The following is a 144,179-nucleotide window of genomic DNA, read 5'->3' as shown; positions in this document are numbered from 1 at the left end:
ATTTTAAAGTCAAAAATGGTCATAGAGAATGAATAAAAATAAAGTAAACAAAATGATTTTGTTCTTATTGATAAATAAGGTAAATATATGTAGATATTTGCTTACAATAGTTATTTTGTATTGGAATATTTTATAAATAAATGTAACACCTGCTGTTTTCGAGTAGGTTCCAGACCCTTGCATTTTTACTGTCCTGTATATTCTTTCATCACTCTTTTTGTGAACTAATATGAACATCCCTAATTGAGAAGGAAAGAAACAAACACCATCAATCACAGAAAAAAATAACTTTATGATTTGAAACAATTAAGTAATTAGTCAAATACCTTCTGAAGCCAACATTATTAATCAATGAGTACTGCGACGGCTAGACTGCAAGCATAAGGAAATGTGGTCCAATATATCTGATTAGTCTGAGGTGGACTGTGACGATCAAGCGATCCTTTTATATGAAAAAATCTACCCACTTTAATTTCTTTCCCAACATATCAACATTCTAAAGAGCTTTGTTTGGCACTTGAAGGTTTGATAAATAAGGGCAAATGTCTAAGTGGCTCATTTGGTTTTAAAAAAGCATTAGGGTAAATTATAACATGTAATGAATGAACACGAAACTCATTCAACATACTCACAACCACGCCTAGTTGCTCATAGATTGCTGTGTTTGTGGGACTGCAGTCAGTGGCAGTTTTTGTCATAGTTTTTAACTATGTTTCCATCCATCCACACGTTTTTATTTGCGTTAAGCAATATCTAATTTACAATGCCTCAAACCCTCAAAAATTTGATTAAATATCATGAATATCGATAAAAGTTAAAGCCCCTGTACAGACTTTTCATTTAGTGTTAATTTTGGCGGCCCCTGTGGACGAAAGCGGCGGAATGAAGACTGCATTTCCCATTGTCATGAAGACGTTTGTCTGGCCGGCACATGTAGATTTGTTTTGGAAACGCATCGTTTCGTCAGTGGTCCGGGAGCGTGCCTATGTTCCCACAGCCCTATGTTGCCACTGGACTCTCTCTACCTATCTGGACTCTAATCTATCTGGCCTGTCTAGCCTCTACCTCTGGTATTTTTACTAAACTTAACCAACTGCTTTCTTCATTGCCTAAACCCAACCAATGGTGGGACAACAAAAGTTAGAAAAGTGGGAACATAGGGCTGAGGGAACATAGGGCTGTGGGAACATAGGAATGACCCCAGTGGTCCGACCCAACCATGCCTTCCAGAGGTATATAATTAGACTACTTAAATAGTGTATCTTCACACTGATGGGCTCATTTGCTGTTGTAGGTAACAGAGACACATCAGCAGAAACCAGAGACTTTTGCATATCCAGTTAAAAAGGCTTTAATACGGTCAATCTCATTGGATTTTCTCTTGTGCGATACAAAGTTTATGCGGCAAATGCTTATGGAAACAGTTCTCTGCCAGATAAATGTGAATTGCGATCATGCTTTATGTCAATCCCGCTACATATTCCCAGCTGTTCAAAGAAATGGTGAGAGTAAACAAAGAAAAATACAGGTATGCAGGCGGACGGACTGGCTTCATGTGAACTGTCACGATCTCCCAGAAACTGTTTGAAGCACCGCAGTTCACAAACCACCTCCGGTGTCTATAGTATTAAACATGCTGGGCATCTGCTTCAAAGCGGTGTTTAGGTGACAGGCATGTCGCATTATAAGCACCAGTCTGTAGCCTATAACTTGCCTATTTACCAACTTAACTTGGCTGGCGTGCGTGTGGCTCAGTGGTTTCCAGGCAACGACTCCAGCAGCTTGTCACACTGTCCACAGCCTGACCTCCGATAATCGGTTGAAGATGAAGGGTGGATGTCTTTCTATTTTGTGATTTAGTACAAAAATGCATGGAAACATCTTAATTTGCAAGAAACCAAATACACCAATATGACAGCACATGATGTCATTACTCGCAGCTTTTTGTTCGATTAAAAGGTCTCAGATGGAAACGCACTTGAGCCTGCATTATTCACATTCATATTTTTATCGTTCTTCAGATAATTTGATCGACAAGTGGATGGAAACATGGTTTCTGACGCCGATGTGGCACAAATACCAACCAGTCTGTTTTAACTGCTTATATTGGAACCTTACAGCTGAAACGTATCAGACAATCAGTACTGCCACCACCATTCTTACATTTCTGAACAACTGCTGAAAACTCTGTATATCTTATATTTGAGAAAATGGTCAGGTAGTGAAATGGTAAATGGAATGTACTTGTAGTGTTAAGTGCTATGAGTGATCAATAAGACCAGATAAATACTATAAAAGCTGCGTTCAACCATTCAATGCAGCACCTTCTACAGCTCAAACACCATGCATACAAACACTCAGATGATTTTGTATATTGCCCAAGGACATGACAAATGGACCGGTGGAGCTGGGATCAAACCACTGACCTTGTGATGACTTGCTTTACCTCCCCCCTTGAAGATTTTGAAACTTATTTGTACACTGCTGCCACACATACTCTGTCACTACCTTCTCAATGCTTTGGTTTCTTCTTACAAATTTAGTTACCAATGACAAAAATGTATGGTATGTGTTAGGGCTCCAATGAATGGCACATATTACTATCCGAATAATCGGGGTCACTACACGAGTAGTACTCAAGAAGTTTGTCGACCGGGCAGCCGCGACTCTCTCTCGCACTGGTGCACACACACGCACTTACACACACACGGGCACATGGACAGGTCGCGTTGTGACGGTAATAAACATATGCGCTAAATTGCGCTAATGTGTTCAAATTGCTATCCGCCCCCTATCAGACCGTGAGACTGGGATACTCGGATATCGGCTGCAGCCCTATGTGTTGAATGTTAATCGTCTATTTCATCGAAAATTGTAGTACACTATAAATCAATTTAGTCTAAGCAAGGTGTGAGCATACTGTTTGTGGCAGGTTAGCCTGGGACTAATGACTGATTTGAGACACAACCAGTGTACTACACACTATAGTAGTGTTGTCTGAATCCACTGGGTAGGGTAGAAGAATTCTTGCCATGGATTCATTGTTTTAACACAATGTAGTGTGACATGGTATGTACAACCAGTGGTCACTCACCATATACACACGGGGTCCGCCCGCTATTCCGACATCCCGCTATTACGACATCCAGCTATTACGACATCCCTCTATCTAGACATGCCGCTATTCCGACACTTTTTGGTATCGCTATTCCGACAGCTGCGATACCCAGGCGCGTCTCTTTCTCTTTTTTCTTTTCAGCATGCCTATCACTGGTTTGATGAGGGAGTGATGTTCTTAAACTCAACAACTAAACTATCAAGTCGCAAACAAAACTGACACACATGATAAACAAACAGAACTATGCTGCAGTTTGTTTGTCAAGTTAACCTGTCACCTTCAGCACCACGGACAGCGCCGCGGAGAAGCTGTCTGGGCTCTGGGCTTAGGGCCTGGGGCCTCATTTATCAAAACTGTAAGTAGCCTAAGCAGTGTACAACTGCTGCTACTAAATCTTTTGCTTAGGAAAGACACCCAAAATATTTACACCTTTTTCAGATCTATCAAACTGTGCGTGCACAACTCTCTGCAATTTATCCTGGATAAATCAAACTGGATCCAAGAATGGTGCGCACTTTAACACACCTCATATTCCGCCCCCCGGAATGCCTAGACACAACCATATATGGTCACCACGTGCATATTAATTAGCCATGTGCTCTGTGGAGCAGCAACAAAGTGACAACGCAGACAAGGGGCGGAGGGCGGGGGAAAGAAAGCGAGATACATGGCATCGGGCAATAAATCAGTCAGAAAAATGATCTTGCATTTTAATAAGCTACAATAAAAACAAAAACCTCCCAAATCTCAACAAAAGGGAGCAGAAAGAAGAATAATCTTATGTAATCTGCCCATTTATCCCAGAAAATCTTTTTTTTTTTCTTTTACCTATGTTAAAACAAAAGCAGGATTTCCAGGATAGTTACCATTACTTTGAACGCCTTTCCACTACACAGTTACAGCTCTACTGGACTCGGTTTAGGTCATTTTCCATTACAGCTGAGTCCTTCACAGTTCCTCCTCAGGGCCGCGTTGTCTCGCTCTTTATTCTCTCGTCAGCTCCAAACACATGTGCACCTTGTTAACTCAGGTGACAGAATAATAACAGTCTTAGTAGCTGCAGATCAGTGTGCGCTGCTGCCAGTGTGTTTTTAAACTTGGCGGGTTTGTTTTTTCTTCTCTCTTATAGGCCTATGTATTTGTGTATGAGAAACAGTGTCTCAGATGAAAAAAATAAAATAAATTTCGGAAAAGCGTAATGTTTGAAAAATAGTAAAGTGCCGCTACTCCGAAAATTAAAAAAAAAAATGTCGGAATAGTGGGACGCTTGAAAAATAATGTTAATGCCGCTATTCCGACAATTAGAAGCCAATGTCGAAATAGCGGCATGTCGGAATAGCAGCATGTAACCCACACTACACACTACACAATACACAACTTACTACACAATAATATTCCCTAAGCAGTGACTGAAAGGGTTTTACGATGAGCTCATACAGTTGTCCCTTGACAGAAAATAGGGAGAAAAAGATCAGTGCGTGATTTTGGACACAACATAGGACTTATGCAATATTTCTGTCCAGAGAGGTTGCGCATTAAGTATACAGCAGAGCCGGGCTCTTTCAGTGATCTTCCTGTAGTGACAGGCTTTCATACAAACACGGGAATATAGCCACATATTTCTTACATATTCTTAAAGCTATGATTGCAGGTACTCAGAAATCCATTGGAGCATTCGTCCAACACCAACTAATCAAACCAAAAGCATTAACATATTTATTACATATTGTGAAACCACACAAGGCAACACTGAAATAGCTATATGTAGCCCTTCATGATGGTGAAGCCTATCAACCATATTTTCAAATGATTTAACATATAGTCTGTACATAGGGACATCATATGTCCGTAAAATGTGACAATTTCTTCATCACAATCTGTGTCAGAGAAGCATGACACTCTTTTACTGTTTCTCCTATTTCAAATTAGAAGAAAGTTTCTCCTCTGCTTTCATGCAATTTGACAAGAAAAGAAAATAATGACAGTAACATAGCGTGCTTTTCCACTGGGAGCGCATCAAGACTTGGATCATCTTCAGCTGTGAGAAAACCAGGCACTTCCTCAAAACCGCCAGAAGCAGGTAAACGTAAGGTGCCTGTGGTGCAAAACCCAGCATGTTGTGCTGCAGTCTCATTAAGAACTATTACAGGAAAAGGGTGCACCTTGGTGCCTGAAATGTCTCCTGTGTGATCATGACAAACCGTTTAAATGTAGCATTTACAATTAGTTTGTGCTGTTGAATTATGTAAGCACTCAAATAATGCGTGGTGTTACTGATTGGCAAGACAAAAAGACATATTTAGCCAAGCAGAGTTTCACACAACCTTCCCAGACTCGGGGCTATTTCTTAGTTATTGCAGTATGTGTATAAAATTGACTCCTGTGTCAGAACGAATGGAGAACTTCTCCAAAACACAAGGCTTCAGACGGAGACATTTTCTGCCAATTACATCATTTATTTCTTTCAGTTCTGAGTCTAAAAGGGATTTGCCATTTTTGCTGCTTTCCCCCTGATGCCTGTCAGATTGTGCCTTGTGTCTCTGCCTAAGCCCTTCCAACAGAGCACTAAAATATACATTATAGCTTTGTTTAGGATTTGTTTTACCTCCCTCGCAATTAGGCACATGATGTGTCTCGTGTGTCTGTTTTATTGATACATCAGCCAGGCTCCACTCAGCTAAATCTGAGCAGAATGTGAATCACAATTTGAGGTGAAATGAGATAAAGAAAATTAAAAAAGAACGAAAGAAAGATTTAGATGCCTCACAGCTTAAGATGTACATGATATGTTAGTTTATATAATGCAAGGAACTTTTTTTCTGCTGTCCTCATGGGAGCAAATGCTTGAAAATGCATTAACCATGAGATGTAAGGGAATAAGAAGCAGGTAAGAATGACTGCAGGATATCCAATTGTATAGTTGTTTTAACACTTGCAATCATTTGCTTGAAGTCAAAGTATCAACTCAGATGATCCAGAGACCTTTGGCAAGAGTGGAATGTTCAATGCCTTTTACAATTATGTGCCAAAATAGATCAGCATTTGTTGTGCCCAATTTTCTTCCAACTAAGACTTTGCTTCCTCAAAGGGTATTTTCTACTCCTCGGTGAACAGTCTTTTTCTATAAAAGTATGATAGAAATTGTCTGTGACAACCGCCACTCAAACTGAGCGGCCCATAACGACAAGAGAGCCAAGAACAGGCTTAATACTATTTATAAATCTCTGAAATGGCAGGGTTTGCAGGAAAGTGTGGAGGACTAAGGGATGGAGGGTAGGAGGTGGTATGTGTTTTTTTTCACCCCAAAGCTTCTTATGACCTTCGGGTTCCTCCAATCTAAACATAGCCCCACTGCAAATACAATGGAGCCTTCTGATCTAGTGCATCCCCTAAACAAACATGCGTTATAATCGCTGTCTCGGTGCTCTTTGTGTTTGATGGGAATGGTCTTAAATGTGTTATGTTTATCTATCTATTTCACTCCATCATTCATAGATTGATATTGTGTCCACATCTTTATGCAAGCATAAAAGTTTCCTCCGTTTCTGCAGGGTATGTTCATTAATTTTCCAAACGTAATATTCCTAATCCCAAAAATAGTTTTATCCTGCTCACCATAATTTCAACTCTTGACTCTAAGGCTCCTTACTTTTCCAAGAGCACAGCAAGTGTTCAAGTCCTACAACATCCAGTTCTAAGAAGTCCCAAAGGATTAGCCAGATTATTGAATCACGGCTTTAGATAATACCATCAGTTACAGTTTACTTCTGAGAACAGATGCAAAAAGGGGCAATATGGCAATGTTGTGAATGTGCTAATGATAGCAGCAGGCTTTTCCTACAAATAAGCAGATGCGGTGAAGTTTGAACAGCTGTCAAACGTGATGAGCGTGACACAGGCGCCTGCAGTGGGAAACTGTGGGACTTTTCGTATGATATAGCGGCCTACACACCAGCTCAACATAGCAGATGACAAATCGCGCTATCTGGAAAACACCTGGCGCTTCTTTTTGAGAGGAGATTCAGGGTGAGGAGGAATTATTATTTCATCAAACACCACGCACAGGTTAAGTGTCATATTTCAAAGATTACTAAACTTGATGATGACAAAGAAATCACACATGCAGCTTTCTGACAATCTACAGTAGACTAGAAAATGCTGTGATATTTATGATCATAAAACTGTGTTTGATTCATTGTCTTTTTCTGACAACCTCAAATGCAACTAATTTGATCCTTCTGCTATTGGCCGTTATCTTACCAGATGTGTCAAGACAATGCTATCTCATTTAAGGGTCACCTCCCCGAAATAAGAACACAACATAATTCATCACCTACCATTTGTGCTGTCTACCCATGCAGATCATTTTGGTTTTGTGTGCTGAAATTTTGTCGCAGAGATTTATGCCTCTGCTTCAAAACAATGGAGGTGACTGTTGTTTTGTTTGTGGTGCTCAAAGCGACAGAATATTACAGTACCTTTGAAACACTCAAGAACAGTCTATCCTTCTCAGAACTGTGTTGCTGTTACCCAGGGTGATGCACAAAGGACCACTGGAACTACATTGTCCTGATCCTTTCAAACTACCTTCACATACATAGGGTTTTACCTTCAATGACAACAACAATTAAATACATACCATATGTAGGATCTTCTTTATGCTCATTGTACATGGTATATGTACCACATACTATTTTTTTTAAGAATTTGGTTTTTGAAGTTGGCCAACAAGAAATCAACATGCTATGTACCGTTTTCTGGAAACTGAAATCACACAATATGAGTTAAATGTCAAACTGTGACTTTTGAATGTCACTGCCAATTAAACCTCAAAGAGAAAGATAAAATCCCTTAATAAAAAATTCATTCTGCTTTTGGTTTGTTTTCCAAGATCTTTCTGAAGTTACGGTTCACAATTCTGGGAAACGTGTGCATCGCACTGACAATTGGGAAATGTCAACAGCACATCAATCATCAGTTTTGCTTAATAAGGATTATTTTTGGATGGTGAATTCCGGCTATTTCGAGTATTACAGGGTTCGTACACTTTTTCAGCAATGGTTTTCCATAACTTTTCAATGAATTTTCAAGACCAACAATTAACAATTACTCCAGAGCTTTTTAATTAAGGTAAAAATGTGGCATAGCCATGGGAAAATCCTGCTTGGTTCCACTTTAAATACTTGCATTCATGTTGATAATTATTAAATGTTTTTTATTGTGGCCAAAAAGCCACTTCACCATACTCAAAACATTGCTTCGGCCAGCATTTGACTTACATACTTTTTTTGTTGACCCAATGTTTTATTTACAAGAGTGTGCTGACAAATAAACAGACACGGCTGAAAACAAAACCTCTTTGGTGGAGGTATTTAGTATAAAACTGTGACACAATTAGCTGATTCATCATATACTTGACTTATAATATATATAATAACAATAACATAATAATGAACTATCACAACAATCCTGTAATTAGTAATACTTAAATTTACCTAAACAACTGTGAGCTGTATTTTAACACTTAATGTACACTGATAGTAAAACAATTTATCTTATCTGTAAACAATTCCCTTCTCAGAGTAAACTCTGAAGCTCAAAATGTCTACATGAGAAACCTTGTGAGCATGTGTATGTTACCACTTACAGTAAATAATAGAATGACTTTAATTCCTAAATGGGTTCAAGTTTTACAATTATTCCCTTACTTTGTTGGCTCCATCATCTCCACTGTGTTACAGTAAATCTTTATTTTTAAGGTAGGTAGATAATTTCTTGGACCTGTTAACCAAGTTGTATAACCACTTTGAGGTGAAATTTATGGAAAATGTAAAAAGTTCATGTCGCAGTGATATTATATCCTGAAAGCAGGGCATTTAAGTAGAAGTATGAAATGGTATTTTTTTCATCTCAATCTATTTATTGAAACAAAAGCTACAGTGATCTTGTTATGTGGCCAAAATACTTCCACTTCTCTGCCTTTCTATGACTCTTCCAGTCTCTCTGTGTCTCTGTTGCAACCTGCTGATGACACTCTGTGACACTCTAAGCTCAGTGGACACTACCCTCTGAGAACATCCCGTTTGAAGCCTCATAATGGCCAGGTACTGCTGATAGATTGTTACGAGGCACTCGCCATACCTTGACTTTGGTAGAGAAATGTTGAATTTTAATTAGGTCAATGCATTGTTTCATTAACACTGATAACGCACGTTAATCGCAACTCTTTTTTTGCCGGTGTTCAATCAATGGCACTCCATGGGCTGAAACATCAAGTATCCTGAATGTGTATTTGGTAAACACGTCTCTAATGGCGTTAACAGCATCACTGGCCATAAGAACATCATTCTGCTCCGTGGTGAGTTTATGGTCTCCGTGGTGAGTCAGTGCATTGTAGCTCCAGCACAGAGAAACAGTGAGTTCAACAGAGCATTGTTGCAAAATGTAAAATATCAATAGCAGGGTTTCCCCCAGAAAACTTGTTAAGCCCGGTGGTAGGGTGGCACCGGCGGCCCGGTGCCCAAGCGTGTTTTTTTGTGACAGGGGCCTGACCCTGACCGATGGCAGGGCCCTGTATGGAACAGATTCATTAATGGAGCAGTAGCATTTAGCAGGTGTGATTCCATAAGGCCTTAAGATCAATGTTAAAAGTTGACTAGAAATTTGAAAATATTATCATAAACATATGTTATTACTTGTTGTTTGTTGTAAGACTTTATGTAACATTTAAACACCAGCTATAGCAGAGTCTTACAGAAAGGCACTCTTGAAATGCTGTTCAATCAACCGCAAAAAAAAGTAGGCCTAATAATTATAATTATAAAAAAATATTTAAATAAATAACATTTAACTGTTTGCATTAAAAACTAAAAAACAACTGCCTGGTGTCTCCATTTACATGGATGTATTATAGATCCATCATCCATGGTTTTTTTTTTATTAGGCCTATTATTTTGCTCCGAGATTTTTTACATCTGGAGTCACGTGCACATGACGTACCACGCTCTTTTTCCGGTCAGTCGTCATGGAAACGTGACACTCAAGGATCTACCATAGACTGTAAAAAGAACAAACTAGAACAAACGTGTGTGATTGTGAACTTTACGAGCTGAAAAATGAAACAATAGATCATTTTCACATCAGGTGAAAGACCCGCGGCTCACAGGAGTCCGGAGCTCTGACGCTGCAGGGACGACGTGCTACCAGCTACCAGCTAACAGCCATGCTACAGCAGCTGACTGAGCCTCTGGAGCCGCGGCTCCGCTCACGTTAACGTGGACTCGGTGCGTTCCTCTCGGTCAGCTGGTGAAGCAGCGGTCTGATGCTGTCTATTGTCTGATGAGCATGATGTCCGTGACGTGTCCCGTTATGTGCGACGAAGTTGTAACGTTGTCAGGTGATGAAAAAGACACATGATCACTTGTTTATTGAGTATAAAAACTGATTAAAAAAATTAATAAACAATGTTTAGCCTGGCGGGGGGTCAAGTAAGGCCTGGCGGGCCGCCAGGCTTATAATACACTGGGGGAAACCCTGAATAGATTTATTCCCATTCTGCTGCTTCTTCCCAGAAGTGACCACACAGACAGGTGTGTATGTGTGTGAGTGAGTTACTATGGTCACAGCGATGACGCCACTGTATTTAAATGAAAGATTGTCATTGAACCAGAACATCTGTAAACGTTGTAGTGCATATTAGGTGCAGATTAGACAACTGCAATAGCATCCTATGTGGCTCATCATCCAAAATCCTCAAACTTCAAAACATACACAACTGCCTGCTCACATCACCCCTGTCCTCCAAAAGCTCCCCAAATACAATTCAAAATCCTCCTCCTCACATAGAAAATCACTCAACAACCTGGCCCGCACCTACCTCACAGATGTTCTACTACTACATCTTCTCCTGTGACCTCTGATCATCAGAAGGAAATCTTGTCTCCTTACCCCTTCAGACCAAGCACCGAACCTGGGGGGACAGAGGCTTTTCCATTGCTGCCTTCACCCTCTGGAACTCACTCCCCAAATTCATCAGATACTGTGCAGAACTTCCAAACCTTTAAATCCCTTCAAATAATAATAATTAAAACAGAAAAAAACAAAACATATTTTATAGGGTCCTATGTATGTGTTTGTAGTTCCAAGAAGTGTGCTAAGCTCTCAGAGCTAACCCAGGCAGTCCTATTGTTTTTGGATCTAGTCTAAACAAGAGCTCATGTATGCTGCCCATGCGGTATATCTGATTTCATATAGCTCCAGTAAACTTGAAAACACAAGTGATGGAACTAAAACATGTCTAGAAAGATCACCAGCGTGTTAAAGCTTCCACAGCCAATCTGTAGGATCACTGCATCTCCCTCACCTCACATCCCACACTCAACAAGCTGCCACCCCTTCCTCCACTGATGTGCTGTGTTACAATTACAAGATTAATGGACAGGGTGGATTTTGGTTCACAGGAATTAATTGTGTCTCATTTTACTCCGTTGCCCCAACAGATGAAACAATCAGGGCAGTAAACCTGGTGGTGATTCTTGTCAACAAGAGTGCAGATGTAAATTAATAGATGTTCAACAGGCCATAACTTCCCAGAGAGGGCTGGGCCAGATCAGAATGGTGTATATGTACACAAAGCCCACTCAGCATACAGCATAAACACATTTTTCATTGGGTTTCTCCTTTCCTTTCTTCCTTGCAATTAGGACAATGTATATTATTACCTTCATTTAAATGAACAGCTTAAAGGACAGTTCCGGGCAAATTCAACTCTGGGCTGTATTTTCCTAACATTTAGGTCTAAAAGAAGGAATCTGAAGATTTTCAGTTTAATTCCTCCTGTTTTGCGGTAGTTGTCTGTCCCCATATCGCCACGGCAGCTCTGAATGGAGCAGATTGAAGTTCCGCTGCTTAGGCTGTTTACATCCCTCAAAACCACAATTCTTTTCCACAGATAGCATCAGATGCCTACTCAAACATGCACCGAGAAGTTTGTTTACTTCAAGCAAGTCAAGAGTTGATATTCCACGGGAGCTTCCGACTGCATGTAAACACACCGAGCGCTTCAACTTGGGTCTCGCGCAAGACTTAAAGCTAGTTTTACAAACATGTTGGCTTGCTTCGAGTTGGCCATTGTTGCCCTCATGTAGGCTATACAGAGCAAGAGGTTATAATACTCACAATGTCTAGGGCACTATCAGTCATCTCTATTTTCCTCCCTCTGCAGAGGGGGGAAGCCCCTCTCCCCAGCTTTAGTTGTAGATTTACATAAGTCTGTGAGCTGCCGGCAACACAAATAAAGTTTTGCTGCTAGGTTGTTCAAAACAGCAAAACAAACCACACTTGATTAAGAGCTTGAAAATGTAGCTTTTCTACCTACTTAAAGCTTGTTTAACAGGTGGTGTGACGGAGGCTAATTGCTTTTTACTCACAAAGGTTGCAACTACACTCACAGGGCTATGACCACAGTTGTTGTTAACTCCAGTAAAAATGTAACTCCTCCGTGGCCTCCACCACTGCCTCCATGCTCTCCCTGGTGCGTTTGTGGGTGTGTGCGGGAGGCTCCAGCCTCACACTAAAACACAGCAGATTTTTTTTTTTCCTCAGGCTTCAGGTTCAGGCTTTTATGATATATTGCACATTTTCATATTTTGATGAAAATGAAAATACCAGTCACTCATGAAAATATAGTAACAAGTAAAGATTTGCCATCACAATTAGGTAGGCTCAGGGCGGCATTTGGTAGCCTCGTAAACCAGCCTCTCGCGGAAATGCATTTCATTTCATTCCGAGGGAGAGTCTGGCCTCATCCCCCCTGCAAGCGTTTGGGGTGGGCGGGAGCTGGGCGGGAGTAGTAGCAAAGATGGTTTAATATCTTTGGTAGTAGCGTTGACAGACAACCCCATTCAGCCAATCAGCAAGTTGGTGTAGTGACGGGGCGTTGCACCAGTCGGCCCCTGATTGGCCAATGTGCTTTGTCAATCACAGCGGCGACGCTGATTGGCTCGGCCTTCTGAGGGTTTCAGGCCAAACGCTTACAGCGGCAATGAGGCCAGACTCTCCCTCGGAATGAAATGAAATGCATTTCCGCGAGAGGCTGGTTTACGAGGCTAGGCATTTGGCTCACTCGGTGGAGCTGCCGCCCCGTGTTGGGGCTGTGGTCCTCGCTGCAGGCGGCCCCGGTTCGGGTCCCGCATCGGGCAGTCCTTTCCTGCATGTCGTTCCGCCTCTCTGTCTCCCCGTTTCCTGTCTCTCTCTCCACTGTGCTATCAATTAAAGGCATTAAAAGCCCAAAAAATATACTTAAAAAAAAAAAAAAAAACCTATTAGGTAGGCTACATTTCCAGGATATAAGTGATAATAATGAAATTATATATTAAAAGGGAAATTTGATGAACTGTTGATGAAAGTAATGTCATAAGAAAATAAAGAAAAACGAAAGAAAAAACAAACACTAACCAGCCCTTCACGTAGAGGTGGGCAAGATATATTTTGCCTATGATATTATCGTAAATGTTGACAATGTGCAATTTTCCATCGAGTATTTATACTATCTCAAAAAGAAAACCATAGACGGTAAAGGAAAGTGCATGACAGTCCTCATTCGCCAAATTCATGCCTCAGAAGCCAATCAGTGGGCAGGATTCAGTCACATGGTGGTAACGTGATCTCCCACAAACTTATCCCTGCTGCTTTTAAGCCTCTTGACATGAACACAGACAGGACCAAAAACATCACTAAAGCAACTTGCATCTAGCCGAAATTAACTGTGTAAACCAGCATTGATGTTAGTTTCTTGTTTTTTTTTTTTATAATTGTTGCCAGTTGTCAAGCAATTTTTTTTCCTCTAGAATTAACGAATGTCATTATAACACTCCTAATGCACTTGTTTTATTTTTTATTCTTTTTTTTTTTAAACTTTTATAACAGAAGATGGTTTTTAGTTTTACATTCAATTAGTGTCTGTTGTACCGAACCCTTACCGAACCATGACCCACGAACCGAGGTACGTACAGAACCGTGACTTGTGTGTAGCCTACCGTTATCCATAGATGTCCTGGTAAGCAAGTAGAGTTTTACAGCATTTTTTATAAAAAATAAATAAATAAAAGGATATGGTCAGATCACTGTTATCAGATAATTGAAAAAAATAATCGACATATATATATATATATATTTTGCCAATATCGTCCACCCCTGCCTTCACGGCACACAGACCGTAAAAACAGACCGTACAAGGCAGGGTAAAGCAAGAAAACCACACACTCTTGTATTGGTTTTGGATTTAATTTAGTGTTCTTATGGAACATTGTAAAACTGACCAAGACTACCTCACTGCTATAATTAGTTTCATATAAATTAGTGGATCAAACCATCATGTTGACAAACCCACAAAAAACATCAGATAAAGTAGTTTGGCTCATTTAGATCAAAGGGGTGCCAGTGGTATCCAGCCTGACAACTCAAACGTCAAGTCATCCAAACAATAAAGCGAACATAAGAGCAATAAAACAAGCAGCAACACTGTAGCACCACAAAAGCATATTCAACAAGTTAAACTGGATTTCAACCATAGACTGTAAGATTTCAACCCAAACTATTTTAGGATTCCCCCACACTCAAATCGCAGTTTAGTACATTCCACTTTCAAACGAACATTTTCCGGCGGGAAACACAAAGAGGGGGTGACAGCTTCTGTAATTGCAGCTTGATTAATTACTTCGCTGTAATACAGCTAAACTAGAAGAGTACTCACCACTTGGCTACTTTTTCATGTTTGCTCTCGACCAGAGCTCCGCCATGTCTGGAAACTAAATGAAATAAACTCCGTCAGGAACCGTGGGCTACATCCACTGGACTGGATTCTCCTGTTGACGCGGACGTAATCCACAGCACTGCCATGACGCCGACTTTACAACGCGGTCAGAAGCTGGTGTTCCTCAACCTGTGGACCACTGGGCCAGGGGGCTCTCAGGCTGTGAAACAAGCTGAGGCTGCAGGTAGGATTGACTCTTCTATAGCTTTTTGAGAGCTGTGATTGGATTGTTGCTACATTGGGCGTGGTACTTCACTGTGGGATAGTAGGCTACATAAACTCCACACAGACCTGTGTGCAATGGCGTCATTTTAGACAGCAGAAGAAAAAAAAAAGAGGTGGATACACAAATTACAAATTAATGTGAATGTTAATATGTTAGGTGGGTAAATGAGTAAGCATGCACATTCTTTTTTTTTTGAGTACCACCGTTCCCAAATAATCAGAGTGATTTATGTTAAATATATATCTCGATTATTCTTTTCAAAAACAAAAAACAAAGCAATAGCAAGGAACAGTAGGCATGCCTAACCAGTTAGGCTAAAATCACAGCAACAGCAAATAGACACCTAATCACAGATTGTCAGTAAAAGCTTGATGCAGGTAGCCTATTTACAAGCTATCTAAAAGCTTGTATGAATAAAAAATGTTTTCAGCTGCTTTAAAAAAGAAAAAAGAAAAAGCCATACAAATCCCAATATTACAACAAGGAGAAGGTACTTTTTAAATAAGTTGTAACTTAAAAAGCCTGGTCACCTCAGGCTTTATTGTGGGTAGGTGGGGCAGCCAATATTTTTTTTGTTCAGTAAATGATTGGCTGTAGGTATGATGGAGAGGTCGGCAATATCCTGGGGTGTTTGACCATGCAAGGCTTTAAAGGTTAGCTCCAGTATTTTAAAATGGATGCAGAATTCAGTTGGAAGCCAGTGCAGAGATAATTATTTGTGATCTCTATTGTATTTATTTCTAGCCAAGCAGGTGAAAGAAAAACAAATATTACCACATGAGTTGGTTGAATAAATGTCAACAGACAAATTGGTCAAAGATGATGCCTACATGTTGACACTTAAACCCTGGTTCTGCTTAATGTTTGGAATTATATTTGTTTGCTGCCATTTGCTTTTCCATATCAAATTTTATCAATTACCGTATTTTGTCAATAATTTGTCACACATTATTTAGAAAAAAATGCAGTGTTTTTTATGGCCTGCTCAGTATTGCCAAAATTCTACATTGGAATTTAAATAATAGAAATACAGCAAAAAATAGATAAATAAATGTTTATGTTTTTAGAATAAAGTATATTTTTAAATCCACTGTAGGTGGATAAAATAATATATTATTAATCTTTTGTGGTTACACCATTTGACATTTTCAGGAGCATTGTGTCTTACTTTTGTTAAAAAATGGTTCATGAATACACAATCTACATTTTAACAAATCTGATGCATGCTTTAAAAATAGTTTTTTTTAAGATATTTCTGAATTGCTCATCTTGCCAACCCTTATTTGTTACCGACCCACCAAAGTGAATCCAACAGAAATACTTTGACTGATATGGTCATTATGGTCTTTTTGTTTTACTACAGTTGAAGGAGCAGTTTGTACACTATGCTATTGCTATAATCTTTGTAACCATCAAGAGCTGTGAAGAAATGCTGTGAGAACTGACCAGAAGGTCTCTGGTAGTGTAGAGTTACCCTCAGTCTGCTTCTTCTAATGCTATCACCTCTTTTCTTGTACTGAAGTTTGCATACTAATCAGTTAGCCTTTATAGTTGTTGGACTCATCACCTTTTGATGTGGAATCATAATCTCAGTTTTGTTGTTCTCTTTGTGACTGACAGACCAGATTTGTGAATACTCTGTTTCTCTTATAAATTCAAACATAACTTGTGAATAAATTACTTTTCTGTTTCACATGTGGTATCATTGAGCCTTCCTGCTTAGTCCCTGACAGAGTTAAAAGGTGACTTCATTGATTTTCACTGTTTGTTGTTTCTACTTTGAGGAGGCCATGTACTGTATATGGATGGTATTAAATCCCCCCTACCTTGTCTTCATTAAGATAAATCTCTGCCTGCAGCTGAAAAACTCCTTCAGATGACACCATCTGGTTCATTGGAGTTCTTCAACCTGCTCAGACTACATGCTTTACTTTTGTACGATCACCTCTAAGGATGGTCTTGGAGCACAAAATTAGGGACTAGAAGATGTCTCTGATATGTCATTCTCTCAGTGACACCAAGGAAAAGCTAATACAAAATGATAAATGTTGATGATAAATGGTTGGACTCAGTACTCACTGTTAGTATGCAGGGTTTTTCCTGCATAGAGAATTTGGTTGTGGCCCTATGCACAGCGTGTGTTCTGCGTGTAGGGATGGGCGGCTATGAGCTAACGTGTCCTTTTTAGTTCATGCTCTCCTCTCTTGTTGTCAATAATCACACATGGAGAAGGTGCTGCAACCAAACTACACACCTGTTAGATGATTGGCTGTTTGCCTGTCACTCATAGCATCCTGGGATGTTAATGTCCCACATCCTTGAGTTTTACAGGTGCATCTCAATAAACTACAATATCATGGAAAACTCTATTTCCAGGTACCACCACCACCTCAATTTCATCCAGGAAAAACCCTGGCATGGCTTAATGTAGAACTGTGAATCAGATATGACAGTGTGGGGAAGCAGAGGCAGCTGCTGGAGCTTTGTTACAACTTTGTTGCAACTGCAGCTGTTTACAACCCAGGCCTGTGGCCAGGGTGGGGCACTTCACTGCACCCATGCTCAGGGATGCCTGGTGCTTTTTTTTTGCATGTGGCAGATGTGCACTTATGATGACAAAACAGTGCAACAAATGTCACTGTGTTCCACTTCTTTTTCTTGTTTGTTTACTTGCTGATGTCACTGTTTCCACTGAGGCTGAAGCTTCCCTGGTTTGATGAAGAATATAGATTGAGGGAATTTGAACCAACAGCATCTAGAGAGGGAAGGGGTTGAGAGATGGGCCTTAGCAACCATGGTGGCTCGCTGTGTGTCAGCAGTGTTGTCTGTTTCATTGTCTGCCTCACTGATATACACACACCAATAGAAACAAAACTTAAGTTGCCACACTACACGTATATGTATGTGCTCTGTCTCTTTTCTATTTATTACTCTTGGATGAAGTTGATGGATGAGCGCAAAATCAACTTTTTGGTCTCATGTTATCAGCTGGAAATGTTTTTCTTTTTTTTATCTCTATGAAGGGAGAAGCAGGAGTAAATAAATTGTAACTCAATTGATATGATTTTATAAGCAAAATTGTTTTTAGGTTACAAATACAATTGTGGAGGTTGGTTTACACAACAATGGCCAACCTGTTCAACTTTATTGTGATAAATCAACCCCTTTAAATAACATTAACACCCTTGACTAGAATTACATAGTCTGTACGGAAATGCATTGAGACTGGTGATGTTCACTTACATAGTAGCTTCAATTAAAACCTAAGAGGCAGAGAATTCTGAATATCAAAGGGACTTTGTACTATTTATTTCCATTTTCCATTTCTTGCATGTCTCTCAGTTGCAAACACACTGTTGTGCTCTTATTGTCATGCATTTAAATGCTAATGAGTTGCTGTTTACTCTTGCTCTCTTCAGACAATATAGGGACAGCATATATATAGAGCTTTACTGCAGTCAAACTGGACCAACGTTTTTTTTTCTCTATCCAAAACAGGAATTTTCAAAGTAATTGTTCTGTTGCCAGACACCAGTTTGTACTGCTTCAGCACAGGGAATATGATGAAAATGTGATTTGTTGAGTCATGTACAAGTTTATACATATTGGTTTAGGGTATCTTCATATTATAAGGCAGTCCTCCAAGGTAGAAAAAAAAAAAAAACTCAACTTCATCCATCTTATTCTATATGTGTTGGTCATCTCTTGTATCGCCTGGTGGGTTTTAAGTGGTGCATCTTTTTAAGTTATATTTATAGTTGATCTGACAGAGTTTTTGTCCTGTGAAATTAATAATTTTAAGTCAGCATATACTGAAGTTCTACAGTTCAATATGATACCATACATCTTTAGCTGTCATTCAAGGAAAAACAGAATATAAATTCTTAAATTGGACAGTCATAGATAACAAAATAACAAGTATCCTGCAAAGTCCTTCTGCTAGGTGCAGCAGTCTTCATCATTCTCCTTTATTTATGTGCATGTCAGCTGCTGCAGGTAACACATACCAGAATGACTCTCACCAGGTGACTGTGGAACTGCTCATGAAAACAGAACACAAGAATGAACAATCCCAATGATTCATTCCCACATTGTCTATATAAATACAAAACAAGTTTTTATATGCAAATTGGCTTGGAAATATATCATAGTACTACAGTATAAAGTTACAAACAAGATTGCGTAGGGTAAAAAAAAAAAGTATATAATCATTAAAAAATCATTAACTTTGAATCATCTCAAAACTAGAATTACAGCCTTGCAGTTGTCCGCCTCTGCCAACCAGCCAAGCTGCAAGAAATATAGTAGGTCTCCCCTTCCTGAGTTTCAGTGCTGAATTATGGCCAGAAGTGTTACAGAACATTTTGGTGTCAGATGAAGGTGACCTTTGACCTTTAACTCTTAAATGTCATGACATTGTTATATCTTTACACAGCTAAATTATGTCATAATTAGTGAATGGTTTTCTGAGACACAGGGCTGTAGTTTCGTAGACCAGATCACAACATAAACAAATACCATGTGTAGGGGATGGAATCAGAAGCAGCCGTGTAAAAGGACGCATTGCTGAGCTCTGTGGCCGGCTCTTGTCGGCGAGCGTCTCTCTCTTTTTCTTTCTTGAATTTTCTGAGATGAGAGATGCCAAATATACACTCACGCTCTGATGTCTAGGCTGTTTGTGGTTGGCTGAGAGAGATGTGATCTCGTTAGTTTGCATCACGTTTTAATCATGCCAACTGCCTTTGATCTGACATCAGATGTGACCAGACAATCTATATAGATTTACGTGCTGATTAGTTGCATTAAGTAGTGGTTGTTATGATTGATTATTTGTATTGTGCCTTGTATTCTGGAAACCTGCCTGTGAGGTCTTGGTGATGTGTGCGCACTGTGCGCTGGTCAGCCAAACTTCCACTGCACGGCCTGCGCTTCGCCTTGCGCCGAGAGTAGACCAGGTTGGAGCTGGCAAGCTTTCAGTGCACTTTTGGTGCAGCTTTTTGGCACAAAACTGTCACTTAAACTTATATAGCACTTTTTGAGTCACTTGGACCACTCAAAGCGCTTTACACTGTATTGTCACATTCACCTTTACATTCACCACACACACATTCATACAGCTCTGTTCACAGACAATAATTCACACACATTCATACAGTACATCCGATGATACATCGGAGGCAAAGTGTGGGTTCAGTGTCTTGCCTGAGGGGGGAGCCCGGAATTGAACCACCAACCTTAATGGATGGTTAATGGATGACCCACTCTACCTCCTGAGCCACAGCCTAGATTAATATGTATAGGATCAACACTCACTTGGCTATTGGTTATTCTCAACAGTCTTGCATACTGTAGGCCTACCTGTCTCAGGGGCCGTGTGTAAAGGGCACCGGTTTCTCTTCATTCACTTTCATGGGCAGGTGCCTGGAGCCAACCCTGCCTTGAAGATTATGTTTCTATCAGGCTTGTCTCATGACTGAATTTTTAAACTCAATCCTGATAACCAGGAAAATACAGTATCATTTTCTATAACATGGGAGGAAAAATTTATAAAAAATTGAGAGGCAATTATTTGATAAAAATTAGGGTTAGCACTGTCGCCTCACAGCTAGGTGTGAATGAGAGTGTGAATGGTTGTCTGTCTGTATATGTTAGCCCGGTGATAGACTGCCGACCTGTCCAGGGTGTACCCCGCCTCTCGCCCAAAGTCAGATGAGATAGGCTCCAGCTCACCCGTGACCCTAGTGCAGGATAAGCGGTATAGAAAATGAATGAATGAATGAACATCAAAGACAACACACATTAACAGGGTGTCACTGGGACCACATTCTTTGGAGGCTGCATTTGAGGAGTAAAGTGAAGTATCCTTCAAATGTGGCCGACAATTGCAGCTTTAACCTCCCAGCAACTGCTGGATACATTGTAGCCAAATCTTGGAATATTGCATGAAGATGGCAGAAATATTATCATAGTTGTACATTCAGTCTCAGTGTCCATTGTTGTTTGTTGGTGTTCTTTGTTTTTAAATGTGTTTATAGATTTGGCGTGGGGGAAATTCCCAGTCGGTATGGTTGCTAGGTAAGCGGAGCTGAGCTTCGGTAGGCCCAGAAACACAGAGCATACTCCTCGGACGTATCCCGCAAAGCTGTGTTACTGACACTGTCCACACAAAGCCTTTTTACACCATGTCCTCCAGGATGCAGCCCATGACTTGAGACGAAGCTCATTAATAAGCATTTTTCTTGTCATTTTTTACCTCATGTAAAATACTTCCAACTGCACTTTTGTGTTTCTATTTTGGAGGACCCTTCAGCAGGGCCGGAACTTTCCATGTTAACTTTATGTTTTATGCCAGCAACATCAGGCAGCTCAGTGCTGTAAACTTCAAGTAGTGTTCATGTGTTCAACTGCTAGTGAGGGGAGTGGTTGTGTGGCATTCAGGTTCTCTTCCTATAGAGACCGGACTTTAAGCACCATTGTGTCACTATCCTTCCCTCATCTAGACACTTTTTACTGCCTCCCTGTGCACTGTAGTTTTAGTGCATCTGCCATAGCAGGCTGTACCTTCTGACACAAAACGAAGATCCCCTTCCCAGAACTGCACTGTCCTCAGTCTGCAGGTAGTTGCTGGCTGCTGTATGTAGCTATGACTGTCACAGCAGAGACTTGGATCCCCATCCAGGGCCCCATCTGTGGTTATATCTGGGAGGCAAAAGCACGTTGGTTTAAGTTGGTGAAGGGAAGTGGTTTTGGTAAAAGGTGAATAAACGTACTGTGTCTGAAGTCACTGTGAACTTTCTCCTAAGCCAGACCACAATCGTTACATAACCTAAACATAACCACAAAAAGTTTAATCAGACTGTGTCACCAAGAGTGGATATTGTACTGGAAAATATTTTGCCACTTGCCAGATACACAAATTAATGACTTGTCCTCATTATAGAAAATGTAATCTGGTAATTATGTTTCACATGGAACACATTTGCTGTTGCAGTCTAGTTGTACAGAAGCTTAATTTTCAGGCAACAGCATTGTGGGAGTGGTGGAGTAGAAGGTGTTCTGGCTGGAGCAGCCGTCTGGGCTCAAACAAGGGTTAAAGCTATGGTCTACGATTTGAAAGACGATGAGAAAGATTTGAAAATAAGAACCTGAGCTCTGAGCTCGTATGCCCCTCCCCTCGGAGCCTCCTAACGACACACCCCCTCCTGCACAGCAGAGCAAAAGGCCTGCCAGCAGAAACCAAACATGGCACCAGCTTTGAATGTGGAGTAACAATGTCGGAATCACAAGTCACAACTTCCACAAAAAAATACAAACATTACCTGTTCAACAAAAACTCTGCTGTTTCAGCATTGCTTCTCAGGCTCACATTATTGGCAGAGCTTTCTCTCCATTGATCCAACAATAACCCGATGCATACTTTAACTGTGTTGCATCTCCTCTTCCTCTCTGTCTTAAGTGGTTTTTCAACCTTAAAATAATGTTTCTGAACTCACTGAAGTGGTAGGAAAATGACTAATAGGATGAATGGTGCCGCCACCGCAGCCTGAACGGGGTCGTGTCAGTGAAACTGCTGCACACCGCAGCTCCGCTGAGCTCCAGAGCCCGAGTCTCCCTGCTCCTCTCACCCACACACCAGCGCCCTGTGCTGGGCTGCACAGCCAACCAGTATCTCCATTGTGCTCAGTGGTATTTGTCTTTTTATATTATGTGGTTTATGTGATTACTGGGCAGAGGTATGGTGTAGACATGTGAAATGTTTTGGTGAGTCTAAAGGAGGCTGTGTATTGTTCATTCTGGTGTGTGAATGATATGGAGTATGAACCATTGTGGTTTTTGGTTTCCCCCCACAGTAATGGATTGTCCCAATTGGGCATAACTCTCAGCCATATTTAAGGGAGGGTCATTCAGCTCCCTGGAGGTCTGTTCTAGCCTGGTGTAAGCCTATGAGGTTGCCAGCTCTAGTGTTTGCTGTTAGAAGGGTTTCTTTCTTTTTTTTGGAAAATAAAAAGCCTTTTTCCGGCACCTGAAGCTTCGTTGGCTCCTGTTTCCAACCTCCATCACCTGAATCTAGCTTGCCCTGATCACATTTACTTGGAAAGGCTGCTCCGGTCCCTCGCAGTGCTGTAAATGTAAGCACAGGTACCTCCTTTGTAATTATGCTGTCTTTGTGTATTCATATGTAAAAACAGGGTGTCACACACACTGTGGATGATTTTTCTACACAGCATTCTGCTTTGTGTCTGTACACAGATGTTCACCTTTCTTCTCAGTGTCTTTGAGTTACATCATTGTTCACAGACTTTTTTTTCTATATTTCTTCCCCCTTGTTCCACATACAGTTCTCTTCTACAAATATACAGACTTGAATTTCTACTGCAAACTTATTACATCTGTAAGGTTGATGTACAACTGCAAACTTTGGCACTTGGCATTATGTATGTCTGAACACAAGCTCTAAGTTTTTTAAGCTTAATTTGAGGCAGTGCAGCTGGATGCTACTGATAACATTTGAGTGAGGAGCTTACAGTGACACATATATCGATTGGCTTTGGTAAACTTGACTTAGTTTTCTTGACTGATGTTATATTATACTTTGCTTGTACTGAATACAAATACAGTTATAAACCCCCAGTCCACCATTGTCTTCCAAACCAAGCTGAAATGGATGTTGCAGAGTCAGAGATTTTTCAGACTGCCACAGTGTCCTTGCCGTTTTTGTTGTCAAATTTCATTCATTTGCAATGATCTCCACAGCTCACCTCGTGCACCATTTGTTTGAACTCCCTTCACTGGTACAATCCAGTTGGGACCAGATGCATAAGTGGTGGGCATGCACAAAAATCATGCATGAGCAATTTATTTATAAATACAGATTACAAAGATATTTCACCTCATGTATTCCTTTGACCATACATACTGGATGTATGATTTGCCAAAGTGATCCAATTGACTGTGAAGAGAAAATACAAGTAAGGAGAGACATACAGTAATATTACATCAGGAAAAAAGAAACACAGAGCTTGCATTCATTACTATGAGTGTAGGTTTTGATGCTTACACAGAAATAAAAAGTTTACAATTCAGAGAGGGAAATAATCATGTTATGTGTTCAATATTTCCTTCAACATCATTTTATGTCCTTATTATTTATGATGAAACATTCCACAAACAGTTAATACTATACTAATCACAATTTTAAACACATGTCAGGTCTGTCAGCCTAACTAACTGAGACCTCAATTAAATCCCAATAAGTAAAGTAAAACAGGTCTTTATATTTGGAGAAATTGTATTAAAATCTACTGATTCCATTTTTTTATTCAGTTTCACCATCTGTGAAACGGTGTTTCTTCTCTGTGCTGATAACCTGTGCCAAGGAAAGTATTTCTTTAAGCAAACTAGTTGATTAAGGGAGTGTCTTCATCCATTTGTGGCTAATGGTGGTAGTGTAATGAAGCTCGTACATGTGTGCCCAATTTTTCAATGAGCGAGATGAGACTTGCAAAGCAGAATCATACATGTGTCTTATAATTCTGGATAAAATAATGCATACACATACAGTATATCTGTTTTAGCATGTAAGCATAGGTGTAGTTATGGATCTACACATAATGTTACAACAAAAAGCCGATCAGCAACGAGACAGAAGGCTGGGCAGAGCAAACTTGTCAGATTAAGCTGTCTCTAGCCCAGGAAATAAAATCTGTACTTGTCTTCCATGAACACGTCATTACCAGCAAAAGCTGGAACCCAACCCTCTGTAAAATAAGTTGCCTAGGACAGTCTGGTATGCAGGCCTACTGCATTCTGGTTGTTTTAGGATTTTCTCTTTCAGTATGATATTCAATATAGAAAAGAGGATATGTAGGTAGATAGCTGGGCCTTGAAATTTATCAAATATTAACATTTATTTTTTGGGGAAAAATTATAAATCTATCTAAAATGGCACTGGCCTTGGTTTTACTGTACATCCACCATGAAAGATGTTTTACTGCCTTCCAGTCAGCGTGAGTCTTAACACAATCCCCCCCTCAAACAGAGAATCTCCTAACCTGGTCAGCCACTGGCTCTGCAGTGTTAGGGAATGTCAAGGATCCTTTGAGCCATTTTGAGTTTCCAGTGATGGATATTGGCAAACAGCTTGCCTCTGTGAGTAAGGATAACCTTCCATTTGATCAATCTTGCACCCGTCTCTAAGACTATACCCTCCAATAAATCAATAGCCTAGATGTGTTTGTCCTGGTGCTTTCCATTCTCCTCAAGCCCTTTCCATACGCTCCTGTCCTAAAGTACCTTTCTTTCCTTTTGCTACTTTCGACCTGTCGTCTTTGATATCCACATCCCTTTGTTCTTCTTTTACATCTTATTTTTTAAGCTTATTTGTTAGACATGATCTAAAAGCTGTTGCAAATTGTGCTTGTGTGCTAATTTGTCATGATACAGTATTTTGCAGTATTTCCCAGTGTTTGTCATCAAACAGTACTTCACACTTGGCTGTCTGTTTTGGTTAATTTTATAGAGAACAAAGGAAGCTCTCTGTATGCAGCAGCAAGGGAGAAGCCTTTTTGGACTGTGAAAGCTACAAGATATAGAAAACCAAACACAGAGGGAATTTGATTGAGAGTTGGGACAAGTGGCAATTTATCATCAAACAATGTAGTAAGGCACTGAGAACATCAGGACTTAGGGCATTTTTTCCATTAGGATTATTCCAGCCTGGAGATGAAAACATTTTTATTTTTAATTTTATGTTAGAACAGAGTCATTATTTTGTATTACTCATAGGAACAAGTCTGTAGATGCCACAATTAAATTTCCTGAACAAAACACTTTTAATATATCTTTACAATCCCTGCAGGACTGCTAGTCGCTCGTCTTTCTCTCCTAAGATTTAGTGGAAGGGGGTATTTTCTAATGACTTCAAATAATCTCATAGAGCGTCAACCCCATATACCAATTATTAATTAGAGACTGGCAATCCCTCTGAGATTTTGTCTTAGTACAAGGAAAAAAAGAAAAGAAAATAGAATTAGGTAGTCCCATAGTGGCTAAGCTGCAAGCCATTTCTAGTCCATCTACAAATGGAGGGTGTATTGCCAAGTATTCACAGGAGATGTATAGATGCACACATCAAAACATCTTTACTTAGATTATATATGTGTGTGTCAATACACACAGTGACACTGACCTTAAATGTCTATTGGAAGCTGGCAGCACTTGGCATTGTACATTAATGAATGACAAATATGTACTGTATAGGTCAGGTACTCAAATACAAATCTTCAAGGGCCACAAAGATGTTTTTCAATGGCTCGAAGGTCCATTTATTGAGGTCGGTCAGGCCACATGTGAAATATTGTACTGTAATATTCAAAATATATCCTTTTTAGTCAAAACAACAACAAAAATATGCACTAAAATATAATTTCCATTTTGACAAAATTAAAATAAATATTTGAATGAAACAAGAAGCGTGCCTTCCATCAAATTTCGCTGAAAAAAGTTACACATGAGGACTGACAGTATGTGCAGCAGTCCCCATGAAGGAAGATCAGACCATAAATGTAGCCTACATGGACATAGATGTGAATCACCTGTAACAACGGCGCTGAAAAAAAATGAAATAAATAAATAAAAGAGGATGCTGCTCTCCAGCCTGTTCACCTGCAGTCCTCCTGCAGCTCCACAGAGGAGCTGTCAGGAGCTCTGCTGTTCCTTTCTCTTCAGTCTGGTGTTTGGCTGCACTTTGTATAAAAACAGTTCAACATTGGACGATCTAACCTCGCGATCAGCTGAGACAGAGCACAGTGGATGTGGCACTGATCAGCTGTCGCAGCGCACGTGTGTATTTAACGGCAAAAAAAAAATTGGAGCGATCTATTTTTTTTGCCGTTAAACACGTGCGCCGCCAGCATCGTAATCTAATCGGTTAACAAGCGTCGGTTATGGTCAGTCTTTGGAACCTTGGCTCAAATGGTGCGCAATCTAGGCTCCTACAGCTGGCAAAGTGACAATATGAATGAACCGATTCAAAAACAAAAGTGAAACTTAAAAATGCGCTCGCAGCGCGATCCAGTAACAGGCTGTCTGTATATCATTGGTATGGAGACAAGTCCCGATATACACGTGTTGACCCGACCAAAACACATACTTAAAGGATAATTTCCGTTTTTTACAACCTGGACCTTATTTCTAGCATAAAATACGAAAATGTACTCACCCAGACAACTTTGGTGTCATGTGGAGTCGTTTTGACGAAATTAGCCCCAGTGGAGCGGCGCATAACCGTATAATGCGAGAACACGGGGTACACAATGCAGCCTCTAAATCAGTGATTCTTAACCATAGGGCCGCGGCCCACGGTTGGGCCGCCAGCACCCCCCAGAGGGCCGCAAAAAACTTTCAGTTTTGCACCTGTGGGCCGCGAGGGCCGCGGACTGCGTAGATCAGGCATGTCCAAAGTCGGCCCGCGTCTCTGGCCTCAAACAGGCTGAATGACAAGAGGGAGTGAAGCCTCTTGTCATTCATCCAGGATCTTTGTCTCTGTGGGGGGAGGCGGGGCCGCTACCACACACACACAGTGCAGCATGTGAACCTGTGAGGAGCAACGCTAGGTAACGTCAGTGTTGCCAACTTGGCGACTTTCCAAACCCTCTTAACGACTTTCTTTTAGTCAAAAGCGACTAGCGACAAATCTAGCGACTTTTCCGGTGCTGTAAACGTTTCTGGTTTGGAGACTCGGACGTGAAAGCACGTCATCACTGCTGTTTTCAACGGTGCTGCCGTGAGCCCCTCGCCCCCGTCCCTACAGCACTCGCCGGCGGTGTCACGGAGCTGTCCCCGCTGCAGAGACCCGCTCCATGCCGCTGACACCCCCATCACACAGAGCGACATAAACAGCCTCAGCTCAGTCACTACTCACCTCATCTACTGTGATGACACACGGTCAATATCTATTGAAGTGCTATTTTGTTGAGACTTAATAAGAACATTTTTTGATTTTTGAAGAAAAAAAAAAAAATCCAGACAGTGTGACTTTGGTAAAAACTTGTTTAGATTTGTTTATCTGTGAAGAAATGAAAAGAATGCCATTTGCAATTAAAAAAAAGTATTAAATAGTTAATTTTATATAGTTTGTACTATAAAAATTGGGCCTCAAGGTCAAAAAGGTTAAGAACCCCTGCTCTAAATAACACATTATCCGCCGCAAAACTTGTTCATTTCGCCAATATTTTGTTATGATACACTAGTGCTATTCCTCTCCGAGCCTGTGGTGGCATGTTATTAACATCCGGCGTCTGTAGGTTGACTACTAACCTCTGATCTGGATGATGTCATCTCCGACCGCTGCCCGGCTCATTCTGATAATAATCATTCCGCTTCGGCATTTGGGTCCATTTTTAGCTCAACTAGCCGGAGCTTTAGTGAGTCCTGGCTGCGGAGAGGAAGCCTGTGGAAGCTGAACTTCATCCAGCTGCTCATTTTGTTCTGACAAATCAGAAACACGCCGAAACGAACCATAGCATTAGCGGTAGCAAGTTAGCCGCGCCGCACCGCAGTCGGAGATGACATCATCCAGGTCAGAGGTTAGTAGGTCACCCTACAGGCACAGGATGTTGATAACATGCCACCACGGGCTCGGAGGGGAATAGCACCAGCGTATCATAACAAAATATTGGTGAAATGAACAAGTTTCGCCGCAGATAATGCGTTAGAGGCTGTGCTTGGATGCCCCGAGTACATTATACAGATATTCGCGCCGCTCCACTGGGGCTAATTTCGTCAAAACGACTCCAAATGACACCAAAGTTGTCTGGGTGAATAAATAATTGTATTTTATGCTAGAAATAAGGTCCAGGTTGTAAAAAACGGAAATTATCCTTTAAGTTTGTGTTTTGGTCAGGTCAACACGTGTATATCGGGACTTGTCTCCATACCAATGATACACAGACAGCCTGTTACTGGATCACGCTGCGAGCGCATTTTTAAGTTTAGTTTTGAAGCGGTTCATATTGTCACTTTGCCAGCTGTAGGAGCCTAGATTGCACACCATTTGAGCCAAGGTTCCAAAGACTGACCGTAACCGACGCTTGTTAACCGATTAGATTACGACGCTGGCGGCGCACTTGTTTAACGGCAAAAAAAATAAATTAAAAAAAATTGGTGACCCAGTTTGAAACTGAAAGAAATTGTTATCACGTAAATCACATATCGTTATCAATAAATCATTTATCATTTAAAGGTATTATATTCATGGGTGTGAAGCATGTAACTGCCTTTTTTTTTATTTGCTGATTGGATTTCTGAAACTTTCCAGACTTTCTCAGTCGCCAACAACTGCCTAATTTCAATGAAAAAGATACATAAATGCAACACTAGTTAACATTAGCTGCCACTGCAAGGCCCATAATGTTACTTGACATTGTGAAAAGCTGTAGGTGTACTATAAAAAATGACAACATAGCATATTTGTAATGTTATGTCTAGTCCATTACATTTTAGCATTGTCACCCATCAAATTTACTCATTAACATCTCTATGGCTCTCTAGAAGTAGCCACTAGCCAATGACAAAGCTGGCTAACTAGCAAACAACAACGTATGATAGAAATGCAGTCAATGTATCATAGGGATGGGAAATCGGCCCTATATTCAGATCATTCGATCGTGGACACTGTCGATCGCCGATTGGCGCGCGTGCGCGGGGGGGGGGGTTGCAATTGACCCTTCGCCAACTCCTCCCACAAACGGCTATTGTCCAATCCTACGTTAGCAACCGTAACTATAGGCCTGGCAAGCTTTCCGCAGTGAGTCATTACGTTTGCTTTTGTGGACACATTTTGAGACTAGGACGAAAAACATTTGTTTGTAGAGAAGGATGTTGTTGCTGCTGCTGCTACTACGGCAGTGGCGGCGGCGGGGGCAGCAATATAGAGATGTTCAGATACGAGCTGACTTTTTTTTCCACTTGAGCAAGTGTAAATATGGGGATAACCATATGTTCACCTCCGAAATGACAGCTGTACTTTTACGGCTTTTACCTGGGCTTTTAGGCGAGGGATCCTCCAGGCAGGGACTGCTTTCACTGACTGATACAGCGGTGGGAGAGAAAAAAAACAGCAGTGAAAGCTGTATGTGGTTCACAATTAGGGGTGGGTATTGCCAAGGACCTCACGATACGATACGCATCACGATACTTGAGTCACGATACGATACGATATCCAAATTTTGTGATATATTTTGCGATATTCTACATAGTTCACTGAAAAATGTAAAAGGCATTATGCATCTTAAAATCCGAGTTGTATGTACATCAGACGATAGTGATAATTCATGGGACAAACTGAGTCAAAACAATGTAATTCAAATTATCCATGCCATTTTATACAAGTGCAAGTTACAACAACATATTTCAATTGGATTTAGGTCTGAAACATGATTTATTATTTTAAAAAAAAATTGAAAAAAAAAAAAAATGATATTTAAACATTGAATATCGATATCGTATCGCGGTATAACGTATCGCGATATATTGCCATATCGATATTTTTGCCCACCCCTATTCACAATCGCCCAAAAACTTGCAGTTTGACAACGTTTCATGACCAGTGAGACGACCTAAGTCTTCGTGGGTTGATAGACGGTAAAATTACCAGCCCTTACTGCTGCTCTGTACATTGTCCAGTTGTGTCGTTGAACAGATGTTTTATCCTCCTGTGCGAGTCACGTCACTGAAAACTATGAATGATCTTTGTGACTTCTTCTCTCTATTATCTCAGTACAGTTTATCCAGACATTTGCTGATATTTCCTTTGAAATCGATACCAAATATTGCCAGGAGCATGGCTGGGAGTGAAAGCTTGCCCGGCGTAGCAACAGTAACCAAGGGGGCGGGACTTACGCGAAGGGTCAATTACGTCAGCTTTAAAAAAAAAAAAAAAAAAAAAAAACTTGCTATATAGCTAGTTCCGTTCATTCATCTCCGCATAGCGCTCACTCTCCGTTATTGTCGTTCAGACACACAGACAAGCGCGCATGCATGACGCGCGGGTTTTTTCCAACCCGTGGGTCCCGCATCTATGAAGTGTTTTGACCCGCCCCAGTCCGCCCCGCACCACCGCATCTATTTTCACAACCCGCCCCGCCGCTATTAAACGTCAGACAGCGGGCTTTTTACTTTGAAAGGGCAGACAGAGGCGCTGTGTTGCCGGTAGCTTGTCAGTGTGGAGCTCGTGAGGAGTGGGAGAGTCACAGTGCAGCGAGTGCAGCAGCCGCCACGGCCGCCGCCTCTCACTCTCCCCGGTCTGCTCTGGGCTCTCAGTGAAACCAACCCCGCTCTGCTGACGCGCCCAGCCGCCGTCTCACCGGTTCCTTCACACCTCCGCCGGCTTTCCCGTCAACATCAGCGCGCCCCTGATAACACACTCTGGACTTCATCATCAGTTTTTTTAATGACCCGCCCCACCCCGCACAGCCTGCGTCCGCGGCATGCACCCCCGAAAAAAGGTGAGAAGGAAAAAAAAAGATGCAACAGGATGTGTAATTAAGAGTTTAATATTCACTCCTCTGTTGCACAGATCCAAGGGCTCTGTATGCACACATGTTGCTCCACGAAACATTTTTCAAGTAGGCCTACACAGTAGAGCGCAGGTTCTTGAGATTATTTCTTTAACATCTTATGGCAGTAAATTAATTAAAGATCGCCTTAAAGATCGCCATTTGGAAAAAAAATCACGATCGTCCCTTCGATCGCCGATAGACGATCCGATCGAAAATCACTCCATCCCTAATGTATCATGCAATGAAAATGGATTAGTCCATCATTACAATGTTAGGCCTACAACTTTCCGTTAAGAATATATCATATTGGTATCTCTAATACCGGATAAACAATTAAAGCTTCAACTGAAGTTTATTGTTGCATAGAAGCAAATCTTTGAATTCAGCGTAAAACTCTCTTCCAAATGTGACCCTCTTCTTTGAATGTGCATCCCCTTACAACCTCCTGCTTTAAAAACAATCCTCTTATCAGCAAGGAAATTCATAAGATCCTTCCCTGTCTATGGCCTGACAGATGGCAGAGCTCATCTCTCATCCTCGTTAACCAAGTGGCCAGTCTTCTTAATGAGCACTATTAAAGGTAAATGCCATTACTGCAGCACTCTGTCTATTCATTACAACCATCAATGTGCATTGATGTCTGTCTTCATCTAATCATAGAACTCTTCTGCGAGCACTTCTCTTCACCTCCCTCTCACATTACACCGGATTAATGTCAGATTTCTTTCTCTCTTCTTTTTTGCCACATTCACTTTTGCTATTGTGTCCCTGTGCACATGAAGCATCGCACCTTTCAGCTGATAGAGATGGAGATACAGCCATGACTCCAAGACCTGCCTTAAAAACACAATGCAGTTTACTGAAACACACTTGCCTCTAATCAAATCAATGTGTACAAATGGGTTTGTCAATTTCAACTTACAGTTTCTGTCTTGATATGTACTTCAGAACTTTGAACAGGTTACTTGTGGATAAACATTATTGCCAAACATTGAGTGTCAAATGTATTTTCAAAAATGAGCCATGACAAAATTATACTCCTGGGCAACCATGGCAGAGGCTTGGGTGGTTGTTGTACTGTATCTAACTTTCTTGGTGCTCTGGTAGTCATCTTGAGACTGGCATTATCACTCTGCTGGAGTTTACTCCAAACCGAAACATCTCAACAAGATTGATTTTGTACAGATGTTCACGTCCATGGATGAATAGTCCGATTTACTTTTGTGATCCCTTGACTTTTCTTTTTTGACCTCATCATCAGGTCAACATTTAACTTCTTGCTGCACAACAGGACATAATTATGTCAGTCTCCATCATAAATAGTCATACTTCTTTAACTATGCTGTTTGCATTAACTAATGTATGGACTGTCAACACGTGATCAGCAGCACTACTGGGGGCATGTAGTCCTCCCACTAGGCACCCAAGGAAAAAGGAATTGAATATTGTTAATGGATTAACTGAGCTTAAAGGGACAGTATCTTACAGGCTTTTTTTTTTACGCAAAAGTCAAATATTGCTTTCATAAATACGTATTTACCGAAGTCTAATCACAACCGCATACAAATGAATGCTGTCTCGTTGCTTAGAATAAGTTGTTTACAAATACATAGGTCGTTGGTGCACCCACCGGAGGCTGTCATGTTGCATCGCCATCTTTGAATATGGTACGCGAAAGCGGACAAACTTGGCTCAAACACTCTATTATTGAGTGTCTGTGACTAGGCTTGTGCCAGGAGGATGATCGACGTAGTTGTTTTTGTTTTTTTCTGCCGTTATAAAACACACATGGTGCTAGCTGAGCAGCATTAGCAGCTACGTAGATCTTATAATGTTGAACTGCTCTTATACAAAGTGCAGCCAAACACCAGGCTGAAGAGAGCGGGACAGCAGAGGCTCCTCTGATAGCAGCGCCGTTGTTACAGGTGATGCATAATGTTACCGTATGTGTCCGAGTATGTTTGTCCTCTGATCTTCCTTCATGGGACCGCACTACGTAACTGGCACATCCTGTAAGTCCTCCTGTGTAACTTTTTGCTGTGAAATATGACTGAAGGCACGAGTGGAAGTCTGCACGTGTGTTCGGCGGCCACAGTCACTTTGCCGATGGGAGGGGTGAGCAAGTGAGCGCTGCAATCTGAGTGCTGGATGTCACGGTTTAGCCCCAATACTACATACTGAGTCTTTAATGTTTCAGATATCCCAATTTAACATCTGCTGGTCCATCTTGTCATCTTTAATTCAATTAGCATGTTCCATTCTCTGTACAGTGTATTGCATGTTAAAATGACACATAAAGTTGTTTGTAATATGTAATATTTTTGGGCAAGTTTATTTAGACTTTAATGATGATTCCTGATGTTTGGGATTCTTGCTGCTCTTCAACCTTGGATACTCATTTTCATTTGTCCCCCCATTCCCTCTGCATCTCACTACATGCATACCCTAATGAAGAAGGAATGGAATTACTGTTTGTTTTATCAGCAGGGGTCTGAGGACTGTCCTGTATAATTGGGAAGTAAGTGGAATAGATATGTGAATGTGAATAAATAAGCCAAATGTAATTAATGAGGACCAATGATTCGACCGGTGATAATTAAATCTGCTGTGTTTTTCAATTTGCATGATTAACATGTTAGTTAACATTATGTTGTACCCACACGTTACAGGTTGTTCATTCTCAAAATGTCAACATATCAGAAATCTCAACACTGCACTTAATTATCTTCAGGAGCTTTATAACTATCAGCTAAATCAATTAACTTTAATCTGCAACCAATTAAAGTGTGACTTTTAGGAATGCTAATGTGCCACATGCTGCACTTATATCATGGCCTTCTCATACACAGACGTCACCAAAAATTCCTCAGGAACTTCAAGTGTGGGGGGGATTGCTTGTGCACTCTGCATAATGTCTGAACAGGAAGTGTTTAGGCACCAGGGATATATTTTGCTTAATGTTTTCCTCATACTCAACTCAAATTAAGTTTGATTTTATGCTGTGTTTTATGATTCAAAAGAGGTCAGGAATGATTTGCATATTTTGACATTTTAAACAATTCACAGCAGCTCAAAAAAGGAAAAAAAGGATAAAAAAAAAACCTGCCTGAAATCAGCTACAGTGGGTTTTGAAGGAGCTGAATGGAAGGAACCAGTCTGGGTACTCAATTGTGCTGTTAATATTATACTGTCAAATGGAGAGGACAGCACTTGACAATGAAGAACAATGAGTATTTCCAAGCCTTTCATGTCCAGCAACCACTGGCATATTGAGGAGGGCACTTTTACCGATATGCTATTTTAGTGTTTTATTGACCAAGACAGGGGGATGAGGTAAAGTGAGGGAATAATAGGAGGAGGAGGAGGAGGAGGAGGAGGAGGACGAGAGTCATTTTGGACACAGAGCTCTTCCCACCTCCTACCTACTCCTAACACCTCGACTGTATTCGAACTCACTGATACTGTGACGCTAACCTTTCTTGTGCCCTAATGATTGTGGCAGTAGCCCAAACATTAGTGAGACATGTTGGTGACTGGAGGGAAACTACATTAGTTTCAATCTCTGCACCGCCTGGGAAATCCAGGGAGCATTGGTCCCAACGGTTCCTTCAAAGCTGCAATGTGATTTTTTATTTATTTTTTTTAAGCATGGAAACGGCACCAGATGGTCGAGCTATATTGCACAGTTTTTTTCTAAATGTGAACACTGACAACACCTCGATTGTTTGGAAGTTGTCGTCTAAAAAAAAAGGCCATGACTTTTTTTTTTCTCACCTGTTATCTCTATGGCCTGAAGACTGATAAAGTTAAGGCAATTAAAAACACTTGGTTGACAAATCATGGTTAAAAGAAACCAGACTTTAAGAAGTTGACAGTGCTGACACTGCCTCATGGCATTAAGATAATATCATGTAAATCCTATCTCTGCCTTTGAGAGAGAGAGAAAAAAAAAGTTTATGTTTGAGCTGCACCAATTAGTTGATTTAATGGATAAATTCATGATTAATAGGTTGACAGAAAATGATTCAGCAACAAATCTGATGAATAATCAATAATTCCTCTCTTGCCCAAAATGTCTTTGTTTTTAGCTTCTACAATGTGAGCATTTGCTGGCCTTTGTCTGTCGTGATTGATGAATTTAGACTAAAGAGGTTTAGGCATCTTTAGTCTTTCTTTTTTTCTATCTTTCTTTATTTCCTTATTTCTTTTCTATATTACTCCTATTAGAATTTGGACAAACAAAATAACTGAGAACTAATAGATGAATTAAAGATCCTATATTGCATCAAGTAAGATGTCTTGGTTATTAAGCAGCCATAGAGTATAATACCAGAAAAGTATAAAGGTACTCAGTCCAAAGAGAAATGCACACGGTCACATTAAGTAACTGAGTCTTAGAACTACCTACTTGGACTTCTTTAACTTTGTGATGTCACAACAAAGCAGTCACCACTCTCAGACATACCCCCCATGGGCCCACCATCTAACCTTACATGATTTGGTTTCTCTGAGCATTTTGCAAGCCTACAGTATATATAATGCTCCAATAAACAAGATTTACAAAGTGCTTCAGATTATAAAAAGTAATGGATTCATATTTAGTTGGATCGGGGATACACTGATAAATGGTGGAGCCTAATGTGCTTCCAAGTCATAAGAAGGATTATCAATTCATTCTAAATTAGCAGAGCCAGTATTGTGGATAGTTGGATACTATTTGAGAGACACTGTTAGTGTTCAAACATGTTTTTAAGTAATGGAGGATGTGCTGAAACATTTTTTTTTTTTTGCTTCAAAATAAAAATAATTCATTGAAAAAGTCAAAATATGTATCAGAGACAATAGTTGATTTGCTTTTGCTATTGGAGAGGTAAGAGGGGACCTTACCTGGCAATGTTTCTGAATTGAAAATAACAATGGCTGACTTGTACTTCTCAGCTGGGAATCCAAAATGATGTGGGGGTCCTGAAATCATTCATTATTCACCCGACCTCAAGAGGTTGGTTGTCGGGAGAATGTAAACATGCTGTCACTTTTCTGATTGGGGCATCTTCTCAGAGTTAAATCTCTTAGCATATATTGTGGATGGGTTTGGCCAGTCATGAGCCAATTGTAGCTGTCAAGATGAGGGTAGCAGTCACACAGCAGGGGGGGGGGCTCAAAAGCAATGACAGCAATGAAGGACAGGCAAAGCAAACTAAAGAAGGAGCATCAAGCTAAAAACATAGTTTACGCTTGCTGCTTATCACAGCCTCAAGCTGGATGTTGTTTCAAGGTAGACTGCTCATCAAGATGAGTGATGCCTGGTGACTTGGAAACATGGCCAAATTAGGGTGCAGGGGTGGCAATAGTGCTCGTGGTGGTGAGGTTATTTGTGTCTTTAAGGTATTTATACCTGCTTTACCAGACTTGTATACTCTACTGAGAACATCAAGGTTTGAATATCCCTAAATGTGGCCAAACTTGTGTTTTAAATGAAAAGTCAGCGAGAAATGAGACGTAAGAAAATTAAAATCAAGCATCAAAACATCTTGACGTGTTGTGCGGTGCTTAAGACACAGAAGTCTGTGGCACACACAGCAACAGCTCTGTGATTAATACCACTGACAACGCAGTAACTAATGATCGATTGAGGATGCTTGGGTTCTAAAGACCATTTCCCCTTCACTTACTTTGCCTTTTTCAAAGCCATCTGATATTTTGATCACCGGCGGAGGCCATGTCAGTTAAATTAATTACTAATTTAAAGCTGGAACCTTCTCATTTGCACAAAACTCTGCTCATAGAGGGAGATTTTGAATGACTTGATATTTTCTGATTCTCCTGACATCTGTAAAGATTTCATCATACCATGTAAAGAGAGTGTGATTAATAGCAGTGACGCTGACACATCTTTAAAACAATATATGTTCTTGTATTAAGCATAAATTAGTGCTTTGAAGTTTGACACTTCTGCTGTGTTGTGCTAGGTACAGCAGTGCATGTGTGTCAGACAGAGCTGGAGGATGATTAGACTGCATCTGAGAAAAATAATTACATCATGCCAGTGGCTTCAGTTACTGTCATGTGCTCTTTGACTGTTTATTTATCTTTAACATAAAGTGATTTTAAATGAACGCCTCCCCCCCTGGGCGGTCCTCTTCATACATTTAACTCTATCTACAGTTTCCCAGCGTGCTCATAATGTCCGTCAATGAAATCTTCATTCATATCGAGCAAGAGAAACACAGCCTAACATTTACAGGCTGATGTATTATGCAGCAGAAGCTTTTAAAAAAGATGATTGGAGAATTCCCATCTGAAACGCAGCTGCAACATCAAAGCGTGAGTGGGAGGAAAAAATTAAATGGTACAGATATAAATAATGGTGGACTTGATGTCTTTGCTAATTGGGATCTCTGGCACTCAGGTCAAAAGGCCTCCGCCTGGCGAAGCCTAAGGGGAACTTTTCTGTTGTGTCAAGGTGCTGAGGTGCAACAACATGTCGTGCTCTCAGTCAAACTATTTCACTCTTTAACTGAGACTTGTTATCAGCGAATATGCACGCCGTGTGCACTTCAGCACTACGGTGGAGCCAGTGGGAGTGTGACGTCATCGCCGGAGCAAAGAATACGCTGAGTGTGTGTTTCGATGCTCAAATGGAGAGATTCTCACACAGCTGAGGGGAAAAGTCATGTGCTGAGTGTGTGTGTACATGCGTGCAAGTGTGTGTCAGACGATGCACCGACCATCCTTTCCTGACCCACTCTTAGAGCCCCCCCACCCCTCACCCCCTTCTCAAGGCCTGCCAGGCTGCTGCCAAGTAGCCTCACAAACACTAGAGGGCTCTCTCCATGGACAGCAACACGGGCACCCCCTCTGCTGTCACTCACACTCTGCTGCACTCACACACAAACACTCACATTCTGCTATGCAATGATGAGCATGACCTTTACGCTGACTATCTTAATAAGACCTGTGTAACACTCTCCCAGCTCCTTGTATTTCAAAAGTCTGAGCTTTAGTGTTTCTTTTTTTCCCCACACATAAAATTCCCTCCCTTGTAAATGCATGTGTCAAGAATACCAATCAACTGAAGCACAGAACTGTCAGTGGAAGAGAGAGGAAACTGGAGTGAGCCTGAATGGATACAATAGTTCTTTACTTTCCATTGTGCCAGCAGGGCCACAGTGTGCGTGTCCATCTGTTCATTGCTTTAACCCTATCAAATGACAGTGTAAATGAGCAGCCTGGGCTTCGTTTCACTGATCGCTTGGCCCCCTTTCATTCCACTAATAACCGAGAGAACTTACGCGTCGCTGCCTCAACAAAAGGCAAGAGTTAGAGCGCGGAAAGGAAAACAGAGACGCGAGGAGAAGGACTTCACCTGCACGCACCTTATGTGATATATATCTCCAGCTTTGGCAATGTGAGACGATAACCTCTGCGGCGCGTCCGTGCCCGTGCGGAGCGGCGCGCGTTCATTTGTGCGCCTGTTGACCCGGCTCCTCATCAACCCAATGAGCGCCGTGGAGGGGAGGCTCTCTTCGCCACCGCGCATCTCTCCTCCATCTCCTCCTCACTTTCCCAGTCGGCCAGCAAGCCTGTCGGAGCTCTTAACTAACAACCCCAACACTGTCACTCCGCCTTGACAAAACTGCAGGAAGGATTTCTAGCCTCACGCCTCTCCGCATTTTACCCCCCTTCCTTTTGCTCATTGTGCCGCCACCACGAACGAAACGCGTTGGACTTTTTTTTTTTTTTTTGCGGGTTGTGAAGGGGGGGAAAAAAATAAAGCCATGAAATGATGCAGCAGCGGAGAAGGATGCAAGTCTCACTAGTAAGTATTGCTCTCCATCATCATATATATATATATAACCCTAACAGGTATCACTGTTGGGCAGCGGTGTTTTGTGGATGGGCTTTAATAGGACTTCCCTTTTTTAATCCATCGCGGGGCTGAAAGTGCATTCATTCCCCGGCGCATTTGCATGAGTGAGATGACACGGAGAGACAGACCAAGTCTACCGAGAGGTCTGCAACTTCGGTTACCTTCTTTATTCACGTTTCACTTGTCTCTGTCGCGCACATATGCTGTCAGTGTATGGTTTATTCTCTGTAAACTGGACTGCTTATGCGCTCCGGCTCCACGTTTGGCGCACCGAGATGGACTGATGGGAAGCGTTAGTGTCATCAATGGGTATAAAACTTCAGAAGAGAGGGAGAAGGGAAGAGAGGGCGAATTTCGGGCATAGTCGGGAGTATGTGCGGTGAACTGTCACCGAGCTACAAAAGGCGAGCATGCCACAAACTTCATGGAATCATTTGCGGTTTCATATGTCTCGTCGGGTGGTTGTAGAAACTAAACCACGAATTGCTCCCCGTGTGCGGAGTCCAACCTTGGACAGCTCCTCCGCTGCCGGCGCTCGGTTTGTCTGCAGAGCTTTCTGGACCGGCTGCTTTCTGGCGGGGAGCTGTCCTACCCCCGTGGTGCTGAAACCGCTTGCTTAGTCACGCACCACAGTGACTTGATAATAGACAAAAAGAAAATAAGGAAAAACATAAATATATGTCAGATATTTATGGGGGAAATTCAACATGGCCTTTAATTTTATATATTCACATTTATATTCTCCTCTTACTCATTTCTCCTAAATATTTTTTTATTTATTAACAGTGTCCTTTTAGGTCGGTGCCTGTAGTTGGAGAATGTCACAGTAACTCGGATCTCTCCACACTTTATGGTGTTGCAGTTGCCTTCAGGTGGAATACATTACAGTTTATTGTCCTTGGAATTGCACTGCTGGAACCATGTATTACTCCACACACCGGCATATGACCGCAGTGACAAACTGCGTGTAGTAAAAGTTATCAGAACTAACACTGACACTGTGCTGAAATCAAGCCATTCTGTGCAGCGATAGCATGTCCACCTGCATCAGTTTGAGCAGAGGACAGCTCAAAGCCAACCCTTTGTGTCTGCTTTTTTTTTTTTTTTTTATCCCTCCGGTTTTGCATTCTAGTGAGCAATGCAACATCAGTGTGTTGTACAACTCAAGTGACCAAGCTGAGTGAGATGGATGTTAAAGCTTAAACTGACTTTGATTAAAGGGCAAAATTTACATTTCATTGCATACTTTTGATTATATGTCACAGGAGTGTTGTATTTAATTTGACTGTTGTTTGATTAGTGTTGAAAATAAGTTTATGTGCAGCCTTCTAAGAAAGCAACAACTTCAGTCTGATTTAACACGTCTAATACAATGATTAGACTCTACGTACTTTCACAGTGATTTCATCAGTACAACTATGATATCAGTGAGCTGCAGCGCTGTTGACTTCATGGAGCTCACCTGCAACCAGCCTCTCTATTTAATACTGTCACTATCGCTTGAATACACGGGTTGTCTGAGGAATTTGATTGCAGCATAAAAGGATTTTTTACACTCGCAATGTATTGTCAAATATTAATCATAAGGAACATGTAATTTGCTCACAATCTTTCTAGGATAATCCTCAGAACAACAGATTAAAGCAGTGCAATCTGATGTGGTGGGCTCAATAACCTCAGAATACGCACATACCAGTTTTGTTGTGCAATTGTAGCAAGATGATACTAAAATCAGACTGGAATAAAGGGTCATGGCTGCCACAGACAGATCATGTGTGATGATGAAGTGACATCTTAACTTCTTCTACTAAAATGAGAATTTTCCTTCTAGATTTTTATTATAGTCTTTTTTTCTTTTACCTTTCCGCTTGCCTGAGAAGCACATTCCCCCTCCTTCTATCATTCTGGCTGTCTTGTCTGATTTGTTCAAATGTTTGTTTGACTCCACTTTCTTATTCTTACCTCCCTCTTTCCTCCCCAACCTCCTGACAACTGCTCACAAGACTAAAGACATCTAACAAACTGTGATTGCTCCCTTATAGGTCTCCCCCTCGGAATAACACCAAATGGATTCTGTGCTGAGCGCCTCAGCCCCTCGCCAACTGCTATGGAGGCATACCATGCAAGTGACCTTTATCACACCATGAATGCAAGCTCTGCCGTTCAAAGAGGACACAAGTAACCTTTTCTTATTATCTGAGGAGCTGTTGATCTAAAGAAAGTAGGGGGAGACGAGACACGGCGAGAGAAGAGTCTCGTAAAAACAAACAAACAAACAAAACAAAACACACAAGGACAGGATGCCAAAGCGGTCCGAGGAGATGCTCATGGATCTGTGGATGTCCTTGCTGCTGGTGTGGATTACTTGTGTTCCCTGCGTGTCTATGTCCCCTATCATAGGCCAGTCCAAAAGTACACAAACTGGTGGGTCCGCAGCAGTGGCGAGCGGTCTTGGCGAAGGACAAAGATTACTGAGCCGCGCCAAGAGAGGATGGGTTTGGAATCAAATGTTTGTGCTGGAGGAATTTTCTGGACGTGATCCAATTCTAGTTGGCAGGGTGAGTGTGCTGTGATTGTCAGCATTATATTAAGCTCGCTTATCGTGTGGAAACATTAATTTGGCCATTTGAATGCTCCCTCCATTTTTTTTTCATCCCATGGGCAGTGGGAGGGTTTTGCTTGTCAAGGGGAAGCAGAGATATGGGGACAAGAGAGAGGGTGGTGGGGGGAGGAGAGGGGTGTGTTCGTGTGTGTGTGTGGTGGTGATGGTGGTGTGTCTCAAAATGCTTTTGGAAATAATTAAACTCCCATCAAATATTGGTGGCAACATATTTTTTAGCTATTTTGGATGTCCTTGAAAACCAAGACACTGTTGCAGTCACGCATTTTGCTATGTTAGTTTTTACCAGTTACTCTCCACACTAAATACAGATGCATGCCCCCCCCCCCCCCCCCCCCCCCCTTTTAAAAACAAAAAATGAAAAAATGAAAATCTCCCATTATGGCGCACATCCATTTTTTTTTTTGCCAAGGCATGATTTACAAATTGTGCATAGCCCGGATAAGAGAGGGCTATTTTAGTTAACTGTAGTTTTATCCATTGCGGCGCTGTAATGAACAGAACTGTGGGCTAATCCTGCGGCTAAGGGCCACCTGCTCCCTGGCCTGTGTTGAAGTGTCAGGCAGGTTTCGGGGAAGGGGAAGGCTGCTGGCCAGCCTGGCCAAAGCAGCTTGTTCACAGCTCATTGCTGGGAACTCACCTGGGGAGAGTCAGCCTGGCAGTCACGTTCGCCTCCCCCCACCCAGAATATCACCCAGCCACACTGGCATGGGCCAGAGTGCAAGCTATCAAGCATAATATTTGATCTTGTTCAGTAATAGCTTTTGCAAACAGTGTTTTGGTGCCTAATATTTGATAATTGGTGGGTATGCCTTTCTTGTTCATGGCATATTGCCATTGTGATACACTGGAATATTTTTTTTTCAGCTCCAGACATGGCACCTGACAGAACTCTAGTGAAAAGAAAAAAAGAAGTGTGTTGCATTTTTTGTTGCATAAGAACAATAAGTTACATCTGATCCCAGTCAGGTTTTTAATTTGACTTTCTCGTCAGCCTTTTTTTATTTTTTTTAATCTCTCTACATTGTCATATGGCTGCATCAATTAAACATTTGCCACCATGCGGGATTTGCACCTGTGTTTTCTAAATACCATACGAACACAAAAATGCTGTTAAGTGATGCATTAATTTTTCAGGCGAGTCAATTAGGCAGCCTCTGCTGGATTTGACAATGGCTGCTTGTCAGAATGCTGAAACAAACAAACACTCACCGGGGCCACAGTGACCATCCGTCATGAGCTTGAAATCTGGAGGTTGGATTGCAGCTGTGAGACACTGAGTATCAAAGATTTGACAGGTCCGCTGTGTAGATATTACACTTGCAAAGATTTTCTTAAAAAAAAAAAAAAAAAAAGGGCCACACAGAACATAAGGTAACAGAAGATGCCCAAAGTTTCAGTCCATGATTCCAAGCTCACACTCAGTGCACTGTGTACCTCTGGTCTGAGTGTGAAATGATCTGCAGATTCTTGTTCTGCAACAGAGGATTTGGTGGCACAGAATCAAGCTATTCTCCAGTCATGAAGGATGCTCTCTCTCAAGGTCTCGGCTAATGTTTTACAACAAACTTGTCTCTAGGATAGGTTACTCATAGGTGTACGCATCTTCGTGTTGAAGGACAATGCAGGGATTGGGCACGAGGTAGGAGGAGGGGGGGGCAGCTCCGGGGCAAAGAAGAAGAACGTGGCTTGCCTTTTTGCGAGGCGATGATGATGGGTTGCGTTCACTGCAAGGTTAAGTGCTCATGAGTATGCCTGGCAGAGCAAAGATAAGTCCTATGTTAAACCAAAATGGCACTGTATTGGTTTAAGAGTATAAATCTGCCCCCCCCTCCCTTCAGTACCTCTGTCTCCTTTTTATTCTCCTTTCTCCGTGTTTCTCACACTTAATTAAAGAATGAATCAAATGGGTGGGAGGCGTGATTCAAATGGGTCATACAGCTCTGTGTGTATTTTGCACAATTTCCTCCACTGTGCGTGTGAGGCTGCCTGGTGTCTGTGGTTGTGGGCTGATTGTCAAGGAAAGTCCGGGCTGAGATTGCACTCTTCATCCTATGGTGTGTGTGTGTTTCATTTTTTTTTTTTTTTAATTTCTGCTGCACTCTGAGGCTTAATTATAAATGCATCCCCAATCTTTGTCAGAGACCGGGCTCCCCTCAACTACCCCAACACTGGGACTCAGAGTGAGATATGGCGTTTGTACGAGCGATGGGGAGAGATTGTGCCATCGATTTTTAACAGCGTGTCATTCTCTGTGTTCTCTCTCAACAGAGACTATTAGCATAAATGCAGGGTGGAAGAGGGTGAGGGGGAGACTGAGGTGTGGAAGAGTGAGAAGGACGGCCACGAGGTGTGACAGCACCCTTCCCTTTTTTTGCTGTTCTTCTTCGGTGCGTCGTTTCGTGACATTGTGATTCACCGAGTGCTGCGTTCGTCAGCCCCCATCAGTCCCATTGGCGTCGGGGAGGCAGACATGCAGTACCTGTTAAAGTGAAGCAGGGGAGACAGCTGTGAAAGCTTGTTGCTCGGCTGTAGCTTAAAACGAACACGGTGTTGGAAGGGATTTCGGGATTACTCATCATGAGTCGGGGACGGTTTAGAAATAACCCGTCATTAAGAATAGAAATAAGCAAATGGGGTGCAAAAGGTAGATAGGCTCTAAAATATCATTCACATGGACTGATTCAGGGGACACATTTGCTTGTTGTTGATGGCGAGTGGGAGATGCCACTTGAGTGAGTAAAGACCACTGGAAGGCAAGGAGAGGGTAATTTTAGGCAAAGTAGCTCTTGATTTACTATTGCACAACCATAATGGAAAGGTGTAGCCTGGGCTTTGAAATGAAAAGTCCTGTAGTAAACAAGGTGGAGGAAATCGTGCAGAAAATATCTCCTCATTGTGGCATGAAGCCTATTTGAATAGTCATCCATGTTTCCTCAAAAGTTTGCCCTTTTAATTAAAATTATTTCAATTATTCACACATAAAATATCTATTTAAAAAAAAAACAAGCAACTAATTTACATCAGGCCATTAAAGGCAAAACAAGAAAAGACAAACAGTGAACAAATTGCTGTGTTTGCACCAAAGCAAAGCAGAATGTGTTTTCTTTGTAGTGCAAGGCAGATTGATGGTTAGTGCTGGAATCTCTCATAGCCTTGGATGTAACTTTTCCAGACTCCTTTACTTTCCTGGGGATCATTTAGCATGTGATACGTGTGTGTGTGTGTTAGGATTAATAATGATGGATTCACGTCAGAGGAATTGTAGTGCAGATGAGGTAAATTGACTGATCCCTCATCCCATTGTCCAACACTTTTATCCGCCACAGCATTGTATGTGTTTTTCCACAAAGAGAATTGATAATCAACCATTAATATTCATCAATTCAGGCTGAACTGCAAGATTGCAAGGACTGACAGCGATACAGAAAGAATAAAGGCTTTGATTATTGATTCAGCAAAGACAACGGATATGTCCATAGGAGAAAGAAAAAAAGCTTTGTCTTTTTTCATGTATGTGCTGGGGGAAGGAAGCACAGGCTTCATTCTTCCAAACAAGCTGTTTGACAGGATCCCCAACAAGAGGAGCCACAGTGGTATCAGATCGGTCGTGAAATATAAGTCTGCAGGGGTTTTTCTCTACAAGCACAAGTGATTTTCTGTAACATGGGCGATGTCCCCCACCCCAAAAAAGGTCTTTTTCTAGTACCGACTTGTCTGAAAACCTTGAATCACTCCTTCTTGTTTTCCCTGTACATGCAGGTGAAACTGATAGGAGGTCAAAGCTTACATTCCGAACGAAACGGTGTATATGTGTTTCTTTACTGAATTGTGTATCTGGTGGTTTTCTATGTTCTAAGTTAAGATTGAAGTTTTGTTTGTGTGTGTGTGTACATGTGTCTCTCTGTTTGTGCATGTTTACCACAGTGATCTGGGCCTGACTATACCATCTTTATCTGGGATAGTTTTCCGAATTGAATCCAAACCTTTTTGTTGCTTTTGTTGCTTTCTGCACTTTGGACTGCTAGTACAAGATGTGGGACATCAGTCTATAAATACTGATGCGAGCCTCTTCTGCTCGGCTGGATTGCCTTTCTCTGTCTCTGCCCCCCCCCCACCTCCACCTCTGCCTCTCTCCCTCTCTCTTTCTCTCATTCCCTCTCACTCTCTTTCTCCGCGATGGGGTGATTATGGAAAGAGTGACTCTTGAGCCCAAGTAAGCTTGCCTCCAGGGCTGATGGGGTGTGGTACAATGACATTGTTAAAATTTCTCCAAGTGTTTAGCTTTGGCGATGCGAGGCAGCGAGGCAAAGCTAAGACGAGATTGAGTCCTGAATGCAGCTGCCGGAGCAGCCTAAGACTCCCAGGTCCGGCCGGGGCTGGGGGCGTGGGGGGGTACTATTGGTGGTTTACAACAGATCAAAGGTTGATCCCCCTTCTTGACTGAGTCGTGCCAACGTTGCCTCTGATTAGTGAGGATCCCCCAACTTAATCTGCACATACTCGGGGCTTCAGCAATTGAGCGGATATAAGACTCAGCCTTTGACTGATGGATGAGGAGTGGGAGTTAATGAGAATATTAGCCGAATTATTGCCAGTGATTGATAGCCATTATGACACAAAAATTATACGCATTGGCTCGGATATAATAAATTCTCCAATATAGGCCAAATTAGGCACAGGTTCCTGAGCAGTAGTGAGAGGGTTGAATCAAAAAGCTGTCATTAAATTCAGGGAAGGAAAGCCCATCAATGTTTGCAGGACTTAATTTCATTCCATTTGGTTTCTCACACCCACAGCAGCTCCTGGAATGCAGCGCTGTGATCTCTTTTCAGGCAGCCCCACAAAGATCCATATTGAGCTGCAGTCTAGCAGCAGCTCCTCTGTCTCTCAGCCCTTAGATCTCCATTCCCTTCTCTTGTGTAATTTAGAAAAAAAAGAAAAAATCATGCTAACATCTCTCTGTCCTCTGCTTCTTCCTGCCTTCCTCCTGCCCTGTTACTGCCCTCTTCTCTACCCCCAAGGCTCACCTGTACAGTATATCACTAATGCCGGCAGGACCATTATATCAATGGGCCATGGTCACAGTCTTTCTCTTCCTTTCCAATCTCTTCCTCTGTCTCTCCCTCCCGGTCTGTAATAAAACACTGGGCCCAGCGGTGGCTCTGATAGAGCTGTGGGATCGCATTAGTGCTGCCCTCGAAGAGCTTGACAGGTTGTCTATGGCTTTGTGTTGTCGTCCTGGTTCCCATTAACAAGCTGCGTATGTCTATGTCCGTCCGTGTGTGTGTGTGTGTGTGTGTGTGTGTGTGTGGGTGTCATACACTAGCCCATTCAGAAGTGTTATAGACTCGAATGAGAGGAGCACACACAGTTTTGGATGGCGCATATTTAGACATGAGGGTTATGTGTACAACGGTAAATACAGTGTGTCCAGGAAGCTTTATAGCTGCGGTATATTTTCAAACATTTGCAGAGGTGTCAGCGTGGACATATTTGTGAAATATATATCACTATGTGTTTTAGGCTGAAATTGCTGCCTTGAAATCTGAGGCATTTCAAAAATACAGGTGAACTCATCCTCACTGGCATTATTACATTTCCAGCAAACACATTGGCATTGCTCGTGTCTTGAATGTTATTGCCAAGTGATTTTGTTTTTACCAGTCTGTCAGTGATCATTTAATGGAAGCACCGTCGTGTCTACTGACAGTTTGCCATTGGCAGATGCGTCCTTTTATGGAAAAAAAACAAACAAACAGAAAACGCTCATTCTGTTCCCTTCTTTATGTCTTTTTAAACACACCCACGTGCAATAACCATGGAGCATACACAGCTCTTTTCTTTCCCTTCACATGCACCTCGTAACTTCCTGTGCGTTAAATTGCATGCTGCATTTTCATAAGGGAGATGAAATCATGTTTCAGTTCAGTGTTCAGTGTATCGCAAGGAGGCACATGACGCGTCTTGTCCGTGATCCGGCGGAAGCTCTCTTGTGTACATGCATCAGCTGCAATAATAATTTAACAGGAAAGCACATCCATTCACATGACTTCGGAGTCCCCTCAGCAGAATAACAAGCTCGCCGCTATCGTTCACATCTGTGGCTTGGAATCATTAAATCCATGTTTTACAGTGAGCGGCTCACATGGGGGCCCCTTTCCTCAGCTTCTGCATCAGTGCTAATTCATAGCAAATGGCCCTTTTGTGGTTTCACCTTGAACCACGTCACTGTGATTAGCTCTTTCCCATGTCAGTGTTTGTCAGTCAATGGTGTCAAACTCTTTGGGGTGGAAATCCAGAAAAAATACCCGCCCCTAATTATCCTTGCACATACAGTACACACACACACACACACACAACCTTTTAACTGCTTTCCCTCTCCTCTCATCTCCTCTGCTTCCCTCACTCCCTGGCTCACTGGGCTTGGCCTGGGCTGGCTGTGCGGAGGTGGAGCGCTTAGCAGGCTAAATTATCTGGCACTCTGCCTTGAACTTTGCTCTAACTAATTTATAGGAATTAAAGCGGTTCACCTCAAATGCTTGGCTTGGGCAAAGCTTTGGCTAAATTAGGCTGGTATCTTTTTTACCAAAAAAAAAAAAAAAGAGGGAATTTTCTTTGCTTGGATTAGATCTTTTTCAAAGCTTCAAGAGATGGATTTGCAATTTAACAAACTTAAACCTCTTGGCTTTTCTGCTGTGTTGAAGTTAAAATGATGTTTATTTCTCAGACAAAACATCAGCTTGTGTGTAATCATATTCTAAACAGGCAGCGATAGACAACTAAATTAAGGCAACATTAAAGAGTCTGATGTTGGACATTATGCTTACTTATGAATCCAGGCTGTGTTTTGCAGCCAGAACACTGGCCAAGCATCAGTAGCAGTAAATGAGGTTACAATTATTCAAATCTGATTATTCAAATCAAAAGATTATGATTATCTGAAACCTGCTAATTGGCCCTTGCCTCTGACATAGCGGTTGTGGGCACTAGCCACGACAGCAACAACAGCAGTGGTACCAGCTAAAGATTTCTGCTCCCTGTGCCAGTGTGCTCTTGTGGGCTCAATGTTTGGCTCAACTCCCTAGGCAGCTCCTCTCCTATGGATAGAGCCCAGCGTATGTGAAATGCTGCAGGCGGCTGCAGGCGGCTTATCCCTGCGCCTCTGCTCCCATACACGTCCCATCAGCCAAACTGGGACTGCCGGAGTAATCTTGTTAAGAATGGATGTTGTTATTGTGCGGCTGGATGTGCATTTGGCTTCATGGTTAGCTGAGAGCACACGTGGGCTGGAGCGGGAGAGACAATGGGGAGGGAGTTTTGGATCCAGGGCGGGGGGGTTGGTGATTGCAGAGAGGGAGGGAATGAGTGCCTATTTCTGGCACTTAAAAGATGACAGTCCTCAATCCTCTTTCTCTGCCTCTTTACTTTCCCTTCTCACTCCTCTCCTCCATCCTCCCCACCTTTCTCACCCGTCTCATACCACATAATAACAACAAAACGGCCTCTGTAAGCAGCGGACGTGACATTTACTTGAAGTTCGTGTCTTCACCTATAACAGGTATTAAAGATAATGATTATCATCACTGCTGGGTGGAAGGCAGTCACCTCAATCACTGAGATGACAATAAAAAAGAAAAAAAAAAAACCCACACACAAGATGAAGAATCAATGGCTCCATCCATGCTCCCTCTGCTCTCTCAATCCTAGCACTCCTAACACTGGTATCTGGGTGCCAACAGACTGTGGCTTTGACCTTTCTCACAAATGAATTATTTCAGTTTAATGATCCCTTCTGCAGAAAGAACAAAAAGATAGCTGAAATAATAGCCAAGGGAATAGAGGATAGATGTAAAAAGGGCAGCACCCACACACACCTTATACCTTATGCTCCTACCTTTACCTGTCGAGACATCTGTATCCATCTAATAATGCTGATAAACTTTGTTTGTGCCTCCAAGGTGCATGTGCTACATCTAGCCTGAGATTTATAAATGAACTGACTTCAGGCGAAAAGAAAAAAGAAATCTATATACCCTGGATGTAACAAGCAGGTGGTGAGGATGGAAATGCACACACACATTCACACACACACACACACACCCCCCTTTGTGTATGTGAAAGTGACACTTTCTTCTTTACTCCACCAATGTTTGATTAATTCTTCCTTTTTTTCCCTCCCCTGTCGGATCAGAAAAGGGGGTGGGATGTGGAGGGGGAAGGATGGGTAGATGCATGAAAAATTCAAAACGTTATAATATAAAATCCAGATGAATCATGAATGCTTAATGGGAATCAGGGCCGAGCGTGCAGGATGTTGAAATTGTTCTCAAAGAATCCTAGTGTATGCGCGTTGTCTGCCAGTGCAGCGTGCACAATGAGGGACACGGCATGTTACGTCTCCTCTCTCAGCTGCTCTCTCCTCTCTCGATGGCGACGAAATGAGGTGCTCAGGGAGACTGAATAGAGGACGCCAGAAACATGTGAAAAGCTTTTAGGGGGCTAGAGGCCGTCTGTTATCGAAGTCTGGCTAATTGCCTTTATCCTAGCCCCAACTGCTTGTTGTTCTGCTTGTGGATTGGACATGCACCACTGGTCTATCTGATGAAATATTAACAAATCTTTGCTAACACCCGGTCTTCTTTATTGTGTTTTAATGAAATGCAGAGTTTCAAGAAAAACTTCTGCTATTATGAATAATAGAAGATCCAATTAGTGGAACATCATCACAGATGAGTTTGATGAAAGACTGGACTGGTGTAATGTCAGAGGAGTGTGAACATTTAGTTATCAAAGTATTTGAATTTAGCAGAGTTGTGTAGGTTGATCACTTTAAGGTTTGATGATGCCAACCGGGAGATTAAACCCTGTGCAGCACTTTAATTACAAACAAAGATCTGAGCTTCAGCATAACTAAAAACCAAAACAAAGTTCCTCTCACTTTTTGTATAAGGACGATATTTTTTGTTTTATTTTTTTATTTATTTTTTCAGTTTGTCATTTCAGGATTAAGCCATTTTAATACATATTTGTGGAAATGGCACCTAAACTCTAAGGCAGCATATGAGTGATATTTTAGAGCAAGCGTTGCTAAGAGACTCAAACCTACTGACTTAAACATCACACAAGACATGTTTCCCCCACTTTTTTTTTTTTTTTTTAACGAGCACACAGCTTCTGTTAGTGCCATTAACAATTTAAGCTGCCTGTACCTTTACAACATTAACCACTTGGAAAGGCCTATCGTATGCTGAAGTGTGTATTCCACACTGGATCAGAATCCCTATAGATTGTTGCTACAGTAAATGAACACCTGCTGAGTCACTGGCACCAATGCAGCAACACTGACAGAACCAACGCTAATGTAAAAGGCATAACTTAAAATAGCTTTTCGTAAACTTTGTTAGTAAACTTTAATCTAGAGGGAGTTCAGCATCAAACCTAATTTCTTTACTAACTAAAAGCTGACTCCTGAAGTTGGCACAGCAAGTAGCTAGCCTCACCACTTTCTGATAGAAACTCACTGTAACTTTCTCTCTGTACTGAAGAGGATTATATTATTAATTATCCCTGTTTGTATTGTTTAAATGGATCAATGAGCAGTTCTCATGACAAGCAACGTGACCACCGCCTATTCACAGGAAGAGATCATTTTCAAAAATGCACAAATAGCCCCTCTGGGACTACATTTTATATTTTTGGTCATAACATACACAGATTTCTTGGCTAAACTGAATGTAAAGTAATTTCATAATTGTTGTGATGCACAAATAACTGTCATAAAAACAGCCATCCATTTCATCTATGCTTATCCTCTTCAGGGTGACAGGAGGCTTGGATTCTGTCCCAGCATGCATTGGGCAAAAAGGCAGGGTACACCCTCACAGGCTGCCAATCTATCACAGGGCGAACACACTCACAGACCAACACATTCACACTCACATTCACACCTACAGGCAATTTAGAGTTTCCAGTTCACCTAACCAGCGACTCTGTGGGCAGAAACCAGGGCAGACTCAGTGAGGCCATACAAAACCCCCACAGTACCATTTATAAATATTATGTTTGTTTTGTCTTTTTTGGCAATATTTAAAAGAAAGATAAAAGCAGCTAAATGGCAGTTCAAATAAAATTAAAGCTTGATTCATCCGTTGCTTTTATGTGAACACAATTAGGAATCTTCAGAGTAAAGCATTGAAGTGAAAATCCAAGAATAAAACATTGTCAACAATATTTTCCTTTGAGGAAATTCTCTTTAAATACTGAGCACTAAAAACAAGAAGTGTAAAGATACTTTCAATTCCACAAAAACAACGGCGCTGTGTCTTGGAGGGAAACCCCTGCCGAGTCTCATGAGATGACTCTCCTCGCCTCTAAGAAGAGGAGCACTGCCAAATGGCACAGTGCCCTTTTATGTTACTTTCTGTGCTTTATCTGCATCATGAAGCTCACGTCGCTGCTGTTAGCCCGCGAAGACGAAGAGCAGCTGTGGTGAGGCAGCAATATTTTAATGGCTCCACAGATCTTTGAATGGTTTGTCATCGGGGGGAAAACGACCTGGGCCAACCCCAGAACCATTGTAGCCTCCATCTGGATGGAAGCAGTCACACAGGTCCTCATTTCCCTCCATCTCAATCTGTGCAGCACTCCCAGTGTTTACAGAAGCCGGCGCCCGCTTGAATCACCACTTGCCAAGATGTGGCATGTTTATCAGTGTCTCTCTCCGCACACAGTAACACGCCGGCACATAAACACAGATGCACATGCAAACACAAACACACGTTGTCTATGTGTCTCGTTGAGTGGCCAGATAAGAAAACATGACATTATCTTTTTAGTGTGTCTGTGTACCTGTGCATGCACATACACACGTGTTTCTTGCCGTGCGTGTGTGTGTGTGCGTGTGTGCAGTCAAAATGCTAATGTCATATCTGTCTTGATGACCTTTTCTTCTTTGTTGATGCCCGGTGTTTTTATAAATACCATGCTGATATCCCGGGATGTGTAATTACCGCACCAAAGCAACATGCTACCTCTTTATTAGTTTTCTGACAATGGCTTTCCTCGTCACCGCTGAGTGCTGCGTGTGTGTGTGTGTGTGTGTGTGTGTGTGTGCGTTTTAGAGTGTGTGAGGCTCTTCTGTTGTCCTGTTTACACAGCTGAATCCTCGCCCTCTTGCTCCTATCTCTCTCTCTCTCTCTCTCCCTCTCTCTCTTTCTCACACACACATGTCCAATAAAGACAATGGATTGAGAGTGTGATGTTGCTTCTATTTATACATGAGTTTAGCTGAACAGTAGTTATAATAACCATAATATCCCATCCCAGTTATTCATCCAGAGGAGCTTCTTAGAAATGATCTCTAGGGATTCATAAATGGATCATATCCAGCCCAACACATAGATGAAATTAGGATGGAGGGATTTAACCGAGCAGATACCTGAGAGTGGTGTATTACTTCAACAAACACCACATCAGACGGAGGCAGCATTCAGATCAGATGTCTTGAGCAGGATTTCTTCACACGATATGTGTGCTAACATTTACAATGCAAAAATAAGAGCGGGATTCCTGCCTTTGTTGCATCACCGGTGCGGAGGGAGAATGCATGTCAAAAAGGTCTCTGTGCATACGTAATTGGATTGTGCTCTGCACAGGCTCGGCGTTTGTCGATAAGGATCACACTCCCCAGGTTCGACTCCGGGGATTAGGGCAGAGGCCGTTTGATCTCGATGGTTTTGCATAAAAATCACAAGTCTCCTGAATCCTGTAGCAAAGGAGCTGAGTTAGCTAATTGGGAGGTGCTGCCGCATGCATGGACTTCCACTGTAGCTTCATGTAGTGTCCTCAAGATGCCTTTGACAACGCCGCAATTACAGTCAGAGTGCTTTGTTAATGATGCTTTCAGAGTAAGGAAGAATAGAGATGGGGATTTGAGTCATAGAGCAATTGATGCACTGTTACCATGCTTTCAATACAGCACACACACACATACAGTACAAACCCAATACCGTGTGCATGCATGTGAGTGCCAATAGCATCTTATCCCAATCACAGCAGGCAATCAGACAAGAAACTAAACATATCCATCATCAAATAAGAGCTGTGGTTAGCCTCAGAATATGAAAGTGTATCCTGAAACACTCTGGAGCTGCATTCAGGGTCCCCTGCGTCCATACTGGGCCCACATGCGTCTAAGCAGCCAACGCAGCAAAAGCAGAAAGGGGTGTGCCAGTTACGGAACATAATTGCTACTAATGACCATTAGGAGTTTGGTTTTCATCCTCCAGGGGCTGTAGAAAAGGCCTTTCGTCTTATCAGTTGATTAGAAGCAAATAGACGGGGCCGGATCCTGCATATTAAGTAAACAGGGGGCTAAAATGGTGTTACTCTATCAGGGGAAAGCCTAATGGAGTGGCGGGCAGCTCATCCTCCGCTAATGCCCGGGCTGCAACAAATGGACAACTGCTCACAAACCTCCGCTCCACTTGTCAGATATTGGGAGCACTTTTTTCTTTCTACCACCAGCTGGGAAACAAAAACAACAACAAAGAGTGTAGCATCAGTACAGAGCTTCAGTTTATTTTTCTGCCTCTGTTCAGAGCCGGCCAATAATAAGTGTCTTTACCACAGAGCAGCACAAAGATTCTGCAGAATTTAGTTAGACCTTTGTGTTACTCTGGAGTAAAGACACTTGTGCTTTTCCAGCAGCAGTGCTTGTATCCAACTGTCAGGGATGGCAGCAAAGTTTCTTTTTGTTTTTTTTCCCTCTCCGTGAATTCATTTGCATTATGCAAATGAACAATTGATATGGATCTTCTCCCCTCCGATGAACATTTTGCACAGCAATTTGCCAAGCAAGTAATTACTTATTGACAGAATGATATTACACAGGAAATGACTGCATAAAATGGCAAACTCATCTCATTGAAATGGTGGCAAAAAAAATAATATGAATAACAATAATAAAATTAGAAATCATCAGTTAAATGGACATGAGTTATGGTGGCTCGCAGTCATCACGGCTGTTCTCACTACGCTCTCTTTACCACCACCTGTGGTTGCACTCTGGGCTCGTGGCTTTGCATTTTAATTAATTCCAAACATTATTAAGGATCCAAATTCACTGTCTCACTCCACTGCACTGTGCAATGTAGTTGAGCTGCAGGAATATCAGCAATTATACATATTGTGATGGAATATTTATGCTGTGTTTGTGTAACCTGCATGTCACATTGTGTCGTGACGAGTGATAAGGCCTTTATTTATTTTGTTTATACATTTATTTATTTAATTTCAACTGAGGAGTTGGAAAACATTTTGAGGTAATTTGTCAGATACTTTCCTATATAAAATCAATAAGCAGTAAAGCATGCATTTACAGTTTCTAGATTTATTTAGCTGGACATCATGATTTAGTTACAGTGCACCAGTTTGTTTTAACACAAGATTCACTTAAATTATGAAATTATGAATCAAAGGCTGGATTAGAAAACTGTGTAAATGTTTTTTTTGTTTGTTTGTTTGTTTTTTCAGTTTCCAGGCCTGTTTTCAGCACAGTGCTGTAAGGCAACACCAAAGCAACCAAAGACACAAAGCATGTCAACATTTTGACCTCTAGTAACCTTGAGGAAAAAAAAGTCACCCAGGTCAATAGAGCTCTCATAGATCTGTCAGCAGTGGCAGAAAAATGTGCCTTATCTTTAAAACAACTAATTCATAGTGATTTATCTCATGGTTATATTTCCCTTTTCTCTGTTTCCACCTTAATTGCAGAAAATAAATAATTTCCCAGCACATTGATGTTGGTGTGTTTGCGTCAGCGCCATTCCAGCTCTAATATTGAGCATCCCAAGAGATTGGCACCTGGAGGAAAGCAGAGAAGGGAAAAGGAAAAAAAAGAGCCAGTGTGCAGCTGCATTTTCTTTCTCAGTAATCGAATCCCTCAAAAGGGGTCCATTTTTCTTCATCTCCCCAGGTCCACAGGACCTTTAAACAGAGCAAGGCACCAAAAGAAGGCGCCATAGAACACAATTATAATTCCAATATAGTCTTGTAAAGAAAATGTAAACAGATAGCCAGGCTGCAAAGCTGCCCCCATTTTCCCAGAAGACTGGTAATAAAGTAGAAAAGATGTAATACTGGAAGAGGCTTTTTACCCCCTGTCCTTTTCTCACTCCAGAAATTGAAAAGTGTGGCTGTCTGCCGTGACAGTGGTGGAAGAAGTTGTGCTCTGAGATTTATGAGAGATTTAAGGGGAGGGGGGCAGAGGAGGGGTGGATTTGTTTTTTTTTAACCAGAGGCATTAATGCTGTTTTCCAAATGAGCTCTAATACATGAGTATTGATAAGAATAAATGGTGCTGGCAGAGCTGCTCTTTCCACTACAGTAGCTGTGTATGTTTTGCCACAGGCTTAATTTCAGAGTCCTCTAGACTCTGAGGGGGTGGGATGGTGGATGGCGGCGGTGGCGGTGGGGACACACAAACAAGCCACTGTCCCCTCCAGAAATCTAAACAAGAGCAAATTGGTGGCAAATTTTGATTTGTGCTTTCATATGTTGGTAAGTTTTGAATTCCTTTAGCGAGACATTTCTATCCCCCATCCATAGTTTTCTGGTCTCTTGAATATTCCATTTGTTGTGTGCTGTCATGGGGGTACTTTTTTTTTCATGCCCGATTTTGTTTCTTCTCCTGTTTATTCTGCAATCATTGGAATGCATGAGAAAACAGCAGTAGGCTGCTTATGATAATTTCCTGCCAGTTGTTGCAACTGTCCCAATAATTACTGGTGGTGGAAGCTGCTCTCATGCACACACCACAGCTCAAGGGGAGCACATACGTACAAGACTGAATGTCCTTTTTGTTGCACTCATTCACAGCAATCACTGCTTTTCAAATCAGCTGTCAATTATATTTTATAAACAAGCATACTGTAGCAGTCATGTGGTCAAAGGTGTTCAGCTTGTAAAACAAGTTTAGATGTTATTAAATGTACCATAAATGTAGGTGCTTTATAAACCCAGTCTAGGTTCTTGATAAATGCTGTGAAAGTATCAAAGCTTCAGTCCACAGAGAAATACACACAATTCAGAAACTGAGCCCTCAAAACGAACCATCAAGACTAACGTAACTTTGTGATGTCACAACAAAGGAGGCACGAGGACCCGCCACCCCAATTTTGTAGGATTTTTTTTTTTGAGTAGTTATCTTAAATCTGCTATAAATAGTTATTACATCACACAGAAAGCAGTCAGCCTATCAGAAGAGAGGACCCAATCCTCTCCTCCTATCGGTTCACCGACCTGCTGTCACTAGAGCAGAGAGAGCCAAAATGTGAAACTACACTGAGATGGTTTTTGGTCCCTAAAACCACTCTAAAAATTAAACACAGGAAAAGTTTAGAATGTAAGACCTTTACACAAAGACGTTTAGAATCCTACAATGCTATTTTTTTATGTACAGTTGAGTTGAGTCATATGGGCCTTTAGGGTAAGATCCAGTGCCTATATCATTACAGTGTGGCTCCAGCCTGATAGACTTCCACTCTCAGCCTCTCTGGAGAAGAGGCTCCTGGATGATTGCAAGTGGCTGCGCAGTTTCCTGCGAAGCATAAATCACAGAGATGAAGAGAAACCCATGGATGCTTGTACTGGTATGTGCGTGTTCTGGTATATGAATATGACTGTGTGTCTCTGTGTGGGTCTGTATGTGTGTGTGAGTGTGTGAGTGAATCTGAGGCCAAGAAACAGTAAGGCCCAGCAGGCCAGGAAGGCTTGGAGGAGAGGGTGTGGGGGGTGTGACAGTTTAGTGTGAGAAGGGGAAATGGCATGGTGCTACTGAGGCTAGTCATCCGTCTGCTGTGACACCCAGCGTGCATGGAAGATGTCCCCGGGACTCAGCAAGGCAGAGAGGAAGTGTGGTCGTGCAGAGGAGTGGGCGGCAGTGCGAGAGTGTCATCCTCTCTTTACGTGTGACTGTCTCTGCTCCCTTGTCTGTGTGTACTGTATGTCTGTTGCACATGGACTTTTTGCTTCACACTTGCTGTCGTTCGTTCTGACACGCAATCACTTCATTCTCAACCTCCTTACACCTATACTTGTGAATGAAAGGACCAAAGCGTCTGGCTTTTGTGATTGTTGTACAGATTTACTGCAGAGTAGAGACCCAACGCTGAAAGTTCCAACCAGTGATTACCTCTTGAGAGTATTTACATGCGCAGATACAAATCTGCCGCCACCAGTGACGGACTAGCCATAGGGAAATATGGGCAAATGCCACAATGGCCGCATAATGATGCGTGAAGATGCAGCCGTGCGGGGCCAGCTGATTTACAGCCGGGCAGCTCTGAAAGACTGAAGACACAATAATGTAGAAGTTCCGGAGCAGGGTAATAGCTCACCTACAGGGCTGTTCCCCCTATAATCAGAACCTTGTTCCAGTCTGGGTTTAATTCCTCCTATTAGTGTGCAATTTTGGTAATCAATGCATTTATTCTTTTCTCATCGTCATTATGATCACTGTTTAAAACCACCACCACCATTTTTTTTTCTCTGCTGTGAAATACTACCTCACATTTAGTTTGCAGAACGCATTATTTTTCCTTGACTTTGCTGCTGATCCCAAAACTTGCAAGTGTGATTTCTGCCTACCGAGGACTCACAACGCTTCTCGACCCTTACTGTGCATTACATTTTAAGAGGTACAATGTTTGCAGCACAAACCGGCACACGTATGCATGAAAGTAAACAAACAAAACAGCATTTCTAAAATCATAGATTTTGTAGGCAGTGTGTTATTGCAGTGTGAGTCATGGGAAGCAGAAAACACCACAAAAAAAAAAAAAAGCAGTGCCTGTGAAGGCCGAGAAGCCTCAGTGAAAAGCTGTAAAATCTGTTTTTAGATTAGGTTTTTTAACTTTGACAGATGATCCCCCCACCTCACACACACACACAAATCATGGGGAGGAGGACAAAAGTGCAACATGGCACTTCACACAATTCAAAAAGTTTCAAGCACACATTGGATATTTCAACATTTCCACATGCATCAGGGACATACCATTATGTGTGTACAGTGTAAGACCAAAAGGCAAATAGTATTTTTCTCTTACTATGTTTTATTGAGATTTTGCATCATGTTCCCATAATGCTTTAATTGGTGTTGGCCCGTCCTGGTCACAGTTTGCACTGGCACTGTGGATGCACAATGATTACAATTTGTTACTTTTAATGCTGGAGAAAATGTCAGAATGTGACAATTAGGGAGCAAAATATAATTTGTATTTAATCATTTAAGATGTGTTAGAGCCACTCAGATCACTCAACCCTTTTTAGTTTAGTAACAAGAGCATGAGTGTGAAAAAACTCACACTTTCTTTTACAAGTAAAAAGTCCCACATTTAAACACCTATAATTGGTCACACAGAAGTACTGGCAGAAAATATGCACTTATTTAATAATATGGACTTAATTTCCTCATTGAAGACGATCTATATCTAATATAGTGGAGAAGTGTGTAAAAAGGCATGCACTGAAAATACTCAAGTAGAGCAAACACTTGAGTCTAATTCTTAAGTATATGTATTAAGTAACTTCACACCTACAGTAAGCAGACAGAGTGGTGCTGGTTCTGTGTGTGTGTGTGTGGGTTTGCAGGATAAATCATTCATTCTCTGTCACAGTATCTGATTACATTTTGTCACGCCCAACCTCACCTCTGACACCCCCACGCCCCCTACCCGTCATCCATTACACAATCTAGTTATTACTGGTGTTACCGTCTGCATCCAGTGTCTCGCAGTGGGTGAGCCATTTGGGAGAGAGAGGAGGATAGAGTGAGGCAGAGGGAGGCTGAGGGGGGAGCCAAAGTTGCTGGGATCATAATGGCTCCCGGTTGCCAAGAGTGTGGTCAACGTGAGCCTCCAGCACGGAGACGAGGCCTAAACCTACACCGAGGGATATGAGCGATCAATCAAAGTGCATCTGCATACTGAGGGAACTTCCCCCAGCTTTTCTGATTCCCTTCACAACTTTGATGAGTGCGGGAATGGAAACGCATGCTGTGATGATTTCTTCCTTCCCCTCCCTCTCGCTCCCTTTCTCTCCTTTTCCTTGCCCGTAAACAACATGAGCACGTCTCCCGTGTGCCTGTTATGTTTGTGTACATTGTTTCCAAACCCTTAGGTGGCCCGGTGGTGGAGGAGAGGGAGAATTAAAACAGGGGAGAGAGACAGAGCCCAGGGATGAAAATGTATTAAAGACACCGGGAGAGACGTCTGCTGAGAAGAAGACGGAGAGACTTAGAGAGCTGGATTTTCACACTATTACTGTTTTTAGATCATTTTAGTGCCTTCAGTAACTACGCTTTGTCAAAAAAAAAAAAAAAGATGTACTGCTGCATCCAAACATCTTTGTGGGATGTAGCAGTGTGACCCACAGCAATAGCAGCTGACCGCACAATTATAAATACAACTCTGTGATGTCTCTTGCATATCCACATTGATGCCATTAGACTTATCTTCCGTCTCTATTTCTCTGCTATAAATATTTCATACTCATCAAAACATTTTTTTTTTCTTAGAGGGGTAGGAGGAAGAAGAAACTATCCAGTAGGATAAAATGTATTTGTCAGGTTCATACTTTCTGTCTTCATTCCTCTCCCTCCCATTAGTGGATTGGCTACTCAAGTGCTGTTTCCTGTCGAGGGAACTGCAAAAGTCTGCATGAGCCAGAATGATGGAAATTACTTTTCTGGCTTCTCTTTGTGGCACTTGTATGAGGCCAGGAGTGTATTTCAAATGTAATTGAGTTTGGTGCGTTCACAAAGGCAAAATGATGTGTTTGTGACCAAAAAAAAAAAAAAATGATTCGCATTAATTTGGCTTTTGGTTACTGCAGCCAGAGTTTTTAACCTTCCAGTATTCACCTAGAGCTGCTCAGCAATGACATGTGAGTTTTTTTTTTTTTTTCTTTTTGTCTGTTCTGTTGTTGTTGTTTTATATCAATCAAGGCTGCTCTGTGTGGCTCTGATGTTATTAAATAGAAAGACCTCAGGTTGTAGGACGCATACTGGCACTTGCTCACAGCATCACACAGAGCAGCCACCTTGGGGAATTCAATTTCTTTTACTGCCAGCCTAATGACAATGGCAACCTCAGAGTGAATGCAAAGTTAAACTTTAGTTTGTCTCAGGACTCTTAGACATTATCCCCTGGCCTGTGACGTTCTTTGTTTGTTTTTTTTGTTTTTTTGTTTTTTTTTCCTTCCATCCCTGCCGACGGTGCAGGTCAATAGGTTTGGCCACCCGGTTTCTGTGTATGTAAGCATTTTTGCCAGCATCTGGAGCGACTAAATGGATATTGGAAGCTGTTGCTGGAGCCGAAAGAATGTTGGACAATGGTTGAGATTGATGAGTATTTGGGCGCTTTCCCTGTGACCCCACCGCATCTGGCAGGAACAAAGTCAGGCAGGTGTGACAGCCAGCATCCATCTACTACTCAGCTGTAATAGGGAGGGGGCATTTGTACAGGGACACACACACACACGGGCACACACACACACACACACACACACACACACACACGCAAACAGACACAAACACAGAAAAACGTACACACACCGCAGCCTCTGTGTTTACTATACAAAAAGGTGCACACAGATTTCTGTCACACACACACACGCACGCACGCAAGCAAGCCGGCAAGCGAGGCGAGTATGTACACATTCATTCAGATACACACACATACACACTCTGGCTGCCTTCCTGGCAAGCTTCACTGTGTGTCTTTCCAGGAAGGAGTCGTTTTGAGATGCTGACTTCCTTCAGATGTCTGCGAGCTCTCATGTCTCATTATGGGAGACAAATGGCATGTCGTACCAACGCTGTGTCCCGACTTGTTAGCTCCGGACATGACAACCACCGCAACACGGTTTCACTTAACGGCGTCCTCCTCTGTTGGTTTGACATGTGGAACACCCACAGAGGACGCATGCTGGGAGTTCATACAGTATGTAGTCATCGATACATGAGGATGATTCTGGGTTTCAATTAGTTTGTTTTAGAAGAGAGAAATTGCCAATATTACAAAAACACTATTTGTTAAAGTTTTAATGTGGAATATACTGTATATTTTTTATTAATTAAATCTGGTCTTAGAACCACATCTAATCTCATGTCCTCATTGAGAAATTTAGGATCAGGCGAAACATTAGGTGACACATCAGAGAGACTCCGCCACATCTCAGCATTTAGGGTTCGGTTAGGAGTTTATTGTGACCAAAATCAGTGACTACAAGATTAATGAGAAAGGTTAGTGCAGTTATTTGCTGTTCGTCAGCTTGTAACTCGCAGGAGTTTTCTGTTATAACTAGAATCATATATATATCAGGTAAACACAGCTAAAATGTATTTGTTTGTGGTTTCTTAGCTTGCAACCAGCAGTTGCTGACACAGTGTAAGTGGTTGTGCTCAACCCTGGCTGTTTGAGTCTGTTTTTTTATGAGACTGTCATTGGTTTACGACAGTTTCAAGGTGAAAAAAGCAATGGTGTTGACATCTTGTTTTGCTATGAGATGTCTTATAAGCACTTACAGTAATAGGTGTGCGTGTGTGTGTGTGTGTTTTCATGTTTTCTATATGTTAGCATTTACAAACAAAACTGATCCTGATGTTTCCTGACAAACCATCACTGAGATCTTAGCTATATAAGGTGAATAGATTTTGTGTAAGGCTGCACAGCCCTGTTAAGTTGGACATTAAAAATAAATGATAATATTAAAAAAAGAACAGCAGCATCTCAGTAAAGAAAAGTCCTATTGTTGCTGTGTTTAATTCACAGAGCAACCTGTCAGCAGTTTTTTGTTTTTTTTGTAAATGTAATTGTGTTCATTACTGTACAGTGTTCACAAACACAAAAAAAAAATATTTTCAAATCTCAGAGAGAGAAAAGCAAATCAAAGCAAACGGGTGTGTGTGGAGGAAAGTGACTGCAGATATGAGAAAATATATAATTTATCTAGCTCATGTTTTTATTAAAGTTTGGAGATTTAACAATCAATACGTATCCATCCAGCTTGAAATGCATGCAGAGCCACGCTGCACGTCTTAATCAGCTCAGTACAGACAAAAACACAGCAGCTAAACACTCTAAACTCTGGTCAGGAGGGGGTTCACAGTGTCTCTGAGAGGTTAGTATTCCCAACACACCCTTATCTCAATCCGTCACTGAGGTCACATCTTTAGAAATAAAACCAAAGAGTGACACAGAACAATTCCCATTAGTGTTGCATTGCATTACAAGCAAATCTATACATCATATTCATAAAGGAGGCAGTGACTCTGAATCACCCCCAATCTAAGTAACTTCTCCATCTTTCACTAAAAATAACAAAATAAAATCTTAAAGCAGAAGTAAGCCATCTGGTCGTTTTGGCTGCCTTCTTGTCGGCCGATGGAGTTAGCAGCCCGCCCCCGCCCTCGTCATGGATCTATTGGTCCTCGTCCCTACGTCACCACATTCACGCGCATCCCTTGGCTGCACACACAGCCCTTCATACCGTTCTCTCTCCTCATTGGATAAAGGTTGTAGGATACAAGGAAGTATACAAGAAGTTTTCTTGTAGCGGAGCGGAGTGACTGACAGACCCGTGTTTCGGACCAGACACTCTATGTAGGTGATTGCTGTCGGAAGATAGAACTATTTAAGATTTATATTGACACAAATATTCTGCTTACTTCTGCTTTAATTTTAACACAACTTGGTCTCTGTGACTAAGGATTAAGAGGGTGTTGTCCTTCGCAAGGCCTGTAGTTCGATTCCTGGCTGCTCCAGTCTCGCTGCTCCAAGTCGGCGGGATACTTAACCCAACACTGTCCCTGATATACAGCTACTGTATGTGAATGCATGTATACTGCAGTAGAATGCTCTATATGTGAAGGGAAAAAGTGCTGTATTAATGCATGTGTGAATGGGCGAATGTGGCTATTTGTGAAGCTCTCTGAGTGGTAGATGAGACGAGAAAGCGCAGTCGCAAGTGCAGTGCATTTACCATTTAGTCTACAATTTTTGAAGATCCACTTATCATCTCATTTTAGTGGGGTGGTTTTGCCTTATTTTTTGGGGTTGTCTCAGGGGTTACTGTATGTAGGGAGAGAATCACCAGATATTACCTGGAGGGAAAGTAGCCTCTGTCACAATGAACACACACAAGGCAACACAAAATCAATAAATAATGCAATAAAGTGACAGTAGCCTACTACATGTAATTGTCATACTTGAAATATAAGTGATATTCAGTGAATTCCCTTTATTCTCATAATGTCTATTGTTAGATTTTCTTTTTCTTTCTATTCTTAATTTGTTATTGGGATAAAACCTTTTTTGTTCTAAATAGTGTACATATACATGTAAACATGAAAATCGGCCTGCACAAATGCATGCACTCTAGTTCCAAACCATTCAGGAAATAACTCAGTCAGACCTACGTGCTGCTGTGTAAGCAGGATGGTGACATTTAAGGAGCCGGGCCTGAATGCAGTCATGCAGGTTCTCTTTGCAGTAAAAGCATCTCTCAGCCGGGTGGTCTACGCCACCATTGTTAGAGTGCCTTACTGTGTCAAGCCCCAGGGTACTGGCTCCATCCTCTCCCCCTGCCCCCCTCCCTACGCACTCATCATCACCTCCACCACCATCACTGCCACCACTCCCCTCCCTCCATTGGCATGGAAAATCCCCCATGAGCCTTTTCTCTGATGTAAATCGCAGGTAGGGGAAATGTGAGCCCGGCCAATGCACCGGCACTGTGCCGTGAAATCTCTGTTGACATTACCGACGGGCGATTCCAGAAAAAGACGCAGAGTGAGAGCGTGAGAGGAGGAAAGAGAGTGAGATGTGAGGAGACGTGAGCGTTTCAGGAAGTCACTTTTGACTTTTTCTTTTTGACTCACTGTCTTGTCTTTGTCTCCAGGTTGATGGACTGAACTCTGTGGGTTGCATGCTTTCAAACCAAGACTCTTATTGAGATTTCGCATTTTTAATGATTTTTTTTCCTTCTCTCCCCCGTTTTACAAGCCGACACAGAGAAACTACCTGCTTTTTATTGGTCTTTAAAAAAAAAGCTTCTTTAGTTCAACTGCTGGATCTTATAGCTATAATACCCCCTAGGCCTAACCTGTTTTCTTACTTTTCTTTAGGTAACCTTTTAACAGACAAAGATTGATTTTTTTTTCTTCTTCCACGTTCTGGCAAGCTTTGTTTTGTGATGGCAAGAGAGTATAGAGATGAGGATAACTTGAAAATGAAATAGAGGTAACAAGGGGATTAGGGAAATAGGTGAGAGGCAATTCCCATGCTTGTAGCACAAAAGAGAAGAGTTAACGACTTTTACATTAAAAATATTTTGTGTGGCGCTCCATTATAGGGTTTTGATGTGATTAATCTCGCTGCTCCTTGGGTTTGTGTAGTTGGAGTGGTGCAACGGGCTGTAAAGGTTGGCCCTTTTTTAGCCCAAAGGATATGATTATGTAAGTGAGAGAGGATATTTGTGTAATGTGGCAGAGGCAGGCTGGGGGACTTTGTCTCTGAGCGACGTGGTAATGCACTCGATGGTAGAAAGGGGCGAGGGAAGGGATAAAGGAACATGTCATTGCCTGAGACAACAGAAATGACTCTGTCCTCTCCCCTTGTCTACTTTTTCTCTGCTTCCTGTTCCTTTGTTCTCCCTCCTTCCCTCCCTCCCTCACCTCTCCTATCCATCCCATCCCACCCTCCCTAACCCTCCATCTACTGGTCTGTGTTCCAGACAAAGTGTGAAACACGTATAGTGGCATCATGACACACAGAAGGAGTGCTTGTGCTTGTAGCAGCCATCCACTCCAAGGTGATCTGACATCTTAAAGCGATGCTTTGCGCAATTGCACATTTACTCAGACAAGCGTGTTGACGTCGCTGCCTAGCCAACGGACCCCTCCTGTCCCCCCTTACCAGTTTGAAGCTGGCTGCCAAGTGCTTCCGCGAAGAGGATGGCTTAATTGTTTCTGCCACAGCCATGCCTCTTCTTCATTTTTCTCTCTTTCCTTCCTAATCCCAGGGACGGGAAAATGGAGCTGTTATTTGCATGTCTAATGATACTCGATATCACAGGCCTCTCAAAGGAGAAGGCACAGATGATTATTAATATAGCCAATGAAGCCCTCATTTATACTGCCTTTTGTTCTTAGGCCTGAACAAATACTGCTTTCCAATACCTGCCTATTAAAAGCTGCATCCCCACAGAGGGAGACGTTGGCTTTGAATGTGGAGAAACTACAGCAGATACATGCAAAGCCTTTTGTTTGTGATGCTCTTTGTTAGTTTGGATGCTGGCAGAATCTCCTGATGTACAAAATAGATACTTAGTCAAAATAACGTCGCTGGGATATTGATCCCACTGCAGATGAGATTCTTAGATGTTTTACACATACAGGTCATCATCCTGTTTTCTCTTGTTTTCATTTCGCAGCAACTGGTCTCGCTCCATAAGCTGCTAATGAATCTGATGCTGTGACTCTGTCTTTGTATGGTGACTGACTTCATCACTTGCATTCACTGAACTTCATTAATTAATATAATAGTACTAGATCCTGCTGCTCTGAAAGGCCCCCACAGTGGAGCCTTGGTATTAGACAAAACAAAAGAGCTAAGCCAAAGGCGTCAGAGCCCATTTTTCAAGACACGATGCAGGAAACTCAGTACATACCTGCAGGATTTTTCAACAGCAACAATGCATGCCTTGCCAGCAGTGGCAGTTGACATTGAAACTGGCTAATTTTCAAGGCTTCTCGGGTTGAGAACAATGACTGTGACAGCTCGAACAGGCACTGTGGAGCACATCTGCATTTTTCTGCAGGAATAAGCCCGAAATGATGGCTCCAACACTGCATGTCTTCCAATTATGGAAATTTCTGCTCGGCTATGTATAAGATATATGAAACACCCCTTGAAACACACTGATTGGTAATTCAATGAAAATTAGACTTCATTTTTGACTACCTGCAGGTTTGTTGACAGTATTTTCTAATGATACATTCTGAAGTTTCATATATCACAGAGTCGCTGTTGGTATATGTATGTTACTGCCAAAAAGAAAGTTGGAAAATATGCTTGAGAAACGTTTTTGTCTCATTTCTACTTTACCTATGTCATGAATGAACCAATGACCAATGATATGACACAATGGAGCCCATGTTGTCAAATTACTTGTCATGTTATTGGTCACAATCAAACATTCAAGACTGAATTGAAGATTGAGACCCATGAGAAAGGCTAAACAATATTATATACAAACTTTTGGTGAAAGTGAGGTAGCAAACAAGTATATGATGTGATCCAGCAGCAACTTTAAGACATGTGCAGAAATAATAGAAAAGAAGAAGCAGCACTGGCTTACACAACAACCTATCCATCCATTAGCTTGGCTGGAGCCAATCCTAGCTGACATTGAGTGAGGGCAGGGTACCCTGAACAGGTCGCCAGTCTATCATGGGGCTGACATACATACATTATGTCAGCTTACACAACACACTTCCAATGAATTAAACAGCACATACTGTAACAGCTCAAATTAAGTTAAATTAAGTTTTTCCAGAGAGGGGCCATATTTTTTTATATTAATATTATTGATGGAGTAATTTTTGGAGAATATTTTTGGGTGATGTAGGAAACTTAAGTTAACACCCTCAAAAAAATGAAACACCACCCACAATCTATGAAAATCACTAAAATATAATATCACTACATACAATTATTACATTGGTACAATTTGTTTAATTGTTTACCCCAATTTAAGCCATAATAATTTGTTGTAGCTTTTAGCGTGTACCACTATTGTACACATGAATAAACCATTCAAGCAGAGTCAGAATTGGTCCCTTCTGTTTATGATGGATTGCAAATAAAAGAGAACACGATCCGAGCACTTCTTCCAGAGATGCTGCTTTCAAGTACTGTAGTAATCATGTTCTCTGCAAGCTGGGACTCTCCTGTTCTGCTTTACTTTCCCAAACATAAGCTCCAACAGCTCGACCATGAAACTCTCCCGTCAGCATGTGTCGTTGGTGACATTTAACAAGATCACAGAATCACGTGTTTGACAGATGAGACTGTTGATACTTAACCACGTCTACGCTCATTCGGTCACTTGTTAAGACCTTGTGGGGGAAAAAAATGGAAAAAGCTAAAGAGTGAAAGAAAGAGGGCAGGAAGAAGGGAAGGGAGGGGTGGAGAGGAGTGAGAGGGGGGCTGTGGGGGGTAAAATGTTGAAATATGAATTACAAACCCGAGCAGCACCATCTGGACCGAGAAAACACACATCATAGTGGAGAGCCGGCACACTGAATTAGACTTGCTACGGGATCCATCTGCACCTCGTGAAATCAATCTCATTCCTTGATTTGATTAGGTCAGCCGCACAGAAGAAAGAGAAAACTGTTGTGCTCCTTGATTAAGCTTGTTTTCTTTTCGTGAACCCCCCCCCACCCCTCCTCCACACCCACACACCTTAGGCATGCTGTGTATACCGATGAGTTTCAGGGCCCACAGGTAGGGTAATGACAGTAGTCGAGGTTAATGCTAAGAAATCTCCCTCTATTTAACACGCAGCATGTGCACCGCAGCCCCCGTAGCTGAGCTCATTTACACTTTTCCACGGCTGTCTTCTTATTGTTTACAACATTTCAGTTTTTCTTTTTTCTTTTTCTTTCCTTTTTCTTTTTTCTTCTTTTGTTTGCTTTGCTCAAATCACAGGGTTTTTCCTTGCGAAAACAGCTTAATTCTGGCTTCAGAACTCCACATGTAAAGCTGCCATGACTTGGAAACATGTTCCACCTGAAGTCTTAATTTATTTATCTATCTTTTTTCATGTGTTTTTTTTTTAGTTGAGGGTTGTATCAGGCACACACCAGTGAGCAGGGGGAACGTCTGAGGCGATCTTGTTTTAGCAGCAACACACAATAGGTCACTCTCGAAGTGGGAGCCGATGTAGCCAGCAGCCTGGATGTATTATGCTGAATTGTTTTAGTCCTCATTCTTCCTCCACAGTGACATTGTACCCTCCTATGATTAAAATTGCATTCTCCCGTGCATCTGCACTCGCAAACAAAAGGCTTTTCATGGGTGGCTAAATCTAATTGTGTTGCCCTCTTGTACTAAAGGTAGCTGCTTTGACTTATTCTCCAGACGCAATAAATGTGCCGGTGGCTGTGAATGCAACACATGTGCCATTGCTCAAAGTGCAAGGGGATGGACACAGTGCACATTAGCCCTGATTGACCTTGGTACAAATAGCACACAAATCCAGTACAAACGGTCTTGTTCTTTTGTTTGTCTCATTAATTTATGATTGTCCAAGAGGAAAATGAAACAGAATGAAAGCAGAAGGCGAAAGCTTTGCAGATAATTCACCTCCCTGTGAAACAGAAGAAAGAAAGAAAAAAAAAAACTAGCTGTGTGGAGAAGGTACAACACTGTGTCTGTGCTGATTGTAATTACTGCACCTTTTCAGAGCAGAGATGCCTTCAATTACAAACCATCACCTTTGCTTGTATGTGGGTCATGACACCATCTCTTTCCAAGTGTCTGCAGTGATAACAAATGAACAGGAAAACATGCAAGGCACTCTTGCCCCTTTTTGGCCCTGCATGAAAGCTGTGTCTGACCTCTCAGGAGAGCAATATTGATTATTGTTCTTTTGTAACGAATACCCACAAATCCCCATGGACTGAAATCCTTTGAGGCCAGTGCAGGACAACAACAGTGGATAAAGAGTATTATTCTAACCATTTGTGACAAACCTGCGTTTGTTTGTTAGTGAAAAAAGAAATCATGAATCTATATATATATATATATGCACTACACCAAATGGTTAATTACTTGCATGAAAAAATATTAATAAAGTGACAAATAACAGCGCTACAGCTGGTACATCGGTTTGCGCTGTTATTTGTCACTTTATTACGTTTTAATATTTTTTCATGCGAGTAATTAACCATTTAGATTCCCAATATGCGGTTAGTTTATCCAAACGACGCCTGTTTGGAAGTTTGCTCCGACATTTTGGGTGAGCTCCACTTGTAGGGGCAGTGACCGGGACCAGCGGGTCATATCAGAGGCAGCAGCCTGGTCTCCTGATGTGATAGGCCAGTCAACCTGTGTTGTCATCCCGGGTTAAGAGAGAGAGCCGATTAACTTACCTGCAGGTCGGGGCACCGAGTGGTGCAGTGGGTTAAGCAGGCGCCCCATGTGTTGAGGCTATAGTCCTTGTGCAGGCGGCCCCGGTCCGAATCCCACATCGGACGGCCCTTTCCTGCGTGTCATTCCCCCTCTCTCTCTGCCTTCCCATTTCCTGTCTCTCTCGATTGTACTATCAAATAAAGGCATGAAAGAGCCCAAAAAATATACTTAAAAAAATAAAATAAATAAATAAATAAACTTACCCGCAGGTCTTTTAGAGGTTTACCTTGTCATGGGAATAACGTCGCCAGTTGGTATCGTTTATGGTCATAACTACGACAGTATCTGATCGTCTTCGAACCTCCGATTTTCGTTCTTGATTAATGAAAACATTCTTGGCAAATGCTTTTACTTTCATCGGTCTTGCGCCGCTCCAAGAATTTCACCGCATGCGTGGAGGCTAGTGGGAAATGTAGTGTGAAAACACTTAGCTTTCTGAAAGTCCTCGTAGTCCCATTAATTCTTTTTAGGAGATAAATATTGGTCTCATTGATTAGTTGTTGAGAGAAACTGTGTTCAAAGTATAAAGAAAGCCATTAAATTATGCTTTAAATTTAAATATACTTTATTTGTGTTTATTCTACATTAATTTGGTGATTTAACATAAATTAATATTCATTATAAGCTTCAGTCTTAAGCGGACAAATGCAATTAATTTGTTGATTGTGACTGATTTGTTATGATATCACAAAGTTACAGAAGTCCTGACAGCTTGCGTTAAAGCCTCAGTTTCTGAATGCAAGCTGTGTGCATTTCTCTCTTCCCTGAGTACCCTGTTACATTTACAATATTGATACAGAATCTGGGCCTGTATTTCCTTTAAATTTGGTGCTACAATATTTCTGAATTAAACTTTTCCAATGTTCACTCCATGATTTCCTCCAATGAAAAGTCTGTTTTGGTTCACACCAGAAGGGAACTTTTCTGTCTAATTTGATAAAACACTACGTGCCATGAGACAGACTGGAGGGAAAATGTTCCCAAGAATAGCTAAGTGTATCATATATCATGCATCGCACCATCTGTTCCGTACATTCAAAATGTTATTGCAATATTTAGAATTACAGATTATTCATGTAGGTGTAATTAACACAGTCAAAATCCAACAAATGGGAGGAAACTACAATTAATTTGCAGATATGTTTGAGCAGAATCTGTCTAGAGTAACTATTTAGGCCTACGGTTGCCTCAGGGTGTACAGATGGAAAAAAAGAAGAAAAAATGGTTAGCTCTAATTTTACCACTTTGGACATAAATTACCCCTTGTTGATCCATTGCTGTGCGACACTCTCTTGAATGAATTCTTCAGATTTGCTCTGTGGGACTGGGTCACGATGACCAGATGAGGAGGAGAAGTGGGCCATTAAAAGCAACAAAAACACAACTGAAGTGAATGGAAAAAGGTCAACATCTGGCTGTTACAAAAGGTGCTATGTAAACTAGTCCACACAGCACATGGCCTTGGGGTTCCCATACATTTTACATAACAACATGCAGTCTGCTGCATATTTAATGTTTAACATGACATTTCCCCCACCACTATGATTGCCTGGTCTGGTCATGCAACCTCAGTTAAACAAGCCTGCCATCTCCACCACATCAGGATCGCACTAAACATGACATTTGGAGTCAACATAGTGATGCATTATACAGCACGTTTTCATGCTGCTCTGTGCTTTTGCCAGTTTACATCATTTGCTACATTAAATAACACTGAGTGTTATGCATTGTAAGACACAGTGGTGAAAAGGAGCTACGCACTCTACTGTACATGTTCAAAGTCAAGACACTTGTACTTTCACTTACTTTTTACACTTTATTTGAAATGAATGAACAATGGTGGTTACACATTCTTGCATCAGTATTAACAATCTAATAATGTCATACATAATAACTTCTCAGTTACAAAGGCCATTTTTTCTCCTGTTGAACAAGTACTTTTACTTTTAATAGTTTACTTTTGCACATTTTGCATGTGGAATTTAGAAAATACCTTGATGTATTCGTACACTGTACTTTACCTGAAATTCACCATCTTAGTACTTATAGGATTTAGATTTATAAAAAAAAAAGAAGTAATCTCTGACCCAGAGTCAATACTGTGCAGAGCAGACTGCTTGTAGCAGACATGAGTTGACAAGCTGCATCATTGTGACAACATCTCCTCCCTCTCGCTTGAGTCTCCTTTTCCTTCTCCAGTCCTACTGGTGCACATAGGAGGAGCAAATGTCCCATTTAACCATTGGGACAAGCGGCAAAAATATCATAAGTTCTCTCTATAGGGCTGCACTTCAGCATGCACACCCTGGGCCTGATTGGGGAATCTGAACACTCTTCCTCATTAGGACACAGTGATTGTTCAAGTGATTGCCATGAAAGCTCATCTTGAGCAGGGACTGACGTATTTCCTCCTACGCTGACAGGATAAGTCGTCCCATGCAGCCCCTGATTGGAGGTTGTGGTTAGAAATCGGAGGTGTGTGTGTGTGTGTGTGTGCTGGTGCGTGGGGGCATGCACAGTAGTACTGGCACAAAGTGAGGCTGCAAAATACCGCCATGGGATAATTTTTATTCCAGTGAGCCCAGGCTTTCTTCATCATCCTGAACTGCAGCTTCGGAATATATGGATGTCTTTTCTTCTCAACAGCCAGAGTGCAGCGACTCAAGCGAGAGTCGGAATAACTCTCACAGCCCGTATATACACGCTGCACTCACTGATGGCATTATGGCTTCTTTATGGTAGTTTGTTTTCACATTCATACAGTAATGCAATCACTGTATACACTGGTGACAAGCACAACGGAACCACACCTGCCAATTGTCATACATTCTGGCTTTATTCAAGGTGTCACCAGAACCACTATTACTAGACGAGTTCAGAATAAACACAGGCTGGGCAATGATGCGTGTGTCTAAACAACACCCACCCTGTGCTCAGAATATTCTATCAGTGTTTTGTGACTCAAATCTGCATTTTGTGCTACACACAACATCATCATGTGTGTATCTGTCCCGTTTTCTAAATGATAGTAGTCGCCCAGGCAACTTTGGTAACAGCACAGACTTTTGACAACCCCCACCCCACCCACACACACACACACTGTCCTCGTAGTTGACCATTCATGCGTTCCACCGTATAATAATATAAAGGGCGTCCAGGCTGTTTAGAGGAGACGTCAGTGTTGCAGTTGGTTACAGCTCACCTTAACTATCAGGGCATTCAGAGTTGAAGTGGCAGTTTCTAGCCAAGTGATGATTGAATGCATGACTTTTCTTCTTGAAAAGCACTCAGTGTGCCTTTTTTTCTTTTCTTTTTATAAAGTGGAACATTTATTCACCCACCCACAATTTTTTATTAACCTGTCAGCCAGACTGCACTATAGCCTAGACAGCTATATAATTTGGTAACCTAATAAAAAGTTAAATGTTACAACTGTCCAGAAAAAGAGGCATCAAGAAAATGCACTTGGTAGAGCACAGACCTCCACCAGGGCCAATGTCAAACAATTTATGGTAAACTTCAGAGGATAAGAATTGAAATTCATAGTAAATGATGTGGATCTGCCCCCAAATGTAATGGGTTCTTCCCTGGGCCATGTCCCATCCATTCACAGAGTTCAGTGCAAATCGGTTCAGTACTTTTTGTGTAATCCTGCTGAGAGACAAACAAACAAACCAACCAACAAACAGACGCGGTCAAAAGCATAACCTCCTGGGTGGAGGTAAAAAATTCAAGGCACGGTGAGAGTCCTTTGTGCACTTTGTATCCGTCTCTGTCAGGGTCAGGAAACACTTTGTCCGCCTCTGTTTATCCTCTCAGTTAAATGTTTCAATTTCAAGATTGAGTGTAGTGATGCAGCATCAGTTATTGAGGCCTCTATCGTAGCTTATCTTTTTTGAAGTTATTTTTTCATGGGAATTTTGGCCTTATTTTGACAGGGAGAGAGAGAAGATGACATACACGTATGGTACGTGCTCAGGGGAGCCACCAGGTCAGCCCAGTTTCCCAAATCAAATCTAAACCAGACCTTCTAACTAACATTTCTACCTCCAAATATTTAACCTCACAGTTATTGGCCCATTTTTTTTGAAAAACCTACTAAAGGTTTGGATTAAGGATTAAGGATACTAATGAGGGGATTTCAGGTGAATTATGGACAAGAATGCTCTGTCAATGGCCAGGTTAGGATCAGGGTTAGTGTATTCAGTTTAAAGTCATCCATCCGCTACACAACCAAGACCAAACTGAAGAGAGGTGTTCCTTCCGTCTCTCCAACCTGTGATAAGTGTAAGTCAACCGACATGACCCTAGGTCATGTTTTCTGGCCGTGTCTCAAGCTCAGGAGTTTTTCTTTTTTTTTTGAGAGAGATAGATATTTTGGGAGTATTTTTCATTTGTACAGCGACATATACGGCAGACAGTAATCCCTGACTGTGTCAGCACACAATGAAAAAAGCTCAGCGGTGTACTATTTATAACATTCTTATTACATACTGTACTATGATTGTTTCTATGGCATTAGTGGTCTTGTAATAGACTTTAAATGAGGAGGTAACAGACTGTGAGTCACAGCTGAGCTGACAGCCGCACTCTGACTGAGGCTCAAGTTAGTGGAGCTCTGCCTCTGCCACAGTGTTGATGCATTATACTGTATTGCGAGTTACTTTTTTGACAGTGACCATCAGTACTGGTAACATAACTAGTTTGTAAAGCATGGAAATGGTTTATCTTTAGTGCCGATAAGCAATTAAAAATACCAATACACTTTAATCTAATGTATTTTGCATGATTACTTTTAATTAATTATTCTATACTTTGATATTTTATTCTTGTTTTACATGCTTGTTTGCCTTTTACCTGTTTTACTTTTTTGGCTATTTGATCAGTTATGTTTCACTTTTATCATTTTTTTACTTTTTTTGTATTAGTTGTCAATCTTATTTTTTTGTGTTTATAATTGTGCGGTCTTATCAGCTATGGAAGCAGTATAAAAGGTTAACTTTGATTTATGGGTTGGTTTTTTAAAATAGAGAAGGGCAAAACAGAACCCATATGCTCTCATTGTGCAACCAAATTAGTATTTTATTCTATAACAAGACATAGTAAATGCAGTGAAATAATCTGAATCCAAGTTTTCTATCTAAGGTTTCATTTTAAACTCTCTTTATTTGTCTTGTGGTTTGGCAACTTAATCAACAAAAATATGTGTCTGATGTTCATTGCTGACATAGGTCATACAGCTATAAGGTTGTATAAGTTCTCATTCGGATTTAGTTTGGTCACTTGTCATGGAATTATTCGTTTTTCATCTCATGATTAAAGTTGAGCCTTTTGGTGTGTGCTGACCTTGAAAGAAGAGCCTGAGACATATTTTTGACATATATTAAGACCATGGCATTAAATGGTGACCTCACTTAATAAGTATTAGTGCCTAGTGAAGCAGTGCAGTGTCATTGCCAAGCACACCCAGGATTAAATTGTTGCTGCCATATTATAAATCTCCTCTGTATGATACATGGCACAAATCAAACTGAACATGCAAGCTCAAATACTCAAAGTGCCACCCTGCGAGAGAAACACAGACATATGCAGTCAAACCAGTGCTGAACTATAGGCGTACAGCTGCACATGAGTCTCACATAGGATAAAAAAAAAAGTCAATGACAGACCATCATTAATTTCAGCTCATTTAAAGAGTTTCTCAGTGTGCAGGATGTTGTGAGGCATTTGTGTTAATGAGCTACATCATTCATGTGAAATGATGGCACAATTAGGAAAACAAAAGTGCAAGGTGTGACAATTTAAGTGAATGTGCTTTGTCAGTGTCTGCAAACAACACCTCAGAGACGGTATATGCATAAAAGGCGGCTTATAAAGACATTGCGGGGGGTTGCGAGGTCGGGATTTTCACCGACAGATTTTTACCTTGCTATTCCGTACCCTAACCGCGTTCCCTCAGGAGCCTCTGTTGAAACACTGTGGCAGGAAATGAAATTAAAGCTGCTGAATACAGATGTTTTGATGAGCTGCCTGTGTGCTCAACTGTGTGCATGTGTGTGTTTTTGAGAGGGATGAGCATTAACAAAAATACAAACTGAGAAGCTGAGGGCTGCCAGTTGTGTCACAGCTACAGCGAACACTCTGGCAGTTGTAAACGCTGTGCTCGGTGTCTCTCTCCTCCCCCTTTGAAAGTGACTCACCTTGGGGATCAAGAGGCTTACATGAAAGGTGACTTACGGTTAGAGGAGTGCTTTCTCTGTTTATGTAAAATAATGAAAAATTTAAAATTAAATAAAAAAGTTCTCTGCTTCCCTAATGTCAAAGCTTGTTGTGTTCTTTCTGACCTCTTTCTTTCCACACCACTGTATCTGCTGCTCTTCCAATTTACCTTTTTAACTTGAAATAGCAGAAGGTTTCACCCGCTCTTCTGCCCACAGATGTTTCAACGGCCTTATGTAGCATTGTCAGACTCATTAGTTATACTCAGCTCGTCCGGCGTTTGGGAGCCGACCACTCAGCCTAGCACGTAATGCAGCTTTAGTGAACTAATGAAACTGTAATTACAAAAATAATGAGGAACATGTTGTATCGTCCAGTAACTTTGGGGCTAGTTATTTGTGAGCATGAATCATCATGTGCAGAGTTTCCTCTTTAATTTTTTATGAATTCTGATACTTTTCTGCTTCTACAGTGTTATGGAATGCACAGCCAGGCCACTTCGCCAGCTTTTTCTGTGAATTTCAGACTGTAGGGAGTCATATCCCCCCACAATGTGTGTTTGTATGATGTATTTGCGAAGTATAACGAGGAACAATGTAGGCTAAGGTCCATTTCCTGTGCTACTTATGAAGTTATTGTCCCCAGCGGGCCTCATTTAGCAAAGTGTAGGCTACGTTGAGCCATGTTTAGTATCCCTGCTACACTCAGTCGATTCAAAGCACTACAACAAAAACAGCACATTGTAGTCATACTGCACACTTATCTGCATTTACATGGAAATAACTTGTAGAATGTGAGCCTATCAACTTGCATTCATTAAAGCTCCCCATCTGTTTACACAGTGGAATGAAGCTGGAACTTTTAAATTTGTGACCTTTTTTTTCTGTGCCTTTTGATTGCAGCTACACACGGACTTGGATGTGGGCGGCAAGAGCATCAAGTATGTCCTAGCGGGTGAAGGAGCGGGCACCATCTTCGCCATCAATGAGTTAACAGGTGACATCCACGCCATGAAGAGGCTGGACCGCGAGGAGAAGGCCGAGTACACGCTAACGGCCCAGGTCATTAATGCCGAAACGGACGAGCCATTGGAGCCGCCATCCGAGTTCATCATCAAAGTCCAGGACATAAATGACAATCCGCCGCAGTTCATTGAGGGCCCATACCGAGCTTCTGTTCCAGAAATGTCCGCTGTTGGTGAGTCACAATGGACAAGACTTAATTTCTGGTCTGTGCCGCACACAGCCGCCTAATCAGTGTGTGAGATTTCTAAGACGGCTGATCTCTAATGGGCTATTGCATAAAAAATAATGAGTGAATAAGAGCGAGAGGAAATGAGTATGCCTATTTACAAGCCTGCCCGCTATGAGTATCGCGGCATATGAAAATACAAGAATGATAAATCACATCAAATTGCTAGAACTTCACCCGTAGCTCAGTGTTGTGACTTAACAACTGGCATCAGTGTCAACACACCGAATAAGGCGGCCTAATGCTAATGCCACATCCTGTTCAAACAGCCCACTCACAAAGAAGTCCAACTAACAATATGTAAAACATGTGCCAAGCAGCCTTATGTTGTGTTTTTAACAAAAACACTCAGTCAACAGTGGGAAAGCAGGAAATGCTAAACTAAAACACTTTCACACACAATCCGAGTTCTGCAGAAGGTGAAATAGCACCATTAGCACATTTCTTTAAATGCTATCGTAACATCAGTACAGTAGGTACATCATTCACTTACTGTTCCGGTAGGGATTTTAAAAGAAAATTGCTATATTTCACTTTAAGGGCTGTGCTGTCTTATAATGTGGACCATTAGGGGATATGTTGAATTCCTAATGCTTTCTTTAACATTTTCATGTGTGCAGTCAGTTAAGTGATAGAAGGCGGTGATCACTTTACAATCAAATATTTATGGAAAGATTAGAAGACTCACACTATAATATTTCATAAATGACGAAAAAATAAAACTGTAGACAAGGGACTGACAGTAGGTACCACTGCATATTAACATGTTATAGAGAATGTGGGAATTTAATGGGTTTTTTTTTTTTTCTCACAGCAAAATTCTGCTCATAGATGGTGTCTTACAGTAATTCCAGATTCAAGCATTTTGCTGTAATCATAAACAAAGCAGCTGAAAACAAACAAAAGCATATAAAGGTTTCTTTTTTTTTTTGCATTTAGACTCACAAATTGTTAGCACCACACTGTCACTTAGTTTGACAGCGCTGACTGATGCTAATTGCCATGAGCTACCATTCTACAAGCCCCCACAAAACTGGTACACAAACCACTGCAAACACTTTCCATTTCACTGTATGCTAATGTATTCATATATTCACACTCTTATTGCATCCATGCATTTAAACGACCACGGCGTGATGATCACATCATTCACATGTATAGCTCATCTAGGCCGGGTAGCGAGGCCTGCATGTGGATCAGCACACTGTGTTTTTTTTGTGTGTTTTTTTCCTTCTTCTTCTTCAAGGAAACCTTTGCCACTGACCCCAGAGCAGCAGGAGCCATGTAGAAAATGTAGCAGGAAGGAGATCAGAGTGTGTCTTTATGCCGTTTTGACATTGGTGGAGTTCAGCGGGGGTGCTGAGGTCTGTTGTTGGGCGGTATGCGCGTGTTATTGTGTTTTCTCATCGAGCTTCCTCTTGTTACCTGTCATGAAGCTGACATAACATGCCAGGGCAGATGGTGTTAGGTATGTAATGGAATCTGTTTCGTAAATCCCATCTGTACGTTGCAGCCTCTCATTTGGCTCTTTGAGGTAACAGTGATTTCAGAGCATCATGATTCCTATGATCATTGCGGCTGATTCCTATTAGCTGCTGCTGCTGTGGCGGAAACAAAAAGGAACAAAACACAATGCAAAAGTATCCATGTAAACACAAAATTACAGTGAACTTTCGCTGTCTGAACTCCGTTACTTGATCCCTGCTGCTCATTGTTTTGGATCTCAGTTGAAATGTACTGTAGCTCTCCAAGGGTTTTGTCAGTGCAGTGCGGGGACAGCCAATAGTGATGGGGGTAGAGAGGAAAGTGGTAGTTGACAGCACTCTGTGATTTGCCAGTGGGAATAATGCATAAGAAATAAGCGTCTCTTTGTTGACTGTTGTTCCCTTTTGTCACTACTGATTAATTAAACATTCAGGAAAGCTCAGTTGTTTGCTTGAAAGGCTTTTCTTCAGCAGCTAGTTTTCCTCTTGTTAAGTTTGCATGTGCTGCGGCATTATTGGGAACAATCGGAGGCTCTGGACAAACCAACAATAAGTCATTCATCTCTCTTGCCTTCGTATTCATAAATCACCCGTGTCTCCACAGTGGTGTTTCTTCTTTATCGCACTGAAATATGAATTTTGTGCAGGACTCAGTGGATTACTGGAAGTGTGCTGAGCAGTGGTTAACTAATAAAGTCTGCAGGAAAGGAAGCCTAAAATAAACGGATGTTGTTGAGAGTTGGGTTGTGTACGACCAAATCTCCAAGACAACAAGGAGAAATGGGGGAAGCATTAAAATGTAATTATAGCACATGTAAGAGATGAGGCATCATGTATGACGGTGAATATGCTCATGTTTCTGCTTCTTCTTCTTCTCCTTCTTCTTCTAAGCATGAATTCCCCTGCATCAAATAATCAAAAAATTGAATCCAGGCTGTAACAGGCTGCCTCACCTGACAATGTTATCCACTTGCTTGTCAGTTCCACTCCAGACTTTATCAATGTCTCACCAGGTCCTCCGCTTAACAAGAATGTATCCGCTTGCTATCCCCGAGACCACGGACAAATATCAACACCCACCTTTTATCTGTCAAGGACTATATGGCAAGATAGAAAACCCCTCCTCATTGAATGTCACCATCCCCCATAGGAAACGCTCCCCACAGCCGGATGAGATATGTGACATGGGCCGCTGAGGTCACCATGTTTCCTGTGTGCGGAGGAGCATAGAGGTTAATGGGAAATGAAGGAGAAAGACCTTTTGTTCTTCTTTTAAAAGGGCCAGTCGGATAAGACTTGTGGCTTTCTGTGACTTTTCTCTGACTTTCATTTCACTGAATGGCTGAGAAGGAAGGTGACTACCATTTTAATTGTTTAGTGGACTGTCTCTGAAAGTACAGTGCAACAATGAGAGGAGGTGGAGAGCAGAGGTGGTGGCCGTACTGTAGCAGAGAAGGACAGTCAGACTAGAGTTTGATCTCATTAGTGATCCATTATAACACTGTTTTCACTTGAAATTGTGTGGCCGCTTTGCTCAGAGAGGTGCTGCTATGTCGTGCTGTAGTCAAGGAGAAAAAAACAACAACACAGAGTGCACGTGATATAGCAAGTTAACAAGCTGGGCTAGTGAGCCGGGTATGTTGAAAACATTCAATGATTCATGCTAATTACTGCAAACATAGAAGTAAAATAACACAATTTTTCTCCCACCTTGAAAAGACACGAGCTAAAATTTTATGTTATTCAATGCAAAATATATTTTTAGTCCTACATGATAAACTGTCAGCCTTAACAAAGTTTGTGTGAGATACTGTATATAAAAATCCACCCAGTTGTCTTTTCGCTTTGTACCAGGCTGTAAACATGTTTATTTCTGTTGTAAATACAGCCCATTTCATAGGTGAGGCTACGGGGATTGACTCACTCCTCTAGTGGTCATTTGAGGAACTGCAGTCTTGGATTTGACTTTCGGGTTCAACGTTTGCAGCTTTTTGGTAACTATTAGAGAAACAAATATGTTCTAAAGCTGCAGACCTTGATTGCTATTTTCATGAGTCAGAGTAACACGTTAAGATTATGAAGAATAAAGTTGTGTGGTGAATGTGTTATCATTCAGCAGACACAGACCAATATTAGCATTAATGTGGAGTCATGAGTCAGGTTAAATTCTCACTTATTTTCATGTTTTGTTAGTGTCTGAGCACTAAAAGAAACAAAAATAACATTGTCTGTCTGCCAATTTGGAAAAAAAAAAAAAAAAGGCTGGAAAGGAGCTTGTGGGTTAGGAACCAAGGGCTTAATTATAAAATCTGGACATAGAATTAACAGAATTTAAAGTCCAGTGGCAAGAGAGCTGAGACACTGCAACTAAATGGCTGTGCTGCCCAGGCTGCTGTCACTGTACTCTGGGTAATCTGCAGCAGGACTTGGCACCATAGTTTCTGCACTCTCTGCTACAGGCAGCAAACTAGATGAAGTAATGATTTCAAGTCAGAACTATCTTGTAAGATAAGGGTCATCCTGTTATCTGTAAATGTCAATGGAGTAGCATCTTGGTTATTCCGTTTTTTTTGCATAATTTGATAATAAAGCACCTAAATCAATTCATGACAATCCCTCTAGATACACTGCTGCCAATGGTACATATACAGTATATATATATATATATATATATATATATATATATATATATATATATATATATATATATATATATATATATATATATATATATATATATATATATATATATATATATATATATATAATTTTTATTATTGTTATTATTATGTAGTATTTACATAATAGAGGTGGACTCTGATAGTAACCACAAAGAGGAATGAGTTAACAAAACACAACCTACAAGGGAGAGGAGATGGAGAGTTAGGAAGATAAATTAATGAGACATGAATGTGTACAGATGGAGAGACAAGCTCAGTGCATCATGGGAAGCCCCCCTGGCATTGTAGGCTTATAGCCGCATTGCAAGGAGATGGTTCAAGGCAAACCTAAGCCCAGCCTAACTACTGGCAAAGAGGGAAGTTTTATCATGGCTGCCTCTGCAGAAGTATGCTTCCACAGTAGAGGAACCAGGCACCTGAAGACTACACAGGTCCGCCTGCAATCTGGGAGCACAGAGGGGTGCTAGGACACTAGGAACACTTTAGGATATGATGGTGCCTGACCGTTAAAAGCTTTGTGGGTGAGGAGGGTGATTTGAAATTATATTTAGCCAGTGCACAGAAACTAATATGGGAGAGATTTGAACCCTTAGTTCTTGTAAGTACCCGAGCATCATCACTTTGCATCAGCTGGAGAGCCTGTAGAGACTTGTTGAGTTCAGCCTGCTGATGAGGGATTCCACTTGTCCAGCCTAGAATAACAAATGCATGGATCTTATCAGTATGTTCTATATATGATGAGAACATACTGTATGCTGTTGGTAGATTTACTCCAGTTCCTCTGAGCAGCCTGTGAAGATCCAGAGGTGCAGTGCAGCATCTGCAGTTTTTAGGCCTATAATAAAAATGTATTAATGCAGAATAATCAGCCTAAAATGAACTAAAATTAGGGAATTATGACCTTTCTATTTATCTATGGCCTGCCTGAGAACCCATATTTATACCCTTATTACTACAAATTTTAAATGTGTTTGTGTTACTGCATTTTCAACTAGCCGGTTTGTCCCATTGTGTATGAGTTGTCACGTTATCTTATTATTAAAAGCATTTTCTCTCCCAATGTGCCTCACGTGCCTTCAAAATGATTGGAATTTAGGTCATTTTCTTGCATTTTCTATAACAACATTAGTTTCAATCTTCATTCACTGTAGTAAAAAGTGCTGCAGTACAAACCTATTTCCTATAAATTACATTTATCGCCTGCAATATTTGTTGTCCATTTTATGTTCTAATGAACAACATCATTATTGCCCGGTATTTTTCAGATGAATGAGGTACACATTCAGTATGTATCACACAAGTGCAGGGCTTTAACGCCACAGATCAGGGTTTGCATCCTGAGTGCTGTCATGGTTAGGTTTAGCCAACAGAAGCACTTTGATTAATGGCATATATAAATTGTGTTTTCTGTTAAGCTAGTGAACTCGTGTCTTGAGCAGAAAGTCTTTCTCTCATCTTCACTAAAAAAGTGTCTGAAAATATCCATGAAAAGTTCAATCATGATTTGGTTGGAAGTTTGATGAAAGTGAAATATGTTTTGAAGATTTTACTGATACATTCCCTGTCAGCAATTCATGACTTGCATAATGTAATATATGCCCCCCTTTATAATAAAAAATATATATATAGTAAGCCAGTCAGCTTTATTTTCCTTCCAAAATAGACGTGTTGGTGTGATGTACAATAGGAGACAGGGCAGGAACCACAGAGCCAATATGAGCAGCACTTCCACTCCACAGACTCATCAGATCCATTGTTATTAACAATATCAATTAGCACAGCTTTAGTCAAATGTAGCAGTTTCTTGATTTTTGTTTTTTTTAACATGTTTCAAAAATTCAGCGGTTTTGTAATTTTTCTTTTAATTTTAATCTTCAGGCAAGTAATGTGATTTGTCTTTTAATTGAGGGATAAAAATTCAAATCATTATCAATCCATTTAATAAAATGAATATTTGATATACTCTACCTCTCTTCATCTCCCCTATGCTCTCAGTTTCACAAGTATATTCATTAGATAATTATATTTCACTGTCACTTCAATTAAAAGGGAATTTGTTACTTATTTGTGCCCCACCATGATTCAAATTAAAATTCATTTCCATGGATTGCACAGATCTCACAGGATTAGTAGATCCTGTTTTGCTGTTAATGGGGGTCTCTGACTTTAAGGCCAGTACAAGCTGACAAATTCCCCCCGTATGTCTGTCGACCATATGCTGGAATTATGAGGCTCTGCTACCCTTCTGCAGCTAACAAGGGGGTTGCGATGTAGTTGGAAATTACAAAGTCCTGAAGTGACGCTTCAGGTAATTAGGAGGAGGTGACTAGACCCTCCTCCCCGCACTAAGTGGGGTGCAAATGACAATAATTGCTACACTGTGAAACAAACTTGCTGAACGTTGTTTTGCCAGGATCGGAGCTCGTGTGAGAGATGCCCCAGGAGTGTTGGGCTGCGAGTGTGCTTCATTATCAGGGCGATTAATAAATGGGCACGCAGACAGATGGCCCGTCTCCTCTTCGCATGGACGGTGCTCTCAGAAACCCCACCACCGAAATGAATACCTGTACGGGAGCACGGATCCTCGCCAAAATGTGTCAAGATCTGCTAAATTGGAGCGTAGACATAAAATTGAAGTGACATTAATAGATTACCTGGAGTTGATTTGCATTTTCAGAGTTATTATGGGTGTGGGTAACAGGACTAACAGGCACAGCCGTCGATGTAGGGCCTTAATGATGTATCTGATTACGCTCTCATCACCACCGGCAGCTGGGAAAATATGTAAAGGCTTGTCATCACAGATTTGGACGATAAATGAGCAGACTTGATCAAGGGGAGACGTATGAAAATGAGCAAGATGCAGACCTTTATCAGAGCTAACCGTCTCATACTTCCAAGACCCAAGACACTGCAACAGTAGAAATCTCACTGTGATCATGCATGATTTAATAACCACCAACCAACACAAAGTGTAATATTATTTTTTACTCTATCTATCTATCTATCTATCTATCTATCTATCTATCTATCTATCTATCTATCTATCTATCTATCTATCTATCTATCTATCTATCTATCTATCTATCTATCTATCTATCTATCTATCTATCTATCTATCTATCTATCTATCTATCTATCTATCTATCTATCTATCTATCTATCTATCTATCTCTAGTTCTACCGCTTACTTCTTCTACACATTTCCATCTTTGAGATCAATGAAGGGAAAGCTGGGCTATTTTGAGAGCATTTCATGCTCCACTTGGGCCAGATGTTCTATAAAAAATTCCCTTCCCAGATATACCTAAAAAATATTATTGTACTCTGCTGATCTTGCAGTAAATCTTGAGCATATCGTGGCCTTGGAAAATCTGAGTCTAAATGCATTAAATGCAGTTTAATTTGTATAAACCCTAGCAGTATTTCAGGGTCATAGCAACCCACATAAGTAAAAGGAAGCACATTTATAGTGCATCTTTTATCTGGCATTTCTCTGTTGAGCTTTGAGCAAAGAGCTAAGAGCGAGAGTGTCTGGTGTTTGTGTCTCTCTCCTCTCTGATCCTAGACTCTGGTCTGCAGCTTGGCAGATGGACTGAGTGGCAGGGGGCCCTTGGCCCTTTAACATAGTGGGCAGCTGGGCCAGTGCTGGGCTGGGGCACATCTGACGAGCGGTATCCTGGGCTGGGCAGGGACGCGGCAAACCGGCACTGTGGTGATGGTGGTGGGCGGCTCACAGGCTGAGCTAGGGTGAGAGGAGGTCAGAGCAGTGAACCTGGCCAAGGCTCTGACTCTCTCAGGCCTGTCTAACTGCCAGCCAGCGTGCACGCCAGCCTGCCCTTTTCTGTGGCCATGCTAAATGGGGATAGGACAGGCCTCCAAGGCAGAAAGGATTTAACTGACATGCAGGAGTTTCTCTGTAAATAACCTGCTACTCCTATCTATCTCACCTCATTTGGCAATGGCATCTGCACTTGTGTATCTGTGTGTGCGTGCATGTATGTGTGTGTGTGTGGATCTTTTTGTGGGCTTGCTTCTTTTCACCTCATTTTGTGTCTTTGATACTTGTCACCTGTCAGTAACCTTGTGACTTTTTCTTCACTGCTCTTATCTGCACCCAGCAACTGAAAGCAAGTCATCAGCATCTTTTTGTTTTACATTTAACCACTATATAGAAAAAATAGTAAGTCAGGTGTTCCCCTAAGCCTAAAACATGTTGTTCAGGACAGAAAAAACAAACAAACAAGCAAAAAGCTAATTATAAAAATAGCAACATACACACACCAGTGTCAGGTGTTCAATAGCACATACAAATGTGTATTAGTAATTCATCAAGTGTTATTTATTCTCCATTGTACCCTTGCCATATGTGTGGAGCATCATCAGTCATATACTGTAAGCCCTTTAGATCCTCCTGGGGCGTTATTTCTTTTCTAGAGGATGCAGGCAGATATACATCAGATGCACACACTTTACACATGCACAAGTGCATATAAGCCCATGTGTGTACTAAAACGCATACCATCTCTGTGTTAGCATAAAGCCTCCATACGGTTGTAAAGATGCTGTTGTTCAGGTGTAATTTGTCCCTGTTCCCTTGTGTAACCCACAGAGACGCACTCTCTTTGTAACCCATTCCCTCTTTCCCTCTTTCTCTCTCTCTTTTGCACACTTTATTTCTGTTTCTCTGAACTTCATCCCTCCCTTTCTCTTTTGCTCACCATCTCCCTCTTTTGCTAAGCTAATGCTCTCTCTCACTCTTCCCTTGAGGGAGAACAAAAAGTAGCTGGCTTCTAGGTAATGAAGCCCTTCAATGTGATCTGCATAAGATTGCCTCCCTCGCTGGCCTGGCTGCCTTGCCCCAATGAATAGCAAAAGACTCTCAATGAGACTAAGGACAAAAAGCAGCCATTTTCTGTAGCCACGGTGTCGTTTCTCAAACAATTTTTTTTTTGCTGTGCCCATGAAGTAGAAAGAGAAGGAAAATGAAAAGGAAGGATGTGAATAACCAACAAAGTTCATGAAAGCAAAGGTGAATGAGAGAGGGTGTGCATATGTGCGTTTGTGTTACGATGTGTGCAAACTGTTGTGTGTCTCTTTTTTTGCAGTGATAAGGGGGATGCAAAAAGCTGAGGCTGTCAGAGATGCCACCCTCTGTGCTGCCGCGCTGAGTGGATGTGATTAAATAGATTTCATGTAACAGGGTTAACACTAGTGAAGGAAGCAAAGGTTAAAAATGAAAATCATTTGGCTACATGCAATATTATTATTATTATTATTATTTTTTAAAGCAGTGGTCTTACAATTTACACACGGAGAGACATTTACTCAAAAACACATAATCCTTCATATCCCAGGTTACTGTCCTGTTTAATTAAGTGTGTGTAATGAAGGTTTTTACAGCCTTGAAACGCGTGTAAGCCTCTTCTTGTGGTGTCATGCTGTCATACACCGCTAATCACTGCATCAAGGTCAGTTAATCAGTTTGAGAGTGAAAACAAGGACAACCACATCCTCACTTCAGCAGCACTGCAGGAGGAGAGGAACTGCTCCTGTTTCAGTGTGGCTGAAGACACTGCCATGTCCTCTGGTGGCCACTGGTGGGCAGAGGGCTAACTGTGACTGACTGACTGACTGACAGTGAGTGATTCACCTTCTGAAAATAAAAGTGTAAAGAGTGTGGTAGGAAAATCTCACAGTGTCTCACTGAAAGAGAACCATTCACTCTTATTTGACGGAACATCACATAGTAGCTGATGTGATATTCATTATTGTGGTTTGCAAGCAACAAATATGAAACATTTCAATTCCAGCTTCTCATTTGTAAAATATGCTGCTTTTTCTAACTAAAAAAACCCAAACGTATTTAAACCTTGTTCTTGTCCATGAATTGCAATGGACATTTATCACAATGTTATGAGTTTTACTGACCAAATCATGCATGGATTATTTGAGAGAGTAGAAACAGCAGGTTGAACAATGATTAAACTGATGGTAAGTCACAGCTCTAATTGTAACGTGTTTGATACTGGGACAGAACGGGTGACAAAGCCTTTGTTATCTATTGGCATTGGATTTGAATCTGCACATGTCTGATCAGCCACTAATGGCAGTATTAGAGACAGCTTGTGCACAATGAAAATTTCACACAGCCTATTATGATGACTAAATTTAAAAGCTCACCGCAGTGATGTGGTGTTGCATCATGATAAAGTTGGAGACTTGTAATAGAAAGACAGGAAATCAATGCGGGATAGACTGAGATATCCCATTTTGTAGGTCCTAATTTGGTTCAGCTTCAAAAGACAGATTCCACGGATGTTAAAATAAACTCTTGTTAGCCTACACCTGTGTGACTGGTGAATGCCAATGTCTGTTGAACACCACACTCACTATAATACAGGCTTTCCATTAGTCTCCAAGCTCATAGGTAGAGAATATTTTCAGGCACCACAAAACCCTCATAGAGCCACAGAAGGCATCATTTTCACTCTTTTATAGCCTTCACATCACATGACTTGTAAATGCCTCTGTTGTATGAAGCTTCAGTGCAGACCTACTGGTAATGAAGGGCTGTCAATTGTGCTTTTGATACCTTAGCTAATGACTTGAGCAGCCTTCGTTTTTCACCCCTAACGTGAGCCAGCTGTCAAAAGGCACATTCTTGTGTGTGCGCTGACCACAGCCTGTAGTCAGCCTCTGTTCACTGCCCTTCTGATGCCGCAGTGTGAGAGTGCACAAAATTGTAAGATGACACAGAGCAGAACACTCTGACTACTGTTGTGGCCAGGACATGATGGAAGATTTTTTCGTATTCATCTTTATGTATTTGACATCATTTAGTAAAGTTTGTTGGTTATGTAGTGTATAAAAAATAAGAATATTAGTAAGACAGGTGTGGTATAGTAGCACTGATATACAGCAGCTTCTCTTCAGACCATGACCTTCTGACCCTCAGCACACAAATACCGAACAGCATAGAATGGCCTTGAATATGTTATTGCTTCATACAATGTACAACAATTCACCACCTTCATATCCTACATGTAATTCTTTGCTCAACAATACATTGCACACATTTATATTCCTAAGACATTGTTATACATTTGATTATAGTGTCTATTTTTTACATTACATTTAGACAGAAAAGTCAAAGTATTAATATGACTGAGAAGCTATGTTAGCTCAAAACGTAAAACGTACTATTGCGAAAACCTTCCCTAAATAGGCAAAGTTGTTTTGCAATCAAAAGTTAGTAAACTTTTGATGCAGGGATCTCTGTCTCTGCTTTAAAGAAATAAACATGAACACCACTTGGCGATGAATGAGGATTTAATGGCAGATAAATGTCTATAAGCAATTTAATAAATGAGGCATTAATAATGAACTCCCACTGTCAAAGAGGTCAGAATACAACAGATAAAGTTGATTTTAAATGACAAAATGAACTGATCACCCAATCTGACACTGAAATAAAGGATGTGGCTCAGTGTCATGTCTGGAGGAGCTGGAGGTGCAGTCAACAAGTCTGGGAAATAAGATTAAATATTTTAAGCACTATCCGACATCAAGTAAAGTTTTGCCTTCTTTTGCAGTGTTGTCGCAGTTTCTGTTTCACCTTAGACCAAAGTGGTTGCTAAGCAATGAGGGTCAGATGATGGGGCTGTGCAGCTGATCAGGTGACCTAACTCGAGGGTTGATGGAGCAGACTTTTAAAGCTGGGAGTTTTGTGAGCAGGAACACGATGGTGGGCTATACAGGTCATGTCTGAATTCTTGGTCCATTGTTGTAGAAAATAACAGAACTCTTGATATTTTCATTTTACTTACAGTAAATAGACTTGTGTTGTAAAAGTAATTTTGTTGGCCCTATCCAAACTTTTGAAAACCTTTGAAGGAAGACTTACTGAAGTCCAAACCTACCTCCTTCAGTTTGACATTGCTTTGGCCTTTGCTTTTAAAAAAAGGAAAACAAAATTGAGAAAAGGCTTAGCGAACATTTAAAATAAAATCTTGATGGATTGAGAGATAAGAAAAAGAAAGAATGAAGAACCTAAAAGCCAAGAGACATCATGATATACTGTATATGTGAACATACAAAAGGAAAGAAAAAAAGTGCTGTTATATCTTGCATTGCTAGCGATGGTGCTGCCATCATGCAGGGCTATAACCTGTTAGATCATGGGGGTTGTTTGGCTTCAGACTAAAGCTTGAAGTTGCTCCATCTGTTTTCAATTTCACCACCTATAAAGTGTGCTCCACTGACCACCACAACATACTCCGACAACAGTGGTACACAGGCATCAATCTGCTGCAGGGAAAGGGCACTAAAATGTGCCAGCCACACAGGGAAGAGATGGCATTCAACAACCCACACAAGTTGGCAGGTACTAAGACAGCATGTATGCCCATACCAAAAAAAAAAAAAAAAAATCATCATTCAGCAACATCTGTCACAGAGTCTATGAGGGTCTCCCTCATTGGACACATCTTACTCCAAGTAGCTGCACTGATGACCACCTGTTGCTCCCTGGTGCAGCACATGGCCTGACTGCCAAAAAAAAAAAGAGAGAGAGAGAGATGTTACAGGTGTCAAGTGGCGAATAAACAACATATTTAGTCATCTGTGTCCAATGTAAGACACATAAAATAACATTTGGACAACTATGTAATTTCTTCAACTGCAAGTGCTCATCATCTGACTGACTGTCAAGTAAATGATATTACACAATTAGATAATATGCAAATGGTAGTGGAACTTTCTATTGGCCCTGCGCTGCAAAAATGTACAGTACAACTGCCACTTCATGACAGATATTATCAGTTGATAATCTAAATCTAAAAAATTCCAGTAGCAATGTCATACTGCAGAAAACAGAGAGATGTCAAATAAGACCAGGTGACCAGAATAACAGCAGCCATTTGACATAAATCAACAACAACAAAAATAAAAGGGTAAATTAAGGGCAGCCAAGACAATACAAGGTTTAATTATCTCCATTTAAGGACTTACTTAAATAGTTAAAAAAAAAAAAAAAATAGACTGCAGATATTACCATATTCAATTTACCATCCAGTTCAATGAGGTTACACACTCCATACATCAGTCCAGGTAAAGTGCATGATTACACATTGTTTCCATGTAAAGATTTCACAAACAAGTTTGCGTTCAACCTGTTTGCTTTACTTTTTTTTTTTTTTTTTTTTTAAATATCTGTGCTTTTTCCTACTTTGTAAGATCACATTTTAGTCAAGCCAATTTTCATTTATATGTTGCCATTTCACAACCGAAGTTCCCTCAAGGATCCTTTCAAATAGAGCAGGTCTAGACCTTCCCTTCATAATAGAATTTACAGAGACTCCACGGTTCCCAACAAGTGCAAGCACTCGGTGACAGTGGTGAGCAAAAGCTTCTACTTTAGCAGAACCAGACTCAGTGTGGATGGGGTCAGGATCATATGAGAGGAAGGTGGTTTGCCGCTCCAGATCTGTATTCAGTTTGCCACTGCCAGATTCAAAACATGCATGTTCCACGTCTGGCCAGTGTTAATCCTGACATTTGTATCACGAGAGGTAAAAAAAAAAAAAAAATCCATGCGGTGATCAGAGAGCTCCTGAAGAGGGCTGTTCAAAACCCACCCCGTTATCTCTTTGAGGAATTCGACAGATGGAGAGGTGTCCTCACTACACACACCACATCTTGCTGGAGATAGATGTGGCGTGGCTCTGCTGAAAGAGTCATTTTCTCACTCAGTCAGTCATACACTTACTCATTAATTGCCTATCTGCCCCCTGTTCCACAGATGACACACTGAGCTGAGATCTTTCTCTCTGCAATGCTGCTGAACTGTACAACATGTTCTTGTTTACAATGTGAGACAGAGGACACTTTTAAAAATGTTGTTGTTGATGCTCCTTCATTTATTCATGCGCGCACACAACACAGTTCCATAATTTCAGAGCTTTAGTCATTAGCTCTGGGAGGAATTTCGTCGCTGATTATTAAAAGACAGGATTTTTTATTTTTTTTATTTTACAGGACTTCATGAAATTCTGCTGGTGATTCCTCAAATATGACACTTGAGAAGTTCTATTTCCATGGTTTGTGGAAGTAATCTAACTTTTCCTGTGTGTGACTCTGACTGTGTGTGTGTGTGTGTCCTTATCAGCTGTGTTACATATCAGCCAGAAGTGACAAGGGATGGTTTGAAGTCATGCTGGTGAGTGGGAGGTCCGCTCTGCATCATCGCTATAGCAGGCAAAATGAGGAGGGCTCCAGTTCGCACCTCCAACTTGGCAAATGCTTACTCATATCTGCTAAGGTGCCAGGATGCTTTCTCATACGCATTCTTCAGGCTGCAGCCGTGGCTCACCTATTAATTATTCACGAGGAGAGTTGTGGATATTTAATGTTGTTGCAGGGCCTTTTTTGATACACTTTTCCTTCTCTGCATTCATTGTACTTTGCTCCTTTGCATTTCTTTCCTGCTGTGTCTTGTATTGTGCAGAATGTCATTCCCACTTATTATTGAAAAAAAAGCAGGGAAAAAAACGAAAAAGAAAAACAAGAACTTTTTCCCCCGTGGCTCTGCAACCAAAAAGTCAACGAGAGTGTGGGTGTGTGTTTTGGAGGCTGTGCACTCTTGTCATGCTTCAGGTGATTTTAGAACGTGGAGCAGCACGAACAGGATCTCCTGTTCTCTCATCCCTCCATGTCTGCATTATTAATTGTCTGAGGTACCAACCATAGTTATTTGGACCCTGCGGGCACCTGGCACTCAGTACTTAAAATTAAAAGCTGTGATTGCATCCCATTGAAAGAGATAATAGCTCTTTTTAAAATTACATGTGGCTCCCAAGACTATGTAGATTTAATTTAACAGTAAGAGGAACAAAGAAAAAATGACATAAAGAGAAAAAAGAGAGGTATTAGAAATATCTTTATTTAATTTGTATGTGTGGTTTGTGTTAGTGAGTCTCTCTCTCTCTCTCTCTCTCTCCCTCTGTGTGTGTGTGTGTGTGTGCGTGCGCGTGTGTGTGTGTGTGCGCGCGTGTGTGCGCGCGCGAGTACACCTTCAAGTGGCTACAGACAAGATTCATGTGGCATTCTGTAGCCGGTAGTGGAGTGGGATTGGTCAGTGCAACATAAATGGGGGTGGAACACATTCATCAAGGTGGCAGAGATTTGAGACTAGAGAGGCCCATCCAATCACCTGCAGAGAATAAAGGGGAGAGGCATAAAAGTCTGTACAGCAAGGTCATTTGAAAAAGAAGCTGATAAGACGAAAGGATCAAATCTCCAGCGAGGGCGAGGCCCTCCTCTTGATGACTGTCCCCATTAACTAAAGCCCTCGCCCGGCTTGTACAGTTGTTGCCATGCCTCAGCTGTCTGATACAATGAAGGGGAGAAAAAAAAGAGAAAAAGAAAGAAGACTCGCCGGCTTTTACTGCTTTTGTGCCATCAAAATATTACTGCCTCTTTTGTAATTTAATTTGTAACCTTTCCCTTTTTTTACATCTCTAGTTCAGGTCCTACTTTTAATTTTTCAGTATTGTTGTGTTTTATTGCAAACCAATACTTTATTCAGGTGTTTTTAGCCTGTGTTTTACCCTCCTGTCTTGCTGTCATGCAGCCGGTTGATTTGTGGCATCACACAGACTTCTCCTGCTCTGACTGTTTGTGTGTTGGAGCATCGGTAGCTGTATTGCTCTCGACGCTGCACTATGGATTTAGTCAGTTTGTGGTTTTACCACAGTCACAGTCTGATGTCCACACACACACAAACACAAAGACACACACACACACACACACAGACACAACACAGTCAATCCTACAGCAGGTTTACTATGTCACACTGGGGGCTGCTGTGTAATTGGGTGAATCTGCTCTCCAGCACACTACAGAGATAACCCTTTAAAATTTCACTTCACTTCTGGTGTAAACAAACCTTGGGATTACTAGGGGTGTAAATCCACATTCCACTATTTCTGTCGTGCTCCTCTTCTGTCATTTATTATTTTTCTTCTGTTGGCCACCTACTTTGGGAGTTTAGAGGTGTGTTAGGTGTTTTGACTCCAGCTGTCTCCCTTTTTTTATGACTGTGTTCATGTTAACAAGAGCATGAATGTGTGTCTGCCTCCATCATGGATATAGGTGTGAGTGTGTGTGCCGTAGGCGTGTGTTTGAGCACGTCTGTCGTGTGGACACTTTATATGTCGGCATGCAGCTTTCTGTCTGTGTGTTCTCTGTGATGGATTGCTTGTCAGACAGCAGCATAGCACCGCTCTCACCAGCTGACGGAGACATTAAGTCACCAGTCACGTAGACGTACTACGTTTCAGCATTCCTCCGGGACAACGTTTTAACCCTTCTCGCTCCAGGACAGCTGTCAGATGACAGAGTATATTAGTTAGACACAGCTCACCACTAAAACCCACAGCACTACTGGATTCAGAGGAGTTCAGTGTCTTAATGCAGGTTGTGTGGGAGGTGAGGGACCTCTGTCACACGCTGATTTTAGATGGGCCAATTGCTGGAGTTATGGGCCACAGACCGCGTGCTACCACTGTCATGGAGAGGCTTTGGGTTTTATTTGACTTCTGCAGGCTGCAAAAGCAGAAAATATGGAACTGGCTGTGAGAACATCTCTGTGCACTGCAGCAGCCTGGGGAGTCGTTGTTGAGGGAGCGACCGCAAAGCTTCCCTCCAAGTCTGTCCTTTGTTTTTAATGAAATATCATCCTTAGTACTGCTGCAGCTGCTGCTGCCCGCAGAATATGAAAATAACCCAGTCTGAAAGCATGTGAATGCTCACACTTACACCTAAAGCAAATAGACTTTTTTCTGTAAACCCTTGAGTGTTACTTCTGCGCTCCCTCCCTATATCTGGTAGTGTTAGATTTTGCTTTATTTTTTCTCTCTCTCTCTCAATGCAACAGCGTGTGTCCAATCTACCTAATGGCTCCCACACACAAGAAAACGACTCAAGTCTGACGTCTAAAGATGGTTGGAAGATGTGGGGGCTCTGGTACTGAAAGGGTGAATTATAAACCCCTCACCAGGCAGCTGATGTGTGATGTACTTGGATGGATACGAGCAGCGTTTTGACATTATGTTACAAGAATACATGTCCAATATTATAGATGTATGCAAGAACTGATGTTGCCCTTTACCCTTTAGTATTTTTTTTTTACCTCAAGTATTAAGGGCAAAATAATTATGTATAATCAGTCACGGTGTATTTTGTTAAGACTGCTGATCCTGCAGGGTCTGGAAGAAAAAACTTTTTTTTCTTTTTTTTTACAGACTTTCTCTTTGAGATTATGCATCATTCTGCCTCCCTATAACACCACCAGCCTCACACCAAATGACTCACTCAGTCCATGCTCTCTATCAAATCAGTTAAGGGCCACTATTTGCATAAACCCAGATTTAAAGAGCCATTCAATGATCAAACAGTCTAGATTATTTTAAATAGTGTGGGTTTCCCCCTATTTTATTCTGACGTTAGAAGGTCTGTGAGAGAGAATCATATTGCTTGACAGGTTGTTTGGTGTCAGTGAACTTATAGATACTGTTCATTTTTTTTATTTGGATTTAGCTTTATAAATCATTATTTCAAGTCAAATTTCAGTCACCTACTTTGTTAGAATTTGTTAGATTTCTGTCCCAATAACATTACCACTGAAAATCTCAGCTCATCTGGTTAATTGGGTGTATAGTTGTAGTTCAAGCAAATAAGCCACCAACCGTCCTAAAAATCTAATTGAAATAATGTTTTAAAAATGCTTGTTATTTTTTTTTCATTGAAACATGACATCAGTCTTTTCCCCCTTTTTTTAAATAGATGAGCCATAGTTTGTTTATGATAAGACAAAAGACAAAAAAATTGAATTCAGAAACCTCTCATCTCTTGTGAACCAATGCTTACCGATTATTTTGTGTTCATCTACGACTCCATTGCTCCTAGTGGGAAGCTGATTGAGAAAATGGGCTCTTAAAAAATAATCACAAACTATGATCAACATTGTAATTGAAAATTGATTGACTTAACTCACTGTGGCAAAAAAAGATATTCAAGTAGATAATTTGGTTGTGTTCCCCCCCTCTCCCCCCCATCTTAAATTGGCAAGGCCTCTTCTGTGTCTGCACAGTGCTGTCTGTTTCTTCCCTTTTGTCTGGGCTTCAAGGGGAGTTTTCTGAGATATCATTTGTTCTTTCTGTTCTACTTATGTGGCCTAATGGTTGGCAGGAGGATCAGATTCTGAGGACATTTGCTGCTAACTTGCTGTGAGAACTTGATAGACCAGTAGGGAAACTGTGCAGTTTGTGGTTAAGCAAGAATAATCAAACAGGAGGTTTAAGTGGGTTTTGCTGGATATCAGTCCTTTCATTCTATTCACATTCCCTACATGTTTGTATGAGGCATTTTATTTTATTTTATCTAGTTTTGTCATCCCTTTCTTATAATTTTGTAAAATGAATTTAAAGGACCGACATTGTAGACAGGTAGATTTCCTTTATTATCACTACACTGTATTGTTATAAGCAGGTCTAGGTTATGTTTTAGTCCAAAACTTCAGTATAATGCACACAGTCAATATTCAGAGACCGCCTTAACATTTAATTTGTGATGTTACAAGTGGGGTTTGGCTTTTAAAACCACAAACATAACATTTGATGGATATCAAGACTTAAAAATAAAACACCTAAAAAGTGTAAAATGCAGAAACTTAGATAATATGTTCTTCTGTAAAATGCACCGCAAGCAAAACAATACAGTATAGCACTGACTTCAGTAACACATAAATAGACACAGACATTGTTGTATTAATGTGCTTACTCTCATTTATTGGCGTGACCATAATCTTGCCCTGTTTCCTACTGTATAATGCTGCCTGTGGCCTGCATTCCCACTAACACACACTGGAATATAGCAACACACACACACACAGGTAGTCATCTACTGTTGGCTTCTGAGCTGCTCAGCTGGAACTGTATTGGGCTACACGCCTTATTAAGGGCATTTTGGCAATGTGTATACATAACTAATTCATTTCTGGTATTAAGTAATAACTTTGATCTCTGGTTGGTTTCTACTCTCAGGAGCTAGTGCTGATGTAGTAAATATTAACCGCAAGTTCATTTCCCACCACAGCTTTGCATTATGCTGAAACTTGGTTTTCTTCTCCCGTTTTTTTTTTTATTGGGGAAGCATAATTCACATTAAACACCCATGCCCCCGTGGCAGAGCTCTCAAATTAAGCAACATTTTGTTCATTTACCCATGATAAAGTTGTTCATTAGAAAATATACTTTGCCTTATTCTTTGTTATTACCTTGCCATTGTAAATGCCCTGGGAGCAATTAAACATGTGAAGTGCCCAATTTTCCGTCCTCGACTTTCAGTCCTGAACTCTATCTGCATGTTGCACACATTTCCTATGAAGTAATTAAAGTGAATCAATGACACAACCCTTTAAAATGGCGACATATGTCACGGCCATCAGTGGGGAACAAAGGACCCTCTTAATTATTTTGTTCCTGCCGTTCCTGTAAACGGCTTGTCAAGGCAGCAGAGTCAGTAGCCAACTCCTTGAAAAAGGATTGTCATGTACAGTACGCACACACACACATAGACGAGCACACAGACGCAGACACACGCTGTCCCCTGTTTCTCTGTGACGGCTCCCTCTCTGTCTTATGAAAGACTAGTAATTGTACTACAACAATGACAATGTAAGTGCTTAAGTGTGACGGTCCCCTTGCTCTTCAAAAGCGCAGCATCCCTTATCCATCATTGGCTCTGGGGAGCAATTTCTTGGATGCTGACAACCATATCTTATCTTCAAGATATTTTTTTTTTCATTTGTAAGCCCTCCTCTGGCCCACATTGGCCAAGTCTAATTTTGAAGACGTCCTGTTATAAACATGTACAGTACAGTATATATCCTGATCTCTTAGGCATCCGCAGGGTGTTCCTCATTCATTTGCCCTGCTCCTCTGCATCCTGCGGCCCTGCTGAAACACACAGTTTAGCATGAGTATGTATTAAGTCCTCTTATGAAGACTGATAAACTGAGGAAGACCATGTTTTCCCCAGCATTGCAATTATTTACTGTGCCTCCCTGTAAGCTGAAATACTTACATCCCCCTGATATAAATATAAAACATGACGGTACAGTAGAGCATCCACTTTGAGTCACAGCCTGGGCTGTGGATCATATGAGTGCTTGGCGGAAATGGTGACAAATGAAGGGGTGGGAGGTTTGAGGGTACTCTGGCAAATGACAAAAAGTTTGCACATGCCAGTTGTTTATGAGCACGCTTATTTGTTTAAGGGTTTCCCTTAATGCCCATCTGCAGTGTTGCCATAAATGCCCATCTGCAGCCCAGGAATCTAAAACTGGCTTTGAAAATGGACTGGCGGTCCTCCAAGTGTGTCATCTTCTCCTCTGAGAGAATAGATGAATGAGAATGGATGGATGGATGGATGCATGGATGGATGAAAGGATGCCGCGACATGCTTGTTTTCTCCACATCGTTACAACCATTTCTGTGTTATCAACAGCTTTGGCCTGCTACAACAGCAAAACAGCACCACACTTTGTATTTGACAACACTCTGGCTCATGGTGCTAATCACCTCTTAATTCTTCCATTACTCCCCATCCGTGCACATGCATTTCAATCAAATAGGTGCTACTGTCCAGAAATAAAACTGGTGGCTCTGCCTGGAGAGATGTGCTGTCAGTCTCCCTGTCTGATCATGAGCTATTATCCTCTCTGCCCACAGACAGGAGAGAGAGCTACACCAGTGTCTATGTGATCATGATCAATACATAATCACTTTCCTGTCACCGCAATGGCACTATCAGGGGACAGTCCAGCTCCACGGACCAGCCATTTTAGAAAAAAGGTTTGGCTCGCCATCTTTCTGACCTAGAAATTGGGGGGGGGGGGGGGGGGGGGGGGGGGGGTGAACTATGGCAAAGCGAAGGCTGGACTCATTTAAACAGTCATTGCCATGGGATGCATTATTACGCACTAAGCTTGGGTTCATTACATTAGCTTGCAATGTGCTGTTGTAAAAAAAAAAAAAAAGATAGCTATGAGATCAGATAAAAACCAATTTCCAACTAAGCAAAAAAAAACAACAACAAAAAAAAACAGACTATCTCCTGGTTAATAGTAAATGACAACAGAGCAGCTACAGTAAGCACGAGTTAACATCATTTATTACAGGGCTTCAGTGAACAATTGTCTAATTGGCAAATGAATGCATACTGTGGTTTGCAATTTCAGAATAATAGACGGCTTTTTCACATTTAATCATGTCACTCCACAATCAAGAAGTCTAATTATTGATAGTAATCAAATTATCACTGACTGCAAGTGGGAAAAAGTAATTAACTGTGAAGACACAATGTCACAAACTTACCTAAGTGCAAACATTATGATGCCAGGGAGATGTTTAACAGTTTATGCATTTCTGACACTGTAAGCAACCTGAAACAATAGGAATGCTTGAACTATACGACCAGAGCAGCATCACTTGGTGTATCATGGTTTTCTACAGTGTCTATTTCATAGACACATATAAAACCATGATACACTGTCAGTAAAAAGATGTGTGAAAAATATGTTGGGACCACAAAACATCATGCTTGACACAAGTATAACATTATAATTGATCAGTTTTTAGCACTGAACAAGTAAACAAAGATCTAATGCTTGTTTGGTGTCAGGCAATTTTTTCTTTCTTTCTTTCTTCTTGTTTTGGCAATGACAGCCTACCTATAATGTGACCTTTTGTGAACAAATTATGGGAAGGTGGGATTGATTGATGCATTGTTAAAAAGACGGTTGTAAGAATATGAAATAACTCTTTGAATGAAAGGTCAGTTTTTGGTTTGTAGCTTGTTGCTGTGTGTTTTCCTTTTAAACCTGCATGAACCTGGGCTCTGGAGCTCTGAACAGTACAGTATTACAAGAATTGAAATGGCAAACCTAAAAAAAACAAAAAACTTCAGAAACAGCAGGCATGCAGCAGTATTGGTAGCATTCTCCCACTTACATGGTGAATGTAAACCTAAGTCTAATTTCTTACATTCTAAATAATCAATAGCTTGTATGAGGACATTGTCAATCATTTTTTCTCAGCTCATTTCCTAAGGCAATCCTCTCAGTCGTTAGCTGGTAATGAAAATAGTGACCAGAAAAGTTGGATGTGATCCATTCATAATCAAACTGAATGAATGAATGAGCTGCTTTAACTGCAATACAACCCTGAAAAATAGCTGTTAGCTTGTTAGACAGCTCTGCTAACGAGGCGAATGTAGCTAAACAGCCAGTGTTGACATGTTGGCACTAGTTGGCAGCTTTTACCAGCTTGGATTGTCTGTAATTTATTTAGGATTAAGCAGCTTGTTGCTAACAAGGTGACAATTTTTACAAATTTCAAAAGTGACTTTTCTCAGAAATTATCAAAAACAAATCCCTATCTGTTCAGCTCTCATGAAACAACATTTTTAATGTTTTTTTTAACTGCTCACTTTGTCCACTAATAGCTGTAGTCTTGGTTAGCTCACCTTCATTTCTTTTTTTTATTTTTCTAAGAAAACTTTGCAATATATATTGTGCATTTAGGCCTACAGTGGAAATACAAATATTCACTATTTTGTACTGTTAGGCACACGTCTGCTGCTTTGTCCCTCTCTCCCTGTGCCCCCCCCCCCCCCCCCCCCCCCCCCCCCCCCCCTCTCTCTCTCTCTCTCTCTCTCTCTCTCTCTCTCTCTCTCTCTCTCTCTCTCTCAACCCCTGCAGTTTAAAGCCAGTCAGACATAAACAGTATTGTTTTACCCGGGTAGGGCTCACAGCAGGGCACTGTTAGCCCCACGCTTCATGCAGCCCACAGCTCTCCCCATGCCTCAGTGATATCCCTTCTCTATGGCTCAGTGCCTGCATACATATGAATGCCCCCTGTCTTCTACCCTTCACGCCTCTGAGCTGGTCCGAGCTGAGCAGAGCTGGGATGTTACACAGCTGCCACGCTTGCTGGACGTAGGGATATAGTCTAGCATTCCAGCAAAAGTAAATGAACTGTAATGACACATTCTTTTGAGTGATTATAGGTATGATGGTGCTTGAGCTGATAGTGCTTCCCTGTGGTGTGGTTGGCTGAGTTGTACAAAGGGTGTTTTCTGAGCAATTGGGATATAGAAAAAAAAGTAGCTCATGTTCTTGTTAGATCAACTGGAAAATAGAACCTGTGTGCATGCAATATAATGAATACATGGTAATAGTTTTGTGCAATGCTGTGTTTTGCATTTTGGTGAGTCTCATAATGTGAGCCACATATTTGCTGAAGATTTTTGTACTGTAATATAATGTTTCATGTGATCCAGTTTTTCCACTTTTAATGACAAAATAGTTCTCGCAAGTTTGAAAAAAGCCAATTTGTAACTAAAGTTATAGACAATTTTCAAATTAATTTCTTTTTCAAACCGACATCTTCATGACCTTCCACTATGTGATTATCCTTGCAATACTTTTATGGGGAAAAAAACAGGCTATCAAAATTAGTTGCAATGTCCTTCCGCTGCCATTGTGTGTCACATTGGGCTGCATCCCCTAATTTATCCCCTCTCTGGTTCAAGGGGAGATTCCTATTGATTTCCTATCACTGAGCCAGCATACAGAGTAAATAGGAAGTGTGTGCCCTATTATTCGTATCGGTTGATAAAATGGAAGGCTAGACCTCCATGTCTTTATTTCAAGGCCCATTCAGGAAAAAAACTAACCCTCCATGCAGGGGGGACAACTACTGTATAAAGTTGCTGTGAATGCCTCACATACAGTAATGGCAATGATAATTTTGAAATGATGTTTGTTGAAATTATTGGCATTATAATAAATCCTGTGAACTTGAGGACGTGATTAATGAGATTACACTCGGTGTGGGAAAACGACCGTGAATGAAGGGCTGTATTTTTGTACATGCTTAATGTGTGTCACCCTGTGGGTTACTGCCCAAACCAACAGAGGGAGATTTTCTTTCCCAAGAGAAGGTTACATGCAATCTCTCAGTGTCTGAGCATCTGCTAGACAGCAGGAGAAGCCTGGGACAAATCCAGTTAGACCAGAAATAGCATGATACCACCTACTTCCACATTTCTAACAGGTTTGACCAAGAATTGCTTGTACAGTAAGTAACACATCTTAAGTGCAGAACAGCTGCCAAAGCAGTGCAGCGTACAGGCCTGTGTGTGCATCTTATGTTAACAGTTTCCATTGTAGGTTTTTTTTACATAGCTAATTCCTCCCCGCACTGCTTTTGTTTTAGCAACCATTCAGCTCTTTCATCCCCGGAAGTTTAAAGGTGTTGTGTTGCTATTATTGTAATTGCCACAATGCTACAGGCTTCAAATAAAAGCCAGAGACAATGTCCCTCCTACAATTGAGTTTCTGTGCCCATAGCCTGGCCTACAGCTGCATCCATCTCTGCAGTGTCCCTGAAATTTCTGCGCATTATCAAGGGGAAGGATGAACTAATCTGCAGTGATTTGAAATAGGACCAAAACACTGGCTTTCCTAATCCTTCATTTTTTTTTATCAGGGGTGGTGAGGAGCATTTTACCCCTGTGGGAGGGAAAGAAAGAGGGAGCTATTTCATGCTTCACCAGTTCCACTGTTTTTATGAAGATTTTTTCCTACCCTCTACTACCCCCGCTTCAATCCATAGTGTAACTGAATTTATAAAGCCTGTTTGCAATAGTCAGACACCTTTTAGAAGTACGAAGGTACTTTTCATAATTAGGGGTGTGTAGATGGCTGCCTTCTCCGTCTGTAGTGGTAGTAATTTAACTTTAAGGCAGATAAGGCACTGTATCTCTGGGAAAAAAGAGGTGCAATTTCCTTAGCTGTCCTTCATTTTATTCATTTGACAATTGGCAAACACCTATGGCACACAGGATGTAATTTGCTTCCTAGCATTACTGCATGTGTGCACCAATTTGGATTATTGCACACATCAGTGAAATATAATTCAAGTAATTACGTTTTCTTACCTTATGTCAACCAATTTGTTTGATATTTTATTTACTTATCTAACACGTTTGTGGAAATTTGTGCATGCTGCCAGGTTTCAGGGTAAAATTGAAAAAGCAGATGTGGTTAAAGTCTTACAAAGAGGCATTGTGTTGTGACAACAGTCAGTGTAATTATGCACAGTGTCAATACAGTACATACCGTGAAATCACTGGAATTATTTTTCTTTAATTTATTATTATCCCATGTAAACTGAGAGTAACTGATCTAGGCAGAGAAAATTCAGAGTGTATCAGCAGCTGACATCCAGTAATAATGTGCTCTTTTTTTGTTGAGACACAGTAGAAACACAGAAACAAAAGCAGCCCATTGATCTGCGGTGATCTAAACACCGTAAAAGGCACAGCATATAACAAGCAGCAAGAAATTTACAAGGTAAGCTTTGGCAACACAACAGCATAGGTCATGATAAGACTATGAATTACTAGAACACCTCTGTCTCAGAGGACCACTTGAGGCTCTCTCACTGTGAAATAATTGGGTTGCAACAGTGAAACTCCTACTCCAGTTAGAGTGTAAAGGTGGCATTTGCTTTGTTTTGCTGTTTGCAGGACCACAGACACAGCAGCGACTATTAATCAATGGCAGACACGTGTAGCTGACGGCATAAAGAGGGAGCTGAATTCAGAAACGGTGGCATGTGGATCTGAAAAGAAAATCATCTTTGGTGAATTGTTGATTATGAAAGGCCATTGCTGTTTTGCTGTGGTGGAAATGTTTTCTTTTTTTTTGACATGTGTTTTGAACTTGGTATATCTTAAATCATTGCTGTGCATCACATTGGTCAGCAGGTCAGTTGGGGGTTCAGAATAACAGCAGAACACAGATGTAATTTTGAGGTCGACACGATGCAAACTTTGCAGGGAATTTCAGATGTGTTTCCATCACATCTGCCACTCGTTTTTAAAAAAAAGAAATGTTTAAATTCAAGACCGGAGCCTGTGAATCACAGCATCAGAGCCAAAACTCACACTTGGCTTAGCTCTTTACTACAAGCCTTTTTTGTCTACGGTGGACAGACTTCGACGCCTGTGGCAGGACCTGGGCTTGTCTGCGACTGGGGGACATCTCCCTTTGTTGTCAGAACACCTCCAAACATCTTTCACAGAAACAATTACCATACCATCTGTAGCTTCCTGCTAGCGCGTTGCTCGCTGTCAGCACGTCAGCCCCCCCCCCCCCCCCCCCCCCCCCCCCCCCCCCCCCCCCCCAAAACAACCACTCCCTCACGCGGAGACTGATGAGGAGCAGGGTCACTGTAATTTCAACGTTTAATTGCGTTAATAGTCACTTTGTATTCAGTCTTTTTTCTCAGCAGCACATAATGGAGCTGTCAATGCTGGATTGAATTCTCATTCAATTCACTATTTTCTGATTTGCCTTGAGCGTTTGGCAGAGCCAGTGTATTGATGAAGGTCCCTGCATACATTGCCCACAAACCTTCAATAAAGCACTTAATTTCTGTTACTGAATATTATTGCTGTGAAGGTAATGGCTGATTGCACTTGTGTTAAAGGAATAGTGGTGTTAGATATGACTTCATTTGCCAAACCTTTCAATCTTTTCAGAAGTATTTTTTCTTCAGTGCTTAGGCCTATTGTTATTATGCTTTATGTGATTAGGCTCAGAGACCTACACTATCTTATTATTTTCAATGCAGTATTTTGCTGCTGCAACTCACCTGTTAGTGTGCATACTCAAAAGGTCTTGAAAACCAGCAGCTGTGGAAAAAAAAATTACCGATGTATATTTGTAGATACTCTTTTTGCGGTGTAATATCCCATCCATCACGTCTGTGTTGATTTGCGCACCGGCTAGTATTAGGAGAGGCTATAGGTGACTAATCAGCACAGACACCACTGGTTTGCTCAGGTAGGATAAACCACCAGTGTACCATATGTTATCTGAAGCCATGTCACATTTTGCTGCAAGTAATTGACACTTTGAGGCCAGAACTGTGCAAACACATGACAAAAGACATATACAGACGTACAGTTTTGGCCTTCAGTTTGGGACAGGCCATTTAGGCCTTTCTTAAATTTTATAATAAAAAATCAGTCAAGAAACTATTAGTAAAATAAAAAACATAAATAATTAAATTAATGACTTTTTGCCATGAATTCTAAAGTGGAATTTGGTGAATAAAGTTATTGTTGCATTAAATTTAAGACAGAACATCACTCTGAATTATTTATGCAAGTTTTTTTTTATTGTGAAACAAGCCATACTAGTTCACATATTAGGGGGAGAGGTGATGGCAGTGCATTTCAAATGCAAGTCTGACACAGATGAGACAGGACTTTTTAAATCACACACGGTCAAATAGTCTCATTATGATTGTACTATCCTGATTGGTTCGGCACTTTGAAAGTGTAGTTCACAGAAATGTAGAGCTGATTCCCTTTACTCATAGCTCTCTTTGTCTGCCCCACAGGTACCCCAGTTACCCGGGTAACAGCTACAGATGCTGATGATCCAGTGTATGGGAACAGCGCCAAGCTGGTCTACAGTATACTGGAGGGACAACCATATTTTTCTGTTGACCCTAACTCAGGTATGTACAGTGGTTGTTTACTTGTTGTTTCTTGCTGAGATTGAAGACAGGGGACACAACATGTCAAACAACACAATAACAGACAAGACCAATATAATCTCAATGACTTGAAAAAAAATACACACAAAAGGATGACACCTCTATAGGGCGGCCTAACAACGGAGCTCTTTGTGCTGTTACTCATTGTTTGCCTGACAAAGCCTGAAGAAGATCTGTGTGAGATCGAAACGTTGCTTCATTAAATGTAATGGGAGCTATTAATACAGTGTGCAAATCCTTTGTCTGTTTCTAACCAATGGAGAGCATAATGTAATACAAAATGTAATGAGTTAACGCCACGCCCATGATGGGACAAAAAGGAAAGAAATAGGCTTTACAGTAAGACAGCGATTACATCTCAGGATTATTTCAATGGTTTCTTTCTTCTAGACAAGACCAGGAACATTAGGCCAGAACCTTTTAGTATTTAAACATTGTCCTTTTTCATTACTGTCTTTGACTTAAATAAATGAGCTTACAAAGTCACCTCAGGTCAAATAGCATGCTATCAGTGTTTGACCAAGCCTTTAGGCAAGTACATCCAAACAACACTAACTTTACTTTAGAAGGGCCTAACCTACTGTGTCTGGATCCAACCTTACTCTAACTGTTATGCCTTCTTTAATGCTTTCAGGAGCCAGCTGTGCATCACATCCCAGGAAAACAGATGGGTGTACACACTGTATTTGGCTATAAGTGCACACAGTGTACAGTAGATAATTATGAAGTTTTAAGATTTTCAAAGTTTAAAAAAGGAATGTTGATGATGATGAATGTTTTGACAATCTATCAGCAACTCTGTATCAGACAATAACTATATTGCAGCAGATAATTTACCAATGTTACAATTGCTGACAATGCCGTCCAAATGTTTTCTAGCTGTCCATTTTTTTCTAAAAAACAAATACATAGACAAACGCACACATGCACACACACACACACACACACACACACACACACACACACACACACACACACACACACACACACACACACACACACAGTATGATCCGAAGGAAACATCATTTGATTTAATTTAATTTGATTTAATTTGGTTTGATTAACTTTATCGCCCACCTCAGTGGAAAATTATCTTTGTCTTCTCCAAATACAGTAAATATAAATATAATCTGCATAACACACAACACACCATTAAAACCTGACAAGATGTACGACATGCAATAGTGCAAATGAGCAGGTAGCAGCAGATAAGAAAAACAAACAATAGTGCCGCTGTTGACAGCGAAACAGCACAAATGCACAGAGAAAAGCTAAGGGTCAGCAGCCAAGCCGTGTCCTCAGCATCAGAACGCTGACTGGATTAGGTTTTAGAGGAAGGAAATGTATTTAATTAACATATTGGCTTGTGGCCTTCATCAGGCTCATTGACCTAATAATGAAATTCTTGCCATAATAAGTGTTGCTGGAGATCTGACCTCTCCAGACTTTTTCTTTTCCCCATGCGCCTTAATAGGGGGTGAAGTTGGGGCATTGTGTGATGCAGTTGGTAGAGCAGGTGCCCTAAATAGAGAGGTTACAGTCCTTGCTGCAGTCGACCCCTGTTTGATTCCTGCATTGGGCGGCCCTTTATTGCATGTCACTCCCGCTCTCAGCCTCCCCATTTCCTGTCTCTCTATTCTATACTATCCAATGAAGGCAAAAATGCCCCCCAAAAATATACTTAAGAAAAAAAACAATATGCACAAGACTACCTGCACCTGTGAGATTTGTAATATTCTTGTAAAAAAAAAAAAAAGAGTTGGTGAAATTGTGCCAGAATCCTCGAAAAATAGAGCAAAAATGGAAAAAAAGTTAAATACATTAGTTAAACATCCAAAAAACAATGCATTTACTCATCAGAATATCCAATCTTTCAGTACAATAGGAACTGTAAGCACTGCAGATCGATGTCTGGGTTCATACAGAAAACGTTTATTTACAGTTTATCAAAGTTATGATATTTTCCTGGTGAGCTCTGGGCTCAGGTGTGATGCTAGAATAACAACCATCTTTTAGTGACACAGATTCAAATAATGAATGCAGTGTGTCATTCATTTAAGAAATTATGTTGCCACTAAATATAATCCAGACAATTACGTTGTCATCACATAATAATTGGCAAAGCATGATTTCTAGGAGATGGCTCTCAGAGGATGGGTCTATGAGGAAATCAGGCTTTGGCTACTTGGTTAACTGTGACACCTAAATATCAACAAGACATCTACATCCTGATTACATGAATATACATGAACACTCAGTTGTGTATCAACAGAAATTACTCTATGACGACATTTAGGGTGGTGGATCTTCCTATACCTGCAGCACCTTGATTTTACCAACAAGTTCATTAAAATTAATCAACATTAGATTCACATTAGTTTCTATTGATTTCTAATTTTGTCTGAGTTTTGGCAGTATAAGTCTCCGTGCTGCCAATACTGTGGATTTCAATGAAAAGGAAGAGAGACAGAGAGAATGAGATGACAGCAGTGAGTGAGAGGGTGGCTTTTCAATATGCATGTGCAATGCCTGCAGGTGCTACAAGTTGCACAGGTTCCAGCAGGTGGAGATGCAACAGCTTTCACACCTGCTGGCCCACCTGAGGTAATCTTACTCTGTTGTGGTACACACACAAAAAAAAAAACAACAGACGACCACACAGCAGATCTGTTAATGTGTGTAACTACTATATGTACTGTGTATGTCGATGCTGTTAGATAACCTCTCCCCTTTTTAGCAAGCCCAGAAGGGACAGCATTACCAAATGCGTGCTAAAAGGGAGCTGACCGTGTTGGTTATAGCTTTGAAAAAAAGTTGTGTAACAACAACAGGACTGCAGGTAACTCAGCCCATCTGTTTTTTGAGATGCTTGTGGATTATCGCTGCATGAGGCTGCTGTTCAGTTTGGCTCCCAGGCCCGCTCTGTTCTCTACCTCCTTCCTTCTGCAGCTGCACACTTATGTTTCAAAACACAAACACTACACTGGGGCAAAAAAAACAAAAAAACACATGTTACTAGCGTCTACATAGCTAAATTGAGGAGTGTATAGCTTTAATTAAAATATGAACTAGTATAGCCATTTGGTGGGAGAAAAATGTTGTAAAATCGGTTGAATAAGAACAAAACAGCTGCTGAGGGAAATGGAAATAACTAACCCCATACACAGCGGCTTCCAATAGATCTAATAATGTAACATTTGATCTTACAGAGATCTTCGTCAGGCTTCGTCAGACAACGGTTAATGACACAACAAATGAAAAGAATCATATACACACACAATATTACCAATGGGTGATTGGAATCTACATAATAAATTCACCACAGCTACAGTCAACCAGGAAGGTGCTGAGTTAGTACTGATGCACATGGAGCCTCTCCCAGCTCAAAGTGTGGGCTACACACCACACGTAGGTGGCTGGGGACACTGAGACAAACATGGTGGTTTCTCTATTGTATTTGTCCTGGTTTAACCAGGTCATCTGATGGTTTGAATGCCACAGCCCTGCATTTGATTATGATGTACTCAATATTATCATGATTCAACAAAGGGTCACATGGAATTCATTATTAAAGAAGATGATTCATATAAATGGAGCTTTGCGTCACTGAGTTGCGCATTTTCCATCAGCTGATTGGTCGTCCTAAATGCTAAATGGGCCAGCACTCGTACGCTGCTGTGTAACATCACTGTGTTATGAATTCAAAATAATGATGATAATAATAATAATGATAATAATTGCATCTTCCTTTCATAAGGCAAACTCTTCAGCAGCGTCATGATGCATAAAGTTATCTCAAAACAGATTCCAGATTGGATCTTTAATTGCTTTTTCAGCTGACTTTTTAACATGTGTCTGTAAGCAATATGATTAAATAATGGTGAAATTACATTAATAAGAAATGAGATGGAAATCGACGACTCACAATTTGGAAAACAGCACACAATAAACAAGCCGAAAGAAAGGCAGGCTCAAAATTTATGTGCATAATTAGGATGAATGCTCGCTTCAACACATAGAAATTTGGGCTCGTCCTCGCTGTTATAGGCATCCTGACATTCAAGGCATCAGCACCAGTAGCATGGCTATAGAAAACACACTAAACGGCCAGTTTAAGGATTAGCATTCATGCTCTGTGCGACTGCGGGAGCACGCGCAGATGGCTCATTCAAGTGAGCCAGATGTTTTAATGAATGTTAATGAAAAATAAAAGGTAAGAGGAAAACAACCATTAGAATGCATTTGACACTTATAACACCACATTGGAAATGAAAAGCATTCAATAAATAAATAAACATCATGCCCCAATTCATCACTTGGTTAATGGTCGGTGAAGAAAAAAAAAGTTGTGGCAAATATCTATGGAAATGAGTGTTTGTCTATCCTCCCTTTTCAGTGATTAGGAATTAATTTGAATAATTAACGATGATCAACAGAGATGAGAGTGTTGCTCCTAGCAGGATAACTGAAATATGTTCAAGTGTGTGTGTGTGTGTGTGTATGAGCAAGAGAAGACTCCAAATTTGTGTTGCTGTTTTTATTTATGGATCCATTTATGTGACTGAAAGCAAGGTAGGTTTACCACATTGATGCCAGTCAGAGCTCACACTAAATGTACACCAATAATATTTTTTTATTGCTCAAACTAGTGTCATAATATATATAATAATATATTTCTGCACACTCACCTCCAGAAATGTATCCTATCTATATTTTCAAGGTCATGTGAGAAAATGCACTGTGTATGCTCTGTAAGCAGCATTGCACATATCATGTCGTCACTGCATATACAGCCAGTTCTGCATTTTCAGTAACCAGGACTTAGTACTTATCCCATCTGCTGAGGGTAATTTCTGATTCCTTGTTTAATAATCGATCATTCCAGGGTCTACATTTTCTCCTATTAGGACCATTGAAGTTACTGCTTTATATGGTTAAACAGGAAATAAGTGGCTAGGTACACTTTGCAAAGTGGTACATATTTAACAGTGACATTTTAAACTAGCATTTACAGTTTTGTGCTGATGTGTAAAATGGTATCCATGTGGCACCAGTGCAATGTATAAAATCCTGCAGCCACAGCTCAGGAGCTTCACTTAATGTTCACATCAGAATTTGGGAAAAACTGTGATCTCAGTGACTTTGACAGTGGCGGGATTGTTGGTGGCAGGCGAGACAGAGTACTTCTGAAACTGATGATCTCCTGGGATTTTCACACACAACAGTCTCTGGAGTTTTTCTTTTTCTTTTTTTTTTATTTACTCAGAATGGTGTGAAAAAGCAAAAAACATCCAGTGAGCAGCAGTTCTGTGGGCAGAAATGCTGTGTTGATGAGAGAGGTCAGGGGAGAATGGCCAGACTGGTTGGAGCTGACAGAAAGGCTACTGTAACTCAGATAACCACTCAGAATGCACAACACATCCAACCTTGAGGCGAATGCGCTACAACAGCAGGAGACCAAGTCAGGTTCCACTCCTGTCAGCCAAGAACAGAAATCTTGGGATGCTGTGAGCACAGACCCACCGAAAGTGGACAGCTGAGGACTGGAAAAACATAGCCTGCTCTGATGGGTCGGGATTTCTGCTGAGGTGTGCAGATGGAACAAAGCAAGGACAGTGTCTATGTAGGATTATACACTCACTACATTCCTTTGTTAATTGCGATTTAAACTGTTTTTCATCCTTTTGTGGTGTGACCACAAAGACATAAAAGGCCCCTTTTATCCAAAAAAAAAAGAAAAAAGATTTGTGTTGTTTTTAAATGATAAAACTGATCTAGGTTCTACATTAATACTGTGATTGTATCACTCCACCGAGAAATGCACACAGCATAGGCTAATAGAAACCTAGCTTCAAAACAAGTAGTCAGGACTTAGGTAAGTTTGCAAAGTCACAAAACAGAGGCTCTGAGCTGATTGGATCAATGACCTCTTGTCACTCCTGAGAGAAGCCTGAGAGACACATATATCTCTCCCTATAAAAACATTGAATGAAAAGCAGGAAAAGTGAATGAATTACAAGCTCCCAAATAATATGACATGTGCAAGTCAACTTATGGTCTTTGGTGTGAGAGTTGTGGTTTCTGGCACTAGTGTCACAGAGTGCTCCAAAGTAATTTGTTGTCCCACGGTGACCGAACACACCATTGTTTTGTAAGAAAGTTGCTTGTTTGGTCATTAATGTGCAGATGAGAATGGTGCATGGAGCTACTGTATATTGAAAATGCTGGCAACAGCAAGATGAAATGCTAGAGGAGGATAAAAAAAAAAAAATGTCAATGAAACAATAGTAAAAGCAACAACAACAAAAAATGCTTCTTGTACTTTATTATTTAAGTTTTCTGAACAAGGTTAAAGCTTGTTCCCCAAGCAGTCTTGTTGATGAGGTAATTATTTTGTTATATTCAACTCTTGTCCTTCACGTCCTCTAGTTGTTAGATCATCAGTGTTGCCCTTCGAAAACAAAAACTGACCCTGGAATTGTGCTACATCTCGTAGGAGTATATATCTCAAGAATAGAAAATGGAGGCACAGACAACATCCTAACCCCTCCCATGTTTTTCATCATAGCTAAGCATATTCTCATTGTCTGAGGCAGCTCAGGACCGAGGCAGGGTGTCATGCCAAAGCCTGGCTTTTATGAGGGGTTTTATATTCATTTGATGATCCTGCGGGCCTCTGTTTCCTGAGTGGATTATCCGTATATGCCGGTGCTGAGCCCTTTTTATATTCAGCGCTGTGGCAGAGTCAATAAGGTCCATTCTGCATACAATATTCAAGATTATACAAGACAGACAGCATAATTCACACTCAATCAGAATACAAATGACTGCAGACAGCGAAACAACGCATTTGAAAACAAACACAGCTGATTCTCAGTGCTGGGGCTGCCTCAGCCATGACCACCTTTCTCACAGAGACTTGCTTTTTCAGAGAATAAACTTGCAGGGGATTCTTCTCCCCTGCTTGGTATGGAGCCATTGGTTTGTAAGGTCATGGTCTAAAATAATAACCTGAGTGTAAGGTGTACATGAAGGTTACTGTATGACTTGTATTTTTTTTCTAACGCTTGCCTGTGCATAGCCTCATGAGCATCATTAAAAAGATGTGCAGAGTATATCACTCATGTTTATAATTGCATTAATGTGCGATGAACTGTTTCCACCTCCAGCGACCATAAAAATTGCTCTCCATGGGATGGATCGGGAGATGAGAGAGGAGTACCTGGTGGTCATTCAGGCTAAGGACATGGGAGGACACATGGGGGGCTTGTCTGGAACGACAACAGTCACCGTCACACTCACAGACATAAACGACAATCCGCCAAAGTTTTCAAAAAGTGAGTAACTTCATGTCCTTTAATGTCACAAATCGAATTGCGACGTGAGGCAAATTACTGCTGCTCTAAATGAGTATTTCTTTGATTGGTCATAATTGGGAAAAATAAATGTTATCTTCTAAATTTCATCAAACAACCTCCTCAGAAGCTAATTTCTCTATAGCCACTATGTCTAATGATGATACAGAGCTCTAATATGCTTCCACAATTTTCTTTAATTTGATCAACATTTTTAGAGCTATGTCTTGTCCTCCACAGGTCTGTACGAGTTTATAATACCTGAAGACCTGCCATTAGGGAAAACAGGCGGCAAGGTGAAAGCAAATGATAGAGACATTGGTGACAATGCCAAGTCGACATACAACATCATCGACGGAGATGATCAAGGCATATTTGAGATTGTCACAGATGGACAGACGCAGGAGGGGACTCTCCGTCTGAAAAAGGTAAGATTTAGAAACTCCACTGGAAATGGCTGAAGTCACCCCTTAACGCTTTCTTTCTTTATGAGTCACTGACTGACTGACTGTCAAACACACCAAGGCTGTGAGTTGCAGTGGCGACAAGGTGCAGCTTCCGATGTTGGCTAGAAAGGTAGCAGCTATGTGAAGTTGCTACAGGTAATCACTCGAAGACATTAGCAAATACTCCATTAAATAGAATCATGAATGTCATGCTAGATAGCATGCTAACATTAGGCCAGATTGCCCAGTCTTTTCTATACCACCTCTCCCTTAGCATTCAGGCAGGCTTCACTCAAAAGTGTAGCATTAAATATTAATACACAAGGAGCCGAGTTGCTTAGGAGCTAAAGGAGCATTTGCTTTTCTGTGTATATTCTAAAACCTTTTTTTTGTGTGTGTATGAATTCAAAGTATGGCTGAGAAAAACATGACATTCAGATGCTGTATGCTTGAAATAAAGGATGAATATTTTAGCAGGCATAGGTACTAGACAAATACTGTAAGAAGTTTGAATCGCTTTTTTCATACATTATACACTTATTTTCTCATTGCAGTCTGTTGAGATACACTTTATACTGAACCACTACTTATTGTAAATGTGTTCAGCTCTCATTTAAATGTTGGTTAAAGTCTGTTTTGCCGACACCCACATCACGATCGCCATAAGAGCAGATGGACTCGACTTTCTTCTACACATCCACATGTAAGAGATGCATTTTTCCACCACTGCGCTCAGCCAAGCAACTTATTCAGTGCAGTTGCTGGGTAACTGCCTCACTCAAGGGTACATTGGCAGTGTTTGTTCCAAGAAGAAAAGACAATGGACATTAAATTTGTTCATCTAGATATTCCCAGGTGTGTGGTCCCGAGGCAAAGAAGCGGCATTCCTGTCATAAAACCTGATTTTGTTTCACCTTGAGGCAAACACATTAGCACGTAATGACATGGTGCAATGTGTTGTTGGTGAAGCGCTGTATTGAATTAGCAGCATTGTTTTCATCAGGTAATTTCGAAAGGCTAAGACATGTGGGCTCTCAGTCGTCTTCGCACAATTTCACTCATTGTGATGAGTCTCTATACCTGCAGCACGGTATGAAGCAAGAATATTTCTGCCTAGATTTAAGCTGTAGAAGTTTTAACCTGAACACCATCTGCTGCCTGCAGACATTTACTGCATGCAAACCTATGTTTGGCTCAATGCTGAAATTTACATTTGAAAACCACAATGCATTTTAATAACACTGCGACCGGCAAGCAAAGTTGAGACGAAACTATGTCTCAAGGACATCTCTGGAAAATCTAATTGTGATTTGAGCACATGGTATCAAAGATGCCAAAGAACATGTTATTTATATATGTATTCTGTATTCCAAGTCTATAGAAGCTCTGCATGGGAGGGGATGTCTACATATATTGAATCATATGCATGATTGATGGATGGGCGTTCTCAAGTCTTGAGTCATGGTTGGTTCAGTGTCTGGAGAAAACAGCTATACATCACTCAAACATGGAATGCCATTGTGTTGTGATGTAAAATGACATTACCCCAAGGACATGTGGTGTGACTTTGTCAAAGTGTGAACAATGAACTGTGTGGGAGGTGGCATGTATACGAGCTAAGGCAGTCTGGCGAGACTACAATTCACTGCCACTAAAGAAAACATCAGTGCTGCAGAACAAACTTGACACAAAGTCATAAAATCTCTTAGTGTTGACAAAGCAAATGTCAAATGTGTTAGTCTTTTAGGCAACCTCCACTTCCGTGTCCCGCAGAGAGGCTCCCCATGTCTCCTCGGTTTTCTCTCCGTGGCCTGAGTCTGTTGCCTACATCGCTAAAGCAAGATAGACGATAATGTGTTGGGAGAGTAGCAAGGCATTTGCACACTTAAGTGTTTTCTTTTTGCACCCCTGCAGGGAGCAGGGTCTCAAGTTTGGGTGAGTTAAAAGAAGCAATTGTAATGCTGTCACTTTTTTTGTTTTTGTTCTATATCCACCACCACTGTTATCCTCCAGCCAGGGTAACAGAAGAAAAGATTAATCGTGAGCATGGCTCTTTTTCCAACACACCCTGTCCCTGTCAACAGCTGTATGGGTCTATAAACTGCCATCTAATGCGGAATTCAAATTATTAAAGATCCTTTGCGGCAAGGTTAAAACATATTGATCTAACTGAGGCTGGAGAGGCACAAACCAGGGCAGAGATTCTTTGCTGTTTGGGTTTTTAAGCTTTTTATCTCCCAGCCCCCAGGCCTGTCGAGGGATGTTAGTGGGATGCTGAGCTTTCACCCCTGCAGCCAACGCTGAACTTTGAAGTCTCTAAATGGCCTGTGTACATACTGATTTGATGCTAACGCTTGAGAGAGACCGAAGAATGACACAGCAGGGTTGTGGTGTGGGACACAGCGGCAGGGGGTGTCTACTCAGGAGAAACAAGAACGGGTTTGTTGCTGCCACTGTTGAGAAATGTAACCTCATTCAGCTAAGCCATGTAGTTTACCAACATTATGCAAGAATGTTAACCAGATATACAACATTAACTCCCCCAAACCTGCTACATGCAGTAGCTTAATTGCTTTTTTTTTTTTACCTTATGAAACTCTTTAATAGTCAACAGTAGTTGTACAACAGTATCACTATGCATACTAATAACAATCAAAGTGGCTCTCTCTGGATTACTCATTCAAAGCTCTCTGTTTATTGAATTAATAATTTGAATGGGTCAAAAAATGACTTGCATCCTGATTCCAAGGCAAGGATAACATACAGTATTTAAAAGAGTGGCTTGCATAGATGCTTTATTTGATTCTGTAATTAATACTGAAAAATTATTTAAATCAAACTCTACTCAGCTAATCAAAGGAGCTGTTTACTGCCATGTTTTCCTTAAACCATTTAAGTGGATTTGGTGTAATTAAATATGCCAGCCCCCCACCCCCTTCCTTTTCAGCTCTTTGTTAGGACACTGGGAACAAATATAATGACTTGTTCTCAATGGTGTCAAGTGGGAATAACACTGAAATATTTTGATAAGGGAGAAGCAAAATAACATAAGCCTTTTTTGGATGCATTCAATGTCAAGTCATTTGCTACATTAGCTGAAACACATCTCACAAGGAAATATTCTTCAATCTCAGGCTGCACTATTCAATATGTTTATATTGACAATAGATCAGGTTATTATGATGCAATATGAAAATTGGTCACTTAAAGGGATCAACCCACAGGGATTAATCATCAGCTATGGGTTGTTTCAACATCCTTTTTGCCCTTGGTTTTGGTTTTACAGCCCACAACCATCCATTTAACAGCTGAATAAAGCAAAACAGAGCTAAAAACGAATACTGAATGTTGTGTTTACAGCTTGCTCTGGTAAATGGCAAAATACAAACAAAAAGCAGCTATAATGTTCCAGCTTTGCAGCTTTAATTTTCCTTGGATGATGCAGCTTTAATTTTGACAAAAATCACTTCCATTTTGCACAGTATCCAGTGTGTTCATATCAATGGCACAAATGAATGGCAAAAAAATAAAAATACTCACAGGAAAGAAAGAAAGAAATTAAACAACAGAGAATTACCAGATAGCAAGGCCTCAGCTGGGTGTCAGCCAGCCACACTAAAAAAAATCACTTTCAAATGATAATAATTAATATTAAAACCTATGCCTTCGTCCTCTCACCATTTCCACATGGTTTAGACTATCCAGCCACAACCTTATAGTCTCATACTCTCCACTACTCTCTGAATTAATCCATTGGCTTGAGGTCCAGCCACACTCTGAATTTTCTCAGCACAGACGGCAGGATCAGAACGCACGAGAGAAAAGAAACAGAGGGCGGGTTGGGTGTCAGGAGTGAGGAGGAGAGGGAGGAGGAGAGGAAGGGGAGGTTAATAATGAAAGTGTTCCAAATAGCTTCTCTGACTGTGGAGGAGTGGGGCTTGGAGAGGCTTCAGGGGCTTAGGTCTGTCTACTAGTGTCCTGATGCCAGGAGTGTAGGAGTGTGGAAGTCAAAGCCCTGGGTCGCCTCTTCCGTCCCCCCGGCTGCTGCTACTGTCTCGCAGCTGGACCAGACACCCCTCCACCCACATGCCCCCTTCTGCCCCCAGAGCACTCAGCGCTGGCCTCGTCTGACCTCAGGGACAATTCCTCTTGGTCTCGTCCTCTTTTTTCTATCTGAATACATTTCTCGTTTTGTTCATCTCCTTCCTCTTAGTCCTCGCCTTCTCCCCAAGCCAGCTTCTATCCCCTCAAGCGGCAAGGCCCAGTTTTGATTTCCCTATAAATCCTGGTTATGGAGCGTGGAAGTGACTTGATCCCATTATTCTAGTAGTATGAGAGCGACCAGAGGTGATTCCGAATGAAATTGTGACAGTCTGGGGTGTCCTCGGAGATGCCGGAGGAGTAAAATTTTAACTCTCCTCTTCCTCTTAAATATTAATGAAGAGCCATCTTTGAAAGAAACATGGTATAGCAATGGAAAACATAGATTACACAGATGTGTCAGTCACACAATCACATGTCCTGCACTAAGCACCTGCTTATTTATTTGATGTGAGCTGGTTTTGATAGGACTATAAAATAATCTGCTGTCACAGACACTGTTAGCAGGGAGATTTTATGTTTTCTTGTCCCATAAAAGCTGGAAAACATTTTCAGCGCTAAAAAATTAGAAATATTGCAACTGATTGATCAAAAGCAATCAAATTAAAATAGATATCTGCTGCATAGTGCAATACAAAACTCTTGTGAGGAATGCAGTGTGGATAAGGTGCAAAATTAGGTAGACTGTCATACATTGCGGGCTGTCTTGTGAAAGTGCTGAAAAAAAGAAAAAAAACATAATCTTGCTAAAAGGCTAACCCCCAGCGTTGGCTGCTAGCTAATATGATGTTATGACCTGTTGAGAGTGTGCCTGGGTCTGTGATTTTAGCTTTTTAAAGTTATTCTTGATCATGTTTTTTTCTTCTTTTATTTTTAGAAGAGAAATCAGAAAATATTTGAATTATTCTTAATTATACATAAATGTACTCTGCACAGGTTTTATTAAAGGTATGATACTTTATTGGTAGATTCCCAGGTCTTTAATTTTTTTCATCAGGACTAGGTTCTGTATGAAAACTGTGAAAGTATCAAAGTGTCAGTCCACAGAGAAATGTACAGCCTGCATTCGGACACTGAGCCTAAAAACCAGCTGCTAGGACTTCTGTAAATTTGTGATATCACAACACGAGACTCTCTGAGCTGATTGGCTCACTGATACAAGAGCTCCAGAGAGAAGCCTTAGAGAGGAGATGTAATACTACAGTGTGATGTTTGAGGATACCAAAGCTTTGATATAAAACACAGAAAAATGTAAAATATAGGACCTTTAAATTAAAGTCTAAAAGCAATGTCAAAAGTACTCATTATGCAGAATGGCCCTCTTTTATATTGTTAGAGTGTTTCTAATCTAATCTGGTAGCTGGTTGAGGTGGAAGTAAATTTAACTGCTTTATGATGGGTGGCTTAAAATGGTGGCAGTGGCTTAAAAGTCACAGAAAAAAAGCATAATTTCAATCAGGCAGCAGACATTCAGCTCCCTTCCCTACTTGTGGTTCCTGGTATGAGTCAGGCTCCAAAACCTCTGGATACACTTCCTATAATGAAACTTGATAGTGTCATTCATTAGATCCTTCCTGATGAGTGAAAAACCCTTTTACTAATCTGCAATAATACATTGTATTTCATGAGCTCATTATATGTTTCCTTGATTTGATAGGGACATCTATCAGATAAATGCTGTGGAGTGAGTGTGAGTGCTTTTACATCCCAGGTGCACATTGAAACAGTTTTTGATCATTCATTCCTCTGCCTCCCTCACAGCCATTAGACTACGAGAGCAAGAGAGCCTTCACACTGAAAGTCGAGGCCACCAACATGCGCTCAGAGCCCAGCAGCAACGGGCCCTTCAAAGACACAGCCACAGTGAAGATTGTTGTCGAAGACTCAGATGAACCTCCGGTTTTCTCCAAACCCGCGTACTTCCTGGAAGTGAATGAGAATTCCCCGATCAACACGGTCATAGGGACGGTCACTGCCAGGGATCCAGATTCTACTGGGAGTCTCGTCAGGTATGAGAATAAACACAGTTCACAATAACCTGCTAAAAAAAATAATAACAACTTATAATAATAAGTTATAATAACAACTTTACTACTTAACCATCTGCTATTGATTGAACTCATTAATACAAATCTAGAAAAAGAGAAAAGCCTTTTAGTGCAGCTACAAGAAGTGATGGAAAGAATAGGTTAACAAATGAGTCTTTTCAGGCTGTAATGACTTGTTTTAATAAAAGGGTCGACTCTGAGGCACGCAATTAAATCTCTTCATGCCTGCCCGTGACCTTTGGAGACTGCTCTAGTGTCTTTGGCAGTGAGGAAGAGCCTCAATGATCACTCTCATTTCCACAGATGTATAAAAAGAAAAAAAGCTTGTAACAAGTAGATTATGAGTTGAAGGCTGCACAACTTTTCTCTTTCACTGTATTACTAGCCCTGCTATATTCTCATCTTGTGTGACTTATTCTTGGAAATACCACAAGGGCACCTTGAGGATAGGTTATACAGGCAATTTCTCTCCCTCCATCTTGGCATTTCATTAATTCTCCAGCGACTTGCTGACCACATTCCCGGGACAACACTCAACAGGTTGTGTGTAATTGCATGGCGAGCAGAGAGCAGGCTGGGTTTCATAGATTGGCTGAAGCTATAGAGCAGAGCCGTTTCTTTTTTTCTTTTTTTTCCTTTTCTGGTGGCATCCTCATGTTTAGTGATGAGATTGCCAGGAGGAATTGAGCCCTGAGGTTGCACGATGTCCCTCCCCTGGTAAAAGGAGAAGTATATTTCATGTATAATGACATATTTTACCTCTCTCTGTCCTTATTCTATGTCACAGTGCTTCTAAGTCTGTTGATGCAAGACTGGATTTTTAGAGAGAAACAAGCAGGAAAAAACACAGCGTACAAAAGTCCAGTGTATCATTAAACTGAATCATCTGAAAACAGCATATTCTTTTGAATTATCTGCTGTATGAACAACTAGTTATATTTGCCTTACTGCCTTGTTTTTCCCTCCTTCACTGTTATTGAAAGAAAAACTAGTTGAATAATGAATGAGCGTGCATGCAGATGGCAGCACACTCCTGACACGATCTCACACATTTGCTGCCATGAAACTGTCCAGATATCAACATCCTGTCTTGGCACTTGTTAAATGTTTTCAGCACACTGAGTCAGAGGCTGCCATCTAAGTGCAGAAGGCTATTTGCCTTTTTGCAGTCTGTTTATCTTGATTGTTCATATTTTCATATTTCCCTAGGTCATTCAGTTGCTGTTAATCACCAATTGAATGATTTCTGCACTTTGTTTTTTTGTTTGTTGTTTTCTTTTTCCCCCAGAATGGATTAGTGCTCAAGGACTTTATGTGAGTGTCAGGCCAATAAAAAAGAAACTGCAGTCAGACAAACAGAAAGGACCCTTCTAAACATCTTCTCAAGAGCTGTTACATTTGTTTTAATTGAACTCATTCTCAAACTTCCAATTCTATTCTCCAGGAGAAAGAGGAGAGGGGAGTGAGTGGCTGACAGAAGTGCTGCATTAATCATCTGCCAACTCCTGTAAAACCACTGATCAACAGGGAAAACAAGTCCTCAAAGATTACACACACAACCAGACATTTACTTGCCAGTTTGCATTTTGTCACAACAAATTGCTTTATCTCTGAGATTTTCCTTGAAGTCCAAAATGTACATTTTTTTTTTTTTTTTTTTACCCTGGCTGCAAATCTTCAAGATGAGCGTGATCTATCACAGATGTCAAGTGTTTTCTTTGTGGGGGGATGAGATGAAACAAACTATTGTCATGGAGGGCTTAATATGATGAATCACCCTCACCAAAGACCATTTGATTTTACTTCTAGCCAGGGTTTGTATTAGCCTGTAACTCTGAGCTTTCGGCTGATAAAATGATTGCAGTCTGGAAGATTTTAATCCTCCACATATACTGGCTGACAGAAAGCTGTAGCCTCAGTAATTCCCCTTACGAGAACAGATACATTCCAAATACTGGAAAATCTGCACAAGAGATCCATCATCAATAACCCAAATATTTACACTTTTTTGCAGTGCATTAAGTTTATTATTATATGGATTATTAAGTAAACTCCCAGTTATATTTCTTGGAGTAATGATTCAAAAAACACATTTACCCAGAACCCAAGGTTACTGAGACATCAAACATAATTTAGTGAATAAACAATATGGACAGCAAAAAAGAAGACAAACTAACAACAACAAAAATAAATAAATACAAAGGTAACAGGCTACATGTAGTGACCAAGAGAAAATATAGTATGATGAAACAGTGGTTATAAAGCCACAGAAACCTCCTCAAAGGCCCCACTTTGTATTAATCCACTACTCATTGCAGATCTAAATGGTATTTTGGTCTTTGTTTAGGTGACATACTTCAGAATAGGGAAGCAAGCAGACTTGGAAAAGAGCTATTTTTATATATTAAAAAAACCAAACATATTTCTCAGCTGTTAAACTTTTTTAAAAGACGTAAGCAGCAATAATAGGAACCATGGCCCTTTTAATTGTTTTTTCAAGATTTGAGAAAAGCAAGAAAAAAGCTGAAAAACAATGCAGATTTAAAAGTGAATATATCAGCTGAAGTACATGCAGGGTGTTGGTTTTTACACTTGGATTAATCGTAATTTATACTTATCAGCCTCCAATTGTCCTCCTCACCCCTCTCTTTCTTAGAGTCTCTTATTCTCTAACTTAGTGTTTTTAAAATTAGAAAAAAAAGAAGAGGCCCCAAAAACAAAGGCTATAGTTAGAGAGGGTGGATCTTTAGTGCTGGAGTGGCAGAGCGGTAATGGCAGTGTTACTGCAAACGCTCATCTGATCACCATCTGAACCAGCTCTCAAGTCGAGTGACTCTGATTAGAATCGTTCTTTGTCTCTGCCCCCCAACCCCCCCACCTCCACCACCACCTCCACCTCCACCACCACCCCCATCCCTCCGAGCTGGACCAGACCAAACCAGTCTGCGTCTAAACCACTCGGGGCGAGTGCTCTGGTGGGCTGCCATGTCCTCTGCACTCTGGAGACAAACAACCCCTTAGCTGTACTTAATGCATCCAACCAACAACGTTTCAGGTGCACTCCATGAAATACTCCCCCAGTATTGCCTCTCTCTGGAGCCTGTGCTCTGTCGTTTTCTACCTGACTGATCACAAATAAAAAGCAATGTGACATCTGGCAGTCACTATAGCTGTCTGACACGAACTGCTGGATTTCATGCAATAGCTGGGACTGTATTTTATTCCAAAATATTGATACTGTGACAAGCATTGCCAGAATCTGCTGCTGCTTTGGATTTTAAACATATATTGGCGTGCATCTTAGTCTGTATTATCTCTCTCTCTCTCTCTCTCTTTCTGTTTTATCTTCATTTATTGTTGCAGGGAATTGCAGGAATGTAATAGTGCTTGATAAAGCTTGTTTCGGGGTGCTTTCTTATGCTGTTATAGCCCAGCTGACAGCTGACATGCTGCATATGGTAATACAAGCAGTCATGTGAAGGAGATGTCTTTGAAATGAATGGAAATCTAATGTCAACATACTGATCTTTTTTTCTTTTTCTTTTTCTATTTTTTTTTTTTTTTTGATTATGTAGATTTTGTTATTGATATTTAACTTTGGACTCTCAAGAAAATAAATAAAAAATAAAAGATGCCTGGGATCCAACCTGAATAGAGAAGTGGTGTTAAAACACAACTGGTCAGCATTCAGTGGACGGTAAAAAAAAAAATTAGTTCTACATCTGTGATCCTCCCAGTGGAATAACTGACCTAATAACAAGCAGGAATGTCGCAGAGGCGTTTTGTTCTCTGTGGGGAAAAACAAAACCAAAAAAAAAAAAACATTTGTTCTTGATCTTCTCACCTCTTCTTTCCCAAACGTGTACAGGCACTCATTCACTCAGATGCACACATTCACACTCTAATGGAGATAAAAACCCCGCAGCCACTGTCACACATGCACAGGTGTGAAAAAGCAGAAACACAAATGTCCATAGAAACCTTTCCAAGGCAGCTTAACCTTTACAGCTTGCTAAATAGAGCCTGACCAATATACTGGCATAGTGCATATTGTTTAGTATGTTTTAGTATACATGTACATTTTCTGGCTAATTAAGGTTCATTCCTTTCCCTATGGAAATGTTAAATTCACAAGTGTAAAGCTAAATTTAATAGGGTAAGGAGTTTTGCTGATACGGTCTAGCTTGGTCCAGTATGACCAATGTCTTATGGTGGCTAACAGCAAAATCTGTGTTTTTGTATTACTAAGTCAGTTTCCTAGCTGAATAACTTTACCTCTGTGACAGGATGCTACTGATAAATTATGCTTAGCATTTATTAATAACGCTTGTTGCCACAGTCGTTGATGTTGATTTAACTCAATTTCAAGGAATTTTTGAGAAAGGTTGTTTCGAAAATATTATTCACTGAGAGACCCCAAATATTAACCAGATTGATAGTGGCAAATGTTTGAATTGCTATGGCATTGTGTGGTAGTATCTCTTTTTTAGAATTCAATTAAAGATGAAAGACTGTTACATCAATATAAAACAGCCCTGAGTTGGCAGTATGTGTCACTAATTAATATAGCAGCACTGTAGCAGTTAAACTCTTATTGCACATTTAGTTCCACTTGCTGCCCAGTGTCTGATTTGTCTTTGGTGTAAATAACCATTTCGTCCCCTTGTAATTATAAGGTTCTATCTGCATTCTGACCAGATTGTATAGAAAACCAAGATAGAGTTTGAGTTTGTACAGTAGATAGAACCTTTTTGTTTTCCAGATTGAATGACCAAAAATACATAAAACTTGAAAAACCACATCCTGTTATGTTAATAAGTAGTACCAGAGCTGGAACATGTGAATAACTCAATTTTGACGAAAATGTCAGATAGAACCTTATAATTCCAAGGGGAAGATTTCACACTCATTATGTATTGGAAAAGAAAGTCAAGGGGTGATGTATGAGCTACGATAGCCACCGTGTCTAAAGAGACAAAAGATTGATGGAGAAGCTCAAATGGACAAGAGTTTCTGGCCATAATGTTTGATTGACAAGTGATCTTTGACAAATGCAGTGCAAAACTCAGCAGGAATCATAAATGAGTGTGGGAAAAGAGAAACAATATCACTGCGTGTGTCTGCATGCACAGTGGTGTCTCATCGGAATTCTGTCCTTGTCCCAGTTCACATGCAACGGGGGAAGATCAAATACTTGATGGAAACATGTCAGCCTCCTCAGCATAGGTGGGGATATGCATCGCTATACGGACCCTGTCCAGTTAACCTATTCCGTCACCTAGTAAGTAATTTGAGAGCCCGAATGAGCACAGGGCAAAAATACATACTACAAATGACTCGGGTCGGGTCGGGCCTTGGGCTTCCACATCGTCTTGCTGGTTATACTGTACTTTGTGTTGTTTATTATGAAATGCACTGAATCGGCGGTGACGCATCACACTCTTTTTTTTGACTTTATGATTTTATTTTACAGGATAGCCCCTTGAGATGTGCCATCTCATTTTCGAGGGGGTCCAGGTTCGGGCCGGTTTCTATGATACACGTATCACTTGTTGTGAAGCATGCACACATACATTGTCCAGTTTCAGTCAGATTAAGGCGTATACATACAGAAGAAAATTGGTTTCCAATTGCATTATCTGGGCATTTTGGTTGGATCTCGAGCAGTCTAGTATTAGTCATGCACCTTAGTTGTCCAGTTATTGACCGATTAAGGCCATAATTCCTTTTTTCAAGTGTCATGTAAACGTTTACAGCTTGTACTTACTTTTTTCATTCATGGAGCAGCGTCTGTCACACCGATGCATCTGTTATCATGTTTGTTTTATATTGAGGCTGGATATTTCTGGACGTGTTTTGCATCAGTTGTAAGAGAACTACTCTACTGTGAAATATTTGGCACAAACATCCTCTAACGTTATATTTGACTGTTAGGCTGAGGTCAGTCCAATGCTGTTTCAAAGCTTGTGAATAAGTGCAGCAAAGGTAAAATGAGATGATGACACACACACACACACACACACATACATACAGAGGCACACATTTGCACACACTCTCCACATCACACTCAAGAAAACTGCGCACGTATTACGCTCAGATATCATTTTTTATTTGCTTTTAATTCTTTTCACATCACGTTGTCAGTTTGAGTGACAGGTGGCAGAACATTTCAGGGTCTGTCTCCTCGCTTCCACGTGAGGCTGTCAGCGTTTGACTGGGATCCACTCAGTCTGCAGGAGAGAGGCTGCTCCCAGGTGGTTTGCTGCTGTCTGCCTGTCTTAAAAGTGCTCTGCGTCTGCAGGGCAAGAGAAAAAGAGAGGGAGGGTGGGTGGAAAGAGGGGGGGAGAAGAGTCCTCATGGACCTCTCCCAGCCTGGCGTCTAGAGGATTTTACACCATTTCATCTCAAAAATGGAAATGTCACGGCTCGGTACATCTCCCCAACAATTGGAATCTGGGCCAGTGGTTTATTTATTTCATTTCTTGCCATTCTTGTATAAGCAGCGCTCTCCTTCATATAAATTGTTGTTGTTGTGACTTTGTCTTTGTCTTTTTCTGCTGCTCTTTCTCGATTTCTCTTTTCATCCCTTCCTGCTTCCACCCCCCCTCTCTCTCTCCTTCCTCTCATATAAATACTGCAGGGTTTCTGCCAACAGGTCTGCACTGATAGGGATGAGCGGTTACGCTGCGAGATGGTGGGAGACCCAGGGTTAGCAGGGAAGAGAGACGGGGTCAGCAGGGCGTCTGGTGCCTGAGTGATGCCTGTGTGGAGAAGAGGGTCTGAGGGAGTGGAAAAAAATGGATAGAGGGATTGGATTAGGGAGAGCTTGAGACCCAGCTGGATGGAAAAGAGGGGAAAAAGAACTTTCTGTTGGTGAGAAAGAGGGGGAAAAGATTGTGGTAATGTAGGAGTGAGCCAGTGTGTGTGAGAGAGAGAGAGAGGAAAAGGGACAGTTTGTCCTGGAGGTATGAAAACACTTGTGCACGGTACACGTTGTAATTAGCTCACGTGAATCACTGTGGCCTTGTGTCTTGGGTGAGTAGGATGTTTATGAAAGTCACATATAATGGCTAATGAAATGTGTGAAACCAAAGATGACCCATAATGACAGATTCTTTTTTAGTCAGTTTTGTGTGGGCTCGTCCCAAGAATTGGCGCGGCGCGTGTTGCAACATGAAAGAGCGATTTCACAACTTCAAATGGCATCGGAAAATTCTCTTTTATGTGCATTCCAATTTCATACCCGCTGCTGGAGTTCTTCCTTTTTTTCTGGGGAGTTTTATGTCTTGCCACTGTATTTTTTTTTTCTTTTCTTATTTTTTCAAGACTCTACAAGTCTCAAAACGTCAGTGTGTCACAGGGAAAGGGTCGCCGAGAAACAGTTTGTCAAATGCTTTCTTTGAAACCATGTTTGATTCACTCTGACATGAGCTGCTTTATTGACACAAAAGTCACTCTGTGATTTGAAACAACAATGAAAAAAAAAAGAAAAAGCTCTCCCCTAAGACAATACAAGGTCACACATAACAGACCGGTCAGTGGTTCATTTCCATTACATCCATTATCCCCTCTCTCACCCTCCCCCACCCTGTGTTGTTTGAGCCCCTGTGTGACACAGTGCTGTCCTAACTCATTAATGCAAAGCCTCCGGGAGCCATTGAGTGTTGACAGAGCCCAAACAGGGTTACCAACACCCCATCTCTTACCCTGACATAACATTTACTAATGGTCTTTTCTTTTTTTTGTGCAGGAGGGTGGGGGTGTCACCCATGATTGCGAGGGAGGGGGGCTTCTTGGGCCTTATCAGGTTTTAATGCCTCCTGCTGCTCATGTGAAGCCTGTAATTACTCCTCAGATGATAATTATTGATTTCCTGCTGGTTTTAATATGCATTAATCTACAGGTTTCTCTTAATGGGTAAGGTCCCATTAGCCGCAACACCCAAAGGAGCCCCTAAAGACACTTTAGCGCTGCCATTCAGGAACTCTTTTAGCTCAAATTTCTGACAATCGGTTGTCTCTCTGCAGATACTTCATCGATCGGCATACAGACCTGGAGAGGCAGTTCAACATCAACGTGGACGATGGAAAGATTACACTTGCTAAACCTCTGGACCGGGAGACAGACATGTGGCACAACATCACAGTAACCGCCACAGAAGTCAGTAAGTAGAATGTGCCTCTCCCCCCGGTGCGCACAAATCCTCCCTCATGAATTACAATTTCCTATTTTGAGAATCAGTGTAATTCCAGACACTCATTTGCACGCGAATTTTGAAGAAAAAAAAAAAAAAAGGAGAACTGCAGGAGGTTCACGTACAAGATCTTTTTTTTCCTCTGAGCGACTTCTGTCAAAAGGAATCACAGACCTGCTGCACACAATCCTCTGGTTCGACAGTATGGCGCTCTGTAAACCATCTCTCTTTAATCGCTTCAATAGTATGGCACAAACAATTAGCATTTGAATCCACAGAGGCATTAAATAAGTTAATTTGCTGAGTTTTGATTGAATTAAACAGCTCAGTAGTCAATTTGTGGGAATGCAAGAACATTAAGACGTATCAAATAAACAGTTTTAAAGTCACGCTCCAGAGTGGATTGCTCCAATGCCAGCATCCATTACAGATTAAAGAACATCTGCGAACCGCAAAACTCACTGACTACGTAGAAAATCTTGCCGGCAGAGCTACAAACAGCTCAGACCATATGTAAGGCTTTATTTGCATACAGATTGTTTCAGGGGGGCTGTATGTTGTGATAAAGCTTAATGTAGCCCTTAAGGCTATTGGAATAGAAATTTACACAGCTTGTAACTTTTTTTTCCCCCCTGTCCTCTGCTGCTCTATCTCTCTTCTTCTCCCTCTCTGTCTCATTCTCTATCTGTCCCTTTCTTTCCTTAATCAAAGGAAAAGCACATTAATTGTCAGAATAAATGAAAGCTCAAACACTGTCATAATGTTTTGGCCGTGCAGCACAGACAAATCCCACCACCGTAGCAGCAGCCCTGTTGGAGGAATTGAGAGTGTCTCATTTGATAAGCTGGTTGCCTTGTCAAGTCTTGCACCCATACATTTAAAGTGCGTTTTCATGCCTCTTGGCAAAGTAACTGTGGCTGGAGATAGTGGCATCTCTGAGAACACCTAATAGGAATTTGCCAAAATAAATATGGCAGTTTTGCTATTCTTCACAGACGGGGAGGGGATAGCGGTGTCTTCTCTGGCGTGAAGAGGAATAGATGTGTTCCCAGTTCTATCCCGATGCCATTTGCCACCCAAACGGAGACACGTTCTGCCGCCTCGCACCAGTTGACATCTGACTAATCAGATTCTATTCCCTGTCTGCTGCTGGGGGAAAGTCACTTTTGCAAGGAGGAGGGACGCTGTCTCCCGCTCTCCCTCTGCCCTAATCCATCTTACGTTGTCTATCAGACTGTCAATTGCCTCTCTCCTCACTGCTTACCTCTTTTTCAACTGGTCCGCTGGAGACCTTGAATATGTGGGGCATCCTGTCCACTGTTTTATGTTGTTATTTTTATTATTAAATGGAGAGGATGATGAAATAAAGAAAAATAAAACACCAATATTTATGTGGCTCCAACAGTGAGTCAACCTCCATAGACTCTCATTTTAAAATGTCCAAACTTACAACAGAAATAAATATGTTTGCAGCCGGGTACACAAAACAGCAACAAAAATCATGACAACTAGTCAGCAACAGCAAATGTAGAATTGTTTTAAGACTCACCTGTTTCACTTCGATCAAGGTTTTAAGTTCTGCAAAATTGAGGGCTTGTTGCATTGGGCAACAACTGGATGAGTATTTACTAGCTTCCACTCTTCAACAGCATCTATCTTTATACAGTTTATGAGTCCAGCACAACCTGCTGCTTATGGTAACATTAGAAAATGTTGATTGTAGATACATGTTGTTTAACTGACACCGTTTGGTAAAATAACACAATGTGACTTAAAAAAGAAGATCTATACTGAGCAGTTGACACAGTCCAGATCAATATATTGCAGTATTTTGTGAAAAGGAAAAACTCCTCAAGAGCCCTCACTGTGTAACGGCCTTACTCCCCAGAGAATCTTAGGTTTATATCTAAAATGACGAGACGTCACATTTATTGCCATTCACAGAACATCAGACTTCTTCTAAAGTGGCTGAGTGGCTTTAAATAGATAAATGAATGAGTTAAAAAAAAGGAAAAATAAAAAGGCCCAAATCGACTCGTCCTTCTTGGGGCCACATTTACAGATAATTGCTCTAAAAGTTGGCATTTGCACCACAAATTAATAAATACAACAGTTTGCGTGGACTCTCGAAAGGGACTGTCAATTACCAGCGATGAATAATTCCAATCAAAATCTAATCTAATTAAACTGCCTTTTATTGTCTTTTTAGACTTCAGTTACCAGTGACTCATTAATATGCATGTTTTAACCCTCATGTTTTAAACATTACAGTGTACAGGGGATTTTCAAAAGCACTTTGAATGATGTTTTTTTTTTTCTTTTCTGCTGCCTAGAATCCTGTTTTGCATCACTGATACTAGCTGAAATGTAGATTGATGTGGCGTATCATCTGTCCTCCCATCAGCTCAGGAAATGAAGGGAGAAATAAAGATTGAAAATAAAGGAAATTAAAACTAGGTCACAGAATTTATTTGGCATTTCATGTGTAACCTTGTTTTTTTTCCACACAGTTTTCACACATTTTGCTCATTGTCTTTTTCAACTTTGTCATCTATCTATCTATCTATCTATCTATCTATCTATCTATCTATCTATCTATCTATCTATCTATCTATCTATCTATCTATCTATCTATCTATCTATCTATCTATCTATCTATCTATCTATCTATCTATCTATCTATCTATCTATCTATCTATCTATCTATCTATCTATTAGGAAACCACAGTCAGATATCGAGGGCGATTGTGGCCATCAGGGTAATGGACATAAACGACAATGCCCCCTACTTTGCCGACTCATACGAGACCTTTTTGTGTGAAAATGGAAAACCTGGACAGGTAAAGAAAGAGGTGGCTCATTCATCAAACAAGCAATCTATCATTTTCTTTTTCTCTCTTGCTTTCTTTCTCTTTCTTTCCTCCCCTCTAATGATTGGCCACAGTGAATTATAGCCTATTTATTTCACTGGGAAACTAGAGGTGGGAGTGTAGCCTTTTCCCCCCCCCTGCAACAGTTCTCCCGTGACACAGTGTCAGCGGAGCAAAGGGGAAATGAGAGCAGTCAGGATTGATCAGAGTGGATCATAATTCAAGACTGTCTTTCATGTCCTGCTCCAGATGGCACAATGCTTCCCCCAGCCAAAAATCCTGGACGAGTATTTAGCATTCTCCATCTCATCAATCGACCTCTTTCAGGGGACCTGTGTATGTACAATAGGGAGCTTTATTGAAAGGGGAGAAAAAAAGAGAAGTGAAAAAGGGGAAGCTGTCCTGCAGGGCCTGAATTCTAATTTCCAATCAATCATAAAGACGTACAGCACGATAAGACCTATGATGACAGATTAACAGATAGAGCCAGGAGCCTGAAAGTGTGCCAGACGAGACAGGACCTCATTGATTATAATCTCAAACTCCAGGAATGAATAGAGCATATATTTCATCAGGTGTGATCCAGCCAGTATTACAACGAGGAAATCTCGGGTGGCAAAAAACAGGGTAATAAATAGGCCGCCTCCTCTAATGGCTTTGAGCCCTTTTTTGGTATTATCTCATCATCTCTCTGTTTTCAACGCAGGTGATCCAGACCATCAAGGCAACGGACAAAGACGATCCAATCCAGGGCCACTACTTTGACTTCCGCCTGGTCCCTGAGATGCTTAACAACCCCAATTTCACCATCAAAAACAACCCAGGTGAAAGAAAAAGAAAACACAGAGAAAAGCAACTCTTCTTGTGGCAGAATGAGTGAAGGTTCTGTAGATTTCTCCAATGGCTTTCCAGTCTAATCTCTAACCCGCGGCATGTTAGCCGTTCTGGAGATGAAATCTGGTGGATCAGTGTAGCTCACAATTAGCAGATGTGAAATTGTCTGGACACCAGCTTCTTTTTACTCCCCAGTGCGTTTTGAGGGAAACTAAATGAATGGGATCCAAATGGCTTTTCCTGGTAGTCTTGCAGCTCAATGTAGGATGACTTCCCAGGAGCTGTTGCAGTGTGGCAGATGGTGCTAAATTTATTTGCTAAATACTCTTGATTGGTTTATTTGCCATCTTTCTCCTGTCTTTATTCAATTCCTCTTCTGCTGCAATCCCCTCCATGCCCGACTCTGAACAGGCTGTGTTCCTGATGACGTTGTGTAATGTTTTCGGCTCGGGGCAAAAAAAATCTTCATATGGTACTATCCTTCTGTTTCAACGTAGAGCCTGCAGGCTAATTTACTGCAGCCACTCTCTGATGGAGGAAAGAGTCCATAAAAATTAGGTCATCAAATGGACGATCCATTTTGACAAAAATAAAAAACCCTTTTACTTTTTAAACAGGTATATTTACCAGACAGGAAGATATGAGATGCCAGTGTAATAATCACAAGCAATGCAAAAATAAAAAAACTAATAAAAGCACACATACAAATGTTTCATTTGCACAGCACAGCAAAAACAGCAGCATTTTACATCACTTGTCTGTAACCGAAATAAATATAGGTTGTGGTTCAGCTCTCGCTACAGTATGTAATACATACAGCACCGACCACTTGTCTATTGCTAATTCCGTGCAGAGGAAAGAAGCCCATCATTCCACATGCCCCCAAAACACTTCAGTGGCTGAATCGGCAGCTGTGGGAGACACTTCAATGAAGAGCGTCAGGCTCCTGTGAGCCTGTGTGTGCTGCTTTTGTTTGCGATGATGAGTGTAATTGTAGGGATTGCACAGTGAAGAGGTTAGGGGTTGCCCACAGTGGGGAAAATGGCTGAGATTCTGACCAGCTGTATACAAGATATCAAGCACTCTGACAAGGCTGCGTTCGGGGGGCGAGCCTGCAGCAGAACATTGTAGGGCCTATACAATCCTCAGTTACTGAGACAACATGCTAACCAGGAGGCCCAAAACACACTTCAGTTGATAGAAGCTCATTTTACACTTGGTGCTTAAATAATGAAATAAAATAAATAAAATCTTCCTTCCTCAAAATATAAAGTTGAGCTCACAACCATCTCAACACCCTGACTCTGCTTAATGCATGCAAGAGAACTGCAGCCACAGTCTACCTTGGTTTCATATGACTGGAACCTTTTAGTGACTACTGTTACTTCTAAAAGATATTGCTTTGTAACTGATCAGTTTACTGACTTACTACTGACTTTCTCTGCTTATGCCAATGTTTTAGCCACAAGCATCATTGGCACTTATTGTTGGTTTCCTGTCATAGCATCTGTAAGGGAGAAATTCCTATTTTGGATGTATTGATTTTATGATAGTACCATTTTACTGTGCACACAGTGGACCAGTCATTCATACCAATGATAAGTCAATAGCAATTTGCTAATCTAATTTATTTGGTAACTAGCTGGTCAGCTATAGTGCACTGAACTGTTCAAGAACTCAAATGCAAATAGCAACAGTCAATTTAGACAGTGTAGTCTGTAGTCTGTAACGCATCCACATAACCTTTAAGCTACAAGATAACGTTTACTGGTGTCCCAAAACAATAAAGGGTTGTCAATCAAACTGTCACCCAATTCTCTCAATCAGAGGCTTAAAAGACAAATAGGATACTTTAAAAGCTAATCTGCTAATTATTTTTGACTCGACTTTTAAGATATCACGTGGACTCCAAGCTGGTTGGACACAACAGTGGTTCAGAACATTTTCCAACTCATGGACTGCCTTACAAATATTTCAACCACATAAAAATTGTATCATCATAATGTAATACAAACAGGAGAAGTGTTTGCAATATCTCTGCAGCCCACCAGTAGGCCCCGGCTCACAGGTTGAGAACCACTGTGTTATGGTAAATACGTACACACTGTATAAGACCAATTATTTCATGTTTGTGTTTATTTTGTCAGCACATACACATAGTGGAATAGTTAATCACTTCCAGCTTCACATTAAACAGACAATAAAGCTGCAGATATTAACATATTATCCATATAATCAGTAGAATATAAGCAATCATGCTCACTTGTTCCTGTAAGAAAGAAGTGGTACAAAGTGTCACCTTTGTACCACTTCAAAAAAGAAGTATTTATTTCCGTCTAGACAAAATCAGACCTTCCCACATTACCTCTTTTGCTTCTTTCTATCCTTTGATATTATGTTATTAAAAAGCATTTAAGTCCTGCTGGTTTGACATTCATGAACGCACCATGTGTAGCTGCTCAAAAAATCTTCAGAGAGTTCAGAAAGTTGACAGCAGAAGTTACCGTTAGTGTCACTTCTGCTGTCGCTACTGTCATTTAGAGCCTCCCACATATTAAGTTATTAATAGCAGAAAAAAATATTCAAATGAGCCTTTGCTTTTCTTATGGTGGTTATTAATGTTTCAGTGTTCATAGGGTTTTAATTAGATTAGATGTAACACTTAAAGTGCCCTAATGTATAAAACAAAACAAAAAGAAAAAAATAAAAGAAAACCATCTATCTATCTGCAAAGATGTTTTCAATTTGAGTGGCAGGCAATTTGTGATTATATTTTTACCATCAAAAATTGCCAAGAAAAAGAAACTGACCTGTATACCAGGACAAGCCCTGACGCTGTAGTACGGCATAGTAGATCGTTGCACACTCGCTACGCACTGCAGAGTGATCCAAATTAAATAGGACATGTCAGTGCTCACAAGGCAGAGCGTACCACTTTGTGGCAGCAGTAGTAAGGAAATAAATCTGAGCATATGTTCACATCAATTACAGATTGTGCAAAGCAAATAATTCTATCATGAAGCATTGCATCTTTTGATTAAGTCTGCTCTGTCAATGCAGATGTTTCAACTTGGCTGTTTCTTTACACCACCAGATCTACCCCAACCCCACCCCCCCACCCCTCTTCTCAGTGCACCCTCAAGCAGAGAGGCAAAGGTTAGACTATCAGAAATCTTGTACATTTTCCATAAGATCAGCAGGAGTATATTCTTATGGGGATGCAAGTGTTTGATAATGTGAGCAGGGGTAAGGAGAGCCAGCTAATGAGCAGACAGCTTCACAGAAGTGTCATCAAAGAGCAGCTGGCACCTTTCTGGGTCGACATGTGCCATGTTCTAAGCCAGTGTCGCCTGCCGTAGTCCCTTCATTTCTTCAGCTTTCAAAGGGCACAGCAAACTGGGGCTCGCCTTCCTTCAGAATTCCCAAATTGGACTGTCGAGCCAAAAGGGAAGGTGTCTGAAACTCATCTACGGTGTTGGAATGTGAGAATGTTAAAAAAGCCCATAGTGACGATTGATGTGAAATTAGTTTATCCTCATGCTGCACTGATATTCACACAATTTAATAATAGAACTTCAATCTGTCACCACTATGAATAATAATAACGTTTTTACACATCCGCACCAACAATTACAAATAATAATATCTGGCTTCACCTCTCTCTGACAGACAATTCAATCAGTGTTCTAGCCAAGCATGACACCTTCAGACGACAAAAACAGGAGATGTACTTCCTGCCAATCATTGTGACGGACAATGGGAACCCTCCGATGAGCAGCACCAACACTCTGACCATCCGAGTGTGCAGCTGTAACACGGATGGCACTGTCCTGTCCTGCAACGTGGAGGCCTACGTCTTACCCATCGGCCTCAGTATGGGGGCTCTCATCGCCATCCTGGCCTGCATCATACTGCTGTTAGGTGAGGTGTTTTTACTGTTGTAATATTACAACCATGAGGGGGAAAAACATGAATAATGTAACTGAAAATCAACTTATCAAAGCTGATCCAGACCTTTCTTTCTTTCTTTCTTCCTGTCTTTCTTTCTTTCCTCCATGTTTTGTCTTTCTTTCCGACAGTAATAGTAGTACTATTTGTCACCTTGAGAAGACACAAGAATGAACCCCTGATCATCAAGGATGACGAGGACGTGAGAGAGAATATTATCCGTTACGATGACGAAGGGGGAGGCGAGGAGGACACGGAGGCGTTCGACATCGCCACGCTGCAGAACCCAGACGGCATCAACGGTTACTTACCACGCAAGGACATCAAGCCGGACCTGCAGTTCATGCCCAGGGCGGGCCAGCACTCGGGTCCCAACGGCGTGGACGTGGACGAATTCATCAACGTGCGTCTCCACGAGGCAGACAATGATCCCACAGCTCCGCCGTATGACTCCATACAGATCTATGGATACGAGGGCCGTGGATCCATTGCCGGCTCCCTCAGCTCACTGGAGACGGCGTCATCAGACTCGGACCAGAACTATGACTATCTCAGAGAGTGGGGCCCACGCTTCAGAAGACTTGGGGAGCTCTACTCTGTGGGCGAGAGCGACCGCGAGACCTGACCTTTGGTTTGTTAGAGGAAAAAAAAAGACCTTTCAGATTTTTTTTTCTGTCCACATACTTGTGTGTTAAACGCTAGGGGGTTTGCTGGCTTTTAAAAACAGGTGTTTAAAAAAAAGAAAAAAAAACAGTTAATAAACAAGAGAGGCCACCTTTTGTATTCTTCTTAGAGTGAGGTATAGCAGTCGTCATCCACTACGTCAAGCGCATTGTAATTGTTGAGCCAAACAATGTCTTTATTAGGAGATCTATGATTCTTGTGGAGTGTAACTTAGATTCCGTTGTGGAGTGTCTAGCAGTATTTTGGGTGTTAGTCATTTGCTGTGACTGCCAGTAGCAGAAAAAACCCTGGGTTTGCTGGTAGTTGCCCAATGAAAGGAAATAATAGGATGTTGTTGGGTTCTCTGAAGCTTGAGCGGACACACATATACTCCATGCTCCATGGACAGCAAGCTGGACTACAGAAGCTGCAGCAGGACTCTTTGTTTCATGTCTGCCAGCTGACCGGTGATCTGAGACAAAATGACGAAGAAAAAGCAATATATGGTCTACATTACAATGATGAATGTATGTATGATTTGAAAAAAGCAAAAAGACAAACCAGTATTGGCTTTAAGGTGAATTTGTTATCATTTGATATGTTCTCTGGTGGCCACATTTATAAACTATCTAAAGCCTGGAAAGGCTTGCTTTATACAACTCTTTGTATTTACATGCTACAGGTGTGGGTCGCAAGTGTTACTAGCCTATAAAACACTGAAGTGAAGACAAAAAAGAGAAATGTAGAAACTCTGAGGCCTTCTTTTTACAGAAGCAACATTAAATACAATTGTAATCTACTGTTTTTTGACAAGAGACGTGTTGATTCTTCATTAATGTTCTATGAGTTTTTGTATATCTGTTCTTAAATCATTTATTTTGTGTGCTGACAATTTCAAGTGAGCGTGTTTAGATTATTTCACATCCAGCTGTTTTTTTCAAACACTCTAACACTATTTCATTACGGACAAATCTTTATCATGAATTTACTGCAGTTGATGACGTAGATTAGATGTAAGCAGGCAAAGCAAGAGCACTAATCACTACAGATGATCTAACTAATTGGGAATGCAGGAATGGGACCTTTTCTGACACATGCTAATTCTGTGTAAAATATGTCTCATAATATTTCCTGGGGTACAGCCAGTGATCGTCCGAGCACAATAGTCTAATTAATACTTACGTGTAGTACGTGACTCCCTCCAAACATCTGATCTCATTTAGGAAAGACTGCATTAGCCCAAGAAAAGTGAAAACACAAATCCAGACCATGTGCATATTGTGCTTACACTGTATGATATCAATAAAAAAGACTTGTACTGTACATAGAGTTACTGCTAACGTCATTAGCTTTCAATGAGGTGGTAGGTTTTGTCTCTGCACGTTAGCTCTTGCACATAATGAGAATCTCAATGGCACTACAGCTGCGTGCGTACTCAGTTTGTACTGATACAGTATTATGGCAGTTCTCGGTAGACTAAACAATATATATGGAATAGTCCTACATGCAGATCATATTTTCTACTGTGCTTTAATGCTTATAAATGTGTATGTTCAATTATTTACTCCCTGTACTGTAATCTAAGATACCCTGTATTGTTTCCTACTTTGTGAAATATATTTTTATAAATATTGCTGAATGGGTGTGGTTTTCTTATGCAGCCAAGATGCGACAATAAAATCACAAATACAGCATCAGTGACGTTTGAGCGCCACCTCAAAATTTTCCAAAGGTTCAGTTTGCTCATAATAAGCAGTGCCACTCACGTGTGTAAAATCTTGGTGGCTCTAGAGGGACAGTTAAAAAAAAATGACCCGGATAATGCCGTAGTGATGTCATCTGTATTGTCTATTTTTGGCCATAAATGGGTAGAATGACGAGGAACAAAACATAAGGCAACGTCAGCTGCTGCAGCTTTGATTTTGACTGCTTTTGCTTTAAAGCTCTGTCACAGGCAAGTGTCCCAACTTCTCGGACAAACAATACTACTGTGAATTGCCCTAAGAGTACCCCCTCTAAAAATATATCATGTAATGCAATACATTTCTTCTGATGGCCTTTTTCTTATGACCTTTTCAAATATAGCTCCTGAAAAGCTTTGAAACATCACAGAATAATACCCAACAACAGAGCCTGAGAGCAGGAAGCACAACTGGACCCATCCTCGCAGCAGCAGGACGGCTGTGCTGAATCTCTCAAAGTGCTTCTGGCAGGCTTATGCGTCATAAAACAGTGTGATAAAGACAAAAGCAGCCCTGTAGCATTATATTTCTCAGACTGTTCCTCACTTAGTCACCTAGCATAGTCTGGCCCTGCACTCCATGAATGCTATAAAAGTCAGTTTCCCGTTTCTCGTGATGTGGTAGAGGAGAAAAAGAAATGGACTTTTATCCCACTTGACTCAACATTATTACAGCTTTAGTCTAAACCCGCACCCCAAAAGAGCAACAACCTCCCACCAGCTTTTCTTCGGCTTGGAATTGTCTCTGATGTTGAAGGCAACATTTCATCCCCTAAAGTTTCTGTTTTGCTTGCCCAGAAAATATACTGTCTTAAGGATGTGCTTTATCAGTTTGACATTAAGAACATGACATTATGAAGTTGTGACAATTCAACTTTCAGAAGGCTATAGTCGATCACACTGTTTAAATGACTTCAGAGGGAATCAGAGATGGCATCAGCACACGCTATAGATACAGTCTCATCTCTTTGTATGTCACCAGCCAAGAAGGAATATCTTTTAACACACACTATAATATAGTCTTATTAGATTGATGCAGCCTTATCTGTTCTCTCATAAAGTGAGAGATATGGCTTGGAGACCATTGTGTTTTAATCCTAATTTGATATTTAAATCTCCCAAAAACTGTGTACACAGGGAGAAACCGACTTTGCACAAGTAAATACATTGCAATAGATAAAACAGACAGCAATGTAAATTGTGATGTTATTTTATAGTAAAACTCATGTGCCACTGTTGTTTTTGTTCTTTTAAGCAAAGATTAGATGTCATGTAATTTCCTGTTGTCTTGTTTCTTTCATCTTGTTTATTACTCTTTTCCTTTTTTAAACCTCTTTGAAAATAGTCTCATCTTCATGTTAATCCTGAAAGATGAGACTTTTGTTTGAATGTCGCTCATATTGATGTTTTTTTGTTTGTTTTTTTTACAAATAAGTTTTTGATCCTATCAATTATTGACTATTAAGAAGTTAGCTCAAAGGCTTAAAATCACACTACTACTCTACAATGCATACATCTAGAGTAGTATACACACACACACACACACACACACACACACTGAAGACAGTAATAGTATTTGTGGAATGAAAACAAAATTAGACACATACTGTAGATACTGTTAAAGGAGCTGTTTACGTTTTTACTATTCCTATATAGTCAGTGTTAGCGTTAGCAGTTGTTTATTTCCCTGTAGTATTGACTAAAACTTCAACTACTGCTGCATTTGCAACACAGGATGTTGTTACATTCTCAGAGCAGCTCTTCTTCAGGGCAGACTGGACACTGCACAGATTGCATCACAAAGGGAAAAGACAGACTTGGCATGCTAACTTCAGTAGAAAAGAAGAATGACATAAACAGAGGCAAACACCAGCGCAAGCACCGCTGGTGTTTGCAAGCTAGAAAATACCTACTTCCTTTAACCCTGTTTGATGGTTAGAGGAAAAATTGCAGTCTGATTACCTATTACAGACATTTACCTTTTCCAAACTTGCTGGAATGGCATTGGTATTTCAGATTTGCCCTCTGGGATTGGAAGTGATGTTGCACCTAGAAGCTGCTATCTTTATGCACCTGATCCATTAGCTAGCCATGGAACACATTTCACCCACCAATATCTTCCAGTAAATGATAGAACAAATTGTTTTCTGGAATGTGTGACCTCGGCAGGTCAGCAGACTCATTTGTAGTCAATCTTCATGCTCCCCAACTGCTGTGTACGGCTGCAGGTCTGACAGAGGTTGCCTAACTAAACAGTGAATCAAATTATCTTCTCACTTTTGTCACGTAATGGAAGTGTCCCTCAGGTGACAACCTTGCACTTGTTGTACCCTGCTGATATGTGCCAGATTTTATAAGGCAGGCCTGTGGCTCTGGCTCGCGTGGTGAAGAAACTGTAATTACTGTTGCCTGGCAGAGATGCCCTCAATTACAAATAAACTTGGTGCATACAAATTAAGAAAAATGGTTTCTCCTCTGGATTCGATTGATTGACATGCCCCACCCAATATTTTTTTCTTCTTCTTTATTTCATATTAAACATTGTCATGTTGTAATGGCTGGATTAACCCCTTGAGGGAACCTTGAGCAAAAATGAGTGATTCAAGCACTCTGATATGCTCTTGAAGTGATCCAGATACATGTGTAATACGAATACACTGGAGACTGCACACGGCAGATTAATTATACTTTGCCTTTAGGTGGATTCTACATGGCCGCAGGTTTACTGTGCACCAATTAGTATTTTTTTTTTTTTTGCAATTTGATTAAACACTAACTTATTTAGCAACATGCACCTTGTAAGAGCAGCATCAACTCGAGTATTAAAGATTTTAAAACCAGAGCGATCTCATATACACTTCCAGTTTTTACATTTATTTGGGGAAAATGTGACATTTGTGAAAGTATTTAAAATTACATTTGCAAATATAGTAAAGAACAAATCTCATCCATAAACAATATGGCAATTAATCCATAACCTTCCTGTTCACTGATTTATCAAGGACACGTGACAGTTGTGGAATTGATTATTTGATCAGGGCACCAAAAGTATGTTGTGCCTCAGTTGTGTTATGAGCATTTGGTTGCTGTGTTTCTGAAGGGGTTCTGCAGGCAGATAGCTCAGCATCAGACAGGATATAAAGCAGCATGGTAATCAAGCAAGTGAATATTACATTTCCTAAAATAAGAGGAATACAGAGTAAGATACTGGCATTTTATAAAACAGCAGTTATAAATCAGTGTAATTAAAAAAAAAAAAAGTTATTACATAAGTAACTGACAGGTGAGAGGTTTTACAAGCGAATGTGGTCATGTGTACCATGTACAGACAAAAATATGATAAAATAAAACATATTGCAAAGAGCTTTTAAGCATGATGTGTCCAAACTCATGACTTTAGTAGAAGACGCTAAATAATCTGAATCAACATCATCCTCTTTTGTGTTTTTCTCATTTTAACACTGTTTTTTCAAGTTTCAAATCAGTCCAACAAACAATCAAACAATACAGGATTTTTTAAATATTCAGAAAATAAAATTCAAACTCGTATGACACCACAAGTGAGCAGGACAATATACACATTTTTGATTCATTATAACTGTCCATTTAAGGCCTAATGGGGTCATATGGACATTCTTTGGAAAATCCCGCCTTAGTCTTCTGCTTGCACCAACGTGAAGGTTACAACTTATCTCTGTTGTTCTAGGTTTTGGAAATGACTATGAATAAATATACAGTATATATCTGATTGTAATTCAAAGCGCTGCACAGAGAGATTTTGTACTAATTAAAACTAGTTCATTAGCCTCTACAAACGTATGTGTTATTAAAAAAGAAGCCCTGTGAAATTTCTCTTAGACAAATAGTTCTCTTACCTTTCCTCTCAATAACAAAGTCCCAGCAGAATTCACAAACAAACCCATTTCTTTATGATATGAAATTATTCCCTCATTATGATTGAACATATTCAGGAAGAATAACCTTAAGTGTAACTTTTTAATTAAGTTCCATCAAACAATGTTTACATGTCTAATTTAGTCCACTTTGATCTTCGGAGGTTACCGCGAGAAATATTCCATAAAACGACTACAAAAGAAAATCAAAGTAAACAGTGTGATCAGGTGCAGCTATATCTAGTCATAAGTGGACCTGTCTAAACAAAAGATAATGAAAGTCATGAGAGATTAAAGGCAACAGAGTCTCAAAGTTTGTTTCCCGAGTGGACAGTGAATTTTGGGGCCCATTAAATGTTCTGTACTGAAAAATAATCACTCTAATGGTCCAACCAATCTTGTGTTTTCACCATTGGTCACTGAACCGCCAAACCACGTAAACACCATATGGTCCCAGCTGCTGGTCTAATTCATTCTGCTAGCAGTTTTCAAACATTCGTTGACATGAAAGTCTATGTGGCCAGAGCTTATTCTGCAAACTCTCACTCAGCTAAACTTTTATCCTTTCACTCATGGCCTGTTCTCTGTGGTGACATGGAATTACAACGACCATGAAGTCACATTTTTGAAATATAATATTACAGACATATAATGTAGATAAGAAACTTTTTATAAAGACAATAAAAAGACATTTTATCTGCATGCTGAATCTTTGTTTGTTCCAGCATCCTCAGCTGCTGAGCAGGTGGGACTGCAGGTGGGTGGAGGCCAGTAAGAACTTCATTGTCTTGGCGTTGTAGTGGGTGTAAAGTTATTGTTCCAAACCAGTTTTGAAAGCCAGAAATCTGTGCACAATCCAAGTAATTGTTAAATTATTGGTTTTGTATTACAACTCTGTTCTTCCCCTGGAGAAACATTATGAACATTTTGCGCTGAAGGGAACAGAAAATCAATCTTATTACGCCTGTAATTTAACACCTGTATGTTTTTGTGTCGTGGTTTAAGGGAAGTAGAAGATAGCTGTTGTTTTGATTCATTGCTTGCTAACATGGTGGTCCTATTCATGCACCATGGAGTGTATAATTGACCCCCTCTTGCAATTAGCATTAATTAACACCTCTGCTGGTACATAGCGCAGCCAGCAGAATTGCACCATAACCATCCTGCCGTTTCTATGGTGCACCGCTGTCTCCGATTCAGCCAAATAACAGCTGGAACCTAAATCAGTTCCTGAGCCGGCCATTCCCTGCACAGCTGCTCATGGGATGAAGGAAGCTCCACCCTGTTGGACTACAGTGCCAGTCTCATGAGCAGATGCATGGGATTGCGCATGGATTATCTTTGCTTGACACCTACTCTGTTGGAAGTTATTACAGCTGGTTACTTCACAGCAACATCATGGCATCATGGGTCTCCATTTTCATTTTCTTTTTAGAATAAACACCATGACTAGATGAGCCTTTTTGTTGTGATTATATTTTCAACCTTTTCATCCGTAACAAAACTGTCCAAAGCTTTATAAATAGGCAATAATACTGTATGTCTTCTGTGCCACCCCCCTTCTACTTTCAGCTCAAACTTTTGGATTTCAGCCCCCAACTTTTCCATTTGGGTTCACTCTCACTGCTCTCACAGCATGCTTCTCAGCCGCTGCAGGCAGCTTTGAGAGAAAAAAAAAAACCTGTATGCTACTTGCCCAGCACAGTGCAGCAGACAGACGGCTAGCAAGAGCATCTGAACGAATGCCAATGAATGTTGCTCAGTATCTGCTGGAGGTGGACTGTACTGTACCATACTGTATGCTGGCAAGTTTGCTATATCAAGATAGGAGGTGATGCAATTGTGTTTTGCTTTTTGCATTACACCATGAAGAAACCTCTGGTGAATGGTAATTATAACAGTAAAAAAATCCTATACAACCCATAGGTGTCTTTTAGGCCTATAAAACCTCTGTCATCATGGTAACAATAATTTATACATTAAAGATGAATATTCATGTTTGTGTAAGGCTTAGGGAAACTATTTTGTTAGCTACATGTAAATGTGCTATTGCTGCAATAGTTGTTACAGTCTAGAAAAAAACATTGCATAAGCCATTATTATCTACCAAGACCTATCTCCAATGGAGGAAAGCAACACCATCTCTTCTTCTTAAGGCAGCTCACTAACCAGGAAGCCACAGCCTATTATATCACTTAACAGTAGCGACTCACTGTAGCCTCCAATCTGCCCTGAACACATACAAGGGAGTGTTACAACATCTTGTCTTGTAATTGTCACAG

General features: G+C 40.9%; 1 protein-coding gene across 1 annotated transcript; it reads left to right on the top strand.

The window, feature by feature from the left end:
- Positions 1-41,885: 41,885 nt before the first annotated feature.
- On the top strand, positions 41,886-136,225 carry cdh8 (cadherin 8; the record flags this gene model as incomplete). The annotated part of the gene is made up of 11 exons (XM_083969279.1): positions 41,886-42,143; positions 77,592-77,886; positions 105,646-105,765; positions 112,974-113,141; positions 113,400-113,587; positions 119,468-119,715; positions 127,782-127,918; positions 130,667-130,788; positions 131,525-131,642; positions 135,322-135,573; positions 135,732-136,225. The coding sequence occupies 11 exons, from the start codon at positions 41,886-41,888 to the stop codon at positions 136,223-136,225; spliced, it is 2,400 nt and encodes a 799-aa protein (XP_083825405.1).
- Between the last annotated feature and the right edge of the window lie 7,954 nt (positions 136,226-144,179).

Source organism: Trachurus trachurus (assembly GCF_905171665.1).
Source record: "Trachurus trachurus genome assembly, chromosome: 3".
NCBI classification, from domain to species: domain Eukaryota; kingdom Metazoa; phylum Chordata; class Actinopteri; order Carangiformes; family Carangidae; genus Trachurus; species Trachurus trachurus.
Note: the sequence above shows the minus strand (reverse complement) of the source record. Positions and strands in the feature narration are given on the sequence as shown.